At 38.3% G+C, this 144,179-nt stretch overlaps 1 long non-coding RNA gene across 2 annotated transcripts; it reads right to left on the reverse strand.

Moving 5' to 3' along the window:
- Positions 1-47,922: 47,922 nt before the first annotated feature.
- Positions 47,923-92,246, reverse strand: LOC133250055 (uncharacterized). Of its 2 annotated transcripts, none has more exons than XR_009737213.1 (3): positions 92,030-92,246; positions 89,791-89,892; positions 47,923-47,947 (listed from the first exon to the last, which is right to left on the reverse strand). It is a non-coding gene; the product is annotated as an uncharacterized LOC133250055 (long non-coding RNA). The 2 variants fall into 2 exon arrangements; XR_009737212.1 differs by lacking the exon at positions 47,923-47,947 and adding an exon at positions 48,927-50,309.
- Positions 92,247-144,179: the final 51,933 nt, after the last annotated feature.

Raw genomic sequence — 144,179 nt, forward strand, 5'->3', positions numbered from 1 at the left:
ATATTACCTCAGGGGTTCAGAGATAGCCCTGACCAGATTGGGCTTAGCCAGGATCTCCTAGGTCTGGACCTAGGAGCTAATGGGAAAATATTGCAATACATAGATGACCTACTAATCTGCTCTCCAGATGAGAAAAATACCCAACATTATGCAATTCAGGTTTTCAAATTTTTGGCAGAGAGGGGATATAAAGTCTCCCGTGCTAAGGCACAGATGATCAAGACAAAGGTCACCTACCTGGGGGTTCAGATTACACACAGGTCCAGGAGGCTGTCCTCTGATTAGGTACAGGAATCCTCCAGTTGCCCTCCCCCACGACTCAAAAACAATTGCGAACTTTCCTGGGGCTAACTGAGATTGTAGAATCTGGATACCCAACTATATCTAATTGCCCAGCCTTTATATGAAAGCTTGAAGGGACGGGATGATTCAATCCCATTGATGTGGGGAATTCCTCAAAAGAAAGCAGTTCAGTTCAGTTCAGTCGCTCAATCATGTCCGACTCTTTGCGACCCCATAAACTGCAGCACGCCAGGCCTCCCTGTCCATCACCAACTCTCGGAGTTCACTCAAACTCATGTCCATCGAGTCGGTGATGCCATCCAGCCATCTCATCCTCTGTTGTCCCCTTCTCCTCCTGCCCCCAATCCCTCCCAGCATCAGAGTCTTTTCCAATGAGTCAACTCTTCTCATGAGGTGGCCAAAGTACTGGAGTTTCAGCGTTAGCATCATTCCTTCCAACACCCAGGACTGATCTCCTTCAGAATGGACTGGTTGGATCTCCTTGCAGTCCAAGGGACTCTCAAGAAAGTAGAGGCTACACTAAAACAAGCCTTCACTAAATCACCTGCCTTGAAGTTGCTAGACCCAGAAAAAGCATTCCAACTTTATGTCCATGAAAAAGAAGGAATAGCCTTGAGAGTGTTAACACAAAGGCTGGGACCTGAGCCCCAGCATGTAGCTTACTTATCCAAGAGGCTCAATCCAACCGCCCGAGGTTGGACTCCCTGCCTTCAAAATCTTGCAGCTATTGCAGTCCTGATAGAAGATGCTTTAAAACTCTCTTTTGGGGGCAAACTATTTTTACCAGGCACCAAGTGAAACAACTCCTAAATGGGAGAGACCATTGATGGATGTCTGATCAAAGAATCCTCAGATATTAAGCAGTGATGATGGAAAACCACTACAACATCCCCTTGTGAGGTTCTTATCCCAGCCACCCTCCTGCTTATCCGCAAGGCTCTCTCCCCTTTCACTCTTGCCTAGAAACCTTGGACCACTGGATAAAACCCTGAGAAGGACTGTCAGAAGATCCTCTGACCAATCCTGAAGGAATCTGGTACACTGATGGAAGCAGCTTTGTCTTGGATGGAAAAAGAAGAGCCGGATATGTAGTACTCTTCAATTTTTAGACCGTAGTGGCTAAACCTTTGTCACCAGGTACTTCAGCACAATTAGCTGAACTCAAAGCCCTGACTCAAGCTTTAGAGCTGGGAAAAGGAAAAAGAGTAGCCATTTACCCTGACTCCGAGTATGCCTTTCTGGTGCTACAGGCACATGCTGCTATTTGGAAAGAGGCCACTTGACCACCCTAGGATGCCCAATCAAATATGGTGATCAAATTCTTAGACTCTTGGATGCAGTCCATCTCCTGCTGAGGTTTCAGTCTATGACTGTAAAGGACACCAAAAAGGGAGCACGGAAGTGGCATGAGGGAACCAAGAGGCTGCGGCTGCTGCTGCTAAGTTGCTTCAGTTGTGTCTGACTCTGTGCGACCCATGGACAGCAGCCCACCAGGCTCCTCCATCCCTGGGATTCTCCAGGCAAGACTACTGGAGTGGGTTTCCATTTCCTTCTCCAATGCATGTATGCATACTAAGTCAGTTCAGTTATGTCTGACTCTGTGCGACCCCATATACGGCAGTCCACCAGCCTCCCCTGTCCATAGGATTCTCTAGGCAAGAACAGTGGAGTGGGTTGCCATTTCCTTCTCCACCAAGAGGCTGATCAGGCAGCTAAGAGAGCAGCATTACAGAACAATGACCTAATAGGGGTTGCCACCTAAGTTCCACAGACTAATATGCCAGAAACTCCTTCATATACTGAAGGTGAGACTCTTAAAGCTAAGTGTGAGGGCTTCTGCGAAGATCATATGGGGTGGTTCCCAAAGGAGAGACTCTTTTTTCTGCCTGGAAAGCTTCAATGGAAGTTGGTTAACTCCTTACATGTCACCACTCATTTAGGGGAAAAGGCCCTCCAAAGATTACTAGAAAGGTCCTTCAGAGGAAAAGGCTTCCAAACAACTATAAGGCAAGTGGTCTTCTCTTGTTCAACTTGCCAATTCAACAACCCCCAAGGACCTCAAAGACCCCAGCTGGCTCGGCCCATCCAACAACATGGGACCTACCCAGGAAAAGACTGGCAGATGGACTTCACCCAGATGCCAGTTTCTCAAGGGTATAAATACCTATTAGTCATGAAAGATACATTCACAGGATGGATTGAAGGCTTTCCCACCCACACTGAGAAGGCTGAGGAGGTACTTAAAAAAAAAAAAAAAAAAAAAACCTGGTCCATGAAATCATTCCGAGATTTGGTGTGTCCAGGTCATTACAAAGTGACAATGGGACATCATTTACTTCTAAGGTCACCTAAGGGGTCTCTAAAGCATTGGGCATTACTTATTATCTCCATTGTGCCTGGAGGACTCAGTCTTTAGGAAAAGGAGAAAGAGCCAACCAATTCTTAAAATCAGTGATAAAAAAGATGACCCAGGAGAGACCTTTCTGGGATGGAAGGAGGCTTTACCAATAGCTCTGCTTCACACCCATATTGCCCCTAAGGAACAGGTTTGTCTTAGTCCTTACAAGATGCTGTATGGGAGACCTTTTGTTTATATCAATGATCTCTCTGTCTTATACCATGGCCACTGTGCAATTCCAATAGGATATATGCTTGTGGGGTGTCAACCAGGACCCAAAAGATTCTAAGGAGTCATCACTATATGCTCCAGGGACTCAAGTCCTAATTAAAGTCTGGAAAGAAGGGTCCCCAAAGGCTCAACTCCACCCACATGGAAGGGCCCCTACACTGTAATAAGGTACCAGGACATGACTCCTGGATTCACTACTGAGGAGTCAAGTCATGGCAGAAAAGAGAAGAAGACACTCAATTCACCTATGAGCTCCTGGGAGATCTTAGATACCTATTCAGAACTAAAAATGAGTGTCATTCTAATTAACACCCCCAAAATTAAGTTTCTTGGAATAAGATTTCTTAGGACAACTCTAAAGTGTCAACACAGCTTGGCAGGGGTTCTACTCCAAAAAAGACAGGAGATAGATCTCCTGATCCCTGAACAAGAAGGGACTGAGCCATCTTGAATGAGATGTGTTGCTTCTGGGTAAATACCTCCAGCTAAGTTAAAGAAAGTGTCACAGTCCTCGAGGAAAACATTCAGACCCTACAGGATCTCAAAGGACAAACTGGAGAGTTCTCAGGATGGCTACAATCTCTCTTTAGGGGATTCTCCTGGTGAGGGGAAAGGAGATCAGCCCTAGGATTTCTTTGGAAGGAAAGATGCTAAAGCTGAAACTCCAGTACTTCTGGCTACCTCATGCGAAGAGTTGACTCATTGGAAAAGACTGTGATGCTGGGAGGGATTGGAGGCAGGAGAAGGGGACGACAGAGGATGAGATGGCTGGATGGCATCACTGACTCGATGGACGTGAGTCTGAGTGAACTCCAGGAGTTGGTGATGGACAGGGAGGCCTGGCGTGCTGCGATTCATGGGTTCACAAAGAGTCGGACATGACTGAGCGACTGATCTGATCTGATCTGATCTGAAAAGTGCTATATTTATAAGAAAATGTATCTGTTGCTGCAATTTCTTTTAAGCTAATGCTGAACATCATTTTCAACTATTCATTTCACATGCTTTCAACTGTTCCTTATATTAGAATGACTGATTTCTATAGTCTCTTTTAATTTCCCAAGCCAAAAATGGACTAAACAACTAAACATCAACAGTAATCTTAAATTAAACAAACATAAAAGTGAAAAATCATGACCCCTAATGAAGTTCATGATGACCTATCCCCTTCTGATTTTTTTTTTTTTTTGAGAATGAAAAAAAAGAATCAATGCCTAGTAACCTACAGTAAAAATCTGCATGTTCTACTCCATTAAATTCCTTTCAACATTGTTGCACCCAGGCCATTTTATCAAAACAGAAAGAACCTCCACCCAAAAGTTGGTTTCAATGTGGCGACAGATGATGACATGCATAAACCAAGAAGGTAGGAAAAGAGCTATGACTTACAAAATTGAGATCTCCAGGATGAGCAGTGCGGTCTCAGGCACATCCAAAACGGTGTGTGAGAACAAAGACAGCAGTCTGGGTTGAGGCTTTTATTGTGGCTAGGGGTGGACCTGGGTGAGGATTCCCCGAGGAACTGAGGCGGTTGGGTGGTTTGAATCTCCTACACGTGCTAAAGGGGCAACACCTGGGCTTCTTTCTCATTGTGCCCAGGTGAGAAGCATAGGAAGCAGATGTGAGTCTTAAAAGTTATTTGCAACCAAATATCATAACAGAGTTTCACTCTTTATCACAAACCTCATCCACACAATCACTGACATGTTCTTCCAATATACTACACAAATCCTTCTTCAAGTTGTTCTTTCCTCTCTTCCTACTGTATTTTAGTTTTACCTTATCCTTTTTTGTCTGATATATGCAATGGATTTCTGACTCATCAGATTACTGTAGTTTTGTATTCAAATTCTATCCTTCACACAGTTTCTAGAACACAGCATGAATTGTACTTTTTCCCCCAAAGCATTACCTCCTCCAAAACCCTGTCCTTAAATAAAACTAAAGGATATCTTCACTGCTGCACATGCAATCTGATCGATCTATTTACTTTTCTGCTATCCATCTATCCATCCATTCATCATCTACCATTCATCAATATACCACCCTGTTATGTGACTAAGATGAAGGAATGTAGAGAAAAAAAAAAGTTTGTCCTTTTCTCCTCCTCAAGAGCCCCAGACACTTTCTGCTCCTTTTTGGACTCCCTGGACTTCTAATCAACCTACCTAAGAACTAACTCTCTCAGTACAATCTGAGATTTAGAGTTAGATTAAATAATTAGAATTATTTCAATTAAGAATGAGATCAAAGCTCAAATAATTTAAACCATCGTTTCAGTCTTTATGTAATTTAAAAGGTGTATTTCCAGCTAATGATGAGCAAGTGATAAAGTGAGTGACCCTAGGTCAATTCCTCCCGAGTGTGCTTAATGGCTTTTCCCACTGTACCCCTTAGGAAAGGGCTTCCCATCAAGATCACAAAGGCACTGTCCACTTTGAATACAGCTGCATGTGCACAAAACTCATTAATGACCAAAATACCATATTCTAACATTTTGGCAAATAAAAGCATGTGAATAAAATTTTTTAAAGTTTTCAACATAACATTTTGAAATAGGAATATTGGACAGAATAATTATGTATACCGGTTTAATAATTATGTATACTGGTTTTTTCCCTACACTTGATGAATCTGAACCTTTAATTTGGCTGTATATACAATAACAGATTTCAAAAATAACTAAATAGAAACTTGAAGATAACTATTATTAATTACTTTCTATTATGTTGAAAGGGAGAAACTAAAATAATGCATGGTATATGAATTTTTTTTTCATTCTGTATAGTCGATTGGTAGAATTTAGTGTATTCTTAACTTATTTAACAAAGGAATTCATATCACTAGTATTTGGGAGATATTCAATACTTGAGAGTAAAAAATACATCTTTAGCAAAATATTATTTTGCTTTCCAGTTTGATCCTAGATATTCTCTAAAACTGAAAGAGCTGTACACAATAAAAACTAGGAATTGAGTATCTGTTTTCATTTGGGAGTAATCAGCATATAATCTAAAAGAGATAAGACTATCCAGGGATTTGATTTAGAAGTAACATAACTGTAGGTCACTTTTATTTATATTTTAATAATAAACAATGATTCAATATGCAACACAAACAATTAAAAATATTAAACATCTTCAAATATTTGTCTTTCTATATTTGCATGGAACAATTTTACACGATAAGAAACATAATGTAATTTAAATACAGCACAATGCTCTCCATATGTGTACCCACAGAGTGTTTCATAAATTTGGAAAGTCAAATTAAATCAAGTTTATAGCTGTACAAATGTGTTTTTGTGTAGCCTCTCTTTCCCTGCTTAAGCTAATGTTCAGAGTTCTAAAATAATGTGACAAAAATAAATAGCATAATTGGCTATCCAAAAAAATCTGATTGCCACATAAAATTAATTTATAAAAAACTAAGTAATTTTAATACATGCTGATTTCATAGTTAAGCTGATTAGACAAGTAACATGCTTTAATGTTACCTTTTAATAGTTTCTTAAAGGTATTTTTTTTAAATGGTGTCAATTTGTAACTGTGAATCCATATACAGTAAAATGTTAATGATAACAACTATATGCTTTGATACTGCCTTCATTTTTCATAATTCAGACAGAAGTATAATACTGACATACTTGTTTTATATGAGACAGAGAAATAAAAAAAATTTTGAAACTTTGAGGTGATAGATACCTACCTTTAAATCCTTGGTGATCATCATTGCTTTCTTCTTCCCTTCAATCATCAATATCCACAGCAATTTATCTTTTTCCTGAGAGTAAGAAGATGGTATGTATGAAGATGTACTTTTTCCATCAAAAGGCCAAGTTGCTGCTGAAAAAGTTTATCAAATACAGGCTTTGTGACTTATCCCTCCAGGCTAATGGTGACTGTGGAAATGCTGGTAACATACAGGCCCACTGTGGGTCACTGTTACAGACCTTCAGCCATACTGTGTTTGGATACAGTCTAATAGTCAACATGTAGTTTAATAATTTAGGGTTAGAGCTTTTGAGTTTTTTCTTTTCCTAGTAAGATTCAGCTTCTACATTTGTATTTCATTCAAACCCAGGCAGATTGTTCATGTTCTAGCAAGAACTATTTATTCTTTACCATTAGCTAGTTCAGTTCAGTGGCTCAATCGTGTTAAACTCTTTGCGACCCCATGGACTGCAGGACACCAGGCCTCCCTGAACATAATGAACACCCAGAGTTTACTCAAACTCATGATCATAGAGTCAGTGAAGGCATCCAGACATCTCATCTTTTGTCTTCCTCTTCTCCTCCTGCCTTCAATCTTTCCCAGCATCAGGGTCTTTTCAAATGATTCAGTTCTTCACATCAGGTGGCCAAAGTATGGAGTTTAAGCTTCAATATAGTCACTCCAATGAGTATTCAGGACTGATTTGCTTTAGAATGGACTGGCTGGATCTCCTTGTAGTCCAAGGGACTGTCAAGAGTCTTCTTCAACACCATAGTTCAAAAGCATCAATTCTTCAGTGCTCAGCTTTCTACATAATCCACTGTTCACATTCATACATGACTACCAGAAAAACTATAGCTCTGACTAGCTAACCTTTGTTGGCAAAGTAATGTCTCTACTTTTTAATATGCTGTCTAGGTTGGTCATCATTTTTCTTCCAAGGAGCAAGCATCTTTTAATTTCATGGCTGCAGTCACCATCTGCAGTGACTTTGGAGCCCCAAAATATAAAGTCTATCACTTTATAGACTTATAGAATTTATCATTTTTCCATTGTTTCCCCATCTATGTGCCATAAAGTGATTCCATCAGATGCCATGATCTAAGTTTTCTGAATGTTGAGTTTTAAGCCAACTTTTTCACTCTCCTCTTTCACGTTCATCAAGAGGCTCCTTAGTTGTTCTTCACTTTCTGCCATAAAGATGGTGTCATTTGCATATCTGAGGTTATTGGTATCTCTTCTGGCAGTCTTGATTTCAGCTTCTGCTTCATCTAGGCCAGCATTTCTCATGATGTACTCTGTATATAAATTAAATAAGCAGGGAGACAATATACAGTCTTGAGGTACTCCTTTCCCTATTTAGAATCAGTCTGTTTTTCCACGTCTAGTTCTAACCATTGCTTCCTGACCTGAATACAGATTTCTCATGAGGCAGTTTAGGTGATCTGGTACTTCCACCTCTTTAAGAATCTATCACACTTTCTTGTGATACTCACAGTCAAAGGCTTTGGCATAGTCAATAAAGCAGAAGTAGATGATCTGGAATTCTCTTGCTTTTTTCCATGATCCAAGGGATGTTGGCAATTTGACCGCCAGGCAATTTTCCTCTGCCTTGTCAAAATCCAGCTTTAACATCTGGAAGTTCACAGTTCACATACTGTTGAAGCCTGGCCTGGAGAATTTTGAGCATTACTTTGCTAGGGTGTGAGATGAATGCAATTGTGCAGTAGCTTAAGCATTCTTTGGCATAGCCTTTCTTTAGGATTGGAATGAAAATTGACATTTTCCAGTCCTGGGGCCACTGCAGAGTTTTCCAAATTTGCTGGTATATTGAGTGAAGCACTTTCTTAGCATCATCTTTTAGGATTTGAAATAGCTCAACTGGAATTCCATCACCTCCACTAGCTTTGTTCATAGTGATGCTTCCTAAGGCCCACTTCACTTTGCATTCCAGGATGTCTGGCTCTAGGTGACTGATCACACCACTGTGATTATTTGGGTCAAAAAGGTCTTTTCTGTATAGCTCTTCTGTGGATTCTTACCACCTCTTCTTAATATCTTCTGCTTCTGTCAGGTCCATAACATTTCTGTCCTTTAATGAGCCCATTTTTGCATGAAATTTTCCCTTGGTATGTCTAATTTTCTTGAAAAGCTCTCTAGTCTTTCCCATTCTATTGTTTTCCTCTATTTTTTTTTTTTTTTTTTGCACTGATCACTGAGGAAGGCTTTCTCATCTCTCCTTGCTATTCTTTGAAACTCTGCATTCAAATAGGTATATCTTTCCTTTTCTCCTTTGCTTTTTGCTTCTCTTCTTTTCACAGCTATTTGTAAGGCCTTGCCAGACAACCATTTTTCTTTTTTACATTTCTTTTTCTTGGGGATGATCTTGATCCTGGCCTCTTGTACAATGTCACGAACCTCCATCCATAGATTTTCAGGCACTCTGTCTATCGGATCTAATCCTTTGAAGCTATTTGCTACTTTCACTCTATAATTGTAAGGGATTTGATTTAGGTCATACCTGAATGGACTAGTGGTTTTCCCTACTTTCTTCAATTTAAGTCTGAATTTGGGAATAAGGAGTCCATTATCTGAGCCACAGTAAGCTCCCAGTCTTCTTTTTGCTGACTGTATATAGCTTCTCAATCTTTGACTGCAAAGAATATAATCAATCTGATTTCAGTGTTGACCATCTGGTGATGTCCATGTGTAGAGTCTTGTGTTGGTGGAAGAGGGTGTTTGCCATGACCAGTGCGTTCTCTTTGCAAAACTCTATTAATCATTTCCCTGCTTCATTTTGTACTCCAAGGCCAAATTTACCTGTTATTCCAGGTATTTCTTGCCTTCTTACTTTTGCATTCCAGTCCCCTATAATGAAAAGGACATCTTTTTTGGGTGTTAGTTCTAAAAGGTCTTGTAGGTCTTCATAGAACCATTCAACTTCATTTTTTTCAGCACGACTGGTCGGGGCATAGACTTGGTTTACTGTGATATTGAATGGTTTACCTTGGAAATGAATAGAGATCTTTCTATTGTTTTTGAGATTGCATCCAAGTGCTGCATTTTTGGATTCGTTTGTTGACTATGATGGCTACTCCATTTCTTCTAAGGAATTCTTGCTGACCGTAGTAGATATGATGGTCATCTGAGTTAAATTCACCCATTCCAGTCCATTTTATTTTGTTGATTCCTAAAATGTCAATGTTCACTCTTGCCATCTCCTGTTTGACCACTTCCAAGTTACCTTGATTCATGGACCTAATATTTCCAGTTCCTATGCAATATTGCTCTTTACAGCATTGGAGTTTATTTTCATTACCAGTCACATCCACAACTGGGTGCTGTTTTTGCTTTGGCTCCATCTCTTCATTCTTTCTGGAGTTATTTCTCCACTGATTTCCAGTATCATATTGGGTACCTACTGACCTGGGGAGTTCATCTTTCAATGTCCTAACTTTTTGCCTTTTCATATTGTTAATAGGGTTCTCAAGGCAAGAATACTGAAGTGGTTTGCCATTCCCTTCTCCAGTGGACCACATTTTGTCAGAACTTTCCACCAACCCGTCTTTCTTGGGTCCTACATGGCATGGCGAAGACTGTGGTCCATGTGATCAGTTTGGTTAGTTATCTGTGATTGTAGTTTTCAGTCTGTCTGCCTTCTGATGGAGAAGGATAAGAGGCTTATGGAAGCTTCCTGATGGGAGAGACTGACTGAGGGGGAAACTGGGTCTTGTTCTGATGGGTGGGGCCATGCTTAGTAAATCTTTAATCCAATTTTCTGTTGACAATTTTCTGTGTTCCCTCCCTGTTATTTACCTGGGACCAAACTATGGTGGAGGTAATGAAGATGGACCTTCAAAAGGTCCCATGCGGGCACTGCTACACTCAGTTCCCCCAACCCTGCAGCAGCCCATCACCAAACCTTTCCTCCACCAGAGACTCCTGGACACTCATGGGCAAGTCTGGGTCAGTGTCTTGTGGGGTCACTGCTCCTTTCTCCTGGGTCCTGGTGCACACAACGTTTTGTTTGTGCCCTCCAAGAGTCTGTTTCCAGTCCTGTGTAAGTTCTGGCGGCTCTTTGGTGGGGTTAATGGTGACCTCCTCCAAGAGGGCTTATGCCATACCCAGGTCTGCTTCACCCAGAGCCCCTGCCCCAGCAATAGTCCACTGCTGACCTTTACCTCCACATGAGACACTCAAACACTGTTCTGTCTCAGTCTCTGTGGTGTTCCTAGGTTCTGGTGCACACAAGGTTTGTTTGAGCCCTCTGAGCATCTCTGGCGGGTATGAGGTTAGATTTTAAATGCAATTTTGCTCCTCCTATCATCTTGTTGGGGCTTATCCTTTGCCCTTGGACGCTGGGTATCGCCTCAAAGTCACTCCAGTGCCACGCAGCTGCTGCTCCAGTGCCTACAGTCTTTCTGGGGCTTCTCTACCCTTGGATGTGGGCTATCTACTCACAGTCTCTCCAGTGCTGCACAGCCGCCACTACTTAAGTCCATTACAGCTTTCACAAATGCCTCAAGAAATCATATCCTCTGGAAAGTCTAGGTCTGAGATAAACACAGGTGTTAACTTCTGATAATATATGTTTATGGTTAGTGGTCTGCTTTGGCCTGAAGAAAAATGCTCTGTCACTGAATTTTATCCATTTCTTCCACATCCACATGTGTTGATGTGCATCCCTGCAGATCTAGCATTTCTAAAGAGCTGACACAGATTTCTCTGACCTTCATAATATAGAATGTTTTTTAGTTGAAATATATTTGACTTATCGTTTAGTTTCAGTGTCCAATATAGTGATTTCATATTCATATGTACTATACACTGTTCACCATAAGTCTAGAAATGTTGTCACTATACAATGTTATTAAGTATTAACTATATTATGTATGCAATACATTACATCCACCCTCACTTACTTATAACTAGTAGTTTGTACCTCTTAATCCCCTTGACCTAGTTTAACCAAACCCCACAAGCTCCCCTCTGCTGTCCATCTTTTTTCTTGTCTGATTGCTATGACCAGGACTTTCAATACCATGTTGAATAATACAGACAATAGTGGATATACTTGTCTTCTGATCTTAGTGGAAAAAAATTTTAGCTTTTCAGCACTGTGATTATGTTAGCTGTGGCTTATTATATACAGCCTTTATTATGTTGAGGTATGTTCCCTCTATACTCACTTTTGTTGAGAGTTTTATCATAAATGAATATTAAACTTTGCCAAATGCTTTTGCCACATCTATTGAAATGATCATGTGATTTTTGTGTATTTTTTAAATTAGTGTATCATACAGTTTAATTAGTTGATATTGCACCATCCATGTATCCCTGGAATAAATCCCTCTTGATTATGATCATTTTAGTGTGTTGTTGAACTCAGTTTTCTAGTTCGGTTCAGAATTTTTGCATTTATCTTTATCGTGGTTATTGGTCTGTAATTTTATTATTTCACAGTTTGCATCTGGTTTTGATATCAGAGTAATAATGATGGCTTCCTGGAATGGAGTGTGGAAATGTTTTTTCTTCTTCAATTTTTAGAACAGTTTAAAATTAATAGGTTTTAATTCTTCTTTAAATATTTGCTAGGATATCCCTGTGAAAATTCTGCCATGTCCTGGACTTGTGTTTGTTGGGAAATTTTTATTACTGATTCAATTTCATTACTAATGATCAGTCTTTTCCAATTTTCTCTTCCTGAATCCATGTTAGAAAATTATGCTTCCAGGAATTTATCTCTTTTCTTTTAGGTTATATAATTTGTTTGCATATATTTTCTAGTAATCTTATATGATCTTTTGTATTTCTGTAGTGTCAGTTGTAAATTTTCCCTTTCATTTTTGATTTTATTTAGTTGGGTTCTCTTTTTATTGATGAGTATGATTAAAGGTTTTTCCGTTTTGTGTATCTTTTCAAAGAAAGAGCTCCTAGTTTAATCAATCTTTTCTATTGTTTTTTTAGTCTGTATGTAATTTACTTTCACTATGATCATGAGACTGTTTTAGTAGTACTTCATAATATTTATCACTTCAAATTTTTAAATTATATTTGGTTTGAATACAGAATGTCAAGGTCTAGGAAGGCAAACAGTTCACTATTGAGAATATCTGGTGATATCATTAAATTTCTTTCATTTGCCATTTAATTTACCACTAGATGAATAGAGATAAATGTCACATCATAGGTATTAACAGTCTAAAATTCTAGGAGAAATAGAGACTATACTGCAAACAAAATTTTTCACTGGAATTCATACCACAGTCATGCTGACAGCATTAGCATCAGTGAATGTATCACCCTAAAGGAACATTTTGACACTAGCGAACAGAAAACCAAGTGAGTAGAGGGATACACCATATTTTTGGTGGGAACTTTTCACATTTTAAAGATGTTAATACTGTTAATGTATTCCCTGACAACATACCAATAGTGCATGCTCTTTCTCTGATTTAAAAAAAAAATGGTAAAAATTTATACAAAAATAAAAAAAGGTCAAAAATGTCAATCTTGAAATAGCATAATGACGCATGATTTCTTCTATCAGTTATGCTACTACTGCTAAGTCACTCCAGTTGTGTCCAACTCTGTGCAACCCCAGAGATGCCAGCCCACCAGGCACTGCCATCACTGGGATTCTCCAGGCAAGAACACTGGAGTGGGTTGCCATTTCCTTCTCCATTGCATGAAAGTGAAAAGTGAAAGTGAAGTTGCTCAGTCATGTCCAACCCTTCATGACCCCATGGACTGCAGCCTACCAGGCTCCTCCATCCATGGGATTTTCCAGGCAAGAGTACTGGAGTAGGGTACCATTGCCTTCTCCAAACAGTTATGAGAAGCCACTAAAAGAAAAACCCTCAAAAAACATATAGAAACCAAGAGAACGTGGTAAAGATGCCAAGGTACCAGACTAGAATAGAACAGAAAGTCTCTAAACCGACCTCCACGCAGTTAGCTGATCACATTTCAGTGTAGTGAGGAGAAGATGGTCTTTGCAATTCTTTTGCTTGGGTCAGCTAAGTGTACATATGGATAAATTAAATATTAATTTAACACACAAACATTAATTCTTAATGAACTGTATATTAAACTAGAAAAGTAAATTACTTAAACTTAATAAATTATTTCTCTTAACTTGATGTAAGCAAAGATTTATTAATAGGACACAAAAGTGCTGCTAATTATAAGGGAAATATATTGATAAATTTGATGAGATTATAAGCTTGTTATTCAAAAAGAAACTATAAGACAATGAAAAGGTAAATCACACAGTGAGAGACAATATTGTAAATATGTATACATTAAAAAGAGGATTGTATACAGGAGATATATATAAACAAAAAAAGAAAAAAATGAATAAGAATTGTGTAGGTGCTTCCTAATGAAGAATCACCAAATGACAGGTAAATATGTCAAGATATTTTTAAATTCACTAACATCATGGAAATACAAATTTAAACCTCTGCATCACTACAGCATATTAGAGTGGTTAAAATGAAAATACAGACAACACTACATTTTTATGAGGAAATGATGAAAGTGGAATTCTCATAGAGCTGATGGAAGGGTAAACTGATACACATCCTTTAGAAAACCATTTAGCAATAATTAACTCAGACCAAACATCTGCAGTAGGACCATATGAAACAAGGAAAACAACTAGACCATTCAGGTATGACCTCAATCAAATCCCTTACGATTATACAGTAGAAGTGACAAATAGATTCAAGGGATTAGATCTGGTAGACAGAGTGCCTGAAGAACTATGGACAGAGATTCATAACATTGTACAGGAGACAGTGACCAAAACCATCCTCAAGAAAAAGAAATTTAACAAGGCAAAATGGTTGTCTTATTAGGTTGTCTTACAAATAGCTGAGAAAAGAAGAGAAGTGCAGGCAAAGGAGAAAAGGAAAGATATATCTATCTGAATGCAGAGTTCCAAAGAATAGCAAGGAGAGATTAAAAAACAAAACACAAAAAGCCTTCTTAAGAGAACAATGCAAAGAAAGTGAAGAAAACAATAGAAGGGGAAAAAGCAGAGATCTCTTCAAGAAAATTAGAGATACCAGGGGAACATTTCATGCAAAGATGGACATAGAAAAGGACAGTAACAGCAAGGACCTAACAGAAGCAGAAGAGAGTAAGAAGAGGTGGCAAGAACACACAGAATAACTGTACAAAAAAGGTCTTAATGACCCAGATAACCACAATGGTGTGGTCACTCACCTAGAGTCAGACACAATGGAGTGCAAAGTCAAGTGGGCCTTAGCAGCATTATGATGAACAAAGCTAGTGGAGGTGATGGAATTCCAGCTGAGTTATTTCAAATCCTAAAAGATAACGCTGTTAATGTGCTACACTCAATATGCCAGCAAATTTGGAAAACTCAGCAGTGACCACAGGACTGGAAAAGGTCAGTTTTCATTCCAATCCCAAAGAAAGGCAATGCCAAAGAATGCTCAAACTACCACACAATTGCACTCCTTTCACATGCTAGCAAAGTGATTCTCAAAATCCTTCGATTGCTTCATTGACTCCACTAAAGCCTTTGACTGTGTGGTTCACAACAAACTGTCGAAAATTTTTAAAGAGATGGGAATACCAGACCACCTTTCCTGCCTCCTGGGAAACCTGCATGCAGGTCAAGAAGCAATAGTTAGAACTGGATGTGGAATAATGGACTGGTTTCAAATTGGGAAAGGAGTACATCAAGGCTTTATATTGCCACCCTCCTTGTTTAACTTCTATGCAAGTGAAAGAGGAGAGTGAAAAAGCTGGCTTAAAACTCACATTCAGAAATCTAAGATCATGCCATCTGGTCCCATCACTTCATGGCAAACAGATGGGGAAAAGGAAAGAGTGACAGATTTTATTTTCTTGAGCTCCAAAATCACTATGGACAGTGTCTGAAGCCATGAGATTAAAAAACACTTGCTCCTTGGAAGAAAAGCTATGACAAACCTAGACAGCATATTAAAAAGCAGAGACATCACCTTGCCAACAAAGTTCCTTATATTCAAAGCTATGGTTTTTCCAGTAGTCATGTATGGATGTGAAATTTGGACCATAAAAAAGGGTGAGTACTGAAGAACTGATGCTTTCAAACTTGTTTTGGAGAAAACTCTTGACAGTCCCTTGGACAGCAAGGAGGTCAAACCAGTCAATCCTAAAGGAAATCAACCCTGAATACTCATTCAGAGGATTGATGCTGAAGCTGCAATACTTTGGCCATCTGACGCAAAGATCTGACTCATTGGAAAAGACCCTGATGCTGGGAAAGAATGAGGACAGGAGGAGAAGGGGATGACACAGGATAAGATGGCTGGATGGCATCATCAACTCGATGGACATGAGCTTGAACAAACTACGGGAGATACTGAAGGACAGGGAAGCCAGAGTGCTGCAGTCCATGGGGTTGCAAAGAGTTGGACATCATGAGCAACTGAACAACTACAACAAAATATCTGCAAACAAAACTGTATAGTATTTTCACTTCAAGGTGGAAATACATTCACATGTGCATCAATACACATGTTGAAGATATTCATAGTAGCACTAATCCTGAAAGACACTCATTTGTATTTCTAGTGTGTCTTAAAGCATAATCCTACTTTAAGTAGAAGTAAAATCATGTGTCCACTGACAATTATTTAGATAAGTATAACTGAAGTATATTCATACAACTTAGTACACAGCAACTGAGTGAAATCTATCCAAAACAACAAAGTGGATAGGTATCAAATACACAGCATTACAAGCGGGAAGCCAGTCATGAAGGGATACAGATTATGTAATTCCTTTTTATCAAAAATTAAACAATGAGGAAAATTATTAGGAATTAGGATAGTACTTATACCAGAGGGAACAATGGCTAGAAGGAGAAACACAAGAGACCTTCAAGGGTGTGCTAATGTTCTCTTTATCTGTGGTGCTGATTTTATGGGTTTATTCGACATGTAGAAAGAGAGATGCAGAATTTTTTTTTTTAATTTTATCCTAGTATTCTTCTACATACAATAAAATTATGACTGAAAGATAATACAAATGTCTACTAGCTGTTATAAATATATGACTATCTTCATAGTCTGTAAAGGGCTTTAAGTGAAACATGCAAAGTATTAATGATCATAAAAAAGCTGTCTCAAGTCTTCTGAGTGCTGATATGAAATCTTGAAGTTTTAATAAAGACATTTTAAAATATTGAAAAACATACTATTTTCAAATCAAGAAATGAAGAAAAAGTTATAAAATAAGTCTGAAGAAAATAGGAAACAGCAAGGAAAGAGTAAACAGGACAGAGTGCTTCCACTTTCTCTGTGTAAGTGTTTTTGTTTTTTTTTTAACTTTGTTTTTCCTCCCGTTTTATTGAGATATGATTCACAAACAACTGTATAAGTTTAAGGTGTACATGATTATGCTTTGATTCACGTGAATCATGGAATGATTACCACAATAGTGAACATTCACACATAGACTGAAAATTAAAAAAAAAAAAAATCTCCCTTGTAATGAGACCTCTTAGGATTTACTCTGCTAACAATATTCACATATAACATCAGTTTAGTTCAGTCGTTCAGTTGTGTCTGACTCTCTGCGACCCCATGGACTGCAACATACCAGGCGTCCCTGTCCATCAGCAACTCCCCGAGTTTACTCAAATTCATGTCCATTGAGTTGGTGACGCCATCCAACCATCTCATCCTCTGTTGTCACCTCTGTTGTTCTCCTCCTGCCTTCAATCTTTCCCAGCATCACGGTCCTTTCAAAAGAGTCAGCTCTTCGCATCAGGTGGCCAAAGTATTGGAGTTTCATCTTCAACATCAGTGCTTCTGATGAACACTCAGGACTGATTTCCCTTGGAATGGACTGCTTGGATCTCCTTGCAGTCCAAGGGACTCTCAAGAGTCTTCTCTAACAACACAGTTCAAAAGCATTAATTCTTCAGGATTCAGATCCCTTTATAGTCCAACTCTTGCATACATATATGACTACTGCAAAAATCATAGCCTTGACAAGATGGACCTTTGTTGGCAAAGTAATGTCTCTGCTTTTTAATATGCTGTCTAGGTTGGTCATAATTGTTCTTCCAAGGAGTTAGCATCTTTCAATTTCATGGCTGCAATTACTATATATATATATATAATATATATTATATATATATATATATATATAAAACACATATATATGCAGATGACACCACCCTTATGGCAGAAAGTGAAGAAGAACTAAAGAGCCTCTTGATGAAGGTGAAAGAGAAAAGTCAAAAAGTTGGCTTAAAACTCAACATTCAGAAGACTAAGATCATGGCATCCAGTCTCATCACTTCATGGCAAATAGATGGGAAAACAATGGAAACAGTGGCAGACTTTATATTTTTGGGCTCCAAAATCACTCCAGATGGTGACTGCAGCCATGAAATTAAAAGATGCTTGCTTCTTGGAAAAAAAAGCTATGACCAACCTAGACAGCATATTAAAAAGCAGAGACATTACTTTGTCAACAAAGACCCATCTAGTCAAGGCTATGGTTTTTCCAGTAATCATGTGTGGATGTGAGAGTTGGAGTATAAAGAAAGCTGAGCACCAAAGAATTGATGCTTTTGAACTGGGCATTGGAGAAGACTCTTGACAGTCCCTTGGACTGCCAAGGAGATACAACCAGTCCATCCTAAAGAAGATCAGTCCTGAGTGTTCATTGGAAGGAGTGATGTTGAAGCTGAAACTCCAATATTTTGGCCACCTGATGCATAGAGCTGACTCACTGGAAAAAACCCTGATGCTGGGAAAGATTGAAGGCAGGAGGAGAAGGGGACAACAGAGGATGAGATTGGTTGGATGGCATTACCGACTCAATGGAGACAAGTTTGAGTAAACTCAGGGAGTTGCTGATGGACAGGGAGGCCTGGCGTGCTGCAGTCCATGGGGTCACAAAGAGTCAAACATGACTGAGCGACTGAACTGAACTGATATATATAACACCATCTATGTCTATATATAACATGCTGCTGCTAAATCGCTTCAGTTATGTCTGACTCTGTGCAACCCCATAGACAGCAGCCCACCAGGCTCCTCCATCCCTGGGATTCTCCAGGCAAGAATACTAGAGTGGGTTGCCAGTTCCTTCCCCAATATATAACATAGAGCATTGTTAATTATCTTTATCAGGTTGTTTGTTACACCTCTAGTACTAATTTATTTTATAACTGTAAGTTTGTACCTTTTCACTGCCTTCATTCTATCCTCTCTTCCCTCTATTTTCCTCTGGTAATCACAAATCTGATCTCTATGAATGGTTTGTTTGTTTCTGATATATAATTGACCTACAACATTCTGTTATTTCCTGATATACAACAAAATGATATATTTCTGTATATTATCAAATGATCAACAAGGTAAGTCTAGTTACCATCCTTCATTATACAAAGTTATTACAGTATTGTTGATTATATTCCACACTGTACATTTGTATTACACGTTGTACACTTAATATCCAGGACACATATATCTTATAACTGAAAGTTTGTACCTCTTAATCTCCTTCATCTAGTTCTCTATTTTTGCCTTTAATAATTAAAACATATAAAACAAATATGACATAGTTTGAAACTGGCTGTATCTAAGGAATGAATTTATGGATACCTTTAAAAAAAATTTTTTTTAATGTTCTTTATTCACTCTTATTTTTTAAATTTTTATTACCTTTTCTCTTTTTGGCCCCACAGTAAGGCATGTGGGATCTTAGTTTCCCGACCAGGGATCAAACTGTGTCCCCTGCAGTGGAAGCACTGAGTCCTAACTACTAGACCTCCATGGTATTCTCTTAGTATTTTTTGTGTGTCTTTGAAATGTTTTAATAAATTTTTGGATGAATAAAAATGTAAATCTGGCTTAGTACTCTACCATAAATCACAAACATCTCTGCTGCATTTTTCTGCCATTTAATCAAACAACAAAGATGTTTTTCTCCACAAAATATTTTAATAAAGAAAGTTTTTACCCCTTAGAATCACACAGCATTAAATATATAGAGACATCACAGAATGACAAATATTTTTAAATGATCACAGGAATCAGGGAAACATGGTTACTTTGGGGACAGTGATGGCTCATAAACTGTACTTATTTTTTAAATATCTCTGAAGCTACCGTTAACTGAGTGTTTTTTACCTAGAGCTAAACCTTTGCTCCCTACACCAAGATCAAAACCTTAATGTGCTTTCTGTCTTATGTAACTAAGTTCTATTTTCTCCTGAAAGCAGCTTATGCAACTTGGAATTAAAAGTGCCTTGGAACTTTTCAAAACATAAAATTTGAAGCTACATTTATGCTCCAACAATAACTTTGAATAAAATGTGTCTTTAACCTGAAATGACTGAATAACTCTGATGTATATTTCCCTATTTCCACTATTTTTCTGTACTGCAGGCTCAACTGTGAAAGTGAGCTTGTGTTCTAGCACGCATTTTCAGTCGACTCCAGACTGAAATTGGTACAGACATATATAAATGAATACTGCACGTGCGCATGTGCACCCACATCCATCTAGCTATCGATCTGCACACTAGACTTCTAAAATTAGCATTCCTTCAGTTTATTTGGTCATATCTACTTTGAAATGTCTAACAAAATTAAAAGAATGTGTGATTTTAAAATATATTAAAATATGCATTTTATAATATTTTAAGAATTTATTGACTGTGTAGATCACAACAAACTGTGGAAAATTCTTCAAGAGATGGGAATACCAGACCGCTTGACCTGCCTTCTGAGAAATCTGTATGCAGGTCAAGAAGCAATAGTTAAAACCGGACATGGAACAACAGACTGGTTCCAAATTGGGAAAGGAGTACATCAAGGTTGTATTTTGTCACCCTGATTATTTAACTGATATGCAAAGTAGATCACGCAAAATACCAGGCTGGATGAAGCACAAGCTGGAATCAAGATTGCCGGGAGAAATATCAATAACCTCAGATATGCAGATGACACCAGCCTTATGGCAGAAAGCGAAGAAGAACTAAAGAATCTTTTGATGAAAGTGAAAGAAGAGAGTGAAAAAGCTGGCTTAAAACTCAACATTCAGAAAACTAAGATCATGGCATCTGGTCCCATCACATCATGGCAAACAGATGGGGAAACAATGGAAATAGTGGCCGACTTTATTTACTTGGGCTTCAAAATCACTGCAGATGGTGACTGCAGCCATGAAATTAAAAGATGCTTGCTCCTTGGAAAAAAAGCTATAACAAACATAGACAGCATATTAAAAAGCAGAGGCATTACTTTGCCAACAAATGTCCAGCTAGTCCAAGCTATGTTTTTTTTTCAATAGTCACATGTGGATGTGAGAGTTGGACTACAAGGAAAGCTGAGTGCCAAAGAATTGATGCTTTTGAACCATGGTGTTGGAGAAGACTCTTGAGAGTCCCTTGGACTGCAAGAAGACCCAACCAGTCCATCCTAAAGGAAGTCAGTCCTGAATATTCATTGGAAGGACTGATGCTAAAGCTGAAACTCCAATACTTTGGGCACCTGATGCGAAGAACTGATTCATTAGAAAAGACCCTGATGCTGGGAAAGACTGAAGGCAGAAGGAGAAGGGGTTGACAGAGAATGAGATGGTTCAATAGCATCACCAACTCAATGGACATGAGTTTGGGCAAGCTCTGGGAGTTGGTGATGGACAGGGAAGCCTGGTATTCTGCAGCCCATGGGGTCGCAAAAAGTCAGACATGACTGAGTGACTGAACTGACTTACTGATGCTTTCTACTTTTTTCTATCTATATTTTATAATTTGTTCAGAATTCCACCTTGTTCATGGTTAAAAAAAAAAAAAAAAGCCAATAATCACCTAAATTATCTTCCTATTTCAAACTTAATCCAATCAATCCATTATCCACCAGTCTGTCAGATGGATCTTTTAAGGAATTTAATTATTAGATTCATACAGTGTCACCAAATAAAGTCCAAAGTTTCTTCCATAACACAAAATCTGCCACTCATTTACCTATTCCTTTCTTGCATAACATCATCAACAATAAAAAGTGCTTTCTAATTAAACAACTTTATTTTACTCTTCTGTGTCTCTCTTTATGCTTCCTACATGAATGACCATTTTCCTTTTTTCCTTAAATTTTATTTTTCATTTTATTCTTAACTTATCACTTGTTTCTAGAAAGCCTAACCACATTCAATCTGTTTTTTTTTTTTTTCAAATATATCCTTCACTCAGCTCAGACTGCCTCTACTCTGTGCTCCATGGTACCCTATATTTCTATATACTTATTTTTCTCTATCTCCATCATCAGATTATAAACTATTTGAAGGGTAGATAATTTATATCTCTCAGCTACTGAATATACAAATAAGAATACACAAATATATGTCTATGAGTTCAGTTCAGTCGCTCAGTCGTGTCCAACTATTTGCGACCCCATGAATCACAGCACGCAAGGCTTCCCTGTCCATCACCAACTCCCGGAGTTCACCCAGACTCACGTCCATTGAGTCAGTGATGCCATCCAGCCATCTCATTCTCTGTCGTCCCCTTCTCCTGCCCCCAATCCCTCCCAGCATCAGAGTCTTTTCCAATGAGTCAACTCTTCACATGAGGAGGCCAAAGTACTGGAGTTTCAGCTTTAGCATCATTCCTTCCAAAGAAATCCCAGGGCTGATCTCCTTCAGAATGGACTGGTTGGATCTCCTTGCAGTCCAAGGGACTCTCAAGAGTCTTCTCCAACACCACAGTTCAAAAGCATCAATTCTTCAGCGCTCAGCCTTCTTCACAGTCCAACTCTCACATCCATACACTACTACAGGAAAAACCATAGCCTTAACTAGACGGACCTTTGTTGGCAAAATACTGTCTCTGCTTTTGAATATGCTATCTAGGTTGGTCATAACTTTCCTTCCAAGGAGTAAGCGTCTTTTAATTTCATGGCTGCAGTCACCATGGTTTGTGACATTGTACAGGAGACAGCAATCAAGACCATCCCCATGGAAAAGAAATGCAAAAAAGCAAAATGGCTGTCTGGGGAGGCCTTACAAATAGCTGTGAAAAGGAGAGAAGTGAAACGCAAAGGAGAAAAGGAAAGATATAAGCATCTGAATGCAGAGTTTCAAAGAATAGCAAGAAGAGACAAGAAAGTCTTCCTCAGCGATCAATGCAAAGAAATAGAGGAAAACAACAGAGTGGGAAAGACTAGAGATCTCTTCAAGAAAATTAGAGATACCAAGGGAACATTTCATGCAAAGACGGGCTCAATAAAGGACAGAAATGGTATGGACCTAACAGAAGCAGAAGATATTAAGAAGAGGTGGCAAGAATACACAGAAGAACTGTGCAAAAAAGATCTTCATGACCCAGATAATCACAATGGTGTGATCACTCACCTGGAGCCATACATCCTGGAATGTGAAGTCAAGTTGGCCTTAGAAAGCATCACTATGAACAAAGCTAGTGGAGGTGATGGAATTCCAGTTGAGCTATTTCAAATCCTAAAAGATGATGCTGTGAAAGTGCTGCTCTGAATATGTCAGCAAATTTGGAAAACTCAGCAGTGGCCACAGGACTGGAAAAGGTCAGTTTTCATTCCAATCCCAAAGAAAGGCAATGCCAAAGAATGATCAGACTACCACACAATTGCACTCATCTCACATGCTAGTAAAGTAATGTTCAAAATTCTCCAAGCCAGGCTTCAGCAATACATGAATCGTGAACTTCCTGATGTTCAAGCTGGTTTTAGAAAAGGCAGAGGAACCAGAGATCAAATTGCCAACATCCGCTGGATCATGGAAAAAGCCAGAGAGTTCCAGAAAAGCATCTATTTCTGCTTTATTGACTATGCCAAAGCCTTTGACTGTGGATCACAATAAACTGTGGAAAATTCTGAAAGAGATGGGCACACCAGACCACCTGACCTGCCTCTTGAGAAATCTGTATGCAGGTCAGGAAGCAACAGTTAGAACTGGACATGGAATAACAGACTGGTTCCAAACAGGGAAAGGAGTACGTCAAGGCTGTATATTGTCACCCTGCTTATTTAACTTCTATGCAGAGTACATCATGAGAAACGCTGGACTGGAAGAAACACAAGCTGGAATCAAGACTGCCGGGAGAAATATCAATAACCTCAGATATGCAGATGGCACCACCCTTATGGCAGAAAGTGAAGAGGAACTAAAAAACCTCTTGATGAAGGTGAAAGAGGAGAGAGAAAAAGTTGCCTTAAAGCTCAACATTCAAAAAAAGAAGATCATGGCATCTGGTCTCATCACTTCATGAAAATAGATGGGGAAACAGTGGAAACAGTGTCAGACTTTATTTTGGGGGCTCCAAAATCACTGCAGATGATGACTGCAGCCATGAAATTAAAAGACGCTTACTCCTTTGAAGGAAAGTTATGAACAACCTAGATAGTCACATACAATATTAAAAATGCTTTGCATGTGTGTGTATATAATTGCACATAAAGACATATGTATACCTACATGAATATATAATTTAATATGTGTCAACAGTAGTGTGTGATAGTTTTATTACCCATATAAATGCCACTGAGGAAACTGAGCTCATTAATTTGTCTCTGTTTAGCTATACAATAGAGAGCAGATTTAAACCTAAGCATACTTGAGCTAAATAAACTAATGCTTATTTCACAATGTTACATGTTTCTAACTGATGTATCAGAATTAAATGAGATGCAGTCATAAGAAAAATGGATCCATATCATATTTTAAACAGGAAGTTATTTTTTAACTTTTTTCGCCTAAAGCATTTTCATATCTAAATGATATGAATTGTGTATCTAAATGATATGAATGTGTAATATGATTATTACACTTTCTAAAACGATTTAAATGTCATTATGCTTAAGTTATTTAAACTGATATATAATTGTAGAGTTGGCAGATAAAATCCGAAATCTTAGTGAAAAATAATACATAGTTACTGAAAAGTTCAAACATAGTATTCAAACTTAATACAATTAAAAATAAAGTTACAGATGATCTCTAAACATTATAGCCATTTTTTAACTTTAAAAACCTTCTATGTAAGATATATACATCCATGAATGAAGCAATTAATTCACATACCCAAAATTATATCAGAGTAACTGCAAAAACATTTACTATTTGTGAAGTAAAGTTGCTCAGTTGTGTCCAACTGTTTGCGATCTCAGGGACTGTAGCCTACCAGGCTCCTCCATCCATGGGATTTTCAGGCAAGAGTACTGGAGTGGGTTGCCATTTCCTTCTCCAGGGGATATTCCTGATGCAGGGATGGAACCCAGGTCTCCCAAATTGCAGGCAGACGCTTTACCATCTGAGTCACCGTGGAAGCCCTTACTATTTGTAAGAGGAACTAAATTAACTCTTCTTTCCACTGACATCCTTTACCTTATCAGATTTTCTTCTGTATGCATAAAACATAATTTGGTGTCATAAATCTAGAGGCAGCCAAAAAAAACAAGCCCACGTATAACATCTTACTTATGCAAATAATGCATCTGTTGCAGTATAAGGAGGCCAAATACTATTTCCAACTAGACTCAGACATCCATAATACAGTAAAGATCAAATCAATCCAAACCAAATTCTATCAGAAGTATCTAAAATGTTAATATATTCATACAATATCATTATGTACAACCTGCTCATGGAGTCACTTCAAATTTCTCAGGATACTTGGATCTTAAATCATATTTTCACAATCCAATATCCATTGTCCCCAACAAGAAAAAGTTTTCTTTGCATTTTAATCAGTATAATTGTTCTTTCTCAAAATATTTTAAATTATCATATTAACAATTCCAGAGAAGGCAATGGCACCCCATTCCAGTACTCTTGCCTGGAAAGTCCCACGGATGGAGGCGCCTGGAAGGCTGCAGTCCATGGGGTTGCTGAGGGTCGGACACAACTGAGCGACTTCACTTTCACTTTTCACTTTCATGCATTGGAGAAGGAAATAGCAACCCACTCCAGTGTTCTTGCCTGAAGAATCCCAGGGACAGGGGAGCCTGGTGGGCTGCCATCTATGGGGTCACACAGAGTCAGACGTGACTGAAGTGACTTAGCAGTAGCATTAACAATTTCTTCCCAGTAGTCACCTACAACAGGAGGTTAGAGCAAGGGGAGAGTAACGTGACATTTGTCTTAAATTTAAACGTTCTATAGAATTATTTTCTCTATATAAGGAAATACTGCTTGTACACTCATACTTTTAATTGCATTAATAATATGTATATCTTAAATATAAATAATACTTTACAGCTTTAGAAACACGTTCACATAGCTTATTAAAAAGTCTGGTGCCAGGCCCAAGTTCTGTGTGTGATCTTTTGATCCTGACCACAGGTGAGCACACGGCTTTAGCTGTCAAGTCTCACAGGAGACAGTAGCCCTCTGCGTGCCACAGTGAGTGCACAGCCAGTGCATTACCGTTTTCTGGAGAGAGATGTAAACACAGGCCCACTGGTCCCTTCTGAGTTCCTCCCTCCCTGCCAACCATGCTCCAGGCCTGCTTCTATTCCCGGCTCAAGTGCCTTCAGTCAGAGGCCTCTCAGTAAAGGGAGTGCAAGTTTAGGCTGGAGCACTTTTCAGGAGCTCCTCCTAGCCCTTTTCTACTCCTGGCCCTTCCCTCACTCCAACCACCAAGCTCCCTGGGTCCCTAAAACATCAGAAAACTTTCATTCAAGGCTCCTTGGCAGTGAGAGGACTACACCACTTGTGCTGTGTCATCAGACTGACACTTCCTGATACCAATAGAGGGGAAAATGCAACATTCCTGCCTCCTGTTTTGCCTTCCTGCCTACAAGTTTGTGACTTCCTTGGTGGCTCAGATGGTAAAGAGTCTGTCTACAATGCAGTAGACCCAGGTTCGATTCCTGGGTGGGGAAGACCCCCTGGAGAAGAAAATGGCAACCCACTCCAGTACTCTTGCCTAGAAAATCCCATGGATGGAGGAACCTGGTGGGCTACAGTCCATGGGATCACAAAGAGTCAGACACGACTGAGCGACTTTACTACAAGTTTGTAGTAAATGAATAAAGTCTTGGTTCTCATTTTCACTTTGGTTCCTTCTCCTAATTGACCACCTCTGCACCTAGCAGCTCAAAACCAAAACTTATGTTTTCTTGCAACCACTCTGTGAAGAGTTGACCAACTGTTAATTCCCATATATCACAGTGAACAATGCAAAGAAATAGAGGAAAACAATAGAATGAGAAAGACTAGAGACCTCCAAGAAAATGACAGACACCAAGGGAACATTTCATGCAAAGAAGGGCACAATAAAGATAGAAACAGTATCAACCTAATGTAAACAGAAGATATTAAGAAGATCTGACAAGAATACACAGGGAAACTGTACAAAATAGGTCTTAGCGACCCTGATAATCATGATGGTATGATCACTCACGTAGAGCCAGATATCCTGGAGTGTGAAATCAAGTGGACCTTATGAAGCATTATTATAAACAAGGCTAGTGGAGGTGATGGAATTCCAGTTGAGCTATTTCATATCCTAAAGAATGGTGCTGTCAAAGTGCTTCACTCAATACACCAGCAAACTTGGAAAACTCAGCAGTGGCCACAGGACTGGAAAATGTCAGTTTTCATTCCAATCCCAAATAAAGGAAATGACGAAGAATGTTCAAACTAATGTACAGTTGTGCTCACTTCACATGTAGCTCAAAATCCTTCAATCTAAGCTTCAACAGCATGTGAACCAAGAACTTCCAGATGTACAAGCTATATTTAGAAAGGCACAAGAACCAGAGATCACACTGCCAACATCCGTTGGCTCCTAGCAAAAGCAAGAGAGTTCCAGAGAAACATCTACTTCTGAATCATCAACTACATTAAAGCCTTTGACTGAGTGGATAACAACAAACTATGGAAAATTCTTCAAGAGATGGGGCTAACAGACCAACTTACCTGCCTTCTGAGAAATCTGTATGCAGGTCAAGAAGCAACATGGAACAACAGATGGAACCAGACTTGCAACAACATAAGACTGGTTCTAAACTGGGAAAGGAGTGTGTCAAGGCTATAAACTGTCATCCTCTTATTTAAATGAAATGCAGAATACATCATTCAAAATGCCAGGTTATATGAAGCACAGGTTGAAATCATCAGATATGCAGATGACAACACTCTAATGGCAGAAAGTAAAGAGGAACTAAAAGAGCCTCTTGATGAAGGTTAAAGAGCAGAGTGAAAAAGCTTGCTTAAAACTCATTATTAAAAAATCTAAGACTACGGCACCCAGTCCCATCACTTCATGGCAAATAAATGGGGAAAAAAATGGAAACTAGTAACAGACTATTTTCTTGGGCTCCAAAATCACTGCAGATGATGACTGTAGCCATGAGATTAAAAGATGCTTGCTCTTAGGAAGAAAAGCTATGACAAACCTAGACAGTGTATTAAAAAGCAGAGACATTACTTGGTCAACAAAGGTCTGCATAGTCAAAGCTATGGTTTTTCCAGCAGTCATGTATGGATGTGAGTGTTGGGCCATGAAGATGGCTGATGTGGAAGAATTGATGCTTTTGAAGTATGGTGTTAGAGAAGACTCTTGAGAGTCCCTTGGACTGTAAGGAGATCAGACTAGTAAATCCTGAAGGAAATCAATCCTAAATATTCATTGAAAGGACTGATGCTGAAGCTCAGCTCCAATATTTTGGCCACCTGATGTGAAGTCCTGACTCACTGGAAAAGGCCCTGATGCTGGGAAAGATTGAGGGCAAGAGAAAAAGTGGGCAACAGAGTATGAGATGGTTGGATGGCATCACCAAGTCAATGGTCATGAGTTTGAGCAATCTCTGGGAGATAGTGAAGGAAGCCTGGCATGCTGCTGTTAATGGGGTTGCAAATAGTCGGAAAAGACTGAACAACTGAACAACAACACCAGCACATCAGAGAGAAATCTGATACATAGAAAATTATGTGCTTTAAATATGTGTTTTTCTGAATTCTGCCAATGACCTTAAATTTTGCTAAATGTATCACTAGTTGCTTTGTGCTACACTAAATACTTTTAAATTTAGGTATCTTTAAATAAAAACTGAATGGCATTAGGTATTTCATTATTTACAAGAGAAACAAAATCTAATACTTACATTGACCATGGAGAGAATTCAATACAAAAGAAATGACCTCCAGGATATATACACAACTTACGTAAAATTTTGAAGGAGGTCACTATTATCTTCATTACCTCCACCATAGTTTGGCCCCAGGTAAATAGCAGGAAGGGAACACAGCCCCACCCATTAACAGAAAATTGGATTGAAGATTTACTGAGCATGTCCCTGCCCATCAGAATAAGACCCAGTTTCCCCTTCAGACAGTCTCTTCCACCAGGAAGCTTCCATAAGACTCTTATCCGTCTCCATCAGAGGGCAGACAGACTGAAAACCACAGTCACAGAAAACTAACCAATCTAATCAAATAGACCACAGCCTTGTTTAACTCAATGAAACTGGAGCCACGACATGTAGGATGGGTCATAGTGGAGAGTTCTGACAAAATGTGGTCCACTGGAGAAGGAAATGTCAAACCACTTCAGTATTCTTTCCTTGAGAACCCCATGGACAGTATGAAAAGGCAAAAAGTTAGGACACTGAAAGATGAACTCCCTAGGTCAGTAGGTGCCCAATATGCTACTGGAGATCAGAGGAGAAATAACTCAAGAAAGAATGAAGAGACAGGGCCTAAGGAAAAACAACACCCAGTGGTGGATGTGACTAGTGATGGAAGCAAGGTCTGATGCTATAAAGAGCAATATCACATAGGAACCTGGAATGTTAGGTCCATGAATCAGAGTAATGTGGAAGTGGTCAACAGGAGATGGAAAGAGTGAACATTGACATTGTAAGAATCAGCAAACTAAAATGGACTGGAATTGGTGAATTTAACTCAGAGGACCCTTATATCTACTACTATGGCAAGAATCCCTTAGAAGAAATGGAGTAGCCATCAGAGTCAACAAAAGAATCCAAAATGCAGCAGTTGGATGCAATCTCAAAAGCAATAGAATGATCTCTGTTCATTTCCAAGGCAAACCATTCAATATCACGGTAATCCAAGTCTATGCTCCTACCAGTAATGCTGAAGAAGCTGAAGTTGAACGGTTCTATGAAAACGTGCAAGATCTTTTAGAACTAACACCAAAAATGATGTCCTTTTCATTATAGGGGCTGGAATGCAAAAGTAGGAAGTCAAGTAACACCTGGAGTAACAGGCAAATGTGGACTTGGAATACAGAAAGAAGCGGGGCAAAGGCTTGCCAAAGGAACGCACTGCTCATAGCAAACAACCTCTTCCAACAACACAAGAGAAGACTCCACACATGGACATCACCAGATGGTCAACACCAAAATCAGATAGATTATATTCTTTGCAGCCAGAAATGGAGAAGCTCTATACAGTCAGCAAAAACAAGACTGGGAGCTGACTGTGGCTCATATCATGGACTCCTTATTGCCAAATCCAGACTTAAATTGAAGAAAGTAGGGAAAACCACTAGACCATTCAGGTATGACCTAAATCAAATCCCTTACGATCATACAGTGGAAGTGAGAAATAGATTTAAGGGACTAGATCTGATAGACAGAGTGCCTGATGAACTATGGATGTAGGTTCGTGACACTGTATTGAAGACAGGCATCAAGACCATCCCCAAGAAAAAGAAATGCAAAAATGCAAAATGACTAAGGAGGCCTTACAAATAGCTGTGAATAGAAGAGAAGCAAAAAGAAAAGGAGAAAAGGAAAGATATACTCATTTGAATGCAGAGTTCCACAGAATAGCAAGGAGAGTTAAGAAAGCCTTCCTCATTGACTGGTGCAAAGAAATAGAGGAAAACAATACAACAGGAAAGACTAGAGATCTTTTCAAGAAAATTAGAAATACCAAGGGAATATTTCATGCAAAGATGGGCTCAATAAAGGACAGAAATGGTATGGATCTAACAGAATCAGAAGATATAAGAAGAGGTGGCAAGAATACACAGAAGAACTGTATAAAAAAGATATTCATGACCCAGATAATCATGATGGTGTGATCACTCACCTAGAGCCAGACATCCTGGAATGTTAAGTCAAGTGGGCCTTAGGAAGCATCACTATGAACAAAACTAATGGATGTGATGGAATTCCAGTTGAGCTATTTCAAATCCTGAAAGATGATGCTATGAAAGTGCTGCACTAAACTCATCAATGGCCACAGGCCTGAAAAAGGTCAGTTTTCATTCCAATCCCAAAGAAAGGCAATGCCAAAGAATGCTCAAACTACCACACAATTGCACTCATCTCACACACTACTAAAGTAATGCTCAAAATTCTCCAAGCAGGCTTCAACAATACATGAACCTGAACTTCCAGATGTTTGAGCTGGTTTTGAAAAGCCAGAGGAACCAGAGATCAAATTGCCAACATCTGCTGCATAATGGAAAAAAAAAAAAAGAGTTCCAAAAAACATCTATTTCTGCTTTATTGACTATGCCAAATCCTTTGACTGTGTAGATCACAATAAACTGTGAAAAATTCTGAAAGAGATGGGAATACCAGGCCACTTGACCTGCCTCTTGAGAAATCTGTACGCAGGTCAGGAAACAACAGTTAGAATTGGACATGGAACAGCAGATTGTTTCCAACTAGGAAAATGAGTACATCAAGGCTATATATTGTCACCCTGCTTATTTATCTTATATGTAGAGTACACCATGAGAAACACTGGGCTGGATGAAGTACAAGGTGGAATCAGGATTGCCAGGAAAAATATCAATAACCTCAGATATGCAGATGACACAATCCTTATGACAGAAAGGGAAGAAGAACTAAAGAGCCTCTTAATGAAAGTGAAAGAGGAGAGTCAAAAAGTTGACTTAAAGCTCAATATTCAGAAAATGAAGATCATGGCATCTGGTCCCATCACTTCATGGCAAATAGATGGGGAAACAGTGGCAGGCTTTATTTTTTGTTGCTCCAAAGTCACTGCAAATTGAGACTGCCGCCAGGAAATTAAAAGATGCTTACTCCTTGGAAGGAAAGTTATGACCAACCTAGACAGCATATTAAAAAGCAGAGACATTCCTTTGCTAACAATGGTCTGTCTAGTCAAGGCTATAGTTTTTCTAGTAGTCAGGTACGGATGTGAGTGTTGGACTCTGAAGAAAGCTGAGTGCCGAAGAATTGATGCTTTTGAACTGTGGTGTTGGAGAAGACTCTTGAGAGTCCTTTGAACTGCAAGGAGATCCAACCAGTCTATCCTAAAGGAGATCAGTCCTGAATATGCATTGGAAGGACTGATGCTGAAGCTGAAACTCCAGTAGTTTGGCCACCTAATGTGAAGAGCTGACTCATTTGAAAAGACCCTGGTGCTGGGAAAGATTAAAGGCAGGAGGAGAAGGGTACAACAGAGGATGAGATAGTTGGATGGCATCACTGACTCAACTGACATGAGTTTGGGTAAACTCCGGGAGTTGGTGATGGACAGGGAGGCCTGTTGTGCTGCAGTCCATGTGGTCGCAAAGAGTCAGACACGACCGAGAGACTTAACTGAAATGATGTAACAATTACTGATGGTGACCTTTCTTTAAGAAATGATTCGTGTATTTTATTTCAAAGATGTTTCTGAGCCTACCTTTGCAACTGTTTTTTCTCCTGCATCAATGTCACTGACCAGAGATTAACTATAAATCATCTGGAACTATGAGGCAGCAGAATAGGATGTAATTAGAAAGGTTCATGACAAGGCGTCCTCTTCCATTTCCCACTGGGGTGTCCTTCCATGTATATGTTTTAGATCGCTGACAAAACAAATAAAAATAAAATCAACAATGAAAAGAAATGAACACTAATCACTTTTTAAATAGGAGCAAACCCCTTTTCAGAAATCTTTTTAAATGTTTACTTTGTATAGCATAACATTTGTTTCGAAACCTAAAATTCACAAAACAGTACACTGTAGAAGTCTAGTTCCCAATCGCTGTACCTCAAATAAGTAGTTTTGTATCTGAATGAGGATTAAAAAACAGCATCTTGAAGAAAATTCTGAAAATACTGCATGCATGTTCAAGATAATACATGTATTAGTTTTTCTGATTTTTTACACTAATAACATTATAGTATTAACAATATTCAGCAATTTCTTCTGTTTATATATGTCTTATATTTATGTCTGTATCTCAGTGGTCAATTCATATCAGTGCATAAACCCATTCTTCATTCACAGTTCAGCTACACAGAAGCCTTACTCTATATCATTTCTTATTTATCTACCAATAAATGAATAAGTACCTTATTTCAACATTATTTTGCTATGAGAAACAGCAGTACAATCAGCAATAGTGCAATAAATAACCCTACATATATTACTTTTTGTACATACAAATATACCTGTACAATCAACTCCATGAATGAAAATTACCAGGGAAAATGATTATATAATGGCATGTTTAAAAAATAAAATTATAAAGAGATTTATTTGCTATCAATTACTTAACGCCTGTGTCAACCACTAGAATATTAACACTGTAATTCTGTCTTCTTTGATAAAATTTAGTGCCATTCCAAAAACACTGTTCTGCTACATGTATGTTGCTGTTGAATGAATGAATTCTATGAATCTTATGGAATTTCACATTGCTTATCTAATAGATTATTAGGCCTATATATTTTCAACCTACATGCTCTCTGTCTGGAACACTTGGGACCATTAACTATCATTTTCATTTTGAAACATTTTAGACTATTGGCTTCTTTAGGCTTACCACTCTCTCCTAGTTTATACCATTATACTATGGGCTTAACCTCATGATATTGGCTTCTCTTTTTCATTCTTTGTTGTTGTTCTCTGGGCCCTGTTCAAATACCTAAATGTATTTGTTGGACTACATTGTGCATTCATCTATTCTTATCTAAATAATCCCATGCAGTCCCTCCTTTCACCTACCGTGGTGTGGCCTCCCCCTTACATACCGTCAGCACCATCTTTAGATGCCCATGTTAAATGGCCTTCTGGATGCTTGAAAACATCCCGTTTTTAGTGGTCACATCCCCACCACCCACTCTGTGGCTAATGCTGGAATACCCTACTGTACATGTCTAGGCCACAATTCTCTCTGAGACTGTTCACTAGGCACCTAACTTCCTGAATCCTGTTTCCCTAAAATCCATTCTTGCCACAGCAGACACAGTGATCACTCACCATTCCAATGCAGGTACTATCACTTCTTTTTCAAGCCACAGAGTGGCTCCTCGGTGTCCTTACTTTCCTTGTATACATTACCCAGTCTTCCTCCTGATCATCACTGTCTCTCAGGCACAACGGTCACCTTTACATTCCACTAGTCATCTGTCAAATGTTTACTGAGCAGCTATTACATGTCAGTCTTTACTTTCACTGATAGAAACACTGCCAATAAAAAATGTGAGGTGGTCAAAAGGTACAAACTGCTAGTTATAAAATAAATACATCATAGGATGTAAAGTACAGCATGAGGATTATAGCTAACAATAGTGTGCTGTGTATTTGAACCTTGCTTCCAGAGCAGATCTTAAATGTTCTTATTATGACAAAAAAAAAAAAAAATTAACTAGGTATAGTAAAGAATGTAGCTAGACACTGTGGTGATTATTTCATAGTATGTACAAATAATGAATCATGTTATACCTGAAATAAATATGATATCAATTATAGGTCATTAAAAATTTTTAAAGGGAAAAGGCCTGTTTTTGTATCACTCAGTTTTAAGTGGAAAACAGGAAATACAACAGATACAAATAAATACACATTATGGCAAGTGGTAGAAAGAACTAAGAATGAGGGGAAAAAACAGGTTAAGGGTCATAAAGTGATGAGAGATACAATATTTATAATAGAATTGCTAGTAAAAGCCATAGATATAACTGAGGAACAGTTCAGTAAGACTGTAGAAGAGCAGTTACAGATGACCTACAGAACATTTTCCATGCACTGAAAAAAGAATGAGATCAAAGTGCCTGGATGGTGCTGAGTGAATGAGCTAGGAGAAGGAATTGAGGATGGCTTATCAGGAGGGAAGACTATGTAGAGCCCTGTTGGACATAAAAATTCTTTGGCTTTTCTTATGAGAGTGGAACACCAGAGATAAGACATGATCTAACTTCACATTCAGAAAGATCACTCTCAGAGTAGTGTGGAAAATACAGTGGGTGCATATGGAAACAAGAGAGAAAAAAAAAAGAGGGAGATTTCTTGGAGGCCAATGCAAAAATTTCAAACTAGATCTGCTAATGAATTTCATGTGAAAGATGAACAGACATTCAGGAAAAAATTGTGCTTTTCTGTTTGTTCGTTTTGGCTTGAGCAACTAGAAGATACAGCAAATTGACCAATTTTAGAAAAAGCTGCTACTAGGGAGGTGGGTAGTCTTTCCTTGTTCATAGGTCAGTTACCTGAAGTGGATCCAAAAACGGGGAGAAAGAAACAGCCAGTGAGGTCAAAGGATGGAGTTCGAAAGTACTCCACAGAGGGAATGATCAGCACTGTCAAATGCTGCCAAAAGTTCAGAAAGGTGAGAAAGGAAGAATGATTATCGGATTAGGCAATGTCGAGGCATTCATGACCTTGAGAACTGCAATTTTTATGGAATTATGGGCATATAAAATATGTACAATATGCAGTCAGAGGAGTGCAGGTGAAGACAGAGGGAACACAGACAACTCCTAAGTTTTTACTGTAAAAGGAAAAAAAAAACATGATAGTTTCTATAGCGATGTGAGGTCAAGAAAATATTGTTTGAAGTGGGGCTAAGACAGCATATGTGGTGACAATGGGAAAGCAAAAGTGAAATTTAAAACAAACAAACAAACAAACAAACGATGTGACTGCAAGAGACAGGGGTGGCAGATGCAATTAAGGATGGATGAGCTTCCAGGGTACTTTCATTTCTTTGAGTTTTTGCTTTGTGTACTTTAAGGTTCTATTTTTAAGTTTACAAACATTTAAGATTGTTATTTCCCCTTGGTGAACTGATCCTTTTATTGATACATAATATCTTCTTTCATCCTTGGTAATTTGCTTTGAGATCTACTTCAGAGAGTAACGTAGCCACTCAAACCTTCTTTGATTAGCTTTTGCAGAGCATTACTTTTTCTATCCTTTTGACCTTAACCAATATATATATCATTAACTTTGAAGTGAGTTTCTTATGGACAATATAGAGTTGTGTTGTTTTCTTAATACCTTTTGACAAGTTATATTTTTTAATAGGTGCCTTAAAATAAACTTCCAGAAATGTAGTTATTGACTGATTTGGATTACTCTTTTTTGTTGTCTTCTTTCCTGCTTTTTATTTCCCTTTTTCTCTTTTATGTTGGGTTATTTGAATATTATGTTCCAGCTTAATGTATCAATTGTAATTTTAAATATATCTCTTTGGAAAATTTATTTTGCAGAGAAAAAAAAAAAAAAACCTAGGATTTAAAATGCATACTTTTCACAGGCTACTTAAAATCAACATCTTTCTACTTCAAGTGAAATTATATACATATATATATATATATACACAAAAATATAGGTAAACTATACACATATACTATAAACTATCCTCTAGAGTTCTTAAAGCATGTTTAGCAAGTATGTGCATGTATGTATACAATATATGTGTGTGTATATACATAAGGCAATTGCCAAACAATTGCAAATATTGACTTAAATATATATAATTTCTGTTGTTCATCCTTTCTTCCTGATATTTCAGTGTTCTAGGTTTCCTTCTAGTATCATTTCCTTTATGCCTGAAGAAATTTTAGCAACAATTTTAGAGCTTATTTGTTGGTGATGAATTTTCTTAGTTTTTCTTCATCTGAAAATATCTTTATTTCATCATCATTTCAGAAAGATATTTTCACTGGCTATATAATTTAGCATTTGACAGTTCTTTTTTCTCAATACTTTAAATGTTGTTCAAGTTCCTTCTTCCATGGCTTCTGGTGAAAATTTTCTAATTATTAATTAAAGATTAATTATTAATCTCTAACATCTGAATTATTGTTCCCCTAAAGGTAATGCATTGTTTCTCTCTCTGCTGCCACTGTAGTTACCAATGTCAGTGAACTATCTATGGTCCAGGGCACAGAGAAAACAGAAAAAGACAAAAGAAAAAACAAGTTATAGGGTTTTTTTTAAACTTATGCTTAGCTTTAGAAGTTGAGGTTCCTGCTCTTTAAGTCAGAGGCAGAAAGCTTCTCCTGGAGCCCTCTGTCTGCACTATCATGCGCTATCCAGGTTTACCACTAAGCTAAGTTCATGTGTTGGGGCTAGAGGGAACAGGGAGGAAAATAAAAAATTCAGATCACATAGGTTACTTAGAATCTAGTCAAGCAGTTCCTATTTACTTTCAATCCTCAAATACATTCCCCATGCATTCTGACTAGATCTTATCATTGTATTCCATGGAAAGTCAGGGGGGGCATATCCACATATGCCCTGAACAGAACACATATGCCCACCATATTACCTGAACAGAATCCTAAGGAAATTTCTTATGTTTTCATCTAGGATTAAGAAAATAAAGGGTTTAAAGAAATAATTTAAATGGAAAGTAGAAGCAAAGATTGTTTTCCTGTTTCTACCTCATTGTTTCTTAATCTACATTTAAGTTAATAAGAGTATTTCAGTATACCAACATGTACCTATTTTACACATGCTATCATATGTGATACTCTTTCTGTCTTGTACACAGGTATGTTACTTTTAATACAAGTACTTATGCTAAGCAAGAGACACTGTTCTGAAACTTGACTCTGTTATCCAACCTACCCAACATACTCTGGGAATAATTTGATCAGTATGCCTGTGGTTTGTATGCCAAAACCATTGTAAAAAAAAAAGTTTGAACTTATAAAAACATTATGGATCAATGTGTTGCAGTATGTTCATGTCTGATACAACTCGTAAGAATATTCAGTTCAGTTCAGTTCAGTCTCTCAGTCGTGTCCGACTCTTTTCAACCCCATGAATTGCAGCACGCTAGGCCTCCCTGTCCATCACCAGCTCCCGGAGTTCACTCAGACTCACGTCCATCGAGTCAGTGATGCCATCCAGCCATCTCATCCTCTGTCATCCCCTTCTCCTACTGCCCCCAATCCCTCCCAGCATCAGAGTCTTTTCCGATGAGTCAACTCTTCGCATGAGGTGGCCAAAGTACTGGAGTTTCAGCTTTAGCATCATTCCTTCCAAAGAAATCCCAGGGCTGATCTCCTTCAGAATGGACTGGTTGGATCTCCTTGCAGTCCAAGGGACTCCCAAGAGTCTTCTCCAACACCACAGTTCAAAAGCATCAATTCAGTCTGTCTAAAATGCTTCTGAGTCAAATTATTGAAAGAGTATGCTGCTAAGTCTGCTGCTAAGTCGGTTCAGTCCTGTCCAACTCTGTGCGACCCCACAGATGGCAGCCCACCAGGCCCCCCTGTCCCTGAGATTCTCCAGGCAAGAACACTGGAGTGGGCTGCCATTTCCTTCTCCAATGCATGAAAGTGAAGTCACTCAGTCGTGTCTGACCCTTAGCGACCCAATGGACTACAGCCCATCAGGCTTCTCTATCCATGGGATTTTCCAGGCTAGAGTACTGGAGTGGGGTGCCATTGCCTTCTCTAATTGAAAGAGTCTATGTCACTAAAACCCTGTAACAGAGTCTCCCTATACTGGCTACTGATTAAATTCCAGTTCCTCTATAAGAATCACAGTGATTTTCATGAAATAGTTTCATTTTCTGTAAAATTCATCTACAAAATCACTCAAAAATATTTGCAAGCACCACACCATGAGGTTATAGGCAATTTGGAGTAACAGTCTTATAATACTTATGAGTATTAAAATTTCCTTTTTATAAGTTATAAGACTAGTAACTTTAACTAATAACGTTGGGCTTCCCTCATAGCTCAGTTGGTAAAGAATCCACCTGCAATGCAGGAGACCCTAGTTCAATCCCTGGGTCGGGAATATCCACTGGAGAAGGGATGAATAGGCTACCCACTACAGTATTCTTGGGCTTCCCTTGTGGCTCAGCTAGTAAAGAATCTTCCTGCAATGTGGGAGACCTGGGTTCGATCCCTGGGTTGGGAAGATGCCCTGGAGAAGGGAAGGGCTACCCACTCCAGTATTCTGGCCTGGAGAATTCCATGGACTGTATAGTCCATGGGGTCACCAAGAGTCAGGCACAACTGAGCAAGCTTCACTCACTTACACACTTTCAAGACTAATAAAGTTATATGCTTACAAGTAAGATTATAGGTATTTGAATAGCTGACAGTTTCAAGAAATAAAACCACCCACTTCACAATATTCCACAACTATAAAGAACATAATTTTATTATTTGAGGTACAATGAAAAACATGTTATTATTGGCCCACACTCTGTACATTTTTCTACATAAAATGGAAACCTGGAACTTTAAGTCTAAGGTGAGGAAGTGAGAATACTTTGCATTTGTGATGAGATTTCAGAGTCAGTCAGTGAAAGGATAATCACGAAGATGTGCTACTTTACTAAATTGTCAGTGTACTTAACTACCTTTAGGGAAAACCACTACTAATGTTTGAGAATTCTTAATGCCTTAGGGTTCTCTTCCTGTGCTATGACATGATAATCAGATATGCCAGGCTTTAAAGGCTCTGTCTCTGCCAACTCATTAATACATTTCTCAAAAAGTTCCATAAACAGACGGGAATCTAAGCTGCCTCTGTCTTCAGAGACTTCTGTCAAGAATTTAGGAGCTCTCTTGTTGTAAAGACAAAATTAAATAAAAGCAAAATTGAAAATGTCAATCCTTACTAAGAAAATGACATTTAAGTTATATTCAACTCCAAATGGTCTTAACATCGTAAAAAATTATAATTTCTAATCCAAAATATTTGAATATCTAAATCATATGTTAATGAGGCATATTCTTCTGAGCTCTATAAAGCCTGTGAGAAAGTATCATATTATTCTCTTGCTTCACCAAAGCAGTGTTACAAGTAACAGCTGACACTTCCAAGGAGCAAAATCTAGGCCTAATAAAGATAACTCTTTGTCACCAGAGAAGCAGACCTTGTAACATGTGCCTAGCCAGATTTCAAAATTCCTTAAACAGTGTTGACTTCCCCAGCTGACTGGTAGTTGACAGCAAATACATACACAGGTGAATCAATGGAGGTGAATAGAAGTACCCAACTATGTCAACCCAAATTACAGTCACAAAATTTGAAGCCAAATACTTTGTTTAAAACCATTAGATAGTTTATTACACAGCAAGAGCTAACTGAAACAACCAAATGTAAAGGGTACTCTAAATGAATAATTGATATTAAGCCACAAAATAACATACGATAGACTTTTAAATTTTTCAGTGTGACACAATCCTCAAGCTGCTATGTACATTAGATACAATACTACTTCAAGTTTAATTCCTTTTAACTACTTCATCACAGCTAAGCTTCCACTTGAGAAGATCGGCATGAGAAATTTATCACACTCACGTAAATGAATCATAAAAATTAAACTTAAGGAATATTTATTTACTTCAATTAATTTTAACATGATTGATTTTTAGTTCCTGCACATATAAATCAATCATTTTTGATAACTTGATACTTTAAATATATGTTATTACAATAAGAAGTCTGAAATAACCTTGAATTTCTTATTTTGAAGTAGTATACTATATTTTATTACTTTTGATTAGCAGTGCCTAATTTTGAATATAAACGCATTATTAAACATATATTTAAGGATTTCCTCATGGACTGTTGAAAAAAAGTAAAAAAAAAAAGTCATCAAGCTATCATATTTGTTTAGAGAACCTGAAATGCGGGTTGAAACCACTGTTCTGTTATACAGTCCCTTAAAGCATCAGTAACAGCTGGGCAATCTACTTTCAGTTGTTACTATCTAGAATAAGCAGCTTGTCCATGGCCAAGTCAGTAATTATAGAATCAAATGGTACATCAACTTCCTTCCAAGGTTTAATTTGGCACACAGTGCTTTGAAAATAAAACCATCATAAAACATTACAACTCTTGGATCTAACATCCTACCAGTGTTTCTGACCTCCTCAGGGGAAACAAATTGAAATCCTTTCATTAATAAGTTAACAGAATCATTTCAAAATTGAATTTTGATAGTAATCTCCTTGAAATTGCTTATAAAGAACATTAGTATATGGCTGTTTCTTATGCTAACCAGATAATGTCATTTTAACCATAGGACCTTAAAATATCAATGCCGGGTTCTGTGTTAGTTAATTTCTTGTGTGTGTGTGTGTGCGTTAGTTAATTTCTTGGCAATAAAATAACTTTTAATCTGATTATTCTTGATTTAAACATGTGCTAATTCTTTTGTTTAATTTCTCAGTAAGTTTGATAGAATGCTTAGATTGTATTAAAATACAGATATCTACTCAAGTATAGATATTCTATAGTGTGTGAGTGTGTGTGTGTGTGTTAGTCACTCAGTCGTGTCCAACTCATTGTGACCCCATGGACTTTAGCCTGCCAGGCTCCTCTGTCCATGGGATTCTCCAGGCAAGAATACTGGAATGGGTAGCCATTCCCTTCACCAGGGGATTTTTCCAATCCAGAGACTGAACCTGGGTCTCCTGCATTGCAGGCAGATTCTTTTCTGTCTGAACCATCAGGGAAGCTCATTCTATAATAGTAGGAGGTAAATAGGATCATATTTTATAGATATTGCCTAGGTGGTTTCATACCTAAGGTGTTAGTGGTTAAAGAACTACACAATGGAATATTACTCAGCTATTAAAAAGAATGCATTTGAATCAGTTCTAATGAATGAGGTGGATGAAACTGGAGCATATTATACAGAGCTAAGTAAGCCAGAAAGAAAAACACCAATACAGTATACTAACGCATATATATGGAATTTAGAAAGATGGTAACTATGACCCTATATGTGAGACAGGAAAAGAGACACAGATTTAAAAACAGACTTTTGGACTCTGTGGGAGAAGGCGAGGGTGGAATGATTTGAGAGAATAGCATTGAAACATGTATATTATCATATGTGAAACACACCACCAGTCCGGTTTGATGCATGAGACAGGGTGCCCAGGGCTGGTGAACTGGGATGACCCAGAGGGATGGGATGGGGAAGGAGGTGGGAGGGGGTTTCAGGATGGGGAACACATGTACACCCATGGCTGATTCATGTCAATGTATGGCAAAAACCACCACAATATTGTAATTATCCTCCAACTAAAAAAAAAAAAAAAAAGGCTTTCTCTGCATCTATTGAGATAATCATATGGCTTTTATTTTTCAATTTTTTAATGTGGTGTATTACACTGAATGATTTGCGGATGTTGAAGAATGCTTGCATCCCTGGGATAAAGCCCCCTTGGTCATGGTGTATGATCTTTCTAATGTGTTGTTGGGTTCTGATTGCTAGAATTTTGTTAAGGATTTTTGCATCTATGTTCATCAGTGATATTGGCCTGTAGTTTTCTTTTTTCGTGGCATCTTTGTCAGGTTTTGGTATTAGGGTGATGGTGGCCTCATAGAATGAGTTTGGAAGTTTACCTTCCTCTGCAATTTTCTGGAAGAGTTTGAATAGGATAGGTGTTAACTCTTGTCTAAATTTTTGGTAGAATTGAGCTGTGAAGCCATCTGGACCTGGGTTTTTGTTTGCCGGAAGAAAGCCTTTGACAAAATTCAACATCCATTTATGATAAAAACTCTCCAGAAAGCAGAAATAGAAGGAACATACCTCAACATAATAAAAGCTATATATGACAAACCCACAGCAAACATTATCCTCAATGGTTAAAAATTGAAAGCATTTCCCCTAAAGTCAGGAACAAGACAAGGGTGCCAACTCTCACCACTACTATTCAATATAGTTTTGGAAGTTTTGGCCACAGCAATCAGAGCAGAAAAAGAAATAAAAGGAATCCAAATTGGAAAAGAAGAAGTAAAACACTCACTGTTTTCAGATGACATGATCCTCTACATAGAAAACCCTAAAGACTCCAGCAGAAAATTACTAGAACTTATCAATGACTATAGTAAATTTGAAGGATATAAAATCAACACACAGAAATCCCTTGCATTCCTATACACTAATAATGAGAAAATAGAAAGAGAAATTAAGGAAAGCATCCCATTCACCATTGCAATGAAAAGAATAAAATACTTAGAAATATATCTACCTAAAGAAACTAAAGACCTATATATAGAAAACTATAAAACAATGGTGAAAGAAATCAAAGAGGACACTAATAGATGGAGAAATATACCATGTTCATGGATTGGAAGAATCAGTATAGTGAAAATGAGTATACTACCGAAAGCAATCTATAGATTCAGTGCAATCCCTATCAAGCTACCAACGGCATTTTTCACAAAGCTAGAACCAATAATTTCACAATTTGTATGGAAATTAAAAAAAAACCCTCGAATAGCCAAAGCAATCTTGAGAAAGAAGAATGGAACTGGAGGAATCAACCTGCTTGACTTCAGGCTCTCCTACAAGGCCACAGTCATCAAGAGAGTATGGTACTGGCAGAAAGACAGAAATATAGATCAATGGAACAAAATAGAAAGCCCAGAGATAAATCCACGCACCTATGGACACCTTATCTTTGACAAAGGAGGCAAGAATATACAATGGAGAAGAGACAATCTCTTTAACAAGTGGTGCTGGGAAAACTGGTCAACCACTTGTAAAAGAATGAAACTAGAACACTTTCTAACACCATACACAAAAATAAACTCAAAATGGATTAAAGGTCTAAATGTAAGACCAGAAACTATAAAACTCCTAGAGGAGAACATAGGCAAAACACTCTCTGACATATATCACAGCAGGATCCTCTATGTCCCACCTCCTAGAATATTGGAAATCAAAGCAAAAATAAACAAATGGGACCTAACTAAAATTAAAAGCTTCTGCACCACAAAGGAAACTCTAAGCAAGGTGAAAAGACAGCCTTCAGAATGGGAGAAAATAATAGCAAATGAGGCAACTGACAAACAACTAATCTCAAAAATATACAAGCAGCTGATGCAGCTCAATTCCAGAAAAATAAAAGACACAATCAAAAAATGGGCCAAATAAGTAAATACACATTTCTCCAAAGAAGACATACAGATGGCTAACAAACACATGAAAAGATGCTCAACATCACTCATTATCAGAGAAATGCAAATCAAAACCACAATGAGGTACCACTTTACACCAGTCAGAATGGCTGCTATCCAAAAGTCTACAAGCCATAAATGCTGGAGAGGGTGTGGAGAAAAGGGATCCCTCTTACACTGTTGGTGGGAATGCAAACTAGTACAGCCCCTATGGATAACAGTGTGGAGATTCCTTAACAAACTGGAAATAGAACTGCCTTATGACCCAGAAATTCCACTGCTGGGCATACATACCAAGGAAACCAGAATTGAAAGAGACACATGTACCCCGATGTTCATTGCAGCCCTGTTTATAATAGCCAGGACATGGAAGCAACCTAGATGTCCATCAGCAGTAGAATGGATAAGAAAGCTGTGGTACATATACACAATGGAGTATTACTCAGGCATTAAAAAGAATACATTTGAATCAGTTCTAATGAGGTGGATGAAACTGGAGCCTATTATACAGAGTGAAGTAAGCCAGAAAGAAAAACACCGATACAGTATACTAACGCATATATATGGAATTTAGAAAGATGGTAACGATAACCCTGTATGTGAGACAGCAAAAGAGTCACAGACTGTACAGAACAGTCTTTTGGACTCTGTGGGAGAGGGCGACGGTGGGATGATTTGGGAGTATGGCATTGAAACGTGTATAATATCATATAAGAAATGAATCGCCAGTCCAGGTTTGATGCATGATACAGGATGCTTGGGGCTGGTGCACTGGGATGACCCAGAGGGATGGTACGGGGAGGGAGGTGGGAGGGGGATTCAGAATGGGGAACACGTGTATACCCGTGGCAGATTCATGTTGATGTATGGCAAAAGCAATACAATATTGTAATTAACCTCCAATTAAAATAAATAAATTTAAATTAAAAAATAATAATAAAATTAAATAAAGTTAAAAAAAAAAAGAACTTGCCTGCCAATACAGGAGACTTAAGAGATACTGGTTCAATCCCTAGATCAGGAAGATCTCCTGAAGGAAAGCACAGCAACCCAGTCCAGTATTCTTGCCTGGAAAATTCCATGGTTAGAGGAGCCTGGCGGGCCACAAACTATAGGGTCACAAAGACTAAAGTGACTTAACATGTAACATGCACACGTGCATATGTTGTTTGTAAATACTGATGAGTTTAAAAAAATAAGTGGCCAATTTACTAAAAATCCAGATGGCCAAAGCAACATGTTGGTTAACAACGTATTGCTAATTAAAAGCTAGGAGTTCTAGGTTTTGTAACTACCATTCTAAAAGAATTTATTAACGATAAAGTCATCTAAATGAATTCACTGTTGTTGTTGTTTAGTTGCTAAGTCTTGTCTGACTCTTTTGTGACCCCACCACTGTGCTACCAGGGAAGTCCCAAGTAAATACCTTAGATACTATCAAACAAACACACCAGTGATCCTTTTCCAAATAATGAAAAAATGAAATATTTTGAAATAACATTTTTTATATGGTTAGTTATCTTTTTTAGTCTTAAAGGAATGATAAGAAGTGGGCTTCCATAAACATTAACTAGTCTCAGAGACATTTATGCAAAATACAACTTTCTATTCTATTCCTCCTCCCCTGGTGAATCAGGATTTTAGAAAGTAGGGGTAACGATGTACATTTCTAGGAAGCAAGTCCAGAATTTGATTGACTAAATACTTAAATATTTTTTTAAAATAGAGCACTTATAAATGAATGTTTTTATGTTGATATACTATCCAGTGCTTATTTTTATATCTTATTTTATATCTACTGCTACCTTTGACATACATTCTATGCAAATGTCTCTCAACCTCACTTATTTCACTACTCAAAATAAGCATATGATGTAGAGATTCTTATGCTGCAGGTGTAGAAACTATGATGAAAAAAGATTGTAGCCAAAGTCACATAAATATTAAGGAATAAAGCCAGGATGCAACTCAGGTCTATCGGACTTCAAAGATGATAAAAATTTTTCATCTAAATACTCTAACACTTTACTTTGATTCTTCAGGTCTTAAGCTGACTACAGTAATCAAATGCAGTAAATGAAATCTACTATAAATGCTGTCACTGTGTGGAGATATTCAGAAATATGTTTTTAAATTATATGATGAACAGACACTGAGCATAGAAGGAACCATTAAGAGAAAATTAGTAGCATCTGAATTTAAATATGTTGTATTTCTTTAAAGCTTGTACTGTACCCAACATTTAGGAAAGGCTGTGAAAACTGCATAAAATAAATATATAAAGCATTATCAAAGAGTTATAAGGTAGGTGAGATTCTTATAGGAACAAAACATTTACAAAGTATTCATTACCTTATTGATGGATGTGCTTTCATTCTACTCACAAACATGTATTTTTTTCTTGTAATATCTTTGATTATTTCCTTTTTTAAATAGACTTTTACAAACAATGTATTTAAAGCTGCACCAAGTAAGCTTTGGTACATTGTATTTCATTTTAGTTTATATATCTTGAGATTAAGTATTAAGTTATCTTGAGATTTATTCTTTGATGCATTTGTAATTTAGGAGTGGATATTTTTATTTCCTCCTACATATAGTTTCCCAAATTTCTTTGCTATTGGGTACTGATTTTATTTTATAAAGGCTAGAAAATATACTTTGTAAGATTTTAATGCTTTAAATATATTGAGGCTTATTTTATAGTCTAGCATATGATCTAGCCTGGAAATATTTCACATTAACTTGAAATGAATGTGTATGTTGTTATGGGTAGAACGTTCTATAGTTGTAAGTTAGTTGGGCTATTGGTGGAGGGTTCTATAGCAGTACTCTCAATTGGTTTATTGTTCAAATCCTCTGTTTCCTTATTCATCTCCTAATTAGCTGTCTTAATCAATATAGAAAGTGAGGCATTGAATCCTTCAACTATTATTGCATTGCCTATTTTCCATTCCGTCAATTTTTGCTTTATATATATGTTGTTAAGTGCATATATATTTCTAATTTTTTGTTTTCTTGATACATTAACACTTTCATCATGAAATATTCTATTTGTTTCTAGTTATTTTTGTACTAAAGTTTGTTTTGCCTGACATTAGTATACCCAATCCAGCTCTCTTCTGATTAATGTTCTCATCCACATCTTTCCATTCCATTCCAACAGAATCAATTAATTTTGCCCATTCATTTTCTATTTCCATCAACTAATTTGTGTTTGAACCTCGTGTCCATACAGACAGTACATAGTAGGACTGGATTTTTTAATCCATTCTATCAATCTCTCCCTTTTGAATGGAATGTCTAATCCATTTATATTGCGGGTTATTGCTCACATGGCAGATTTCTATCTGCCATTTTATGATTTATTTAATATTTCTCTTATTCTTTTGGTTCCTTTACTTTCAATTATGGCCTTCCCTTGTTTTAAATAGTTATTTGCTAGTGTACCATTAACATTTTTTTTTTCCTCAAATAAATATTCACTATATTGCTGCAAGCTTTTGACTAATTTAGAGTTCTGAAAAGTTTGATTTTGACTTTTTGGCCATTGTTCTCATTCTTTTTATGGAATTCAGGGTTTCTGAAGGTCCCTATTCTGCCATCCATTTGGGCCATTTTTTGACTGACATATTAAAACTATCATAATGACTAACCTGGTTACAGCTTTATATTTCCAACTAACTATTAATTTTAAAAAGTATAAATGAAACTACACCAATGATAAATTTTATCTGTTACTTTTTAAGAACCTAGTTTCTGTTATATTAGCTATCAAATTCACATTCTAAAGAATCCTTTTAATAACAAAATGAGTTTATAAAATTCCCAAGGCAAAATCATAGACTTCTAAGTAATTAATTATAAATATTGATGCTCTTCTTTTACATATCTGATTTTTCATATTAATTCCAAATTAGATTATCTGCTATCAACTAAATCTAAAATTATCTATAGAGATTACTACAGCTTCTGTGTTTCAAAATGTATCAAAGAAAATTGAAAAAACTTCCATTATCTCATTAATAGAGGGTAACCCAAATTTTATTTGTATACCTACAAGAATAAATAAAAGAACAATTTCTGCAACAGTTGTTCATCTTTGGAAAACTCTAATTATTACAATTTCTTACTTACCTAAATCATGTGTTAGTCCTCTGAATTCTGGAACAAAATAGAACAAATATTACTTCTGCATAGAAGAACATTCCATGTTGACTATAATGAAAATAGTCCACTTATGTTTATCTGATGTAAATGAACTATTAATAATATATAACATAAACAAGAATTGTAAAGTCTTCCTTTCAAGTGCTTCTGTTGATCTCTCAAAAGATAAACATAGCAGAATCAGTACTTAAAACATGGTCAGAAAAACCACTAAGGGTTGTGAGAAAGCAAGATGTGTGCACATCCCTTGCTATTCCTCCCAAGAAGGGTGCATGTGTGCTCAGTCATGTGCGACTCTTTGCAACCTTCTGAACTATAGCTTGCCAGGCTTCTCTATTCATGGAATTTTCCAGGCAAGAACACTGGAGTGGGTTGCCATTTCCTACTCAAGGGGATCTTCCCAACCAGGGATCGAACCCACGTCTCTTGTATCTCCTACATTGGAGGGTGGATTCTTTACCATTATGCCACCTGGGAAACCTCAACATCCCTTATATGTGGAATCTAAAAATAAATGATACAAATGAACTTACAAAACAGAAATATTATAGACTTAGAGAATGAACTTATGCTTGCTGGAGGTAAGGATGGGGGGTGATAGTTAGGGAGTTTGGGATGGTCATGTACACACTGCTATATTTAAAATGGCTAACCAACAAGGACCTACTGAACAGCACAGGGAACTCTGCTCAATGTTATGTGGTAGCCTGCATGAGAGGGGAGTTGGGGAGAATGGACACATGCACATGAATGGCTGAGTTCCTTTGCTGTTCACCTGCAACTATCACAACATTGTTAATCAGCTACATCTCAATACAAAACAAAAAAGGTTTTGTAAAAAAATAAATTAATTAAAGAAACCCTCAAACCTAAAGAAAAAAATGTCCTGGTTTCTCTTTCCATATTGTCTATTTATTGCAGAGGCTTTTCATGTTAAAAGTAAGACCTTATACTGGGGAACCTTCTTCCAGACTACTACACTGAAGGTAGAGTGCTTTAAGACAGGTGTCAGTAAGGGTCCTACAGCTTCTAAATCTTGACTATGGAGGAATCATCACAGAAAACTAAAAATAGTCTGGTATTAAGTAAATTATGAGTTAACCTCATATAAGCTGTTCTATTTTTTATCCCCAAATAGTTTTATTTCACCAAAGAGGATTTAACTTACATTTTTTTCTGTCAAACAACACTTCTCACTTCTGTGAGTGGAGATGAGACCAAAGCCTTAAACTGAGAACTGGTCTTCCTTTTACTTAATTCTCCTGCTTATTTGACAGTGCTCTTCAGGACCAGTCCTCTTTATGATTCCTATGCTTTTTTCCAGAGCTTGTGGTTTACAGAAGTCCTACCAACTACAGAAGTGAAGAACTCCTTGGCACTTCTTGACTCAGGGGAGGTGGAGCATAAGTCATCTTCTTCTTTTGTGAGTCAAGAGCAAACCGAAGTATAGATTTTGGAACCATAGAGAAACACAATTTAAATGGAAGGTTTAAATATAGTTGAAATGAAAAAAATGTGCAATTAATAATAGATATGAAGTGACTTTCAGTTCAGTTCAGTCTCTCAGTCGTGTCCGACTGTTTGAGACCCCATGAACTGCAGCACGCCAGGCCTCCCTGTCCATCACAAACTCCCGGAGTTCACTCAGACTCACGTCCATCGAGTCAGTGATGCCATCCAGCCATCTCATCCTCTGTCATCCCCTTCTCCTCCTGCCCCAATCCCTCCCAGCATCAGAGTCTTTTCTGATGAGTCAACTCTTCGCATGAGGTGGCCAAAGTACTGGAGTTTCAGCTTTAGCATCATTCCTTCCAAAGAAATCCCAGGGCTGATCTCCTTCAGAATGGACTGGTTGGATCTCCTTGCAGTCCAAGGGACTCTCAAGAGTCTTCTCCAACACCACAGTTCAAAGCATCAATTCTTTGGTGCTCAGCCTTCTCCACAGTCCAACTCTCACATCCATACATGACCACAGGAAAAACCATAGCCTTGACTAGATGGACCTTTGTTGGCAAAGTAATGTCTCTGCTTTTGAATATGCTATCTAGGTTGGTCATAACTTTCCTTCCAAGGAGTAAGCGTCTTTTAATTTCCTGGCTGCAGTCACCAACTGCAATGATTTTGGAGCCCCAAAAAATAAAGCCTGACGCTGTTTCCACTGTTTCCCCATCTATTTCCCATGAAGTGATGGGACCAGATGCCATGATCTTTGTTTTCTGAATGTTGAGCTTTAAGCCAACTTTTTCACTCTCCACTTTCACTTTCATTAAGAGGCTTTTTAGTTCCTCTTCACTTTCTGCCATAAGGGTGACAGTGGAAGTGACTTGTCCTTCTCTCTCAAATCTAGAGTCAAAATCTGAAAATCAAAGAAATCTGATCAATGTTGAGCCTGCAGAGAGGAAGAAAGGGATTGGAGTGTGAGCTTATACTCCTTTGTCTATGGTGAAAGAAAAAACAAATTATTAATAAAAATTCAGCTCAGTTCACCAAGTCTGAGGACAGGATATTTACTTGAGCAGAAACATGCAATGGAAAAACATACCTAGATTATCCTTTAATACCAATAACACCACCAAGAGATATTTCTAACATCAGTTGTTATTACTGAGCATTCTACTGGAAAATTTCAATAAACTGCTAGATTTAATCCTCAAAACAACTCTACCATTTAGGTTTAGGAAGAATTAATGCCAAGTCTACTGCCATTCAGCATATTAAAGCTAGCAACAGAATTCGTCTTTATGTTTATCTGACTACAAAACAGTGAAAATAGGTACTCTTTCCTTCATACAACTTCCCTTGTGTATCAACTATATCTCAGTTAATTAGCCACAACTTTTGTATCTGGACATCAACTCAAGGCACACAGGCTGTCATGAACACAAATCCCTCCTTTCCACAGTGAATAAATCTGCATCTGGCACTTTGCCAATCTGGGAGAGTCAGCCTGGAGTTTGCAAACATTGTACTGGCAGAATAGACCTGACGTCTTTGAGCTATCAGAGAAATGCTTCGTAGCACCTTGCATGGCTCTATCTGTATAGTGAGTATTGAGAGAATAAGTAATTTAAGCAAGCAATCATTAAAGGGAGAAATGAAGCAGTAACAAAACAAACAGGAATTATAACCCTGAATGAATGAAAAGATATTGTAACTTTCTAAAAGATATAAATCAAAAGCAACAATATTCAAATGTTCAGGATGGCCTTTGCTGGGAATAGTAAACAGATTTAATTATTCTCAAACCACATTATAAGGGAAAATCTATTAATGTTATCCATCAACAGATGGTGTATTAAATAAATGCAGAAATAAGTCAAATTATAAGTGAAATTTTCCTTGCAACTGCTCCAGATGTTTATGCACAATAAATGTGGCCACCTGTGACTATTTATATACAAAGATCATTTCGATAACTACATATAAACAAAACAGCCAAGATTTACATCAGCCCTACCATGTGCCTGAATGCACGAGATTCATTTTAATCCCAGGAATTCTTACTGAGACAAGAACCTGTATTTAGTGATGAAAAAGCTCAAGAAGAAGCTGCCTATGACTCATTACTCAAAATACATAGATGGATTGCCTAATGCAGAAAAGAATTTTTAGGATGTTAGAGGCCATATGAAGCTCTGACACGCTGTTGCTAAGTGGCTTATACATGAAATGCTGTGACCATGTGACAAGCATGGTCAGATATTGGTATCCTCACAACACCTCCTTCAGTGAAACTTGCAAGAGTGCTGGCTAAATTCCACTGCAGAAATTTTCATCTGTATAAACAGTGTAGTGTCTAAGATAATGTCTAATTTCCAATCAAATATTCTAATTGAACGATTCTTATCCCTATCTGAACATTAAAGCTGTATTTAAATCACTTAGGGGGCCTGTAAAACTGAGAAATAAGAAGAATCTAATTCCATGATTCTCATCACTGTACATTAAAATGATATTAAAACCACTTAGTGGAGATTTCAAGACTGTCAGAAATTAGATCTCCTAAATAAATCATATTTCTGAGGATGAGGTTAAATACTACTCACAGATATTCCCACAACCTGTAGCCAGAGTTGAGAAATTACCACTCTATAGGAAACATACACACACAAACAATGTAGAATTGTTTGCAAATAATTTAAAAGAACCTCAAATATTAGCTATGAATAATTAAAAGGAAGAAGATTAACATGCAAATTGGCTACATAATTAGAATGGGAGAATCTCAAGAAAGCTTTTAATAAATAGAAAACTAACATTCATTGCAAAAGGAAAATGTTTTATCTTCTACTGTAGACACAGATTAATGAGAAAAAAATGATTACAGAAAAGCAAGAAACAAGCATAAAAAAATACATAAACAGAAACTGCAGGATGGGTTGTAAATCTTAAGAATAAATTAGAAACAAATATTTGTTGATATTACCCATATTTCTGCTCCAAATTAGCCTAAGGTTTTTTTTTTTGAAGTGACAATATTTTAAAGGTCTTGACTCACCCTCTCCTGTTAGATCTGAAGCTCCACTTCAATGTCATCCTGAGTTTCTCCACCTTTTTTTATCCCATCTCACCACCCACTGTTTCTAGGTATGACCAGATGTAAGCTACCCAATTTTCAAACTACAATGTCATTTGTTCCCTTTTTCCACACTCTCTATAATAGGAAGATGGAGCCACTTATGTTCATGAGTGTGAGGTTAAACTCTGCCATCTTCCACGACTGTGCTGCAGTTCTACCAGAAATCAAACTTTAAAGGGTAGGTGTTATTCCATCTGCAAAACAAACTATACATGCAAGCTATCTTCCTAAATGGTTCTAACAATGAATCTTCTCAAGCACAACCATGGTACTCTGTCACTCATTCACATGTGGCACACAACACAGCTGCTGCCTCCTAGAGCCTGAACTCCCTGTGCCAAGCCGCAAAATTCCTGTGGTCCGACTCTGGCTGCCGACTGAGGCTATGAGTACCCACCACTGTAACCAGAGTGATGAGGAACACCAACCCATACTAGAGAACTGTCCCCAGACCATAGGCCTTGTCTGCGCACTGTTGAGTCATGAATACTCACCAGGCTCCAGGTGATGGCAGCACCAAATTCACCAGGCTTCACATCTCTGTTGACTTCAGCACCATTTTTCCTTGCCAAGAATTTTCCCCATTGCATTCTTCTGTTTATAGTGCTTTGTTTTCCCTTCCTACCCTACCATAATGCTTCTCTTTTCCAATACAAATCCACTGACTTGCCCTTTAAAACTGCTGTTCCTAAGTAACTTACAATACTTTTCATGCGCAGAATTTTGTTTTTCCAAAGCCCTATTTGCAAGACAATGGAATCCTCTATCATTTTTATGTCCAAGCTTCTTTCTCTTCATCCTGTTTTTGTATTCAGCTAAGATATATCATCACTGTTTCTAGCACACTCTCTTGCTTTTGTCTAATAATTCTGGGATACAAGTATAAATTTACCATATAGATGAAACCTGAAGGACTAGATGAGATCTCCCAAAGAAAGGCAAAGATGCAGAGAAGAGGGAATGAGTGCACCTTGTGTTATTATTTGCAGCTAGCTCATTCAATCACACACACATATATATACATATATACACACACATAGACGTGTGTGTGTACACACATGTGTATATATTCTAGTTTTGTACTGTCTTAGATACTTTACATTTACAATCTCATTTATTAATCAATAACATCTCTGTACGATTGGTTTACTAACCACATGAAATAAATAAGCATGTTCAGATATGTGAAATAAATGGCCTTGAATCACAAAACTATTAATAGGAAAAGAAAGATGGTTTCTCTGAGGCTTCAAGTATTTGAACTAGTTTGTGCATATTTTCACTTTCCCACTGGAGGAACATTAAAACCAAAATAAGTCTAAAGAACAAAGCAGGCTCAACTTCCCATTTCTATCTTCCCTCTTTCCAATTACAGGGAATTTGCTTTCACAAAGCAGCCACCCTCTTCCCAGAAAGTCAGGATTTCAGGGTCCTGAACTGTGACTTTACTACCATGACTCCAACTAATCATAATCAGAGGGGATTGGTGATCTTGGTAAAACACTGAAAAAGGAAGAAACTGCCAACCCAAGCAAAGATAACCAAACAAGGGCTAAGACCCTTAACTGTGGTCCCTCTTATCAGCTCATGTGATCAGGGATGGGCAAACTCTACTACCTGGTTTCTCACTGGTAACTCAACTACTAAGAGCCATTTAGAAATGCTAACAATAAAACTGAATTAAATGGTTTATTCTATTCAGTGAGATAAAGCCTAATTATTGTTGTTCAGTCACTAAGTCATGTCTGACTCTGCGACCCCATGGACTGTAGCATGCCAGGCTCCTCTGTCCATGGGATTCTCCAGGCAAGAATACTGGAGTGGGTTATCATTTCCTTCTCCAGGGGATCATCAGAATCCAGGGATCAAATATACATCTCCTGACTGGCAGGCAGCTTCTTTACCACTGAGTCACCAGGGAAGCAAAGTCAACTATATAGATATAAGTTAATTTTATGGCCAAATCTCATGAACAGAAAAAAAAAAAAATTCTGATCTATTATGTATCTTATTCTATGATACACCCACTTCTTTAAAAATATTAAATTTTACTCCAGTCATCCAATGCTCTATAGTATATTACTATATAAATCACTAGCACAAAACAGCCATTGATCCTGAGGTCAGTATTTCAGACAGGGAACAGAATTGACAGCTTGCCTCTGTTCCACACTTAGTGGCCTCGGGTGTGAAACACCAGAGACTGGGGCCTAGAATCTTTGAAAGAATAGTTTACTGACAAATGCGGTGATAGATACTGCCTGTCATATAAGAGCCTCAGTTTTTATTCACAGTGCCGATCCATGTGGTCTCCTGACAGCCTGGTCCAGGCTTACCCCAGCACAGTGACTGGGTGCCATGGCTAATGTGACACCATGGTAATGTGACAGAGAGAAAGCCAGACAAAAGCCTTAAAGTTTTTAAGACCTAGCATTAAAATCACACAGAATTTGCTTTCACCATTTTCTATGGATTCACGCAGACCCCATCCCAATAACCAGATTCCAGAGGAGGGAACACAAATCCCATCCTGGGTGGAAGAGTGTCAATCACTTTGTAAGAACAGCATGAGAGAAGTGATATGTGGTCATCTCTGAAAACTGCAATCTGCTACAAATACGGGTAAGAGTTTACCATTCACCAGTGAGAAGGAGGAAATTCTTCATGTACTTGTTCTTGTTTCTTCATCCTTTGCTGTTCAGTTCAGTTCAGTCATGTTCTACTCTTCACAACCCCATGAACTGCAGCACGCCAGGCCTCCCTGTCCATTACCAACTCCTGGAGCTTGCTCAAACTCACGTCCATTGAGTTGGTGATGCCATCCAACCATCTCATCCTCTGCCATCCCCAGCTCCACCTGCCTTCAATCTTTCCCAGCATCAGCGTCCTTTCCAATGAGTCAGTTCTTCGCATCAGGTGACCAAAATATTGAAGCTTCAGCATCAGTCCTTCTAATGAATATTCAGGATTGATTTCCTTTAGGATTGACTGGTTGGATCTCCTTGCAGCCCAAGGGACTCTCAAGAGTCTTCTCCAACACCCACAGTTGAAAATTAATTTAAAAACCTTCCTATATATTAAACTGAGCTCCCCAGGTGGTTTGCGGGAAAGAATCTGCCTGCCAGTGAAGGAGACACAGGAGACATGGGTTTGATCCCTGGGTTGGAAGATCCCTCAGAGAAGGGAATGGCTACCAACTCCAGGATTCTTGCCTGGAGAATTCCATGGACAGAGGAGCCTGAGGAGCTACATACAGTCCATGTGGTCACAAAGAATCAGACAAGACTAAGCAACTGAGCATGCACACACGCATATACTAAACCAAGTCTCTACTAGAAATATATAGGTATTTCTAAAACTAGATAAGGAAAAAATGTCCATACTTTAGGAATAAACATTTACTTTCAAGAAATTTCAGCTTTATATGAAAATTTCAGTGTTTGATATGAAAATTACAGTACTGAACAAACTTGTAAGTAATATTATTGTGAGACGTACTGTCATATCTATTTAGGGATCACAAATACATTTGGAAAAAATTAAGGTAGTATTTTAAAAAGATCTGGATCATAATAAATGTAGACAAAAGAAACCACCAATAAATTCCCAGTGACCAATGTCTAATATAACATCACATAATGTATGTGACATAATGGTATGTACACTATCTGTAAATCAGAGCTTATCTACGAAGACACCTTTAAGAAAATATGACAGCACTATAGAAAGTCCCTGAAGAAAGAAATTATACATAAACTAGATAGTGCTCACCAATCTCAACAGTTTAAGCAATGCTATTTTTCCATGAAAATTAATTCTAAGTAATTTTATGACATTACCAACCTCTCTACATTATTACAGTTCTCATCATTTTACTTGGCTAACACAATTCCCAAAGAGAATTATATTGGAGCATACATTTCTCGCAATTATGAGACCATGAATGGTCAAAACTTACTTTAAGAAAAATAACATGCAAAATTGCCACATTTGCTTAAAATTATTGGTGATATGTTTAATTCAATACACTGCTTTTTCCTAAGATGAAAAGTGAAAAAAGTGTTAGTCATTCAGTCATGTCTTACTCTTTGCAACCCCATGGACTGTAGCCAGCCAGGCTCCTCTGTTCATAGGATTCTCCAGGCAAGACTACTGGAGTGGGTTGCCATTCCCTTCTTTAAGGGAACTTCCCAACCCAGAGATCAAACCAGAGTCCCCTGCATTACAGGCAGATTCTTTTCCTTCTAAGCCTTCTGGCAATATATTTAATTCAATACACTGCCTTTACCTAAAGTAACTTTACTTAAAGTGTTTTGGACATACCTAAATGAGGTGTTCTGATGGCATCATTGACTCGATGGACATGAGTTAAAGCAAGCTCTGGGAGTTGGTAATGGACAGGGAAGCCTGGTGTGCTGCAGTCCATGGGGTCGCAAAGAGTCGGACACAACTGAGTGACTGAACTGAACTGAAAAATTTCTAAAATAGAAAAAGCCCAATATAAAAAGGAAGTTCCATTTTGTCCTAGTTTTTTTTTGTTTGTTTGTTTGTTAAGCTTTCAGTACCTTTGCGTGCATGCTCAGTAATTTCAGTCGTGTCCGACTCAGCCACCCTATGGACTTTAGCTCACCAGGCTCCTCTGTCCAAGGGATTCTCCAGGCAAGAATACTGGAGCGGACTGCTTTGCCCTTCCTCTTCAGTACTTTTATTTATATATATATATGAATATATATATATATATATATAAATATATATATATATATATATCAGTTTGGATATATATATCAGTTTGGAAGGTAAAAACATAGGAGAGATTCCATTAGGTTAGGCTAAGGTGGTGCTCATGGTAAAGAATCTGCCTGCCAATGCAGGACACATGAGAAAAAGGCATGGGTTCAATCCCTGGGTCAGGAAGATCCCCTGAAAAAGGAAATGGCAATCCACTCTGTATTCTTGCCTGGAGAATCCCATGGACAGTAGAGCCTGGCCAGCTACAGTCCATAGGGTTGCAAAGAGTTGGATACGACTGAAGCTACTTAAGCACACACAAAAATTGTTAAAAGACACAAAGGATAAATTGATCTCAGAACTGCACAAACACATAATATGTTTCAGAAAAGATGAGTGCAGGATTCACCTAAAATGGTTACAGCTGGGGGCAGGGCATTCAATGATAATGAAGTGAATGATAGAAAATGGATGTAAGCCATAGAAAATGAATGAAAGTATAACCCAGTTATCATGTTAACTAATCTTTTAAAAGACCGTGAAAGAATGAAAATGAGAAGAGGAAAATAATTTCAAAATTTCAGCAATACAAATGCAAATTTGGAGGAAAGTGTGTATCTTTAGAAAGGGTTCAGCAGGGAAAAGTCTGGATGGCCCCTTCTAGCTGGTTTATAGATTGTGTGATGTCCTTTGAGTTGCTCCCTCTTGACAACTGAACTCTCACAGTGTGATAACCTGGTGATTGCACTGTTTTCATCAGTTATATTTTTACAAATAGGTAGACTCATTCATTGGAGAAGGCTATGGCACCCCACTCCAGTATTCTTGCCTGGAAAATCCCATGGACGGAGGAGCCTGGTGGGCTGCAGTCCATGGGGTGGCAAAGAGTTGAACACGACTGAACGACTTCCCTTTCCCTTTCACTTTCATGCATTGGAGAAGGAAATGGCAACCCAATCCAGTACCCTTGCCTGGAAAATCCATGGACAGAGGAGCCTGGTAGGCAGCAGTCCATGGGGTCACTAAGAGTCGGACACGACTGAGCAGCTTCACTTTCACTTTTCACTTTCACGCATTGGAGAAGGAAATGGCAACCCACTCCAGTGTTCTTGCCTGGAGAATCCCAGGGACAGGGGATCCTGGTGGGCTGCCATCTATGGGGTAACACAGAGTCAGACACGACTGAAGTGACTTAGCAGCAGCAGTGTATCTTTAGGGAATGATGAACACTCAAAACTAGTTTTAATTATCATAAAATTTAACTATCTCTAAGAATATAGTATAATAAAAGTATGGTACAGCACTGTACAAACATTTCCTGTACTTTGAATTAGCCAAACAATACTTGTGAACAGGTGTGTGTGTGTGTGTATAAACTGTAAAATTAAGATATTATTTTTAAGACTTTTAAACTTCATAAATGACCATATACATATATGACATACATGTATACACACATCCCTTTTACTGAAGTTTTTTTTCTTTTTTCTTCCAGTTTGTGGTGCTAAAAAATACCGATAATTTTTATGGTTATACTTTACATGTATGATCTGGCATATGGCTTAAAGCTTATTTCTGGAGATAGACATACCTGGTTGATTCATAACTCTATTAGTTTTCCATATCTGGCATAACAAATTACCACAACCCTGGAAGCTAAAAACAATAGAATGTTTTCCTCTTTCAGCTCTGAAGACTAGAAATCTACCATTAGTGTCACTGAACCAAAACCAAGGTGTCAGCAAGGCTGTGCTCCCTGGGAAGGTTCCAGGGGAGAACCTGCTTTTTGCACCTTCCAGCTTCCAGGGGCTGCCAGCATTCTCTGTGACCATACCTCTTTCAGTCTCTGCTTCTGTGGTCCCATGACACTCTCCTCCATGTGCCAGTGTGTAAAATGCCATTCTGCCTTCCTCTTATAAGGATGCATGTGGACAACCGAGGATATCTTCCCACATCAATGTCCTTTACTTCAAATATCTGCAAAGACCCTCCCTTTTGCCATTTAAAGTAGCATTCAAAAATTCCAGGGATTGAGAGTAGGAGATGAGTATCATTTGGAAGGACAAGTTTTTCACCCTCCAGATCCACTAACTATCTAAATCAACTTTGGAAAGTTACTCAAACTTTCTAAATCTTAGTGCTTTTCTCCTTGATGGACTAAAAATAAGAGTAATAACCTTATGAGGATATAAATAAAGAATATAAAGCATAAATAAAGAATATAAAGCATGAAACACAATTCTTTACACATGTTAAATATCAATAAATATTGCCTATTGTCATTTTCATCTTTGCTCCATTCCTTTTTTTTCACTGCCACTGCTTCACTAATATCCTATAAAAGTGTTAGCACTTCACTATGAGGAGAGTATTTAAACATTATTGATCCACTCTCCTTACAAGTTGCATGGCTTTTCCTACTTCTGTGGCCATTTCCTACATTTGCTACCTCCTTGCTCTGATTCCAAATCCTCCACTAGTATCATGAGGACCCAGTATGTCAAAATACAATGTTAAGAGGAAGTCACTTTTACATGAATTTCAGTTAAAAATTTCACAAATTAGTTCAAATTTGCACATAGCACCAGACAGAATTACCTTAAATAGCATCTCATTAGAAAAACCTGAACTAGGTTGAAGGATGACCATTCTACAATACTGATTATCATGTTTTATGAGGCATATATATATATATATATATATATATATATATATATATATATATGTGTGTGTGTGTGCATGTATATTGGAGAAGGAAATGGCAACCCACTCCAATGTTATTGCCTGGAGAATCCCAGGGACGGGGAGCCTGGTAGGCTGCCGTCTATGGGGTCACACAGAGTCGGACACGACTGAAGCGACTTAGCAGCAGCAGCAGCAGCAGTGCATGTATATATACATGCACACACATATATTTCTGATTCCAATTTGAGAATGTTTATTTTGTAATGGAAAAATAAAAATATTATTATATGCAAAATACAAATATAAAATTATGATATTATAAAATATAAATGTATTACTGAGTTAATCCTGAAAGATTTTTATGAAAGCAGCTGTGGTAATAAGAGTCTTCTAATCTTCCTATATCTCTAAAACCAACCCCATTCTAAATTAACTGAATGCCTTACAACTTTCATGACATTTGTAACTTATCTTTCAAGTATGTAGTACAGTCTATAAATGGATATTTATTTTTATAATTATTTGATGTTCCCACTAAACCATAAGCTTATAATGCATTTGCTTTGTTTGTGGTTATGACCTCAGTTCATGGTCAACAGCAACCAATAAGTAAATATTTTTGAATAAACTAATACCATTTTTGAATAAACTAATACCACTGTTCTATTCTTCTTTTATTAAATTTTCTCTTAAACTGTCAATTAATCTTCCAAATGTATACTGGATAACTCACAGAGCAATTTTAATATTTGTATAATGAATATGTGGAGAACATCTTTAACCCTGTACTTGAAAATGTTCCTTTTACCACAAATTATAATTTTTATCCATTTATAACTTAAGCTAATATACAAAATTAAACATTGCACAATTTTACTAGCTTATGTGTAAACTAGTTTCTAAATAGAGGCCTGTGACTAATATAATTTTATAAAGTAAAAGATGCTATTTTCTGCTAATATGTTTATTAATATTCCACAAAAGAAAAAAGAATCAATGTTAATCTGTTATGAGTAACACATTAAGCCTCATTACTGAATAAGTCATTTTTGTCACTAACATCAATAATTTGGGGGGACACTTGCTTGAATTCATTTTAGTAATTAAGACGAGTAGTATTTTACTTTAACAATTTTTTTTCATTTCATACTTTTTGAACAAGAAAACTTAAAACTTTTACTAATGAATATAACACCTACTGAATATATCTGTATTTTATATATAGGAAAGTGTGCAAACAAATTTAATTTAAAAATGTCCACAAAGATAGAAAGTTTAGCAGATTTATTGAACTATATAAATGAAAAGTATTAGAAGACTGAGCCATTTCCTAAAAGTAAGGGAAACTGAAATTTATGCCTTGGTTAACAATTTTACAATAATGACAATTTACTTTTATAATTACATGAACACAAAATAGATTTTCTAAATGTCTGCACAGTGTGATACAATTTGGAGTCAAATCTAGATACAAGAAATTTTGCTTTGATTTTCAGTGGGGCTTCTCTAAAAGTGATGGCATTTGAATCAGTACTTCATATTTAAGAACTACATACATTAGAAAATACATTTCTCCAGAGTTTGGCTGTATGGGGTGGGGGTAGGGGCAGAATGCAAGTTTGACAAATTATACCAGAGCCTTTAGAACATATACACACATAAACACAGATATACATCTATGTATGTGCACTTGTGTGTATGTAAATACAAATAAGACATAACAGAAATAATTAATTCATGAGTGCATGTTTTAAGATGCCATCATGTCCGACTCTTTGCAACCCCATGGACTGCAGCCCACCAGGCTCCTCCGTCCATGGGATTTTCCAGGCAAGACTACTGTAGTGGGTTGCCATTTCCTTCTCCAGGAGATCTTCCTGACCCAGGGACTGAACCCGGGTCTCCCTCATTGTAGGAAGACGCTTTACCGTCTAAGCCATTACTTTACTTTACTTTAAGCTGAAACAGTGATTGGTTATACTTGTGTCACCTTACGAGAGAATGTGATAATTCAGACACCTGGAGGCTCCCTGAAGCAACAGCCGTGATCAGGGAAGGTCAAGTCTGGCAGTGACCACCCAGCAAGGGGACCGAATGCACAGGTTGTCACACAGAAGAGGCTGAACTTCATTCAGAACAAAACAAAAATATGTTTATAATCTAAAAATGTAATATAAATTTGATAACAGAATGGTTGGCTTATAACATGTAAATGCAATCATAAATTTATTAGTTTAGAAGATAACAGGTGAATTATTCAAATGATAGAAATCCTATTGGGCAAATTCTTCAGAAACCCTCCAAAAGATTACAGGTTCATTAAAAATCTAGCACTGATATTGAAGTAGATGTGAGAGGATGTACAAATGGAGAAAATGTCATATAATTCTCTCAACAGAGAGCAGGAAGTAAGTGCAGACTGGAATCTGGCATAGGACACAAATCTGGGTGAGACATAAAGAACAGAGCAGAGGTTTCTAACAGGGTACCAAAATGACTCGAGAAAAATGGGTAAGATCAGAACTGAAAGACTAGACCCAGGGCATAAGGTCTAACTGGGTCCCAACCCAAGAATGCCACATTACTGTAGAGAATTAAAGCTCCTTCAGTGCAGCCTGCCTCAGGAGACTGAGACGAGACAGAAACTACAGATGGAGCCCAGTTGCCTCAGCTGCCCAGACAAGTGCCTTAGAAAGAGACGGGATCTCTGCCTGCCCCTCCAGTTATTGCAGGGTGCCATACTCTTGGGAAGGATGCAGAGCTGGAGACTGGCATGAATTTACTGGAATAGCAAAGAGCTTGGGAATCTAGGCAAGGGACAAATAAAACACTGAACAGCTGACTGTGGAAGGAACTCAATGCAAACACAAAGCTGGGAGAAATAGAAAAATCTGAATGGCTAGAGATCTTGGCATGGCCATAAAGAGCAGAATTATTTTCTTCTTTCTCTTTGATTAAACAGTTGAATCTAATGCACATAAAATTTAAAACAGTAAACACCTGTAAAATTTTAAAATCACTATGCTAACCATATTTCTATTCATTTGACTATTATAATACATATAGTATATTATTTGTATGTTATATATACAGTAATATATTTTCTGGAACATTCATTTACCTCATATTTGGAAATATTATAAAACATCTAAAACTATTAGAGATTTTCAGGAACTACTATCTTTAGCCTTTATTTTAATTTGTAACTTTCTAAGGAAAACTTGTTTGGGGGAGAAATGTGTGCAACTTTCACTGAATCCTCCTTAAAAATTTGGTCATTACTTTCAAGTAAATTTAACATGCCTTATAAAAGAGCTCTGCTAAATTGAAACTGATAGGATTCATTTACCTAAAAGTCTCCAGTTGGCAAGCAAACTGATTAAAATATTATCATACATTCCTTATGTCAGCAAGTCGTTCAACATATTTCAAATGGCACATTGATGCTGTGAACTTTTCGTTCTATGTCAGAAGAGTAAATGTGCCCGGTAATGTTAAAAAAAAAAAATGCAAACTGAAAATAGACATTCCAGCTATTGTATATTATCACATCCTGCTGAACTTGGAAACAAGCAAGAAAGAACATTATTTGAAAGAATGATGATAAAGTCATCAAAGAGCAGGACATTTAGTAAGATTTTTTTTTTTAGAAACATGGCTTTATTTCTACTAATAATAGTGTTATTGTTAAAGTTTATCAGTTGAGACCTGCAAAGTTGTTTTTATGATTTTTAAAAACTATTTGCCAAAGTTTAGGCAGTTTTTCAGTTGAGAATACACTCTCCAGATGATATAAATTGTTGTTTAAAACTAATTTCCTTTTATTTCCCCATTGATATTGCCTCTTATTTAAAGTTACAAAAGACAGTAGGAAAGAGGATTCTGGGAGCAAGACAGTGAAGTGATGTGAAGAAAGAGCCATGAACCAAGGAATGCAGGCAGCATCCAGACACTGGAAATCAAGGACTATTTCCCAGGAGCTCCCAGGAGGCATGCAGCCCTGACCAACACTTGGTTTCAGATTTCTAAAAACTAACAGGGAGTGGCCAACTGAGTGGAGTGGAAGGACCTTGAGCTCCCCTCCTCCCACTCTCATACCAAAATTACAGCTATTTACAGAGCAACCATCAAGATGAACAATGCGACACTGACCGAAAACGTTTCCCACACCAACAGATATTAAACGAGAGCCACAGTGAGACGGGTAGCAGTGCAGAGGTATAGTATAGTCAAGAGCCACACCTCCAGGAAAGGTGACCCATAAGTGGGAGTACAGTCATAACTGCAGAGGTTCTCCCCAAGGACTGAGGGGTCCAAGACCACACCAGGCTTTCCAGCCTGGGGAGCTAGACCAGGAAGATGAGCTCCGAGAATATCCGGCTTTGAAGTCCAGCAGGGCGTACAAACAGCAGAGCCTGGGGGCTGTAGGAAACACACACTCAGCTCTTTTTTTTTTTTTTTTTTACTTGAAAAAATTCACATTTATTTACTGTCAAACCGTGTTAAACTTTACACTGGATATTAGTGATGGGCTCATTATTAACAGGTTTACACAAAGGGATGAAAAGAAAGGCAGAATTTTGCTGAAACAATTTACATTTCATTAGAACTTTATCATAAAATAAATTAATTACTAAATATAGGCAGAAGGAATATGGAAGAGTAATATTTATGTTTTATTTCATTTTTTTAAAAAAGAATAGGCACCTTTTGTTCACTAGAAAGTTTGTGAGAAGTGCCCAGTGCCCTCGCTGCCCCCTGTTCAAGAACAAACAGAGGGGTGACACACAACCTTTTCTAGATTTTACCACATTTGTGCAAGGCATGGCATAACTGGCTTCAAAGAGTTTTTTCCCCCATAAAACACGCTCTTTGGGCAATAAGAAATTTAAATGTAAGAATAAGGACTAACATGTCAAAGCAGAACACTGTATACAGTGGAAAATAAGTGAAAATGGGAAGAACTTACCATGACTTCTTCAGCTGAGATGTTCAAAACCACAGTATCAACCACAAGCACTACTTCACAGAAAGGCCCCATGAGCACAACTGCAGCTGGATCACAGGAAGGAAGCAAAGAGACAAAAGCACCTCCAGCAGTTTCTACAACCAAAATTCCTCCTGTAACAAATATTTTTCCCCTGCCAGAGAGATTCTGCGAAGCATTAGACGCGAGGGGGATAAGGTGGCCTCAGACACAAAGGGGAATGATGGTTGAACGACAGTGTCCCAAGGGAACGAGAGGAACTGCCTCGTATCTCTGCATGCTTTCCACTGGAACATGGAACCCTAAGGGCCCTGATCTTAGCAACTGTACCTCGCACACTCAGCTCTTAAAAGGCACACATGGTTTCTTATACACGCGAGACCAGGTGCAGATGAAATAATTTGAAAGAAACCTGCATTAAACACACTTGCTGATCTTGGGGAACCTCCAGAGAACCAAGAGGCAACTGGGAGTCCCTGGGGGGACACAGATGCTGGTGGCAGCCTTCTGGGGGAGATCCTTCTACCAGGAAGTCACTGGTGCTGGCAAGTACCATTTGGGAATGCTCCTTCTAGCCTATTGAAAGAAGCTTAACTGCCCACCAGTCAGTTCAAGTCCTTGACACCCTCAGCCCCGCAACCAGCTAAGTGGAAACCCAGTCCCACCTACCGCCAGGGCGACTCTACACTTGGGCTCCCCCAGGTTCCCCAGCAAGCAGCCTTGTGACCTGGCACTGCCCACCACTTGGCAAGGATAGGCTCAGAAATCCCTGGCTTCATAGTCTACTGTGCTGGAAAGACTCCATGTACCAGTTGACTGGCACAGCCCCAGGTCCCAGAGCCAGCAGCTGACCAGGACCTGGTCCCACCCCCCAGCAGGCCAGAATCAAGACCCCACAGATATGACAGCAGCTGCCAGGACCTGGCCATGCCCACCAGAGCATAAGGATAAGATCAGACCAGGGGCACTGCAATCAGCCATGCCAGGACCCAGCCCCACACATCAGAAGGCAGCAGCATCCCACATAGGAGCATCCCTAGATCATATAGCTCTGCTGACCAGAGGGGACTGTGCTGCTGGACACCACAGGACGTCTGCTACATAAGGCTATATCTCCAAGGTTAAGAAATGTAACCAACATACCTAACAGACAGAAATAAAGACAGAGACTCAGGCAAACTAAGGCAACAGAGGAATATGTTCCACGTGAAGGAACACTATAAAACTCTAGAAGAACTAAGGTAAGAGGAGATGGACGATTTACTTAATATGGAGTTTAAGGTAATAATCATAAAGATGCTCAATGAACATGGGAGAAGAATGGCTGAACACAGTGAAAAGTTTAACAAAGAGAAAATAGAAAGAACCAAACAGAGCTGACGAATATAACCGCTGAAATAATAGAAGGCATCAACAGCAGGTGAAAAAGATACCAAGAAATAGATCTGGAAACTGGAAGATAAAATAGTGGAAATCACCCAAGTGGAACAGAAAAAAAAAGAAAAAAAATTTAAAAAGAAAAAAATATTTTAAAAAGGAAAGTTTAAGAGACTTCTGGGACAACATCAAGCATATGAACATTCACATCATAGACATCCCAGAAGGAGGAGAGAGAGAGAAGGGTCAGAGAAATTATTTGAAGCAATAGAGCTGAAAACTTCCCAAACCTGGGGGTGAAAAAAAAAAAACAGACGTTCAGGACCAGGGAGCACAGACAGTCACAACAAGATCAACCCAAAAAGATCTATACCAAGACACACCACAAATAAAATGACAAAAATTAAAGAGAGAGTCTTAAATGCAGCAAGGGAAAATGGAACTCCCACAAGACTGTCAGTTGACTTTTCAGCAGGAGCTTCACAGGTCATTCATATATGTAAAGCAATGAAAGGAAAAACAAAAACTTACAACCAAGAATACTCTATCCAGGGAGGTCAGCAACATGCCAGAATAAAACACTACCTTTCAATATCCCCTTTAAAAAAAAAAAAAAAATCCCCTTCAATCGATAGCCAGAAAAACATCCCCAAATCTAAAAGGTGCCTCTACCCAACACAACAGGAGGCCAGAGAATTTCCCAATGCATCGACCCCTACACATCCAAAGGTGGGAGGACTGAAACACACTGATGAGCTGGAACCAAGGGAGAAGCAGAGTCTGTGTCTTAGAGTCCCAGCCCTCTGACCGTGGCAGCTGAGCCCACAGCCTCAGATACCCAGGAGTAGTAGGGCAGGTGGCACACATGGCTCCAGCATCCATTCCACAGCCACACCCTGGCCACAGGGAACGGGGCAGCGGGGCCTGGGTCCAGTCCCTCCCATGCCGAGATGCCCATGACTCCAGCCTCTGCCTCTCCACCTGCGATGGCAGATCCTGTGCCATCACACCAGACACAGAGAGGAGGCAGCTGTACAATCGGGATTCCCCCTGGCCACCCTCCTCCTGTTACAGTAGCCACGCCTGTGATCCTGGACATGAGGCAAGAGCCCACCATCCCAGTGACAACAGCAGCTATGGCAGAAGCAAGGCAGCAATGACCCCAGATGCAAAAGAAGCTGCAAGGACGGCCCGGAGCCTCAGTTCTTAGAGAGACTGTGGAGGCTGGAACATGCCAGGTCTAAAATATAACCAGAGGCACTCAGTAAGAAAAACCAAAAATCTGTGTTATAGTGCCACCTACCAAAAAAAACAAAAGAAAGAACTGTAACATCTAACATTTCATTTCAAATGCAGAGACAGGACAATTCATTAAGTATCATGAGGAAGCAGTCACACTGCACCACAGAAAATAAATGACAATTCTCCAGAAACCAACAAAGCTGACAGAGAATACAAAATAGCTGTCAGGAAGAAACTCAGTGAGCAACAAGAAAAACTCAGAAAGGCAGTTTAAAGAGGTTGGGAATAAAAGTAATAAACAGAGGAATATTTTACCAAAGAGACTGAAACTCTAAAAAATAATCAAACAGAAATTCAAAACCAAAAGTTCTGCAGAAGCTGAAGAACTCAAGAAATAAGATGAAAAATATTTTAGAAAGCAGTGGAAATTAAGAAGACCACATTGAAGAGAGAATCATCAAGCTCTAAGACAAAAAAATCTCCCCGGTTGCTCAAATGGCAAATCTGAATTTGCTTGCAATGCAGGACACCTGGGTTCAATCCCTGGGTTGGGGAGAGCCCCTGGAGGAGGGCATGGCAACCCACTCCAGTATTCTTGCCTGGAGAATCCCATGGACAGATGAGCCTGGCAGGCTACAGTCCATGGGATTGCAAAGAATTGGACACGACTGAGTGACTAACACTTTCACAAGACAGAAATATAGAAATCATACAAGTTATGAGAGGAAAAAGAAATAAGACATAGAAAACAAAATTCTATGACAGCCATGTGACTCTCAGGAAGGGCTATCTTAGGGTAACGGATATTCCAAAAGAAGAGAAAAAGAAGGAAGCAGAGAGTTTAAAGAAATGAAAGCTGAGAAATGGGGAAGGAACTGGATATACAAATCCATGAAGATGAGTGAACATCTAATCATTATTTTGCCAACAAAGGTCTGTCTAGTCAAGGCTATGGTTTTTCCAGTGGCCACGTATGGACGTGAGAGTTGGATGTGAAAGTTGAACTGAATCAGTTCAGTCAGTCAGTCGTGTCCCATGAATCGCAGCAACCCCATGAATCGCAGCACACCTGACCTCCCTGTCCATCACCAACTCCCGGAGTTCACCCAAACTCATGTCCATCGAGTCGGTAATGCCATCCAGCCATCTAATCCTCTGTCATCCCCTTCTCCTCCTGCCCCCAATCCCTCCCAGCATCAGGGTCTTTTCCAATGAGTCAGCTCTTCACATCAGGTGGCCAAAGTACCGGGATTCCAGCTTCAGCATCAGTCCTTCCAAAGAACACCCAGGACTGATCTCCTTTAGAATGGACTGGTTGGATCTCCTTGCAGTCCAGGGGATTCTCAACAGTCTTTTCCAACACCACAGTTCAAAAGCATCAATTCTTCGGCACTCAGCTTTCTTGACAGTCCAACTCTCACATCCATACACGACCACTGGAAAAACCATAGCCTTGACTAGACGGACCTTTGTTGGCAAAGTAATGTCTCTGCTTTTGAATATGCTATCTAGGTTGGTCATAACTTTCCTTCCAAGGAGTAAGCGTCTTTTACTTACCTCAATGCAAAAATACCTTCTCCAAAAAAACTTTATATTAATACTGTCGAAAGTCAATAACAAAGAAAAAAATATAAAGGCCGACAGAGAAAAGAAGGATAGTAATCTACAAAGGAACCCCCATTAGGCTCTCAACAGGTTTCTTATCAGAAAGCTTACAGACCAGGAGAGAATGGAATGACATTCTTGAAATTATAAAAGATAAAAACTGTTACCAGAGAATACTCTATCCAGGAAAGTTGTCATTCAGATACAAAGGAGAAACAAAGACGTTGCCAGACAAACAAAAGCTGAGGGGATATATCAATACTAGATGTGCCTTACAAGAAATGTTGAAAATAATTCTACCAGAAACAAAAAAAGTACACAAAACTTTGAGTAAGGTGATAAACAGAACCAAAAAACTGTAACTCTTTATAAGAAGAGCTTTTCAAACATGTTATTATACCATAAAGGTTAAAGAGACAAATAAAGCGGAAAAATAACTATACCCACCTCAATTTGTTAATAAACTCACAATATAAAAAAGAAAAATTGGAGACAACAAAAACATAAAATTGGAAGAGGAAAATTGAAAAGGGTACAGTGAGGGTCAATGGCCCCAGCACCCTAGTTCCATCAATTTCACACAGAACACCAGCACAGTTAAGTGGGCATCGGTGCTCTTTACAATATTCTCATCAGCCAGAATCAACAAACAATAAAACCCTTAATATCAGCTGTACAACCAGGCAATCAGACATAGGAAAATGAAGCACTGCTGCTATTTCCATGGAACAGGGCTAAAACTGTATTTTTTGTTTTAAGTAAAATGTATTAAATGCAGGTGTGTAAAGAAACAGTACATTTTGGAATTTGAGTAATTAATTTAGGGAAGAGCATATGTATCATGGAGATATCTCCAATTAATATCCTTTACAAATAATCAAGCAGAGCTGAGCAGACATCAAATCAGTCATTTATATAAGAAACAGTAACAGGGTTACTGTGAGAACATAAATCTAAAATAAACCATTTTCTGTCTACCAAGGAAACTTTCATATTTAGTTTTCCTAAGTCAGGTCCAAATCAATCAGCAGAAGATATTTTAATTTATTTAGCCCTGGACTAAATCTACAGGATTTGCCTGGAAAATATAACTTGTCCATTTTGGACTTAATAAAATTCCTCAAAAAAACATTATATAAAATAAATAGACCATGCTAGAGCATAGTAACTGTAGTCAATAATAGTAAATTATATATTTAAATCACTAAGCGAGTAGCTCTTAAAACAAAAATTCTCACTGCAAAAAAATAAAATTCTAACTATGTGTGGTGATGGATGTTAACTAAACTATTTCTGGTGATAATTTCACAATATGTTAAATAAGGAATCATTACATTTGGACACCTGAAGCTAATATAATGTTATGTGTCAGTTATATTCCAACAAAGATAAATTATTTTAAAAAGGAACATTATAAAGGGTATCTTCAAGATGGCTTCTGTGGTGGCTCGGCAGTGACGATTCTGCCTGCCGATGCAGGAGATGTGAGTTTGATCCCTGGAGAAGGAAATGACAACCCACTTCTTGCCTGGGAAATCCCATGGACAGAGAAGCCCGGAAGGCTACAGTCCATGGGATCACAAAAGAGTTGGACACAACTTAGCAACTAAATAACAACCTTCAAAATAATGTTTTCCCTTCTACATGAGATGCTATAGGTACCACAGTGCAGTGACAAAATACAGCCAGTGACATTGAAAACTGGTAGCTCATTTGTAGACTCCACCACTCTTGTTTCCTCAGGTCTCTTTCAAAGCTCTTTGTGTTTTTGTCACTACCTCTGTCCCTCAGGGAGAGAGGGTATTATTTGGTAGAGGGGACAGTGAATTTACTGATTGACCAAACCATTATGATGACCTCCATGTTATAATCAATGAAACCCACTCTCACATCCCTGGGACTTACCAGTGTTTATTTTACAGCTCAGAAAAGCCACCCATTATGAAATGGCAAGTCCAAGGAAAATGCAAAAGAGTGTCTACAGTATCTTTGCAAAGCACAATCCAGGAAGGGCTTAAGTTTTTGCTATCTTTAGGGGGTAAAGGAAGAAGGGTCTAGTAAGTAGGTGCTTTACAGATGTGCTTGATCATGTTTAAAGACATGGTAACAGGAGGGTAGTGTTTAGTTTCCTCCTAAATGAATATCTCTTTATTGATCCATGCTATCTTCCTGTTGCTAGACTTTTTTTTTTTTTTTTAGTTTCTTCAGAACACCAACAGACAGCATGGAAATGAATTACCTCCCTATTTTTCTTACAAATAGCTGTGAAAAGAAGAGAAGTGAAAAGCAAAGGAGAAAAGCAAAGATATACTCATTGAATGCAGGGTTCAAAGAATAGCAAGGAGAGATAAGAAAGTCTTTCTCAGCGATCAGTGCAAAGAAATAGAAGAAAACAATAGATTGTGAAAGACTAGAGATCTCTTAAAGAAAATCAGAGATACCAAGGGAACATTTCATGCAAAGATGGGCTCAATAAAGGACATAAGTGGAAGGGACCTAACAGAAGCAGAAGATATTAAGAAGAGGTGGCAAGAATACACAGAAGAACTGTACAAAAAAGATCTTCAAGACCAAGAAAATCACGATGGTGTGATTACTTACTTAGAGCCAAACATCCTGGAATGTGAAGTCAAGGGGGCCTTAGAAAGCATCACTACAAACAAAGCTGGTGGAGGTGATGTTGAGCTATTTCAAATCCTAAAAGATAATGCTGTGAAAGAGCTGCACTAAATATGTCAGCAAATTTGGAAAACTCAGCAGTGGCCATAGGACTGGAAAAGGTCAGTTTTCATTTCAATCCCAAAGAAAGGCAATACCAAAGAAGGCTCAAACTACTGCACAATTTCACTCATCTCACACACTACTAACCTAATGCTCAAAATTCTCCAAGCCAGGCTTCAGCAATACATGAACTGTGAAATTCCAGATGTTCAAGCTGGTTTTAGCAAAGGCAGAGGAACCAGAGATCAAATTGCCAACATCCGCTGGATCATGGAAAAAGCAAGACAGTTCCAGAAAAATGTCTATTTCTGCTTTATTGAGTATTCCAAAGCCTTTGACTGTGTGGATCACAATAAACTGTGGGAAATTCTTCAAGAGATGGGAATACCAGAGCACCTGATCTGCCTCCTGAGAAACCTGTATGTAGGTCAGGAAGCAACAGTTAGAACTCGACATGGAACAATAGACTGGTTCCAAATAGGAAAAGGAGTACGTCAAGGCTGTATATTGTCACCCTGCTTATTTAACTTCTATGCAGAGTACATCATGAGAAACACTGGGCTGGAAGAAGCACAAGCTTGAATCAAGACTACCGGGAGAATTATCAATAACCTCAGATATGCAGATGACACCACCCTTATGGCAGAAAGGGAAGAAAAACTAAAGAGTCTCTTGATGAAAGTGAAAGAGGAGAGTGAAAAAGTTGGCTTAAAGCTCAACATTCAGAAAACGAAGATCATGGCATCTGGTCCCATCACTTCATGGCAAGTAGATGGGCAAACACTAGAAACAGTGGTTGACTTTATTTTTCTGGGCTCCAAAATCACTGCAGATGGTGACTGCAGCCATGAAATTAAAAGATGCTTACTCCTTGGAAGCAAAGTTATGACCAACCTAGACAGCATATTCAAAAGCAGAGACATTACTTTGTCAACAAAGGTCCGTCTAGTCAAGGCTATGGTTTCTCCAGTCGTTATATATGGATGTGAGAGTTGGACTATCAAGAAAGCTGAGTGCCGAAGAATTGATGCTTTTGAACTGTGGTATTGGAGAAGACTCTTGAGAGTCTCTTGGACTGCAAGGAGATCCAACCAGTCCACCCTAAAGGAGATCAGTCCTGGGCGTTCATTGGAAGGTCTGATGCTGAGGCTGAAACTTTAATACTTTGGCCACCTGATGAGTTGACTCATTTGAAAAGACCCTGATGCTGGGAAAGATTGAGGGCCGGAGGAGAAGGGGATGACAGAAGATGAGATGGTTGGATGGCATCACCGACTCAATGGACACGAGTCTTGTTAGGCTCTGGGAGTTGGTGATGGACAGGGAGGCCTAGAGTGCTGCAGCTCATGGGGTCACAAACAGTCAGACACAACTGAGAGACTGAACTGAACTGAAACTGTAAATAGGCAGAAATTTCAGCATGGAGGTCCCATAGTAACCAGGTATCATAATCACTTTTTTTCTGCTTTTGCCCTTCCCTGCATTGAATATGATTAATCTGGGCTGATTTATGAACAGGCACCCTCCCTGATGTTCTATGCTTGGTCAACTAAACTTTCATCTTTTCCTACATCTTACCTCCAACCTCTCCTTCATTCGTTTTTCCAGTTGTCCTAGCCTAGCCTAAATGTCATTTATCAAGACACAGATCTTGTATGTTTGTCTGTTTTTAGGGGGAAAAAGTGATTGGGACATCTTTTTCCCTTTCCAGAATATCACAGTTAAATTTGAGGTGAAAAATCCATTCATTTGAATCATGCCTGAGTTAAATTATGTCTACCCTCCTTTATTCTCCATAGCTGTCTTATTTGATTTCCTTATATCTGATTTTGTCACTGTTTTTATTTCATCAGAATTGACTATGATCTTTACAAGCACCCATCGCTTATTAATTTATACATGGATGATAAAATGAAGTTGGAATTTGACTATTCATGGCTGAATTATCTTAGTTATCTTTTGGTCCCTTCATTTCCCCATTTTCCCCAATCTTGTCAGAAGTAGAGGAAGCGATAAGGGATAGAACTCAAATTCCTCAATTTTAAGTGCTCTCATCTGAGTTATTAATAGACTATGTTTTTGATATAATTATAAATTATCACTTACTAATATTACATTTTTATGACATATCTCATCAGTATTTCCTACTCTGACATGGTATAAAAATTACCACTGATTTGTATCAAGCATTATGCTAACACTATAAGACTGTCTCATTTAATTATTATATATAACCCCAGGTAGTAAATCACTATTAGCCCCATTTTACAGATGAGTCAAAGAGAGCAGAAGTTCCACAAGTTAACAGAGCTTATGGGGAAGAACTGAAATTTAAATCTAGTTTGCATAACTCTAGGTGAAAGTGAGAGTGAAAGTCGCTCGTGTCAGACTCTTTACTCCATGGACTGTAAAACCTATGGAATTCTCCAGGCCAGAATACAGGAGTGGGCAGCCCTTCCCTTCTCCAGGGGATCTTCCCAACCCAGGGATCAAACCCAGGTCTCCCGCATTGCAGGTGGATTGTTTACCAGCTGAGCCACAAGGGAAGCCCAAGACTACTGGAATGCATAGCCTATCCCTTCTCCAGCGGATCTTCCCAACCCAGGAATTGACCCGGGGTCTTCTGCATTGCAGGTGGATTCTTTACCACCTGAGCTATGAGGGAAGCATAACTCTAAACTTGTGTATTTAATATGACACAGACTTTAGAAATGTTTGCATTTTAAATTAATTATAATTTTATTTAAATTTCAATTACTTCACAACTCTACTTAGAATTTACAAGTACTCAGTGGTTCTCAGTGGCTTAGGAAAAAGCATAAACCTAAAAGTAAACCACAGATAAGAGGACAGTGAAAGTGACTGACAGAAAGCTTTTGTTTTTGTAACATGTCTGATAACACTGAGGAGTCCATCTCCAGCACCTTCATCTTGAATGAGCATATTGCCAGTGTATGAAGTGGCTACTAATAAACAACTAGATATGGAGCCAGGCCAACCAGCCCATGAAGTTCCCATTTTAGAAAGCCCTGAGTAACTTAGACACCTGCTTGAGAACCCCCTTTCCTGTCGGGAGCCACATTAGGCATTACTGACAAAGTGGAAGCACGGCCCAGACCCCTCTCCTCATTCTGCAGGCACGGTCCCAGGATGAAGGAGTTAGGCCTTGTAATTCTGACTTGTCTTTTCCTCTCCTCAGCTGAGTTGACTGAAAAGGAATATTAAGGTGCTTATTGTTCTTGAGAGGAGCATGAGAAGGCGCAAAGCCTTCTGCAGCTGTGCACATAAAATAATTCATAAAGTTAATCATTGACATTTGTTCAAGGACTTTTACAAAAGAGTGTTCCAGGATGAGCACATAGGCCGTAGCTTGAGGCCATGGGAGGGATTGCTATCTGAAGCCTATTTGTGAGGAAAATGTTTATGGCAAAGGAGTTTACTGAATTTAGGGCTTAGAAATAATTAAAATAGTTAGAAGTTAAAGATTTAAGGAATGTTGTAAAGTTAGCATATTTTACTATAGCTTATAGAAGTTAGGAACATTTAGAGACACTATAGCTAGAAGCCTTTTAAGAGATAGTGAGCTCAGGATGTTAAGGGCAAACAGGATTTAGGAAGATGAGTAGTAAACTGAGGAATGTAGCATGAGTTACAATGTAATCACAAGTTAACTATAGGACACATTAGCTGCTGCTGCTTCTAAGTCGCTTCAGTCGTGTCCGACTCTGTGCGACCCCATAGACGGCAGCCCACCAGGCTCCCCCTGGGATTCTCCAGGCAAGAACACTGGAGTGGGTTGCCATTTCCTTCTCCAATGCACGAAAGTGAAAAGTGAAAGTGAAGTCGCTCAGTCGTGTCCGACTCTGTGACCCCATGGACTGCAGCCTACCAGGCTCCTCCATCCATGGGATTTTCCAGCCAAGAGTACTGGAGTGGGTTGCCATTGCCTTCTCCGAGGAGGTAGATAATAGATGATAAGGCTGATTCCGAGAGAATCACTGAACCAGGAACTCTGAAAAGCAACAACAATTTATGGAGAAAATAAATCTGGGTCAGTGGGAACTGAAAATACCAAACCTCTGACCTAATGCTTTTGTAAAAGTATGAAAGAGAATCATAAGCTTGAAATAAACAGGCAGTCCAAAAAACTGTGAGAGTTTTTGAGAGGCTGTCTCATTTGCCGACACTGTCCATCTCTTCAGGCTGAATGCCTGGCTGCTGGAGCTGGACTCCGGCACTTTCCCACTTCTGTGCCCTAATTTCTGCTCTTATATTTTATATTTATTTAAAATTTTCCAATAAACAGCAGATTCACAAAACCCTAGGCACCCCATCTTTGACTCCAGTCAAGGCAGAACCCCAGGTCCACGTTCCCTGTCTATCTACTCAAACCTTAACTATGTCACTCTTCATGTGCCAGGTATACCCTCTGGGACTGGTAATTAACAGATGTTTTCTGAAAGCTCTCTGAAGGCTCCTGCTGACGTGCATCTTGCAATCATTGTAAGAACCACAAGGGCTGGTCCAGCCACAATACTGACTCCAAAAGGGGAAGTATCTATGGGGACTTGCCACAGGTAGTAGAGACTCACATGAGTGCCACAGGTATTCGGAGCTGATTTTAGTAATGTCGTACATACAAAAGCCACTTATTTATATATAAACATTTATATATATCTATATTTATATATATTTATATAAATATATATAAATTTATAAATTTTTATATTTATATACAAATAAGTGGCGTGTGTGTGTGTGTATGTATGTGTATATATATATATATATATATATATATATATATATATATAAGTTTTCCAGTTATCTGCTACTGTCCTAAAACATAGTGGCTTATACAACAACAACCATTTCCTTAAATTTCAAGGTTCTGTGGGTTAGGAACTCATGTAAAGCTTGGGTAAGAAATTCTTCTGTGGTGTGAAACATGAGCAGGGTTTTCTGTGGTGTTCTGCTGGTAGAAGTGAAAATCTGGAAGATCCAAGACTGATGCTAACAGGATTGTCTTGATGGAAATGAATAGAATCCCAGCTCAGCTGAGACAGTGGACCAAGAAAAGCTACACTTAACCTTTCCAGCATCACAGACTTAAGGGTAGTCAGAAGATTTACATGTCAACTCAGAGTTCAGAGTCACAGCACAATGAGAGATGGGAGGAAAATACCTGTGCTGGGTAAAGAATCATTCCTGTTAGCAAAAGCCATAACGAAGTCCATCAAGACTCAAGAAGACATATCAGGACCCCATCTTCATGTGGAACCTGCCATAGCCAGTGCCAAGAGACAAACCAAGCTCTGGGCTAAGTACCATGCACAAATCACTGCCCTCAATTTATTCATAAAGTCCATTTTATAGATGAAAAATGAAGGCACAGAGATCAAATAAATTGGGTGAGACTTCAAAACTGGGATATTGCACTGAAAAAACAGAAACCAGGGAATCAGGGGTATACTTTCAGAAGAGAAATACATGCTCTGACAAATCCACAAATAAAGGATAAGTCAATTCACATGTATTGACAGCAGTATTAATCTGTTATACAATGTATTGAGAGGAAAAAAAAAAAAAAACCCTCCAGAGACAAAATAACTTGTAAACAGCCATGTACAACAAAAAATCCAGTTTATTTAAAGTACTGATGAAGCAATGGTATGGAGCTAAAGGTGGAAAAATAATCATGCCATAAAATGTCATAAAAATGCACCATATTTGTAACAGAGAGTGTGAGTGAATGCGTGTGTGTGTGTGTGTGTGTAGCGTGTGTGTGTGTGTGTACACACATTGTTTGCTAGATACAAAGATACAGAGCAGAAGGACAAAGAAAACATGAAACTCTCAACCAGGGAAAACTAATAAATATACATGACTGTTGACAGCTTTCTAAAGACAGGTACACTGTGCTGCACATGATTTATATGCTTAGCTCCTGGCTTGAAAAGGGAAATCAGCATTGGCTCCACATAAGCTGCTGAACTTTTCTGACCTCCAGCACTACAGGAAACTGTTCAGTGGTAACTTTATCCTCAAGAGCTAATTGACTGGCTTGTAATTTTATGCAAATTTCTACCTGATAATTTCAGTCTTGGGGCGGGGCAGGGGCAGAGAAGAAAGGTTTCCCTTTCTGGAATGTATAGTTCACAGTTAATAATTACAACAAGCACTAATAAGTAAAGAAACAGTTATAGCTTAAGGAGAACATAGCCAAAGAAGCATTAATTTTCCTCATTAAATGTACTTAATTAGTGCAGCTCTCCTCTGGGGGCCAAGAAATAATGAGACTGTGACAGCCCCTAAGAACATGATAAATCTGTTTGTTTTTCAAAAAAAAAAAAAAAAACTACAAAGATTAAAAAAAAAAAAATCCCTACCTATTACACATGCAGAACCATTTAGAAATAATAAGGAAAGTAATTTATGTCAGTAAAAGTCAACAGTACATTTCTATAACTCTGTGATCATATAGCCAAAAATATATATACACTCACTGCTGCTGCTAAGTCGCTTCAGTCGTGGCCGACTCTGTGTGACCCCATAGACGGCAGCCCACAAGGCTCCGCCGTCCCTGGGGATTCTCCAGGCAAGAACACTGGAGTGGGTTGCCATTTCCTTCTCCAATGCATGAAAGTGAAAAGTGAAAGTGAAGTCGCTCAGTCGTGTCCGACGCTTAGCGACCCCATGGACTGTAGCCCACCAGGCTCCTCCATCCATGGGATTTTCCAGGCGAGAGTACTGGAGTGGGGTGCCATTGCCTTCTCCAATACACTCACTCAGATCAGATCAGATCAGATCAGTCGCTGTCGTGTCCGACTCTTTGCGACCCCATGAATCGCAGCACACCAGGCCTCCCTGTCCATCACCAACTACCGGAGTTCACTCAGACTCACGTCCATCGAGTCAGTGATGCCATCCAGCCATCTCATCCTCTGTCGTCCCCTTCTCCTCCTGTCCCCAATCCCTCCCAGCATCAGAGTCTTTTCCAATGAGTCAACTCTTCGCATGAGGTGGCCAAAGTACACTCACTACTTAAGCTATAAACCTCCTTTTCAAAACAGGTTGAATTTTTTGAGCACACAATGAATTGATGAAAAGTGTATCTGTAGTTGGTGCACACAGTTAAACAGGAATTTGTAAACATCCCAAATACCTGAGATGCAGCACATGTTGCAGGAAAGATAATTAAACAATCATGTGACAACATGCCTCATTCAGCACCTTTGTGTATTATGAAGTAGATGTCATCATGTCCATTTTATGTATGACAAGACTATGGCTCAGAAGGTTATGAAACTGGCAAAGGTTCTGCTCTAGAGAGTATCCAAAATTTCAGCATTGATCTGCTCAAATCCCAAATCCATTCTTTCCATCTAGGTTTTTGTAGGAGGGAACAGACAATTTCTGAATTCTACATGTATAATCAAGGTGTATCTTGACCCCTGACCATCGACCTTTGAACAGTTTTTCAAAGTCAATACCTGGAGGTGGGAAGTGGGGCAGGCAGCAAAACTAGCTCTCCACTTAAATGTCTTCCTTAGAACAAAACGATTCAGGGCCCCAGTGGCTAGTCTACCATGTGGTGCTAAGGAAATGATACGCTAGTCACCACATTAAATGATTAATTCAACAGGGTATTTAAAATGAGCACTTTTGATTGCATTATACCATGCCAGGGTCAGCGACATACCAAAAAAAAAAAAAAATGACACTTTATATGAGCCATAGAAACCTACAATCTCATTTGAAGGCATTAAATGAAATATTAAAAGAAGGACAGTTTGTGGTATTGAACTTCAAATGAGATTGTTCCATGAGTTAATTTAAGAATTAGAGGTTTTCCCTAAAAATTAGTGAGGTATACAATTATTTCTGACTCCCTGCCACTTCTGTGTCATCTGAGAACACCTGAGCAATGACCTTAATCGTAAAGTGCTTCTGATCTCATTCTTCTTCTACTTTGCTGTATCATTTTTCCCTTTAATAATAATCAGTTCATACCATTGCTTCCCAGATGGCTCTGTGGTAAAGAATCTGCCTGCCAATGCAGAAAACACAGGTTCAATCCCTGGACTGGGAAGATACCCTGGAGGAGGAAGACAGCAACGCACTCTAGTATTCTTGCCTGGGAAATACCATGGACAGAGGAGCCAGGCAGGCTACAGTCCATGGGATGACAAAGAGTTGGACACGACTGAGTACACACACACATTCGTTCTTCGATCCTTAGAGTAAATGTGTGAGATTTCATCCCACCCTGAAGCTTTAAGTACCATCAGTACTGTAGGGTAAGGGAGTCAGAGAAGGCGAGGTTCAGAAAAAGAATGAGACCAGCACTTTACAGGAACAGATCACCTTTAATGAGGCGAGAAGGGGCAGCAGTCAGATTAGTGAGCTGCTGCACTAACCCAAGAAAAGAGTAAGTATATATAGGCATGTATGTGGAAAGCTACTGTCTTAAGGGGGCCTGCTCTTCTCCAAGGTTGTTCAGAGTAGTTATCTCTTAAACAGCGGGGGCAAGGAATTCGGCCAGAGGCTGGGACCAGCTGAGTGCTGGATGTGATCAACATTAATGTCCATTGTTTTCTTCGAGTGAGAGAGTTCTTTGTTTTGCATAGAATGGTGGGGAGAACCTGGAGAGGAGTTTTAATTCCAGGCTATTTTGAGCCGTGTAACTTTCCTTCAAGTATGTTGACAAATGACCAGTTGATATCATGAACACTGGGTCTTCCTGATCTCTAAGCTCATTTACTCAACATATCTTCACCTGTATGTTGAAAACCCATTTCAACATGTGAAATGTGACTCAATCCTACACCCTTAATACCTGGCACATATATATATTTGATATATTAGATGTTTAATCCTTAGAACAAAACTAGGAGATAGTTTCCATTAAAGTTCTCTTTTCAAACATGAGGAAACTGAAGCACACAGCTTATAGTACATGCTCATAGCTAGTAAGTGGATATAAACGCAGTCTGTCTTTGGAGTCCATACAATCAACCATGACCCTCTAGGGCCACATCTGTTCAGATCTATCTCCAGCATATATCTCACACTGAATCACTTCGCATCTTCACTGAAACCATCCTGTGACACACACAAGCACCTCTGCTCAGAGGTCCAATAGGTATCTCAAACTATACGTGTCAGAACTCTTTTTTTGGCTCTCTTTTCTCTGATAGAGCTCACCATGTGTCAAGCACTGTTCTAAATAATTTTAATGAAGCACCTCCTTCAATCCTTAGGGCAAGTGATGAGTTAGGTATCATAATTCTCATTTCATACATGAGGAAATGAAGGCACAGAATTTAAGACACTTGCCCATGTGATGAAGTCATGAAGATGGAAACAAACACTTTCTGTCTCATGCGCTCACATCCATTGCACTACACAACTCTTCTCTGGGTTTTTCTGCTGAAGGAATGCATTTCTAGCCCCTGCCAGCAAAAAATCCCTGGGATTTATCTCTGATTACCCAATTTTACTACTTAATTCTTCCCAACATATAATCATTAAGCAGATCCCCTCAGCACTATCTCTCCCACATATCTCAAACCTTGTTACTTCTCCCCATCTTCACAGCTGTTAATCTCTTGCAGTCAAGTGACTACAATCCACTGTCTCCCCAATTCTTGTTTGTTCAAAGAAACACACACTGAGGCTCCCCCAAAGTTTGAAAGAGCAGACTCAAACAGGTAATGATTAGAGAAGTAGAAAATTCAGGAACAAAGGAAAGCAGGCAATAACAGCTTGAACAACAGTCACAGGACTCCTACCTCCTCCTGAAAGGGATATAACTAACAATCTAATACGTATCTTGGAGTGGTTCTGCAGAAATGAAGACCCCCACTGCTGGAGGATTTTGAGTACCCAATGACCACAAACACATAGATCTCAGAATGGTTTGAACCAGAAGATTGATGATTAAGATTCCCCAAACCTCATGACTGGTATCTCATGACTAACAAATAGGAAGAATGTCCATGAGCTAATCAGAAACCCTACAACCATCACCTATGGCTTTAAAAGCCATCAGGGAGATCGAGTCTTCTCAGCATTTTCAGTCTCCTTGCTTCTTGCCCTGCAGTAAGTGCTGTACTTTATTTTACCACAACCCCATGCCAGTAGATAGGCTTGGCTGTGGGTTGGGTAAATGGATCTGAGTTCAGAACAGTAAGAGTTTCTCTCACTCAAAATCTCAAGTCCTTTCAAACATTTCCAGTTATGAATCTGACAAGGTAAATATTTTTTTAAAGGGTTAAGAAGAGTTTTTCAGTATGACAATGTGAAAGAAGAAAATAGTTGTAGTCTACAAGGATACAAGCAGAAATGCGTCGTATTTCATTCAGGTTGAGAGGTGGGTAAGATTATGTTTACCAGAAGCTTTTGGAATTTCTTACAACAGATGACAGAGAGTAATTATATAAATATCTTAAAATATTTTAAAGGTCATATAGTGTGCCATAAAGAATGAAGATATGGAGCCGCAATGAAAACAATGCCCAGTTGTGGATGTGACTGGTGATGGAAGTAAAGTCCGATGCTGTAAAAAGCAATATTGCATAGGAATCTGGAATGTTAGGTCCATGAATCAAGGTAAATTAGAAGTGGTCACAGGAGATAGCAAGAGTGAACATCGACATTTTAGGAATCAGTGAACTAAAATGGACTGGAATGGGTGAATTTAACTTAGATGACCATTACATCTACTACTGTGGGCAAGAATCCCTTAGAAGAAATAGAGTAGCCATCATAGTCAACAGAAGAGTCTGAAATGCAGTACTTGGATGCAATCTCAAAAACGACAGAATGATCTCTGTCATTTCCAAGGCAAATGATTCAGTAATCCACGTCTATGTCCCAACCAGTAATGTTGAAGAAGCAAAAATTGAATGGTTCTAGTACTTTTGCCTAGAAAATCCCATGGACGGAGGAGCCTGGCAGGCTGCAGTCCATGGGGTTGCTAGAGTCGGACACGACTGAGCGACTTCACTTTCACTTTTCACTTTCATGCATTGGAAAAGGAAATGGAAACCCACTCCAGTGTTCTTGCCTGGAGAATCCCAGGGACGGGGAAGCCTGGTGGGCTGCCGTCTATGGGGTCACCCAGAACCGGACACGACTGAAGCAACTTAGCAGCAGCAGCAGCATGAAGACCTGCAAGACCTTCTAGAACTGATACCCAAAAAGGATGTCCTTTTCATCATAGGGGACAGGAATGGAACAGTAGGAAGTCAAGAAATACCTCGAGCAACAGGCAAATTTGGCCTTGGAGTACAAAATGAAGCAGAGCAAAGGTTAACAGAGTTTTGCCAAGAGACTGCACTGGTCATAGCAAACACACCCTCTTCAAACAACACAAGAGAAGACTCTACATACAGACATCACCAAACGGTCAATACCCAAACCCAAACCAGGTTCTATGGTTTGCATAGAATATGCAATGGTTTCCATAGAATATGATTTTCAGATTCTGTGGTTTGCATAGATTCTATGCAGCCAAAGATGGAGAAGTTCTATACAGTCAGCAAAAACAAAATTGGGAGCTGACTGTGGCTTAGATCATGAACTCCTTATTGCCAAATTCAGACTTAAATTGAAGAAAGTAGGGAAAGCCACTAAACCATTCATGTATGACCTAAATCAAATCCCTTACGATTATACAGTGCAAGTGACAAATAGATCCAAGGGATTAGAGCTGATAGACAGTGTCTGAAGAACTATGGATGGAGGTTCATGACATTGCACAGGAGGCAGTGATCAAGACCATCCACAATAAAAATAAATGCAAAAAGGTAAAGTGGTTGTCTGAGGAGGTCTTACAAATAGCTGAGAAAAGAAAAGATGTAAAAGGCAGAGGAGAAAAGGAAAAATATACCCATCTGAAGGCAGCATTGCAAAAAATAACAAGGGGAGATAAAAAAGCCTTTCTCAGTGATCAGTGCAAAGGAATAGAGGAAAAAATAGAATGGGAAAGACTAGAGATCTCTTCAAGAAAATTAGAGATACCAAGGGAACATTTCATGCAAAGATAGGCTCAATAAAGGACAAAAATGGTATGGAACTAACAGAAGCAGAAGATATTAAGCAGAGGTGACAAGAATACACAGAACTACTAAACAAAAAAGATCTTCATGACACAGATAACCACAATGGTGTAATCACTTACCTTGAGCCAGACATCCTGGGATAAGAAGTCAAGTGGACCTTAGGAGGCATCACCATGAACAAAGCTAGTGGAGGTGATGGAATTCCAGTTGAGCTATTTCAAATCCTAAAAGCTGATGCTGTGAACGTGCTGCACTCAATATGCCAGGAAATTTGGAAAACTCTGCAGTGGCCATAGGACTGGAAAAGGTCAGTTTTCATTCCAATCCCAAAGAGGGGCAATGCCAAAGAATGCTCAAATAAGTAAGTTAGTTGTTCAGTCATTTCCAACTCTTTGCAACCCCATGGACTTTAGCCTTCCAGGCTGCTCCGTCCATGGACTTTTCCAGTTGAGAATACCAGAGTGGGTTGCCATTTCCTTCTCCAGGGGATCATACTGACCCAGGGAATGAACCCAGGCCTCCAGCATTTCAGGCAGACTCTTTACTATCTGAGCCACCAGGGAAGCCCAAAGAATGTTCAAACTACTGCACAATTGCACTCATCTCACATGCTAGCAAAGTAATGCTCAAAATTCTCCAAGCCAGGTTTCAACAGTATGTGAATGATGAACTTCCAGATGTTAAAGCTGAATTTAGAAAATGGAGAGGAACCAGAGATCAAATTGCCAACATCCACTGGATCACAGAAAAAGCAAGAGAGTTTCAGAAAAACATCTGCTATTGCTTTACTGATTACACCAAAGTCTTTGACTGTGAGATCACAACAAACTGTGGAAAATTCTTGAAGAGATGGGAATACCAGACCACCTTATCTGCCTCCTAAAAAACCTGTATGCAGGTCAAGAAGCCACAGTTAGTACCAGACCTAGAACAACAGACTGGTTCCAAATAGGAAAAAGAGTACGTCAGGGCTGTATATTGTCACTCTGCTTATTTAACTTATATGCAGAGTACATCATGTGAAATGCCAGGGTGAATGAAGCACAAACAAGCTGGAATCAAGATTACCAGGAAAAATATCAATAACCTCAAATAGGCAGATGACACTACCCTTATAGCAGAAAGTGAACAGGTTAGAGCCTCTTAATGAAAGTTAAAGAGAAGTGTGAAAAAGCTGGCTTAAAACTCAATATTCAGAAAACTAAGATCATGGCATTTGGTCCCATTACTCCATGGCCAATAGATGGAGAAACAATGGAAACAGTGAGAGACTTAATTTTCTTGGGCTCCAAAATCACTGCAGATGGTGACTGCAGCCATGAAATTAAAAGATGCTTGCTCCTTGGAAGAAAAGTTATGACCAACCTACACAGCATATTAAAAATCAGAGACATTATTTTGTCAACAAAGGTCCACCTAGTCAACGGTATGGTTTTTCCAGTAGTCACATATGGATGTGAGAGTTGAACTATAAAAAACCTGAGCACCAAAGAATTGATACTTCTGAACTGCAGTGTTGGAGGAGACTCTTGAGAGTTCCTTGGATTGCAAGGAGATCCAACCAGTCAATCCTCAAGGAAATCAGTCCTGAATATTCATTGGAAGGACTAAAGCTGAAACTCCAATACTTTGGCCACCTGATACAAAGAACTGACTTATTTGAAAAGACCCTGATGCTGGAAAAGACTGAAGGAAGGAGGAGAAGGGGTGACAGAGGATGAGATGGTTGGATGGCATCACTGACTCAATGGACGTGAGTTTGAGCAAGCTCCAGGAGTTGGTGATGGACAGGGAATCCTGGCATGCTGCTGTCCATGGGGTCGCAAAGAGTCAGACATGAATGAGCAACTGAACTGAACTCATTGTGTGTTATGTGCTAAGTTGTTCCAGCCGTGTCCGACTCTTTGAGTCCCTATGGACAACAGCCTGCCAGCCTTCTCTGTCGATAGGATTCTCCAGGTAAGAATACTGGAGTGGTTTGACATGGCCTCCTTCAGGGGATCTTCCAGGCCCAGGGATCCAACCCTTGTCTACTATGTCTCCCTCACTGGCAGGCAGTTCTTTACCACCAGGGCCACCTGGTGAGCCCAAAGGTCTTAATATTGACACATAATAAGTTATTTGGAGAAAACAGAGTCTTACTATTATATCCATTGCATAATGAAGAGGCTGAAATTGAGAAGGCCAACCATTCTTGTCACAAAATGTCCTTTGTTTAGGCAAAGCTTACCACAGACCTTTGGGGTAGATAATTATATTATCACGTAGATAATGGGGATTCTAACTCTCAGAGAAGGTGTTCTGCTCACACAAATTTACCATCCAGTTACTAAGTTCAAATGAATGTGTGCTGGGTTCCCTTAGTAACATTTTAGAGAATTTCACATAGTGTAAACTGGCAGAAACTTTAGAAATTATTAAATAGAATTGTTCACATCTTGTAAGCAAAGGAATTGAAAATGACATGAATGATGGCCTTTAATTTATAAAGTGCTTTCTCAACCATGGGCTCATTACACTCTTATGAACTAGGTAAAGTACAGTAGTTCCTAAGTAATCATGAAGGATTGGTTTCAAAAGCCTCTAAGGGTACTAAAATCCACACATGCTCAAGTCTCAAATGGTGCAATGTTTGCATATAACCTACATACATCCTCCCATATATTTAAATCTCTCTAGATTATAATACCTAATACAATATACATGCTGTGTAAATAATTGTAAATACAAAACAAATACCTGTGTGTGATAAATTTGTTTTGCCTTTTGGAACTTTATTGAAATTTTTTTCAAATATTTTCCATATGCTGCAGATGGGGTACCATGGATACAAAGGGCAGACGGGAGGAGGTAAGACTATTTACATTTCCATTTTCACAAAGGGATCAGACCCAGCACTATAACTGTCTGAAAAGTCACAGGAACATTAAACTGCCATCATAGAGGTGCTGCAAACAGGAACACAAGTGGAAAAGGAACATAAGATCTGAGACCCAGCATTTCTAAAAAGGTTACCTAAGCCTTTTTCTGTAACATCAGTGAGATTTCTTTACATCTAGCTTGTTTTGCATAATGTGCAGTTTTACATGGGGGCTTCCCTGCTGGCTCAGATGGTGAAGAATCTGCCTGCAGTGCAGGAGATGTGTGTTCGATCCCTGGGTTGGAAGATCCCCTGGAGAAGGAAATGGCAACCCACTTGAGTACTCTTGCCTGGAGAATTCTAGGACAGAGGAGCTACAGTCCATGGGGTCACAGAGTCAGGTTGCCTAAGCCTTTCTCTACAACATCAGTGAGATGTCCTTACATCTATTTTGTTTTACAAAATATGCAAATTTACATAGTTCTCTGAAGGCACAGGCATTAGAGCTTCATTTATTAGCTGAAAATCATACCATTCTATTTATGGTATAACACATAAAAAAGAAACACAAATTACTGACAGCAGACATTTGAATTCAAAGAATTATTTACTTACAAGAATGAAGAAAAATACTAGGAAAAGTAAGCAACTACTATTATTTCAATTAATATTTATTTTTTCCTCATGAAGGAATAGATTAACAAACTAAAAAAAAAAAAAAAACCAAAATAGAAAAATGGACAACTAAGAGTTCCAAAAATAAAAAGGTAACAAATATATTTTGGTTTTTTGAGAAACAAATGGAATATAGTAAACATTTATAAATAAGGAAGAGGAGTCTAAGCAGAAAGGGAAGAACTGCTGTCAGAATTAAAACACCTGGGAGAGAAAGAAGGGCGCTAAAGAGAAACACAGAGAAAGAGGAGAATTCCACTTGTGTTTTAAAATTGGCGTAATTGATGCGAAAGTTACAAGATGATTACACCAGTTTAAGAAAGAGGGGTGGGCAGAGAGAGTTAAACTGAGATAGATAGACAAACTGAAGGTCAGGAAGGTCTGAAAACATTTCATTATGTGCCTCACTTAAACCAACAGAATTTTTTCCTATTAATTTGTATATACAGTGAGCATTTCAGTACTTGTATTTTTAATTTCAGGCATGAAAAAAAGTATTATCCTGATTGTTTTCATTAGAAAAGTAAATGTTGGTAATAAAAAACAGGTTCTTCATCCTAATTTATTGTTTAAGAAGTACATATGTACACAGTAAGTGTATATTTACACATTATTTACAAAAACGTCTTTAAGAGATGAAGTGAAGGGTCAAACATTACCCAAGGCACAATGAACTTGGTATTGGACCATGAAGGTGTCACATACTCCTTAGGAATAAAAGATTTATTTTAGATTCACTCTCTTATAAAAGTCTATTTCTCTGTGTTGATGTGTGTGTTTTTAAAGAAGGCAAAATAATTATTCAAAAATAATCTTCCTTGATATCCAGAAATATCTTGTTCTGTCATGATTTAAAATATTTCTCAAGTCTTAGTGGATTTTGGAAAATGCAGGCATGTTTCTAACAAGCTAGTCAGAAACCATACCCAGCAGATTTCTATGGGTTCTGAGGCATTGAAACATGTAAAATATCATGTATGAAACGAGATGCCAGTCCAGGTTCAATGCACGATACTGGATGCTTGGGGCTGGTGCACTGGGACGACCCAGAGGGATGGTGTGGGGAGGGAGGAGGGAGGGGGGTTCAGGATGGGGAACACATGTATACCCGTGGTGGATTCATTTTGATGTTTGGCAGAACTAATACAATTATGTAAAGTTTGAGAATAGAATAAAATTAATTTAAAAAATAAATATATAAATAATGCATTCCAGAACAACAACAACAACAACAAAAAAACAATAAGAAAGGGTTACATCTCCAGGTCTTTTATTGTGATATTTTGCTCCTGTACCCTTTCATATAAACTGATGATGTTAGATGAAATAATTCCTAGGAGTTTTCTGGTTCTAAAATCTTATAATATTCCTCTAAAAAATTATTAGTGAAGAATATTGTTGTGGATTAAAGACAGTCACAGATACTTTGCTATTTTCCCCGTCAAAAGATGGTGATGATTTCTCCTCTCTGGAGTTGGGGCTGGCCCTGTAATTGCTTAGCTGAATGATTTCTCCTCTCTGGAGTTGGGGCTGGCCCTGTAATTGCTTAGCTGATTGAGGTGGGGAAAGTTATGCTGTGCAGATCCAGGTCTAAGGCTTAAGAATGCCTGTCAGTTCCCATTTCTGTAGCTTCTTGATTACCCTGAGTAAGAAATGTGGCTACTCTGTCAGGGGTAACACAGGGAAACACAGGATGGAAAGAAAAGGCCCGTGGGCTACTTAGAGAGAAAGAGGGACACGCTGTCATTATAACCTGCCGGCTGCCCTCAGATGCCTCCAGCCCCAGCTGCCATCTGATTATAACCATATGAGACCCCAAGGGAGGGCAGCAGCAGAACTGCCCAGCTGAGCCCAGCCAAGCCACTGAACCAGGAGATACTGAAAGCTACTAAGCTTTTCATTTACTTTAATTTAATTTTAGCTACCAAGTTCTAGGATTGTTTGATATGCAATGCTAACTAAAACAGATATTACATTTCAGCATTACAATGGGTATAATTACATCATTTATTCCACAAATTATATATATCAGGTCATATGAAGTACCTGTGTAAACACATAGTCAGTTCTGCCAGAATCTGACATATGCAATGCTAAAAAAAAAAAAAAAAAAATCACCAAACTGCAAAATCTTGCAATATAAACTACATGGCCTATGAGAAACATGGAGTTTGGCAAACATCACTCAGAAAATTTGTTAGTGACAAAAAACATAAAAAGTAAAGCTAGGAACCAAATATAGCATCACATTAAATAATTAAACACATTAATTAACTGACACACACAAATACTGGAACAAAAACAGCAATTTACCTTGAGAAAGACCTGAAGTTTGTTTGTGGAGTGGGTGTCAGAAGAATTGCAGCTGTAAGTTATTGGTCTTCAGCACCAAAGGGCTGCTAAGGCACAGTGCAACTGCAAGAAAGTTATAAAGTCAAACAATCCCCTAATTTAAAACAAAAAACAAAAAACTAAAGTTACAATTTCCCCAAAATGACATCAACCATTGGATATTTCAATTCCAATTCATCATAAACTTCATCTGTATGACATGTGGTCCAGGAAAAAAATTAAAATACTTTCCCAACTATCATTAAAAATCACTATTAATTTTATTAAAATTACTCAGGTATTTGCTATAGTTCTCAGAAATACTACTTCCCACTCCCAGGAAATAGCTAAAAGAAAATGCAATATTGTAAATCAGCAAAATTAAATAATAACAAATCTCTCCACAAAACACAAGTGCTCTCCTAAGATATTTTATTATTTTAAGATTCCTTCTTTTTAAAGATGCCAAATAAAAGTTTTAAATACTTTTTGAGTTCTGAGTCAAGATTTTACATACTTGAGAAGATAGCCTATTCTTTTTTGTTGTTGTTGTTAAATGTTTTTAAGACAAATAATAAGCATATCATGGGGAAGGTAGATACTGTGGGAACACGGGAATAAAAGAGACTTCTGGTAGAGAAGCCTCTTGGCATAATCTTATTTTTAAGGATATCTATTTCATATTTGAAGTCCAGGAAAGGTGAACATGCATGTTTTATGTAGACTTTGGGGAAATCCTCTTAAAAAATATTCTATTATAGTATGGCTTGCTTAGGGCAAAGAAAGAATGTTTGTGATCAGTTTCATTTGTCTCAATATTTAAGTATTAGCATTTTAACATAGGCATTTCCAATTTTTAAAAGTACTTTCCTCAAAATCCTTCCAGACTGCATATGTTGCTATATTACAATTGTTTATAAAAAGAGAAGTAAAAGTTCAGTCCTAACTAAATTTGAGATTCAAATGAGTTCCCTGAGAGGAACTAATTGAAAAAGATTTTAAAATGCAGTGTCAAGCAGGAATCCTTGGTATCTGTTACACAGCTAGAGACCCTCAAGTGGCAGAGGACTTAGTTTAACAAACCTATTAAGGGATAATTACAAGTTTTTGACGAAGCTCTTAATTAAAAGGGGGTCCTCTCTCTTCACAAGACTAGAATGGCGCAAAAAGAGAAACTTACAGATAACTCACTAAGATAAGAGGTGTTATTTTTATTTTGTTTGATGTAATTTGAACTATTTCAACTAAGAGAACAGGATTAGCTATTTGGTCAACTTGGAAATTGTCTCAGTAACTAAACAAGAAAAACACAGGTACTCCATTTCTTTCAACAGTTAACATGCTTACTAGTCATTACTATTGGAAAGACCAAATAAATGGGCACACTTACGACCTACGAGACTCGGATGTGATCCCTGGGTCGGTACGATGCCCTAGAGAAAGGAATGGCAACCCACTCCAGAATTCTTGCCTGGAGAATCCCATGAACAGAGGCTTCTGGCAGGCTACATACAATCCATGAGATCGCAGAGTCGGACAGGACTGTAGCGACTTAGCACGCAACTGAAGCTAAACTTTACGCAGCTGATATTGGCACCTTAGTAAATTGTAAGCCATGCAAAACAGAGCAGACAGCTGCACTATCCGCCCCCACCGGCCTAGGCCCTTTGGAAACAAAGTTCACAAGCAGCTCCACGGGACCCCAGAACCTCGAGGTAACACGTTACCAAAATCAGCCACACGAGGTCCAAGCACTTGGTGAGACTCAGGGCGCAGAAACCTAACAAGCAAAACCTTTCCGTGAGAGACTGGCTTTTTGATCCCACACCTGGAAAGAGAAGGCCTAACTTGCTTATAAGATGCCCAAGTGCTACTGCTGCTGCTACTGCTAAGTCGCTTCAGTCGTGTCCGACTCCTAGCGACCCCATGGACTGCAGCCCACCAGGCTCCTCCGTCCATGGGATTTTCCAGGCAAGAGTACTGGAGTTGATGCTGTAGTGTGCCTTTAATATTTTAATGGTTTTTATTACATAGAAAGTTAACAAATTTACATACACAACCTCAACAAACAAAAACTTTCAGGACAATGTTTTCAACCCAAAATACTTCAAGGAAGCCTTTCCTCTTGGTCTAAACAGAGTTATTTAAACAAGAAAGGAAAAGCTATTTAAATGAGAGTCAGTCTCAGGACCCCTTTAAACCGCGAGAAACTTGTCCTGACCTTGCGCGCTGCCTCTGGAGTCCGCGTTCCAAGTCTCAGGGGGCGGGTGTCTGGGCGAGGACCGGCTGGTCTCTGATGATTCCCTCGGGCTGCGGGCGTCCGCGGGATCCTGCTTTCCGGGTATTCGGCCTCCGCGGCTCCTCGCGGTAGCCCCGTCCGGGCGGCGCTCGGAGGCCACGCAGGGCCGTGATCCGGACGGGGGCGACGCGCGGGCGGCCCTTCCCCTAGCGCGCCCGGGTCCCCGCGGCCGCCACCGACGGGCGCCTCGCGGGTCCGGGAGCGTGGGCGGCGCTGGGCGGGAGCGGCCGAGGCGAAAGCCCCGGGCATTTGTGCACTCGCTCCGACGCGCTCCGCGGCCCCGGGACCCGCCCGCCCGCGCCGCTGCTGCCCTCACGCCGCCTCCCCGCTCCCGGCCCGCGCGCGCCCGCCCACCCGGGGAAGGAGAGGAGGCGACAGTCGGGGGGTCCCTCCATCCTCCCAAGCCTCCCACCCGGGTTGGCCCCGCCGATCCCCCTGTCTCCAGCCTGGGTGTGGGGTCGCGGGCGTCCCACTCTGGCCTGCGGGATCCGACCAGATTGCAGGCATGTTGGTGATGGCCGCGAAGTAAAAGCCAGGTCTCGCCTCCTGGAAAGTGGGTGCGAGTATCTGAGACGATGAAGACGATGATGGAGCCCTTTTCGGAGGGCTCCAAAGTTGTTCACATACAAGGATATCTACTCCCACCCAGCTCCTTAGCACAGTGGGTGGGATAGTCACAATTACTCCTATGCTTCATGTAATTTAACAATTATCAGCACAGTATAGAGATTCTGTCACTTGGTCTCGGCATTAATTTATCCTTAATTACTGCCTCCTGTCTGCTTTCACTTCCTTTCTGGAGCTTTTCTTTCCTCGTGCAGAACTTCTGGACAGGCTGAAAGCTCCACCAGGATTGGGACTGAGGTGAGTTTAGATGTACCAATTGAGCTCTGCGCCGCCACCCCATAATAGGCTCAGAGCTGATGGTTTCCTTGAATTAATGGATGAACCACTGGTGAGAGTCTGTCTATAAATGAGGCTCTTTCCTCTATTCTCCAGTTTCCTGAAGAGTCAGGTGTTCCAGACTCTAGAAGATAAGTGGAAGGACTGCAACTGAAAGAACATTTTTGGATCTAAAACATGAGGTTTTGCTGCTCCAGATTTGTGCTTCATTAGGCATCTTTCTTTTTTTAATTCTCATTTTGATTCCAAATAACTCTGAAGGTATAAATATTTAAGAAATAGGAATCAACCTACGGTAAGGTTTTCTTTTGATATTTGTAGGTTTGCTGCTTAACACTAACGTCCTTTTATGGAAACAATACCTAGATTTTCCTTGGAAATAAGGACTCATCCCCCGCTCTCTGCATACGCACTTCAAGTGATGCTAACTACTGTTCTGACTCCAGTGCACATGACCCTGACCTGTTCAGTGGAAGTACCTAGTTTTCCTGGTAAAAGGGATTATTTCAGAGATACTAATATGTTCCAAGTCTGGGAAATTAAATACAAACATTTAGTTCTGGAACTCTGTAAGCCCTATAAATTAAAGTCACACCAGTTCAGTTCAGTTCAGTTCAGTCACTCAGTCATGTCTGACTCTTTGCAACCCGATGAATGGCAGCACCCCAGGCCTCCCTATCCATCAACACTCGGAGTTTACCCAAACTCATGTCCATCCAGTCGGTGACACCATCCAGCCATCTCATCCTCTGTCGTCCCATTCTCCTCCTGCCCACAATCCCTCCCAGCATCAGGGTTTTTTCCAGTGAGTCAACTCTTCACATGAGGTGGCCAAAGTATTGGAGTTTCAGCTTCAACATCAGTCCTTCCGATGAACACCCAGGACTAGTCTCCTTTAGGATGGCCTGGTTGGATCTCCTTGCAGTCCAAGGGACTCTCAAGAGTCTTCTCCAACACCACACTTCAAAAGCATCAATTCTTCGGCTCTCAGCTTTCTTCACAGTCCAACTCTCACGTCCATACACAACCACTGGGAAAACCATAGCCTTGACTAGACAGACATTTGTTGGCAAAGTAATGTCTCTGCTTTTCAAATATGTTATCTAGGTTGGTCATAACTTTCCTTCCAAGGAGTAAGCGTCTTTTAATTTCATGACTACAGTCACCATCTGCAGTGATTTTGGAGCCCCAACAAATAAAGTCTGACACTGTTTTCACTGTTTCCCCATCTATTTCCCATGAAGTGATGGGACCAGATGCCATGATCTTCGTTTTCTGAATGTTGAGCTTTAAGCCAACTTTTTCACTCTACTCTTTCACTTTCAAAGAGGCTTTTTAGTTCCTCTTCACTTTCTGCAATAAAGATGGTGTTATCTGCATATCTGAGGTTATTAATATTTCTCCCGGCAATCTTGATTCCAGCTTGTGATTCTTCCAGCCTAGCGTTTCCCATGATGTACACTGCTGCTGCTGCTGCATCGCTTCAGTCGTGTCTAACTCTGTGTGACCCCATAGATGGCAACCCATCAGGCTCCAACGTCCCTGGGATTTTCCAGGCAAGAGCACTGGAGTGGGTTGCCATTTCCTTCTCCAATGCATGAAAGTGGAAAGTGAAAGTGAAGTTGCTCAGTCGTGTCCGACTCTTATCGACCCCATGGACTGCAGCCTACCAGGTTCCTCCATCCATGGGATTTTTCAGGTAAGAGTACTAGAGTACGGTGCCATTGCCTTCTCTGATGTACACTGCATGTAGGTTAAATAAGCAGGGTGACACTATATAGCCTTGATGTACTCCTTTTCCTATTTGGAACCAGTCTGTTGTTCCATGCCCAGTTCTAACTGTTGCTTCCTGACCTGCATATAGGTTTCTCAAGAGGCAGGTCATGTGGTCTGGTATTCCCATCTCTTTCAGAATTTCCACAGTTTCTTGTGATCCACATAGTCAAAGGCTTTGGCATATTCAATAAAGCAGAAATAGATGCTTTTCTGGAGCTCTCTTGCTTTTTCCATGATCCAGCAGATGTTGCAATTTGATCTCCGGTTCCTCTGCCTTTTCTAAAACCAGGTTGAACATCTGGAAGTTCACGGTTCACGTATTGCTGAAGCCTGGCTTGGAGAATTTTGAGAATTACTTTACTAGCATGTGAGATGAGTGCAATTGTGTGGTAGTTGAGCGTTCTTTGGCATTGCCTTTCTTTGGGATTGGAATGAAAACTGACTTTTTCCAGTCCTGTGGCCATTGAGTGCAGCACTTTCACAGCAGCATCTTTTAGGATTTGAAATAGCTCAACTGGAATTCCATCACCTCCACTAGCTTTGTTCATAGTGATGCTTTCTAAGGCCCACTTGACTTCATATTCCAGGATATCTGGCTCTAGGTGAGTGATCACACCATTGTGATTATCTGCATTTTGAAGATCTTTTTTATACAGTTCTTCTGTGTATTCTTGCCACCTCTTTTTAATATTTTCTGCTTCTGTTAGGTCCATACCATTTCTGTCTTTTATCGAGCCCATCTTTGTGTGAAATGTTCCCTTGCTTTCTCTAATTTTCTTAAAGAGACCTCTAGTCTTTCCCACTCTGTTTTTTTCCTCTATTCCTTTGCATTGATCACTGAGGAAGGCTTTCTTATCTCTCCATGCTATTCTTTGAAACTCTGCATTCAGATGTTTATATCTTTCCTTTTCTCCTTTGCTTTTCACTCCTCTTCTTTTCACAGCTATTTGTAAGGCCTCCTCAGACAGCCATTTTGCTTTTTTGCGTTTCTTTTTCAAGGGGGTGGTCTTGATCCCTGTCTCCTGTACAATGTCACGAACCTCCATCCATAGTTCATCATGCACTCTATCAGATCTATTCCCTTAAATCTATTTCTTACTTCCACTATATAATCATATAGATTTGATTTAGGTCATAACTGAATGGTCTAGTGGTTTTCCCTACTTTCTTCAATTTAAGTCCGAATTTGGCAATGAGGAGTTCATGATCTGAGCCACAGTCAGCTCCCATTCTTGCTTTTGCTGACTGTATAGAGCTTCTCCTTCTTTGGCTGCAAAGAATATAATCAATCTGATTTTGGTGTTGACCATCTGGTGATGTCCATGTGTAGAGTCTTCTCTTGGGTTGTTGAAAGAGGGTGTTTGCTATGACCAGTGCGTTCTCTTGGCAAAACTCTATTAGCCTTTGCCCTGCTTCATTCTATACTCCAGGGCCAAATTTGCCTGTTACTCCAGGTGTTTCTTGACTTCCTACTTTTGCATTCCAGTCCCCTATAATGAAAAGGACATCTTTTTTGGGTGTTAGTTCTAAAAGTTCTTATAGGTCTTCATAGAACTGTTCAACTTCAGCTTCTTATGCATTACTGGTTGGGGCATAAGTTTGGGTTAACATGATATTGATTGGTTTGCTTTGGAAATGACAGAGATCATTCTGTCATTGTTGAGATTGCATCCAAGTACTGCATTTTGGACTCTTTTGTTGACCATGATAGCTACTCCATTTCTTCTGAGAGATTCCTGCCCACAGTAGTAGATATAATGGTCATCTGAGTTAAATTCACCCATTCCAGTCCATTTTAGTCCACTGATTCCTAGAATGTCGACGTTCACTCTTGCCATCTCTTGTTTGACCACTTCCAATTTGCCTTGATTCATGGATCTGACATTCCAGGTTCCTATGCAATATTGCTCTTTACAGCATCGGACCTTGCTTCTATCACCAGTCACATCCACAACTGGGTATTGTTTTTGCTTTGGCTCCATCCCTTCATTCTTTCTGGAGTTATTTCCCCACTGATCTCCAGTAGCATATTTGGGCACTTACCGACCTGGAGAGTTCCTCTTTCATTATCCTATCATTTTGCCTTTTCGTACTTTTCATGAGGTTCTCAAGGCAAGAATACTTAAATGACACAGAGATGTTTAAATCTTAGCCACTGCATGTCTGTATCAGGGCACCAGAAAGGGGAAAAATTGGGGATCCTCAAATATAGATCCTGAAATGTAGATGGTTGCTCCTGAGGATATTGGCTTTGTAAACCACCTGCACCCTCAGATCTTACAAAGGTGCCCACCACCATGTGTGAAAAGTGAAAGTTGCTCAATCCTGTCTGACTCTCTGTGACCCCATGGACTATACAGTCCATGGAAATCTCTAGGCCAGAATACCGAAGTGGGTAGTCTTTCCCTTCTCCAGGGGATCTTCCCAACTCAGGGATCGAACACAGGTCTCCCACATTGCAGGTAGATTCTTTACCAGCTGAGCCACACGGGAAGCCCAAGAATACTGGAGTGGGTAGCCTATCGGTTCTCTGACAGATCATCCTGTCCCAGGAATCCAACTATGGTCTCCTGCATTGCAGGTGGATTCTTTACCAACTGAGCTATGAGGGAAGTCCTCCCTTTTGAAAGAAGAGATAGTATACTTCACCTCCACTGGAAAATATTGCAGAGTTTCTCCTCTACCAGTGAACGTGTACCCCTTTAGAAGTTTCATTCACCTACTGTTTTGGCTGTAAAGGCCCTTATCTCAGAATAAATCCCACCATAACCTGAAAGAGGCATGTTGCACCTGATTTGAAAGACTAGAGGAATTGAAAGAATAAGCATCAACAGGCAGAAGCCAAGTGAGTTCATCCAGGTGCTTGGTCAGGGCGGCCAAAACATCTAAGACCGTATAAGAATTCATTGACTTGGAGGCACTTTCTTGGGACATAATTTACCATCCTAGGAAGAACCCAAGGGGAGAGGTGAACTCATTGCTAGCATGGCTCTTAGAAAGTGATGACTAAAGCTGATCATTGAAGAATTGATGCTTTTAAACTATCATGTTGGAGAAGACTCTTGAGAGTCCCTTGGACTGCAAGGAGATCAAATCAGTCAATCCTCAATGACATTAGTCCTGAATATTCATTGGAAGGAATGATGCTAAAGCTTAAACTCCAATACTTTGGCCACCTGTTGCAAAGAACTGACTCATTGGAAGAGACCCTGATGCTGGAAAAGATTGAAGACTGGAGGAGAAGGGGACGACAGAAGATGAGATGCTTGGATGGCATCACCGACTTGATGGACATGAGTTTGAGCAAGCTCTGGGAGTTGGTGATGAACAGGGAAGCCTGGTGTACAGCTGTCCATGGGGTCGCAAAGAGTCAGACATGACTGAGCAACTGAATTGAACTGAACTGAATGCTCAGTTGCCGGGGACCAGCCCCGGCTGATCCAGGGAATTCGAAGCGGGGACGGCGTTGGCGAGGATCAGGAAACAACTGCTTAATTAAATGTTTATTAAGGATAGAAAGAGTGGTGAAATAAGGATAGCTCAGCGAAGAAATTCAGTGAAGAAAAGAGGCTGAATAAAATTCCAAAGCAGGGAATTTACGTCACCTACGAAGGCCGCAGGCGTCCTCCCGTTCTCCCGAAGGAGAGGAGACACTAAGGCCTCCCCAGTCAGATCTTAGAAGCCCAGGCAAAATTAGTAGGCTTGACGAGCTTCCCTGCCTCAGAGGAAAGGTTCAGCTAGAAGGTGAAAGAAAGAACGACATGGGGAGACCAAATTCCGGTGAACAAAAGGACATACTTTATTTTTCAAAGCAGTTTTATACCTTAAGTTGTGCATAGAGGATAATGGGGGAAGGGGTAGAGTCATGCAAAGACAGCAGTTCCTGATCCTTATCGAAGTCAGGCTTTCAAACTTATCATATGCAAAAGTTTAGGTAATTTACATCATCTTCTGGCCAGGAAGCCTGTTAACATTTTAAGAAACTTATTTTTCTCTAAAGGTGATTATTCTAAAGTCAGGTGCCAGCCTCCAAAAAGCACTGGAGAAAGCTGCATTCCTATAGGGCAAAGGTGAGGTGGGCTCAATCAAGAAAAGAATTAACTCAAGGGTCCAAGATTACAAACATTGAGGCAACTGCTTACATTTCTATACACCCATTATATCAATCAATACACCGCCAAGGACACAGTAGGTAAGGGATATGGAGACTTAGCAGCAGACATTGGCCCAACAAGTGAAAAACCCTTCACCAATACAATTTCTAATCAATCTTTTAACTACTCAAAGGAATCTGTGTTTAGACAGTTTAGAACATCTCCTGCCTCTCACAGTTGGGAGGCTCTGAACAATCACATGTTGCCGGAAAAAACCTTTTCAGGCAGGCTAGAGGACTTCCAAAGGAGTTTGTAGGTTGAAACACTGTCACACCCAGGAATTATTAACTGGAGCTGTAAGCTAACTCTTTTTTCAGAGAAAGGTAGTGGGGGACAGCCCCCCGTAAAGTCAGAGGTGTAGGTGAAAGCACAAAGCAGAAAGTAGGCAGACTCTGGTTTTGGGGGTAGATTGCTCGAGAATTTCCAGGGAGACTCCTGAGGATTGATCCCACCTTTGCGTATGTCAAGCCTCCTTCCTCATGACCTTTGCCAGGGCGGAGCTCGCTCCCCACACTCAGTCAAGTGGGAATACCTAGGTTGCTCTGGCAGATTCACAGAAGGGACTAAAGAGGTTGAAGGAGATGGGATTACTGTGCTGGGGTGAATCTGAGGCCAGAACACCCACCAGTGGATTGTGTTCCATCCGAGGGCCAGACAAAGCGCTACTCAATGAAGGCCATCAGGAATGTACAGTGAGAGGGACACTAGCATCACTGAGATGTTTATTGGATCCTCTACAGACATGTGTTAGTAGCAGCGGAGGTGAACACAGAGCTGGGCATATTGATATCTGAGGATGGTAGCCTAGCCAGGAGGCCAGGAGGTGTTACTTAATCACCAGAAGACAGAAAGTTACTGTTTGAGGAGCAGTCAAGAGAGAGTGACACACAGGGAGTTAAAACTGTGAACAGAACATGGTTCTTAAGAACAGAAAAGATCAACAGCCAACATGGTACTACATAACATCTACAACCAAAGGAAAACATAATAATGAAAAAAACAGGAAATTGAAAGAAGTCACTTAGATAAAAGGGCATGATCCCCAATCTATTTCCCCTGGGAGCTAACAGCTCGGGAATACTATCACAGGTTTTCCTCTGATGCTCAGAGCCTTGTGTCCGGACTCCCCACAGACTAGGAGGCCTGAACTTGGTGGAAGGGGTACATGATAGATGGGTGTACAGGAACATGGCATTCTTCTAAACCACTGTAGCCAGCACAGCCTCTAGTTCAATTAGAAACAGAGAAGCCTCATTAATTGAGCAGCACCCACTTGTTTGGCTCATTTGTTCAGTTAGCTCATTAATTAGAATATTACCATCCATCACTTGGTGGGACTTATCTTACAAACTCTTAAACTCTGGTTGACTGAAAATATGAGATAAGAAAATGTGACCCCTGCTACTAGTAGAAGATCATCCATGATGATCAAAATTTTGAAAGTGGAAAGAATTCCCAATTTTATCAAAGTTTTAGAAAAAAAATGCATTCTGGTTTTGAAATTTCTGAGAAGATGCACAAAATTGCTTGGAAAAAATTAATTTGTGCCATTTTTCATCGCCTCTAATCTCATCTCAACAGCGTACATGTCAAACAGAAACTTAACTTCCTGCAACATGCTGACTATCGCAAATTTTTTGAAAGACGAGATAGTAGAATGAGAGTAGAAAGAAAAATCTGATCAAAAACAGATGGTGTAGGCAAGATGATGTCCTGAATGTACAGCATCCTAGAAGTTCAGTTCGCTTTTTGTCTAACTTCCCTAAAATTTGCAAGTTTAGACAAGAATTATAAACACCCCAAATACCATATATTATATTGTTTCATTCATGTGGCCTTTTGGAAAAGGCAGAAATGCAAGAAAAGGAAATATATAAGGGGTTTCCAAGGGGTGGGGGAAAGCAATTATATCTATGCAAGGTGGGCTCACAATGAAATCTGTAGGGTTTGGGGACTATCCTTTATATTACTCTATGGATGTATGATGGTTCATCATTCAAAACCCATAGAGCTGTACACTATAAACGGTGACTTTTTCTCTCTTTTTTTTTTTTTTGGCTGTACTGAGTCTTCCTTGCTGTACAGGCTTTTCTCCAGTTAAAGAGAGCAGGGGCTACTCTTTAGTTGTGATGTGTGGGCTTCTCACCTTGGTGGCTTCTCATCTTGGTGGCTTCTCTTGTTACAGAACACAGGCTCTAGGGCATGGACTTCAGGAGGTGTGGCACTTGGGGCCTGTGGGCTCAGTAGTTGTGGTTCCTGAGTTCTGGAACACAAGCTTAGTAATTATGGTACACAGGCTAATTTGTTCCAGGGCATGTGGGATCTTCCTGGATCAGGGGTTGAAATGCATTGACAGACAAATTCTTTATCACTGAGCTACCAGGAAAGCCCTGCATGTTTAATTGCTCAGTCGTGTCCAAATCTTTGTGACCCCATTGACCATAGCCCACCAGGCTCCTCTGTCCATGGGATTTTACAGACAAGAATGCTAGAGTGGGTTGCCATTTCCTTCTGCAGGGGATCTTCCCAACCCAGAGCTCGAACCTGTGTTTCTTGTGTTTCTCTTGCATTGCAGGTAGATTCTTTACCTGCTGAGCCATCAGGGAAGCCCTTAAGAGTGACGTTTACAGTATATAAAATGAAAAAAAAAAAACAGGATGTAGGGAAGGCAGGATGGAATGCAGATTGTGACAAATAAATTTAACCCTATTGCAAATATAGGACATAACCTCACAGAAGTGGATGGAGAGTAAATAAGCTAAACTACACAACTCTGGAAAAGTTTTCTCAGGTATTATAAGGTTAAAAACATAAAGTACTATGAACAAAATTTGTACTCTAGTTGGAAAAGTTATTCATCACAAGGCTACGATTTAGCAATTCTGATTCTACTTTATATGTATAATATGGTTCAAATAATATTAAAAAAATATTACAGATGACAGCCAGATTTCTTTTTTACCATAAAGTATGATAAAATGCTAGAATATATATGAAAGTTCTGCATTCGAATCAGACATGTAAATACAAATGTATGTTTATTTTAACAGATACAGAGATATAGATACATTTAAATATATGTGTATACATTTATGAGTATACATACATATACTAGTATGTATACCACCTGACACTCCTGGACACACAGTCAAGTCTGGCTCAGTCTCTTGTGGGGACACTGCTCCTTTCTCCAAGCTCCTGGTACACACAAGGTTTTGTTGGTGCCCTGCAAGAGTCTGTTTCCCTAGTCCTGTGGAAGTTCTGTAATCAAATCCCACTGGTCTCCAAAGAAAAAGAGGCCAGGACTATAAAGAAAACTGAGCACCGAAGAATTGATGGTTTTGAACTGTGGTGTTGGAGAAGACTCTTGAGAGTCCCTTGGACTGCAAGGAGATCCAACCAGGCCATCCTAAAGGAAATCAGTCCTGGGTGTTCATTGGAAGGACTGATGTTGAAGCTGAAACTCCAATACTTTGGCCACCTCATGCAAAGAGTTGACTCATTGGAAAAGACCCTGATGCCGGGGAAGATTGAGGGCAGGAGGAGAATGGGACGACAGAGGATGAGATGGTTGAATGGCATCACTGACTTGATGGACATGAGTTTGAGCAATCTCTGAGGGGTTGGTGATGGACAGGGAAGCCTGGCATGCTGCAGTCCATAGGGTAGCAGAGTCAGACACCACTGAGTGACTGAACCAAACTGAAACCAGAGTTAAGTACAGTAATAATCTGTTTATGGCAAAGATATGTAGCCACCATACATTTATGTATATTTAATTCCACTATTGTTGACACAAAATTTCAGAATAATTTAGTGCTGTGTAATTTTTCTTACTCCTGGCTTTTAAACTTGCTGTCAACCATAGCTTCCCATAAAAGTATGTTGTACTTACAATCCACCCTTGGAAAAAGATGTATAATGAAAATAAAGGATATGTTCTTACAAATTACAAATTTCTTACAGATTGCAAAAATTACTATAATAATTATAGAATCAGGTTTTCTTTAACAAAAATTTTGGTACAGAAGAAAAGCACTTTATTTCCTGACTTTGAATATAGGTAAAAATTATTTCCATCAACTGATAAAATTCTTATTAAAATAAGAAAGTTTTAAAATCTGAATACAGAAGATTCCTTACAATGTTTCCAAGTATAATTTTCACTAATTAAATATTGGCTTATTAAACACTTACCAAACATATTTAAAAATATAAATAATTCTAGAGTGACTATAGAATAGTCAAAAGTAAACAGATGGGGGATTAATTATTTTTTAGAAGAATCATGGAATTATTTATACAAATAATGCCAAGTATTTGTAAATATGCAGGACAGATTAAATAATCAACATAGTAAATCAACAAGGTAAATTTTCAAAATGTCCTTTTTAAAGTGCTAATCAATCTACATGACTTCTTTATCAGACATAAGATAATTTTTACAGTGAATCTGTTTCTATTCAATAGTTACCATAACAGCTTTAAAACTAATCTCCAGTGAGTATGTTAACCAAATGAAAGAAGTATAACTAAAGAAAAATAAAAGAGGAAAAACAAACCTACTTAATTTACAGTTCCAAATAAATTGTCATGGAATCTATTAATTTCTAATCTTTGATTGCATATGTAATTCAGAGAACATAATTTATACTCCCCCCAGAGAAAATAAATGAATTTCTCAATGCTATTACATTATCTGATGAGAATAGTACTCTTGGTACATTTAGAACAGCTAGAATATGAAACGGAGAAGGCAATGGCACCCCACTCCAGTACTCTTGCCTGGAAAATCCCATGGACAGAGGAGCCTAGTAGGATGCAGTCCATGGGGTCGCTGCCAGTCGGACACGACTGAGCGACTTCACTTTCACTTTTCACTTTCATGCATTGGAGAAGGAAATGGCAACCCACTCCAGTGTTCTTGCCTGGAGAATCCCAGGGACGGGGGAGCCTGGTGGGCTGCCGTCTATGGGGTCGCACAGAGTCGGACAGGACTGAAGCGACTTAGCAGCAGCAGCAGCAGCAGCAGCAGCAGAATATGAAACAATTTTCTTTTACTATATTTACCCTGCCACATTGTAAGCAATATTAGGCATTTATTATGAGTAAATTTTTAATGTTATTTTCTATCTTATTGATTTTTCTAATTCCAAAAACCATTTGGAGTTTGCATTTGAGAATAGTTTATTATAAGTCAATAGCTTGCTTTTGTTAAATAAATATTCCCTATCATAATTTAATTACTGTAATGCTTACTTTGGTTGACATAAACACTGTCCAAGTTACTTCTATCCTAGGAGATATAATAAAAATGAAACAGCCAAAAAGAGATTTATGCACTCTTGAGTATGCCCCTTATCTTATTAGATGAAGAAGAATTACGGTGTTCTGTCAGTGACACATTCATCACCCTAAAATCAATCTCTGTTGATCCCTAGGGATCACCACTAAAAATCTGTTTTAACATGTTGTCACTGTTTTTCAATGGACCGATATCTGAAATATAATTCATGATCTCAGGGGCCCTGGGGAAACTTCAGGAGGATTTGATTGTCAATAGAATTCAGTAACTCTAAGTTTTAACCTTCTGTTTATATTACTTATTCACCAGTTCAGTTCAGTTCAGTCACTCAGTCGTGTCCAACTCTTTGTGACCCCATGGACTGCAGCATGCCAGGCCTCCCTGTCCATCACCAACTCCCGGAGTTTACTCAAACTCATGTCCATTGAGTCCATGATGTTATCCAACCATCTCATCCTCTGTCGTCCCCTTCTTCCCCCGCCTTCAATCTTTCCCAGTATCAGAGTCTTTTCCAATGAGTCAGTTCTTCACACCAGGTGGCCAAAGTATTGGAGTTTCATATTCACCATCACTCCTTCCAATGAACACTCAGGACTGATTTCCTTTAGGATGGCCTGGTTGGATCTCCTTGCAGTCCAAGGGACTCTCAAGAGTCTTCTCCAACACCACAGTTCAAAACCATCAATTCTTCGGTGCTCAGTTTTCTTTATAGTCCAACTCTCACATCCATACATGACCACTGGAAAAACCACAGCCTTGACTAGATGGACCTTTGTTGACAAAGTAATGTCTCTGCTTTTGGTTGGTCATAACTTTCCTTCCAAGAAGTAAGCATCCTTCAATTTCATGGCTGCAGTCACCATCTGTAGTGATTTTGGAGCCTAAAAAAGTCTGCCACTGTTTCCACTGTTTCCCCATCTATTTGCCATAAAGTGATGAGACCAGATGCCATGATCTTAGTTTTCTGAATGTTGAGCTTTAAGCCAACTTTTTCACTCTTCTCTTTCATGTTCATCAAGAGGCTCTTTAGTTTTTCTTTGCTTTCTGCCATAAGGATTGTGTCATCTATCTGAGGTTATTGATATTTCTCCCGGCAATCTTGATTCCAGCTTGTGCTTCTTCCAGCCCAGCGTTTCTCATGATGTACTCTGCAGATAAGTTAAATAAGCAGGGTGACAATATAAAGCCTTGATGTACTCCTTTTACTATTTGGAACCAGTCTGTTGTTCCATGTCCAGTTCTAACTTAACTTCCTGACTTGCATACAGATTTCTCAAGAGGCAGGTTTAGGTGGTCTGGTATTCCCATCCCTTTCAGAATTTTCCACAATTTATTGCGATCCACACAGTCAAGGGCTTTGGCATAGTCAATAACAAAGAAACAGATGTTTTTCTGGAACTCTCTTGCTTTTCTGATGATCCAGCACATGTTGGCAATTTGATCTCTGGTTTATATTACTTATTCATATGTTGTATCTATATACATCTTCCAATGGCATATCTCATTATCAAGTTTATGCTATACGTGGCTGAACTTAGCTAAGTGTATATTTCTCCTTGAGTATAAAAGTCTATATGGCAGATAATGAAAGTATTAATGAATTTTGTGTTAAGCACTTTGGAAATGAGAAAAGCCTTACAGAATCAGTGGTGCAGGAGACCTGGGTTTGATCCCTCAGTTGGTAAGATTCCCTGGAGAAGGAAATGGCAAACCATTCCAGTATTCTTACCTGGAGAATTCCATGGACAGAGCAGCTTTATGGATAACAGTCCATGGAGTCTCAAAGAGTTGGACATGAGTGAGGAACTGACACACACAATAATAATACTCAATAGAACAGAATAAAAAATAAACAGAATACTTGTCATATAACTTCAAAAAGACATATTCTCTTGCAGTTGAAATAAGAATCATAGCTTACTATTTTATCAAAAAATGGCAACGAAAAATTAAACATTTCTAAGAAGCAAAAGAAAGATTGGATACCACCCTTTAGTCTCCAAGAAAACTTGAGGGTAAAATCTGTTTCCTGATGCTTTGAAGTTTAAGCTTGTGAAGGTCCTTTGAATTTCTCCTCTGTTCATGTTGAAGGTCACATGTAACGAATGTTTAATAATGTATGCTTAAAGACTTACTTATTCCAAAATTTAAATAATAGTTATTCTATTTGTAGAAAAGTATTTGCACAAAAATTATCTTTGGACAAGAAAACATAAAACTGTATTATAAATACAGAAGACTGTAATAGTGTATGTCGTTGTTTGTTGTTTTAGTCACTAAATCACGTCCAACTCTTTTGCAATCCCATGGACTGTAGCCCCACCAGGTTACTCTGTCCATGGGATTTCCCAAACAAGAATATTGCAATGGGTTGTCGTTTCCTTCTCCAGGGAATCTTCCTAACACATGGACCAAATCCATGTCTCCTGCATTGGCAGGTGGATTCTTTACCACTGAGCCACCAGGAAAGCCCTTGATAATGAATGATTAACTTATTTTATTTAAAGATTTTTATATACCATTAACATGATTTAATAAATGCACAGGTTAAAAATGGTATAGGCCAAAATATAGACTTTTGGAATTTTTGCTGCCTCAATAGATTTAGTATATTTTTTACCAGCTTTATAAAGGAAGGAAATGATTAATTACCTGTAGGCCACTTAGTTAATCATTGTCATCATTCAAAACACAGTGAAACAAAAGAATACCTAAATTAACAAACTTACTAAATATATGAGTTATATAAATTAAAACATTTAAATTATTCTAAATTAAAGAAGACATTGTGAAAAGAAATTATAAATAATCCAAAATGAAAATATACTTTTTAATGAAAAAAATCTAACTACAATGCTTTTATATTCTGGAAATTTGGCTTTCTCATTGTTTAGAACAAACAACAGATCAATTTTTGTATTTAATTATGCACCCCTTCTAAAATGAATAAATAAAACATACCTAAGTTTAAATTTTATTTCAAGTTTAAGTAACTTTCATTGTTTTTTATGAGATAAAACTAATCTATAATCTTTTTAGAAAATTGAATTATATAATACCATAATATGTGACAGCTATAGACCTCTATTTGCAATATTTTTAACTATATTAGAAATATTGAACCTCCCATTATAAGAGTTATAAAAACATTTTGATGTAATTCATATCATATATTTTTCCTATTTGAACACTTTTATTTTTATATAATTGAATAGTGCTATACTAGGATATTTTGGTCATTTGCAATATTTTGCCATCATAAACTAATAAGCAAAATGTCATACTTGTTTATATAGTGTTTTTCATATCTCTAATTACTTCCTTTGAATAGATTCCTAGGCCTAGAATGGTGGCATTAAATGGTATGGATATTTTAAATGTTTACTCAACAATTTAGAACTTGTTTTTGAAGTTAGTTCAATCAATTAATATTCAGAGAATGTTCATTTTACTTGTTCATACCATCTAGGAATGTGATGACTTTTAATCTTAGAATATGTAATGTATTTTTTAATTAATGATTAAAAATAATTAGTTTGTGCTTTGTTTTCTATGGATTTTGCTTGTACATTAGTTTCTTTTATTCTTTTTGAAATTTTTCTTACAAATTTAACAAGTATTCTACATATTTTAATTATCAACTAATATTTTGTTATATTTTACTCTTGATTTTATTTGAATATTGTGACTATGAGTTTTGTTATGTGCATTTTAATAAAGTGACAGCTTTCCCTTTTTAAAACTTTTATGTAATTTATTTAAGGTCATTATTTGTAATCAATCCAAATGTTGTCCTAAAATGTATACTGTGCACATGTGCTAAGTCAGTTCAGTCATGTCTGACTCTTGGTGACACTTTGGACTATAGCCTGGAGGCTCCTCTGTCCATGGGATTCTCTAGGCAAGAATACTGGAGTGGGTTGCCATGCTCTCCTCCAGGAAGTCTTCCTAACCCAGGGATTGCACCGCATCTTCTGTGGTTCCTGCAGAGCAGGCAGATTCTTTACTGATGAGCCACTGGAAGCCCCAGTTTTGGAAGCCCTTACATTTTGGAACACTAGTACTCCTTATTTTTTTTTTTTTTCCATTTTGTTTTTATCTATTTTGAAGTAATTTTGATAGGGGATTGGAGACAAGATACTTTTCTGTTTTTATATCTGACCCCCAAATGCCAATAAGCACATATAATTTATTGAAAATGCTACTCCTTCCTACTGGCTTGTTATATTTTCTTTATCATATGTGAAATATTTACTCATATTAGGGTCTGCTTCTGATTAGTCTGATATGCCTGTCTTTTCTTGCATCATTACAGCACTGTTTCATTTACCATGTTTTATATGTAGTAAAAAAAACTTTCCTATTTCATTTTTTTCTAAACAAATTTATTTTTCCTCAGGAATGTTCAAATGTTTCATAATTATTCAAGCTCTAAAATGACCACTGTAATTTCTATTAATATTCAATTACATCTACATATTATTTAGATATTATAAATTTATATACATGCAACATTAGGATATCTCAATATAAAAGGCAAATGATAACACACATAAAAGGAGATGTTGACAGTAACACGGTAGTATTAATAGTGGCGGACCAGCACCAAATTTACATCAGTGGACAGATCATCTATACAGAAAAGGATCATAAGAGAATACACCAGGCAGCTGCATGACAGTAAAATAGAGAACGTAGGAGAAATGGACAAATTCTTAGAAAGGTACAATCTCCCAAAACTAAACCAAGAAGGGCCACTATCCCCTTCAGAGATGACCCACACTCTGTCTGTGGAGTGAACTTCTCTCTAAGAAAAAATCCACTTCTTACCTATCAAAAAGAAAGAAAGAAAGGAAGGAACAAAAACCCTGAATCAGTAATAAATAGGAAATATGAGCAAACCAATTACCAGTACTCAAATTGAAACTATGACTGAAAAACAAACAAAAGTCCAGGACCAGATAGTTTCACAGGCAAACTTTATCAAACATTTAGAAAAAAGTTAAACCTATCCTCCTGACACTATCCCAAAAATTGCAGAGGAAGGAACATTTCCAAACTGATTCTATGAGGCCACCATTACCCTGATACTAAAACCAGACAAAGATACCACAGAAAAGCAAATTACAGGCCAATATAACTGGTTGAACATAAATGGAAAAATCTTTAACAAAATACTAGCAAATTGAATGCAAAAATATATTAAAAGGACTATACATAATGATCAAGTGGGATTTACCCCAGGGATACAAAGATTTTTCAGTATCCACAAATCAATCAGTATGATACACCATATTAACAAACTGAACAATAAAAAAACCATATGGTCATCTCAACAGATGCAGAAAGTGTTTAACAACATTCAATATCCATTTATGATAAAAACTCTCCATAAAAGGACATAGAGGGAACCTACCTCAACATAATATGACCATATATGATAAAACCACAGCTAATATCATAATCAATGGTGAAAAGCTGAAAGCATTTCCTCCAAGATGAGAAACAAAACAAGGATATCCATTGTTGCCACTTTTATACTACATAGTTTTAGAAGTCCTAGCCATGGCAATCATAGAAAAAAAAATAAAAAAAAAACAAATATAAGGAAACCATATTGGAAAAGATGTAAAACTTTCATTGTGTATAGATACTGTGATACTATAAATAGAAAATTCTAAAGAGGCTACCAGAAAACTACTAGAGCTCATTAATGAATTCAGTAAAGTTGCAGGATACAAAATGAATACACAGAAATCTGTTACATTTCTATACAGTAACAATGAAATTTAGACTGCATTGAAGGTGGCTCAGTGGTAAAGAATACACCTTCAATGCAGGAGTTGCATGAGACGCAGGTTCAATCCCTGGGTGAGGAAGATCCCCTGGAAGAGGGAATGGCAACCCACTCCAGTATTCTTGTCTGGAGAATCCCATAGACAGAGGAGCCTGGCAGGCTACAATCCATGGGGTCACAGAGTTGGACATGACTGAAGCGACTTAGCATGCACACACGCAAGGAGGCAAAAGACCTGTACTCTGAAAACTCTTAAATACTGATGAAAGAAATTAAAGGTGACATAAGCAGATGGAGAGATATACCATGTCTTAGACTGGGTGAATCATTAATGTCAAAATGACTATACTACCCAAGCAATCTACAGATTCAATGCAATGTTTATCAAATTACCAATGGTGTTTTTCATAGAACTAGACCAAAAAATAATAAAATTTCCATAGAAACACAAAAACTCTTACTATCCAAAGCAATTTTTAGAAAGAAAAATGAAACCTGAGGCATAAGCCTCCCTGACTTGAGATTATACCGTAAAGGTAAAACAGGATGGTACTGGCACAAAAAGCAATCATATAGATCAACAGAACAAATGCCCCAAAATAAACCCATGCACTGATGGCCAATTAATCTATGACAAAGGAGGCAAGAATATTCAATGGAGAAAAGACAGTCTGGTCAATAATTGGCACCAGAAAAACTGGACAACTCCATGTAAAAGAATGAAATTAGAACATTCTCTAATACCATATACAAAAATAAACTCAAAGTGATTTAAAGGCCTAAATATAAAACCAGACAATCTAAAACTCCTAGAGGAAAACATATGCAGAACACACTTTGACATAAATCACAGCAGTAACTTTTTGGATCTGTCTCCTAGAGTAATGGAAACTAAAAAAAAATAAACAAATGGGACCTAATTAAATTTAAAAGCTTTTGCACAGCAAAGGAAACCATAAAGAGAACAAAAAGACAATCTACAGATTGGGAAATAGTATTTTCAAATGATGTGACTGACAAGGTATATATTTCCAAAATATACAAACCACTCAAATAGTTCAGTACCAAAAAGAAAACAAACAAACAAAAAAAACAAAACAACCCAATCAAAAAGTAGCAGCAGATTTAAATAGACATTTCTCCAAGAATACATACATATGGGCAAAGACACATGAAAAGATGCTCAACATCACTAATTGTTAGAGAAATGCAAAACAAAACTAAATGCCTCACTCAGGTCAGAATGGCTGTCATCAAAAAATCTAAAAATAATCAATGCTGGAGTTGGCGTGGAGAAAAAGGAACCCTCCTACACTGTTGTTGGAAATGTATATTGGTACAGCCACTATGGAACAGTATGGAGTTTGCTTAAAAAACTAACAATAGAGCTAACATATGATCCTGAAATTCCACTCTTGGGCATGTATCCAGAGAAAACCTAATTTGAAAAGATACATGCACTGCAATATTCATTGCAGAACTACAATAGCCAAGACATAGAAGAAACCTAAATGTCCATTGACTGAAGAATAAAGAAAGAAAATGTGGTATATTTATACCATGGAATATTCCTCAGCCATAAAAAAATGAAATAATGTCTTTTGTAGAAACATGGATGAACTTACAAGTTATCTTACTAAGTGAAGTAAATCACACAAAGACAAATAACATGATATCAGCTATAAGTGGAATCTAAACAAATACAAATTATTTACAAAACAGAAAGAGAATGGCAGACACAGGAACCAAACATTTTACCAAAGGGGAAAGGTTGGGGGAGGGAAAAACTAGGAGTTTGGGATTGACATAATATACACACTACTATATATAAAATAAATTAGCAACAAGGACCTACCATATAGCACAAGGAACTATACTCAGTATTTTATAATTATCTATAGTGGAAAAGAATCTGGAAGAGCATAAATATATATTTATTTATTTATATATTTATATATAATTTATATGTACATAATATATAAATATATATATATATTCAATGATATGGGCTTCCCTGGTGGCTCAGATGGTAAAGAATCTGCCTGCAATGTGGGAGACTCAGGTTCAATCCCTTGGTCAGGAAGATCCCCTGGAGAAAGGAATGGCTATTCACTCCGGTATTCTTGTCTGGAGAATTCCATGGACCGAGGAACCTTGGCGGGCTACAGTCTATGGGGTCGCAAAGAGTCAGAAACAACTGAGCGACTAACACACATACACACACATTTAGTTATATAACTGAATACATACAGTTATATATTCTGTACATCTAAAACTAACACAATATTGTAAATCAACTATACTTCAGTAAAAACAAGGAGCTATGCCTCTAGATTTTAATGTAAACTTTTCTTTGATATTGGAATATTTCTTTAAAAACACTCCAAATCACTTTTTCATGTTTTATAATCTGAATGCATCACCCCTCCTAATTCATATGTTACACCCTAATCCCCAAGGGCAGTAGTGTTAGGAGGTGGGACCCTTGGGAGGTGATTAGATTATGAGGACAATGAATGGGATTAGTGTTCTTATGAAAAAGACCTCAGTGAGATTCCTCATCCCTTCAACCATGGAAGGATACAAGAAGTCAGAGCTGTGGTACATATACACAATGGAGTATTACTCAGCCATTAAAAAGAATACATTTGAATCAGTTCTAATGAGGTGGATGAAACTGGAGCCTATTATACAGAGTGAAGTAAGCCAGAAAGAAAAACACCGATACAGTATACTAACGCATATATATGGAATTTAGAAAGGTGGTAACAATAACCCTGTATGCAAGACAGCAAAAGAGACACAGATGTATAGAACAGTCTTTTGGACTCTGTGGGAGAGGGAGTTGGGGGATGATTTGGGAGAATGGCATTAAAACATGTATAATATCATATAAGAAACGAATCGCCAGTCCAGGTTCGATGCAGGATACAGGAAGCTTGGGGCTGGTGCACTGGGATGACCTAGAGGGATGGTATGGGGAGGGAGATGGGAGGGGGTTCAGGATTGGGAACTCGTGTACACCCGTGGCAGATTTATGTTGATGTATGGCAAAACCAATACAATATTGTAAAGTAAAAAAAAAAAAAAAAGTCTATAACCTGAAAGAGGTCCCTCACTCGACCATGCTGGAATGAACCCTGATCTAGGACTTTCAGCTTCCATAAAACTGAGAAATAAATTTCTGTTGTTTATAAGCTACATACCAGTCTGGGTATTCTGTTGTAAAAGACCAAACATACTCTAAGAGCCATCATATCTGGCTTTTGATCTTTGATTCTAGATTAAATGTTTTTATTTGGAATATTAGAAATTAAGAAATAAGGTTTGTGAAGTGAGGGTAAGTTCTAAGAAGCTAAGATTACAGAGCAGAGTAGCCACAGAAATGCAATGGTACTCAAAGCTTCTGGATTTCATTTCTATACATATATTTGTCTATTAATTAAGAATTATTTATTAAGCCAAGTTTAAAGAGCAAGTGAAGTTATAATTTTTATATGAGTATTTTAATAAGAAACCTTTTAATATCCCTTAACATTTAGGTATACAGAAAAAAAGATTACTGTTTTTTCTTTGAATAAATGCTAATTCTACTACTGGGCTTCTAAAACTACCTTTTAAATGCAATCTTCTAAAGCCCACTTTCTTCTGAAAGAGCCAACAACAAAAAAAGTGTGATTCATTCTGCCAATATAAAATCAAATGGATTTTTTAAAATTAAAATTATAATCAAAATGGAAATTAATTTTGCTCAATTGATTTCTATTTTGCATGAAAATGTGGAAACCTTGTCATCATTCAGTACTCCAATAGCATTGGCATTTGAGGCATAATTTATTTAAAGAGAGCTTTTTGTGCTGCCTTGCTCATTTTTCAAATGTCTCCTCGAAGCAGTGGGATTTCAATATGTTGACCTCCGTGTCTCTTGAAGTTCTCAGAATAATAAATGATTTGCAATATTATTTATATTTTAAATTTTTTATGAATAATTGGTCACATTCCTCATACTAATCCCAAGACACCACTTGCATTCTAAATTCCTTCACAGTGTTGTTTTCTCTTTTAATTTCTCACTCCCTTTTCTCATTAACCCACTGCCGCTAGCTTTGCCGATCAACTCAATGGCACTTTAATTTACAATAAGATTTCATATTTGACACACAACTATCATAAATGAAGTATGCTAAAAAAGTAAATCTATCACTTCTGTGTAGCCTGTCTATTCACTCATCCTTCTTTCAGCCTTTCCCTTCCTCAATCTAGTCTGCTTTCTTATTTTCAATAATCAAAGCAATGCTTTGATCAACTCATTCTTCTACTAAAAAAAAAATTCTGATGATCTTAATTAGCTAAAGTGCTATACATAAATCCTTTACCCTTGTGGTCTTTAGACTAGTTTGTTCACTGTCTCTCAAACCTTATTGTCCAAGCCACTGGTTTGGGTATTAGTTTCCCCAACATAGACTTCCCAGCACATCCTTTTCTCACAAGTGCCAGGATAATTTGTTGAGACATTGTTTACATTTTGGTATTTTCCCCTCAATATTCCAAGTTGGTTCTTAAGAATATAGAACCTTGATTAAGGGAAAATTTATTTTTCCATAGGTAAAGGAGAAACTTGTCATAGAACAGGTTTTGCTAGCTTTGTTTTTCCAGAAGTCCAAACACCTTGAAGATTTTCTACTTACTAAAGGAAGTGAAGGGAAAATAAAGTGCGTAGAAAGAGAAAAAGAGAGAAAGGAAGTCCATGTCTGGGAGGGAAAGGAGACTAGCAGGTAACAAGAATATAGGTGAGCACTACTCACTGCCTAGCCTTCTAGACGTGGCACAGATGGTAAAGAATCTGATGGCGCTAGAGATAAAGAACCCCCACCTGCCAATGCGGGAGACATAAGAGACGAAGCTTCGATCCCTGGGTCAGGAAGATCCCCTGGAGGAGGAAATGGCAACCCATTCAAATATTGTTGCCTGGAGAATCCCATGGACAGAGGAACCTGGAGGGCTACAGTTCATGGGGTCACAAAGAGTCGGACATGACTAAAGTGACTTAGTGCACACCCACTGTGGCCTAGTGGTGCCCAGGACAGGTGGTCACACAGCAGACAGTAATGAATTGATTTCTGGAAACCTCAAACAGGAGATAATTTAGGTACCAATTCTACCAGAAGCAAAGATCTTTGGGTGCAAAGTTGATGTAGAAGCAATAATGGGCTGAAATTAATGGGCTACATTTGATTTGAATAAAATAATTATACATTTTTTTTGCACATGTAATGTGTAAAGTAAGATACCATCTACAACCATCCATCTTCTGAGATTTAATTCAAATTATATATTGTCATAATTTATTTTTCCTGAAATACCCACAATTCAAATAATTTCTTTACTTCTGAATTGACTATTCCTTTTATTCATAATTTATCATTGTCTGCCCATTTTATCTCTTTTATTTTATACACAAATTATTTATAATTTCTAGCATGTATAGTTATTTTTAGTTTGATGTTTTTATATCCTGTCTCTACTAGAAAAAAATATAAACTGCTTCTAAAGCATGTACTATGATTTTTAGTCCTGTGCTTAGTTGCTCAGTCATGTCTGACTTTTTGTGACCCCGTGGACTGTACCTCACCAAGTTCCTCTGTCTATGGGGATTCTCCAGGCAAGAATACTGGAGTGGGTTGCCATGCCCTCCTCCAGGGGATATTCCCAACCCAGGGATCAAACCCAGGTCTCCTGCATTGCAGGCAGATTCTTTACCACTTGAGCCACCAGGGCAACCCAAGAATACTAGAGTGAGCAGCCTATCCCTTCTCTAGGGGAACTTCCCGACCCAGGAATCGAACCAGGGTCACCTGCATTGCAAGCAGCTTCTTTACCAGTTGAGCTACCCAGGAAGCCCCATTTATAGTCCTACTAGCCTTCAAAATTCCTGTTGCTGTTCCTTGCATCCAGAGAATACGATTAATATTGATTCAGTTTTAGTTATTCCTGTTTAACTCCTTGGCCTTGATGGTTGTACATCTCCCCATTTCTTCTTTAACATTTAAAACATATATGCATATTTCAGAAAAGATTTTGTCTAGTGCCTTTCCAATGCAATCAAATTACTTGAGTTTTATGTTTTATAAGAGAGTGTTGAGCCTTCACATAGTAATTATGACTTTAACAAACCAAATAATATTTCAGTGTCTTCCTGAGATAAATGACAAATGAAAAGAGTAGGGTTTGTTTTCTAATTCCTCAGTTCTCAGGTGCACCAAGATTGCTTCCTTGTGTTTAGCAGTGCTGCTAAGCTAACCTTGGCAGTTTCTGACTTCTACAATTTAGTCTGTTCTATCAGGAGTGAACTCTGAGTCAGGGTGGGATGTTTACCATCTGACCCACACACGAACCCCCTGGGACTCAGAGGATGTTCTTACAGGGAGGTTCTGTTCCACATGATACAGTCTCCTTGGTGTTCAAAATTATTATTTTATTGCAACTGAAAATAAGTACAGGCTTAGGAAAAATTAGATAACATAAATTTTACTGTCAGTTTTCAAAGAAAACTCAATTAGTTTTCCATTTGGGGACCAAGGAGAATGCTGTTTCTTGTCTGAGTTGAAATATTGATCGACTTAAGCAAAAGTGAAACTCCCGACGTTAATGAAACTTTTCTTCAGTCTATTGCATCCATTGATCAGAAGAGCATAGAACAACTCCCACAAATTCTCTGAAGACTTATTCTTTGGGAAAACTATCAGATTTCAGATCTTATATAGTCTTTGACTTGAGATGGGTATTTCCTGTTTAAATCAGTGAAAGTAAAGATCTACAATTAAATAATCCTTTTCTAACTATGTTGACAAAATAGAACTTTGAAAACAGAACTTTATGAATCAATAATAAAAATAAGGACCCTTATATATCCTTGTTATATTGTATGTTTACTCTTACAAACAAGTGAGTGTTTTTTCCAGATCCTAATGTAGAATCCAATTACAAACACAAATCAATTGCTACATGTTCAGTTGATGTTTGTGATTTACAGACTTCCTTTAATCTCTCCTTCTGGATGTTTACCCTATATAGATGGGTCCTTCAGATCTCTATGATTAGGGTGGTCATTTCCCCAGGCTCTGCAATAAATCAGGGGCTTGCTTCAGTACTCAAGTGTTTTTTCTGCCAGTCTTATTGTGTCCCACAACAGGGAATAAAGCTTTTGCCTTGTTTCTAAGAATAGCTGTCTTTGAATGCCATGATTACAATGAGTGCTTTCTGCCTTTATAATTTGCCTAGCCCTTTAATTTTTTTTTTTTCATTTTCTGTAATGCCAAACATTGGCCATTGAGCTCCAGTTATGCTCACTGGACTTCCCTTCTCCCCAAACCTCTGCCTTCTGGACACATGGCTCTCAGGCCACCTACCTACTGCCCCACTGTTTCTTGCACATTTCCTTCACAACAAATTTTTTAAAACTCATGCCTCTTATTTTCAGTCATAAAGTTAAGCTTATGGTCCAGCTAAACTTAGAGAGGAGACAAGAGAAAGGGAAACTAAAGAAAGGTAACAAGTAAAAGTGAAGGTGACTGGGGATGAGAGCAGAACAAAGGCAGCAAGAGCTATTCCCAGATGCAGATGTCATGGGTGGGCACAGAAGAATTGAAGCAATGGTAATCTTCTGGGGGCGCTGGCATTCTGGGCACCAGTGCTCTCCTGGCTTCCACATAAAGCTTCTGTCATTTGACCGGAGACTGCATGAGCCCTGTACAGCCATCTTTAGCACAACAGGTGAAAAGACTAGATCATATGAAAGGGCCCAACATCTATCAGAGACAAGATAACATGACCAGTGTGATTCTCCATGAAGTTCTCCTCTGGATTTGTTTTTTTTCCCCCTGGTAGGTGGGTCTCCACTACTGTCATTATGGCATGTGAAATCACCACCCTGGCATGAAAACACAGGAATCTTTCTGTAAATTTAGGACTCATCATATTATACAACTTTCTGGTATTTAGAACCCAGTCATTTATGGTATCTTTGGAAATATGTGTGTGTGTGCTAAGTCACTTCACTCGTGTCTGGCTGTTTGCAACCTTATGAACTGTAGTCTGCCAGGCTTCTCTGTCCATGAGATTCTCCAGGCAAGAATACTGGAGTGGGTTGCCATGCCCTCCTCCAGGGGATCTTCCCGATCCAGGAATAGAACTTATGACTCTTATGTCTCCTGCATTGGCAGTTGGCTTCTTTACCACTAGTGCCACTGAGGAAACGTCTTTGGAACTAAGAAAGTGAAAGTCACTCGGTTGTGACTCTTTGTGACCCCATGGACTATACAGTCCATGGGAATTCTCCAGGCCAGACTACTGGAGTGGGTGGCCTTTCCCTTCTCCAGGGGATCTTCCCAATCCAGGGATTGAACCCAGGTCTCACACATTGCAGGCAGATTCTTTACCAGTTAAGCCACAAGGGAAGCCTCTTTGGAAATGTATTAGAAGATAATTCAAAGCAAACAGTTTAAGGTTGAAGCATGCAAGAGGCAGTTGGCCAGAAATGGAATCAGTTCAGAAGCCCAATATAATAGCTCAAGAATTATCATGTGCAGTGTGCCCTAAAGATTTATTTAGGCCCCCACCAAAGGCAATCATCTTTGGATAATGTGCTATCCCTAAGAGCCTGAGTCAGCATTCTAAGCATTGCTGCTTCCTCAGGAGCGGGGAGGCCCCAGTGTCCTCAGGCCTGGTCTTCTCCCAGGTGGTGAACTGCTCTGTTACCTACCCAGCTGGGTCATAGGATTGAACACACTTTACATATCATTGATTGAGCATCTTGGTTTTGAGTTAAATAAAATGAAGTGTGGGATGAATCACTATTGAATATGGAAAATGGATGTTTGAAGCATGGATGGTATTATTGCAAAAATCTGGGAGTAGAGAAAAAAGGACTCTACTTACTTTTGTTGTGTTGGAAAGCATGTTTGTTGTAAATGGAAATGATGAAGTTTAAGGTCTAAAGGCCTCTCTTAGGTTCATTGACTCAAGTCCTGTCCAACAAGGTTCTAGATTAGGATACTCTGAACCAGGACTTCCTTATCTCCCCTTGATGAGTAAGGAGGTATTCTTCATTTACTTTACCATTTTTATCCAGTTTTATTTATAATGTTGATTTATAACACTATATTAATTTCATGTGTACATTAGATGTCTACTTCTGAATATCCTACAGTGTGCTCACCACCAAAAACTTAGTTTCCATCCATAACCCTATAGTTAATACCCTTGACCTATTTGCCTGGGCTTTCCTGATGGCTCAGTGGTAAAGAATCTGCCTGCCATTTCAGAAGACACAGGAGATGTGGGGTTGATCCCTGGGTCAGGAAGATGCCCTGGAGAAGGGAGTGGCAACCCACTTCAGTATTCTTGCCTGTAAAATCCCATGGACAAAGGAGCCTGGTGGCTACAGTTCAGGGGGTATCACAAAGAATCGAACATGGCTGAGAATGCATGCAAGACTTATAAATAAATACCAGCTTTCATTTTCACAGACCCTCTACTTGAAGATGGGATTTTGATTCTGTCATAGGAAGCAGTACAAGGGGAGTTGCAGACGTTTTCAGTCTGTACTTAAATAAGCACTGCTATTGCCTGTGGGTGGCTTTTGACAACCACAGAGCTACTGCAAAACTTAAGTTTTATCATATATACCATTGTGCTTTGAATACACTTTTGTAGATTTATGATAGTTTTGAGCAACCAGGTTACTACATAATGACTTATAAATCTGGGATTATACTTGAGTGAAAGGGATAATTTTGGCAGATAACAAACTTTTACAGTTCCTGTTCATGATGTGTTTAGCAGAAAAACAATTTATTTCTACAGAAAATTCCTTTATCTCACTCTAGTTTCTTTAATCCCAGGCCACATAAAATGTAACTAAATCAGTCAGCTATGGGTACAAAAAGTTTTCTTTCTGCATTATCATTATTGTTTTACTTTTCTGGGAAAGTTGCAGACTATTGCCATAGTCACCACTTAGTCACCTGTCTTAACATTGTGTTTCTCATAGCCCTATTTGATATGTTTCAGTCAGTCAGTCACTCAGTTATGTCTGACTCTCTGCGACCCCATGGACTGCAGTACTCTAGGCTTCCCGGTCCACCACCAACACCCAGAGCTTACTAAAACTCATGTCCATTGAGTCATGATGCCATCCAACCATCTCATCCTCTGTCATCCCTTCTCTTCCCACCTTCAATCTTTCCCAGCACCAGGGTCTTTTCCAATGAGTCCGTTCTTCACATCAGGTGGCCAAAATACTGGAGTTTCAGCTTCAGCATCAGTCCTTCCAATGAATATTCAGGACTGATTTCCTTTAGGATGGACTGGTGGGATCTCCTTGCAGTCCAAGGGACTCTCAAGAGTCTTCTCCAACACCACAGCTCAAAAGCATCAATACTTTGGCACTCAGCTTTCTTTACAGTCCATCTCTCACATCCATGCATGACTACTGGAAAAACCGTAGCTTTGACTAGATGGACCATTTTTGGCAAAGTAATGTCTCTGCTTTTTAATATGCTGTCTAGGTTAGTCATAACTTCTCTTCCAAGAAGTAATCATCTTTTAATTTCATGGCAGCAGTCACCATCTGCAGTGATTTTGGAACACATACAAAAAATAAAGTTTGTCACTGTTTCCATTGTTTTCCCATATATTTGCCATGAAATGATAGGACCAGATGCCATGATCTTAATTTTCTGAATGTTGAGTTTTAAACCAACTTTTTCACGCTCCTCTTTCACTTTCATCAAGAGGCTCCTTAGTTCTTCCTTGCTTTCTACCATAAGGGTAGTGTCATCTGCATGCTGCTAAGTCACTTCACTCATGTCCGACTCTGTGCGACCCCATAGATGGCAGCCTACCAGGCTCCCCCGTCCCTGGGATTCTCCAGGCAAGAATACTGGAGTGGGTTGCCATTTCCTTCTCCAATGCATGAGAGTGAAAAGTGAAAGTGAAGTTGCTCAGTTGTGTCCGACTCTAGTGACCCCATGGACTGCAGCCTACCAGGCTCCTCTGTCCACGGGATTTTCTAGGCAAAAGTACTAGAGTGGGGTGCGATTGCCTTCTCCATATCTGAGGTTATTGATATTTCTCCCAGCAATCTTGATTCCAGCCTGTGGTTCATCCAGTCCAGCATTTCTCATGATGTACTCTGCATATAAGTTAAATAAGCACAGTGACAATATACAGCCTTGATGTACCCCTTTCCCAATTTGGAACCAGTCTGTTGTTCCATGCCAAGTTTTAACTGCTGCTTCTTGACCTGCATACAGATTTCTCAAGAGGCAGGTCATGTGGTCTGGTATGCCCATCTCTTTCAGAATTTCCACAGTTTATTGTGATCCACACAGTCAAAGGCTTTGGCATAGTCAATAAAGCAGAAATAGACGTTTTTCTGGAACTCTCTTGCTTTTTCATGATCCAACAGATGTTGGCAATTTAATCTCTGGTTCCTCTGCCTTTTCTAAATCCCGCTTGAACATCTGCAAGTCCATAGTACACATACTGTTGAAGCCTGGCTTGGAGAATTTTGAGCATTACTTTACTAGTGTGTGAGATGAGTGCAACTGTGCAGTAGTTGAGCATTCTTTGGCATTGCCTTTCTTTGGGATTGGAATGAAAACTGACCTTTTCCAGTCCTGTAGCCACTGCTGAGTTTTCCAAATTTGCTGGCATATTGAGTGCATCACTTTCACAGCATCATCTTTCAGGATTTGAAAGAGCTCAACTGGAATTCTATCACCTCCACTAGCTTTGTTCGTAGTGATGCTTCCTAAGGTCCCCTTGACTTCACATTCTAGGATGTCTGGCTCTAGGTGACTGATCACACCATCGTGATTATCTGGGTCGTGAAGATCTTTTTTGTGTAGTTCTTCTGTGTATTCTTGCCACCTCTTCTTAATATCTTCTGCTTCTGTTAGGTCCATACCATTTCTATCCTTTATTGAGCCCGTCTTTGCATGAAATATTCCTTTGGTATCTCTAATTTTCTTGAAGAGATCTCTAGTCTTTCCCATTCTATTGTTTTCCTCTATTTCTTTTCATTGATCACCGAGGAAGGCTTTCTTATCTCTCCTAGCTATTCTTAGGAACTCTGCATTCAAATGGGTATATCTTTCCTTTTCTCCTTTGCCATTTGCTTCTCTTCTTTTCTCAGATATTTGTAAGGCCTCCTCAGACAACCATTTTGCCTTTTTGCATTTCTTTTTCTTGGGGATGACCTTGATCATTGCCTCCTGTACAATGTCATGAACCTCCATCCATGGTTCTTCAGGCACTTTTTCTATCAAATTTAAATGTAAATAAAAGTCATTCTTAGGGCAGTACATAGTTGTCCATGCTAAGTCACTTTAGTCATGTCTGACTCTTTGCAACCTTATGGGCATAGCCCACGTGGATCCTCTGTCCATGGGATTCTCCAGGCAAGAATACTGGAGTGGGTTGTCATTTCCTCCTCCAGGGGATCTTCCTGACCCAGGGATTGAACTCACATCTCTTGTGTCTCCTGCATTTGCAGGTGGGTTCTTTACAGCTAGAGACACCTGGGAAGTCCCTAATACATGGTTAGTAATACATATATGAATTTTTTTTGTGCTTATGTATAAGATAAGATAAATGAGTATATAGTGACAATTTTTCACACTAAACTAAGAGAGGGGCTCAATTAATTTCTGTAAGTATATCAAATTCAGTGCAGTCACTTAATGCACTATTCTGCTTTCAATCACCAGCCCCATTCCAACTTTAATGTGTCTGCAGTACAGAAACATTATAAAGAAATGGCATCAGCTCTTAAGATAAACATACCCTAGTTTAATCTCTGGCTTAGTAAAACATCTGTTAAGTGATAAGACTGTATACACATATACATATAAACACATATACATGTCATATAGAGAAAGCTATATCATTTGGCTATGAAAATTAGGTCAGATATATTAAAGCATATTAAAGTATCTATTACACAGAGCACATTGTAATTCTCATGTTTGATAGCTAATATTTTGAATATTATTTTATTTTATAAACTTATAAAGTAAAAAATATAACATTCTGGTAATTCTAGATACTCAGAAGTTCACGTAATTCTGTATTTATCAAGATCAATTGAAATATTAGTAAAAAACCTAAGTTTAATCAGTTTTCTTTCCAACGCTGTAAATGCTCTCCTGCTTCTGCCCTCTTCTGTCATCCATTCTAATAACACATTTTCCCAGCAGAAGTGAACACTGGAACACACACCTGTTCATATATGACATTAATCTTGCAAGTATTTATTGAATAGCTCTGAAGATTACAATAAATAGATGTTGAGACCCTAAATAGGAATGGATAATCTGGGATTTTAATTCTATGAAATGAAAGGAGAGCTCATTTGTCTTAAGCATCTTTCATATGCTGGGCCTTTACATAGATGATCTAATTTACTTCTCTAATAGGCAGTAAGAGAAGTTGTTTTATCCACTTTCCCAACTAGGAAACAGGCTAAGAGGTTAAGTACTTGTTCAAGGTCATACAAGCAGTATGACTTAAGGGCTTGCTAATATTTGGAAGCATTACAGTATTACACAGATGATATAATTCTTACTATTGCTTCTCCATTATCAAATAAATATGTTTTAATTGTATTCTTGTAAAGCTTAGAAGTTCTTGATATATGCTCACCATAGATCTTTGCTTTACTTAGGGGCAAGAGTCTGACCTGCAACTTAAAGCCTGAAGAAGCATTTCTCTCCTTTCTATAGATTTAATAGTAACTTTCCCTTCACTAAATGTCCCTCTGTAGTGATATACAGGTTCAGTATTTCCTGTAAATAACACAACACACGATCAAAATGTGCAGAAGGGATATAAATGGTGTGTGAGCATCATCCGTTGTCCGCAGTCAGCGCGTTGGCACCGATTCCTTTGCTTCACTGCGGGCTTGACAGGCATCCTGCTCCCTGACGACGAAGCCAACGCGCCTCGGCAGCCGCTGCAGAAGCTGCTTCGGGTGATTAAATCTCAGGCTTCTGTCAGGAAACTGCCCGTTGTGTTTTTTCTCACAACTAATGTTTCATTACAAGCCTCCTTTCTTCTCTGCAGATTCGGCTCTGGTATCGCAAGGAAGGGTTCACATGCTTGCTTTCAGATTCCTTTCCTTTATGGATTAAAAATGCTGATATATGTATTCATGACCAAAAAAGCAGAAAATGTATTTCTGAAAACATTAACTATTGCACATGTCTTGTAATCTAAACATACACTCCTGTGTATTTTTAAAAACCATGAAATTGCACTACTCTGTTTTCACTATTTTCTAACATTAATTTATTTCTAATAGCATCTTAGCATCCGTTCACTATGGATTGTGCAGGCTAAATAAAAAGGTGTAGAATTTCTTAAGTTTACAATCTCATTTATGCAACATGGGCATGAAAAAATAAAGGGGTGCATTCAGATGGATAAGATGGGTAATTAGCATAGGTTTTTTGGATGAATATGGTTTGGCAGGAAAGAACCATAATACTCGGGTGTGTTAATTCAAGGAGGAAGGTATTCCATGCCTGAGGCATCATGATTATATCTGCAAATAATCAGAACTGGGTACATTAATATAAAAATGAAGAGAAGCACTAGGTCATATACATGCTTCTTCCACCTTCGTTTGTTTTCACTCTGTTCCCTCATGGGCCTTATTTCCACTGAAATGGATGTATGCTTTTTCTCAAATGAAGTACTTATTTGATGGAAACAATGTTGAGTTACTCTGGAAAAAGAAGCTAGTCCTTCTAACTAGAGTCTGTTAAAAAAAAATTAACATGTGCTCACACCTATACTCATCCCCATCAGAACCAATCTTAGAATAATTGTGGCTACTAACTGAAACTTTAACCAGGAAAGATGATACCTTTTCAAATACCTTATATGAAATTTTGGCATTTAAAACTATTTATTATGAGCAAATAAACTCATCATTTATAATGATGATATGCTGGGGATAGGTTACAATTCATTTTCTCACAATTTGGCACTGATCATATTTCAAATCCTAAAAGATGATGCTGTTAAAGTGCTGCACTGAATATGTTGGCAAATTTGGAAAACTCAGTGGTGACCACAGGACTGGTAAAGGTGAGTTTTCATTCCAATCCCAAAGACAGGCAATGCCAAACAATGTTCAAATTACCACAAAATTGAACTCATTTCACGTACTAGAAAGGTAATGTTCAAAATCCTTTAACATAGGTTTCAATAATATGTGAACCGAGAATTTGCAGATGCATAAGCTGGATTTAGAAAAGACAGAGGAACAAGATATCAAATTGCCAATGCACATTGAATCACAGACAAACCAAGAGAATTCTAGGAAAACAATCTACTTCTCCTTAATTGACTACACTAAAGCTTTTGACTGTGTGGATCAAAACAAAATGTGGAAAATTCTTCAAGAAATGGGAATACCAGACCACCTTATCTGCTTCTTGAGAAATTTGTATACAAGTCAAGAAGCAACAGTTAGAACTGGACAAGGAACAACAAAGTGGTTGAAAATTGGGAAAGGAGTACGTTAAGGCTGTGTATTGTCACCCTGCTTATTTAACTTATATGTAGAATACATCATATGAACTACTGATGAATTCCAGTTTGGATGAATCACAAGCTGGAATCAAGACTGTGGGAGAAATATCAATAACCTCAGAGATGCAGATGATACCACCCTAATGGCAGAGAGCAAAGAGGAAGTAAAAGCTTCTTGATGAAGGTGAAAGAGGAGAGTGAAAAAGCTGGCTTAAAACCCAACATTCAAAAAACGAAGATAACGGCATTTGGTCCCATCACTTCATAGTGAGTAGATGGGGACAAAAGTGGAAACAGTGACAGATTTTATTTTCTTGGGCTCCCAAATCACTGCAGATGGTGACTGCTGCCATGAAATTAAAAGATGTTTGCTCCTTGGAAGAAAAGTTATGACAAACCTAGACAGTGATTTTAAAAGCAGAGATATCACTTTGCCAACCAAGTCTGTATAGTCAAAGCTATGATTTTTCCAGTAGTCATGTACAGATGTGAGAGCTGGACCATAAAGGAGGCATTGGAGAATTGATGCTTTCAAACTGTGGTGCTGGAGAAGACTCTTGAGAGTCCCTTGGACAGCAAGGAGATCAAACCAGTCAATCCTAAAGGAAATCAACCCTGAAGGGCTTTGGAAGCCCTTCACTGGAAGGGCTGATGCTGAAGCTCCAATACTTTGGCCACTTGGTGTGAAGAGCCAACTCATTGGAAAAGACCCTGATGCTGGGCAAGACAGAGGGCAAGAGGAGAAGGAGGCCACAGAGGATGAGATAGTTGGATGGCATCATCAGCTCAACAGACATGAGTTTGAGCAAACTCTGGGAAAACAGTGAAGAACAGGGAAACCTGGAGTGCTGCAGTTCATGCAGTTGCAAAGAGTTGGACATAACTGAGTGACTGAACACCAAAACAGATGGTTATTTCCTTAAAGAGTTAGATAAATTCAATTGAGAGAAATGTGCTCTAGTTATCAATTTAAAATGTTTTAGTTGAGCTTGTTATATATGGACAGTATTATGAAATTTACCATTTGAGAATCACAGAATAGTCCAAAAGCAGGAAGAGAGTCCTCAGTACATGGCAGATGTATGATAAAAGGTGAACAGTAAAATAGTCCACTTTTATTGGTCTGAGTCTGTTGGCCAGTACATGGATATATAAGCATACATGAAAATTTATCATAAAGCCATAGAATAACCTTGAGAAAAAAAGTACTTGGCGGGAATAAGACAGTAAAACAGAAATTTGTGAAATGTGTATAAAAATTAAGACAGAAGGATATTATAAAAGTGGATAGGGAGCACTATTAAAGTGAATCTCTAGGGAGATGTTTAGAATTGCTGACACTTTTTAGTTACAGAAGTTCCTACCCCTAAATATCCCTCTCAAGACATTGTCAAAATATTTAGAATCCTGTTTTTAATTCTTTTGAGGAACTGACTAAAGGAGTAGTCAGTAATTCAAGTTACAACCCAAATTTCATTTCAGCTAGTAAATTCATTCATTCAGTTTAGTCATTAAGTCATGTCCGACTCGTTGTGACCCCATGAACTGCAGCACACCAGGCCTCCCTGTCCATCACCAATTCCCGGAGTCCACACAAACCCATGTCCATTGAGTCAGTGATGCCATCCAACCATCTTATCCTCTGTCGTCCCCTTCTCCTCCTGCCCTCAATCTTTCCCAGCATCAGGGTCTTTTCCAATGAGTCAGTTCTTCGCATTAGGTGGCCAAAGTATTGGAGTTTCCGTTTCAGCATCAGTCCTTCCAATGAACACCCAAGACTGATCTCCTTTAAAAGGATGGACTGGTTGGATCTCCTTGCAGTCCAAGGGACTCTCAAGAGTCTTCTCCAACACCACAGTTCAAAACCATCAATTCTTCGGTGCTCAGCTTTCTTTATAGTCCAACTCTCACATCCATACATGACCACTGTAAAAACCATAGCCTTGGCTAGACAGACCTTTGTTGGCAAAGTAATGTCTCTGCTTTTTAATATGCTGTCTTGGTTGGTCATAACTTCCCTTCCAAGGAGTAAGCATCTTTTAATTGCTAGTAAATTAGTATTCCCAAATTGTCCAAAAGCTTTGGTAACATAGGTCCATATTTTTCACTCTGTATTACTCGTATTTTGAGCAGCCTAATCTATTAAATTGTTAAAAAAGTTCCTCTCAACTAGCTGAATATTCTTGTATACATGTCATGAAATACGCATCTTATAAATTCTTTTCTACTTAATTTATAATCCATTTCTCTTATAAAAATGCAATACAGATGTAATTAGTCTATGTTAATTTTCATTACATTTGGCAATGCATGAAAAGTCTTTTGAATTTGTACAGCATCAAAGAAAAGAACATTTTTGTTCTGATCTTCAGTGGGCAACTGAAGGTTCTTGAGCTGAAAATATGAATTGACAAAATCAAGATAAATTTAGAAAATCATATTTTATTATTAACATAGTTATTTTATAATTAGTAACCAAGAAAATGCACTGGTCAAAGCAAACACCCTCTTCCAACAACACAAGAGAAGACTCTACAAATGGACATCACCAGATGGTGAACACTGAAATCAGATTGATTATATTCTTTGCAGCCAAAGATGGAGAATCTCTATATAGTCAGCAAAAACAAGACCAGGAGCTGACTGTGTCTCAGACCATGAACTCCTTATTGCCAAATTCAGACTTAAATTGAAGAAAGTAGGGAAAACCACTAGACCATTCAGGTATGACCTAAATCAAACCCCTTATGATTATACAGTGGAAGTGATAAATAGACTTAAGAGACTAGATCTGATAGATAGAGTGCGTGATGAACTATGGACGGAGGTTCATGACATTGTACAGGAAAGAGGGATCAAGACCATTCCCATGGAAAAGAAATGCAAAAAGGCAAAATAGCTGTCTGAGGAGGCCTTACTAATAGCTGTGAAAAGAAGAGAAGCAAAAAGCAAAGGAGAAAAGGAAAGATATAAGCATCTGAATGCAAAGTTCCAAAGAATAGCAAGAAGAGATAAGAAAGTCTTCCTCAGCAATCAATGCAAAGAAATAGAGCAAAAAAACAGAATGGGAAAGACTAGAGATCTCTTCAAGAAAATTAGAGATACCAAGGGAACATTTCATGCAAAGATGGGCTTGATAAAGGACAGAAATGGTATGGAACTAACAGAAGCAGAAGATATTAAGAAGTGGCAAGAATACACAGAAAAACTGTACAAAAAAAGATCTTCACGACCCAGATAATCACGTTGGTGTGATCACTCACCTAGAGCCAGACATCCTGGAATGTGAAGTCAAGTGAACCTTAGAAAGCATCACTACGAACAAAGCTAGTGGAGGTGATGGAAATCCAGTTGAGCTATTTCAAATCCTGAAAGATGATGCTCTGAAAGTGCTGCACTCAATATGCCAGCAAATTTGGAAAACTCAGCAGTGGCCATAGCACTGGAAAAGGTCAGTTTTCATTCCAATCCCAAAGAAAGGCAATGCCAAAGAATGCTCAAACTACCACACAGTTACACTCATCTCACATGCTAATAAAGTAATGCTCAAAATTCTCCAAGCCAGGGTTAGCAATATGTGAACCATGAACTTCCAGATGTTCAAGCTGGTTTTAGAAAAGGAAGAGGAACCAGAGATCAAATTGCCAACATCCCCTGGATCATCAAAAAAGCAAGAGAGTTCCAGAAAAACATCTATTTCTGCTTTATGGACTATGCCAAAGCCTTTGACTTTGTGGATCACAATAAACCGTGGAAAATTCTGAAAGAGACGGGAATACCAGAGCACCTGACCTGCCTCCTGAGAAACTATATGCAGGTCAGGAGCAATAGTTAGAACTGGACATGGAGCAACAGACTGGTTCCAACTAGGAAAAGGAGTACATCAAGGCTGTATATTGTCACCCTACTTATTTAACTTCTATGCGGAGTACATCATGAGAAACTCTGGGCTGGAATAACCTCAGATATGCAGATGACACCACCCTTGTGGCAGAAAGTAAAGAGGAACTAAAAAGCCTCTTGAGGAAAGTGAAAGAGGAGAGTGAAAAAGTTGGCTTAAAGCTCAACATTCAGAAAATTAAGATCATGGCATCAGGTCCCATCACTTCATGGGAAATAGATGGGGAAACAGTGGACACAGTGTCAGACTTTATTTTTCTGGGCTCCAAAATCACTGCAGATGGTGACTGCAGCCATGAAATTAAAAGATGCTTACTCCTTGGAAGAAAAGTCATGACCAACCTAGATAGCATGTTCAAAAGCATAGACATTACTTTGCCAACAAAGGTCCATCTAGTCAAGGCTATGGTCTTTCCAGTGGTCATGTATGGATGTGATAGTTGGACTGTAAAGAAAGCTGAGTGCCAAAGAATTGATGCTTTTGAACTGTGGTGCTGGAGAAGACTGTTGTGAGTCCCTTGGACTACAAGGAGATCCAAGCAGTCCATTCTAAAGGAGATCAGCCCTGGGATTTCTTTGGAAGGAATGACGCTAAAGCTGAAACTCCAGTACTTTGGCCACCTCGTGCGAAGGGTTGACTCATTGGAAAAGGCTCTGATGCTGGGAGGGATTGGGGGCAGGAGGAGAAGGGGATGACAGAGGATGAGATGGCTGGATGGCATCACTGACTTAATGGATGTGAGTCTGAGTGAACTCCGGGAGTTGGTGATGGACAGGGAGGCCTGGCGTGCTGCGATTCATGGGGTCGCAAAGAGTCGGACACGACTGAGCGTCTAAACTGAACTGAACTGAGAGGGCTAATATTAAAACTCAGATTGGAAACCTTAGAAAATAAAATAGAATTGAAAAATAAAAAAAAAAAATATTAAAGCACAGTTTGATGGTAGTGAGAAGGGCATTACCCTACAATTCAAGAGAAGTAAGTTCTAGTCCTGTCTTTCTTCCTGTGTTACCAAGGGAAAGTTATTTTCTGAAACACATCTTTCTCACTTCTTTAAATAGTGATATAAAGATTTGGTAAACTGTACATACGTAACCAGGACACTAAACAAGCATGATTCACCGTTAAGTTCAGTTCAGTCGCTCAGTTATGTCCAGCTTTTTGCGATCCCATGGACTGCAGCACGCCAGGCTTCCCTGTTCATCACCAACTCCTGGAGCTTGCTCAAATTCATGTCCATCTAGCTGGTGATGCCACCGAACCATCTCATCCTCTATTGTCCCCTTCTCCTCCTGTCTTCAGTCTTTCCCAGCATCAGGGTCTTTTCCAATGAGTCCGTCCTTCGCAGCAGGTGGTTAAAGTGTTGGAGCTTCAGCATCAGTCCTTCCAATGAACATTCAGGACAGATTTCCTTCAGGATATGCAGTCAGATATGCAGATGGTTCACAGAGTATGGCCAAGACAAAAACTGAAAATTGTTTTTCACTGTCCTACGTAAATGCATTCAACAGAGGAAGGGTGTTTCTCACATCTGCAACGGCTCCAACACCTCATGTTGGATTGCTTCCCAGGAGGAAGCACCCATTCAGGCTCCAACAGCTTGTTTCAGCCATCTTTCATAAAGGTAAGGCCCATCATGCTTCACTTGGGCCTTAATATCTCCTGTTGGACAGCTTTCCCATCCAAACATTTTCTACAATACACACATGATTGACTGCTTCTGGTACTCCTTATTAAATACATCGGCACCCTCATTACCCTGCTCAGGCTTGACTACTTTAACTGGTTCTCTCTCCAGTTTTGATCCCTCCTCAGCTGGCCCATACTCCCACATCTCAAGCCATGTCACCACACAGGTTCTTCCCTTTATGTTCTTCAGATTGGATCATTTCAATATGTTTGCCTTGAATTTTAGCTTTTTTCTTCTTTCTGTGATCTGTTATAAGCCTATCTGGTAAACTCTGACTTTAATTATTGTAAATTTTGGTTTTAGAGTTCCATATATATGATTTCTATGTTTTGTAGATTCCCCATTAAATCAATTTTATTATCATATTTTCCTTTGATAACTATATATATATATATATATAGGTTTGTATTCTTCAACCACTTTTAAATATTGGTGACTTTTCCCTGTTCCTTTGCACATTTGGAAGTGTTTACTTTTTTAGCTTCTCTGATCCTCCTCTTAGGGCTTCCCTGGTGGCTTAGATGGTCAAGAATTGCCTGCAATATGGGAGACCTGGGTTCAATCTCTGGGTTGAGAAGATCCCCTGGAGGAAGGCATGGCAACTCACTCCAGTATTCTTGCCTAGAGAATCCCAGGGACAGAGGAGCCTGTGGGCTACAGTCCATGGGTCATGAAGATTTGGACAGGACTAAGCGAGTAAGCACTATACACTATACTGTATGTTCCTCTTAATTGTATTGACCTTTGTTTAGTAATTTAGAAACTTACTTGAACTCAAAAATCAGAACTGTCATTGTATTGTAGCTCTCACTTCTTTTAGCCTTCTGCTGTGACTTTTTACTGAGAATCTTGAAACTTCCCTTATGCATGCACAGTTTAGGTGTAGTCTAAGGATTTGTGCAGGGATTGAATGTATGTTTGGGGACTCCTTCTGCTATAGCTCCTTCCTTTATGGGATTTCTCTTCTCAACTTTCTGCCACTTTGGTTGCCTTCTAAATCTATCATCTTCTGATATCTCAAACCAAAGTTTGAGGTTTTCTGCTTCAGTTCTATGTGCACTGAACAACATAGACTGTGAGAGTGCCCTCAGAAGATTTCATATATTAGTAGATCTCACTCAATGTAGTTACCTTTGGTCAAGGGTCAAACACCTTCAAATTTCTGCCTGTTTGTCACTTTCTAGTACCTTCAAATTTTGCTTTTCAAGTATTGTTCAGAGTATATAATTGTTTCCTCTGCAAAGGCTAGTCTAATACTAACCCTCTGCTATTATTAAAGATCCTTATCTACTGTTTTTAACTTGGATAAACATTATATATGTATGTATGTATGCTTGGTCTTGTCCAACTCTGCGACCCCACGGACCCCTCTGTCCATGGGATTTCCTAAGCGAGAATACTGGAGTGGGTTGCCATTTCCTACTCCAAGAGATCTTCCCAACCCAGGGATAGAACCTACATCTCTTGAGTCTTCTGCATTGGTAGGCACATTTTTCACCATTAGAGCCATCTGGGAAGCCCATTAACAATAATAATAATAATTACTAATACTGCCTTATTTTTAATTTTTGTATAGTTCTATAAGTATTTTGGATTCTTTCACATCTATTATGTCATATGAGGCTATGCATTGTAATAAATAAAGAAAACAGCTGAAAGAGAAAAAAATGTTTTTATATTTTATATCTTTTAGGTATTAAAAGGTGAGGCAAAGCAAAAATAAATTTTGTTTAACTTTGGATACTAAACCAGGGAGTGGAATACATAACAATAACAAAGAATGCAAAGAATGTGAATAACTGAAGAGAAATTTGGCATCTTGAGGCTGCTAGAACACATGACAACTCCATTGGGGACCTGTTGAAAATGCATTCTCATCTTTGCATTGAACCTGGACCCTTGCTTTCCTCTATTTGAACTCATTAGTGATTTATGCATCTTTTGTGGGACAGGTTAGACTTAAAAGAAAAGTAACCTAATCAATCAATAATGAAACTTAAAATCCTTTGGACAGCATCATGAAAATTTCCATCTTCTTGGCACACATTTTTAGGCTTATGCATACACGAGACACAGATAGAGTCAGTAGTTTTAAAGTTAGTGTTGTCACTATTTTAGAATTCCTAAGTTGAATATATCATTAAATAAAATGCATGTAGGATGGAAAACTTTTAAATTGCTTTATTGAGCCCAGCATGTCATATTCATTTTCTCTAAATTTAAATAAAGTTTCCACCTGTTCTTTGATTCAAGCATCTCTGATTAAATCTTTACACAAAATACAGATAAACACAATACATGCATGTACATTACCAAAGTTCCATTAAAAGTTCACATTCTCATTCAAATGTGATTTTGAAATCAAAACTCATTACTCAAGTATTTTTCAAGAGAAGATTTGCTTCTAATTTCATAGCAGAATGTTGTGACTCCATGCTATATAGAATATCAACCAATATTTGCAGCAGTGGGATGTTTGTCATTGTCCACCTTCTACTATTTTCAAAATGTCCTTGTTTTTTTTTTAATGTATGGGTGCAGGAAGAATTCCTTATAGTGGGAGATTTTGGTTTTGTCATTTTTAAGGTTTTTTTTTTTTTTAATACATTTTAATTTCAGGAGCACAAATTTATTTTTTTTTTTCCATTAAGATGTTTGCATGCTCAAAAGTAACCTAAAACAAGAATGAAGACTGTCTTTTTCATATTTTAGAAAACATCTCTGGAAAAGTTTATTGTCTAGGAAACAACCTGACTGATCTCAATTATCTTAATGTGGGAGAATTGTTTTGAAATCAAATTGCAAGGAGTCTCTGGTTCTAAAATTAACTTGAACAATCTAGGCATATTTTTTAAAAAATCATCTAAGGCTTTGAGTTTATTTCTCTTTCTTCCAAACTAAATATGTGTGCATTTTTCTGCTGGGAAATAGATCTAGCAAACTCAGTAGAGAAACCTAACACTCCCTATACCTAGAATGGTGCTTTTGCTGTGCTGTTTCTCAGTTGTGTCCGACTCTTTGTGACCCCATGGACTGTAGCCTGCCGGGCTCCCCTGTCCATGGACTTTTCCATGCAAGAATATTGGAGTGGGTTGCCATTTTCTTCTCTAGGTGCTTCTGCTAAATTCTGTTTAACCGATTAAATCTAATGGGCCTCTTTCACTCTCATCGGTTACAGGACGTCACTATTCTTTTATAGCTAACCTTCCCCGAGTCTTTCCTTTTCCCAAGGAACTGATACAGAAAGATCATAAATTCTTCCACTACGAGGAATTAATTGGCTAAACAATACATCAGTCTAGAAAGCACACCTGTCCAGTTCTGCTACAGTTTGTCTACAAGAGTTATGACCATTACAGACAGGCAGTGGTGCTTGGTATTTCTGTTGTCATAAAACACCAGCACTTACTAGCTTTGAGACTTTGAAAGTGAAAAGTGAAAGTGAAGTCGTTCAGTCATGTCCGACTCTTTGCAATCCCTCGGACTATAGCCCATCAGGATCCTACATCCACAGGATTTTCCAAGCAAGAGTACTGGAGTGGGTTGCCATTTCCTTCTCCAGGGGATCTTCCTGACCCAGGGATCAAACCCAGGTCTTCTGCATTGTAGACAGACTCTTTACCATCTGAGCCACCAGGGAAGTCCTCATTGAGACTTTAGATGAGCCAATGAACTTGCTTAAATCTGTTGCCTCACATACAGAAAATGAATATTAACAGAATTTACCTCTAACTACTCAGAATTTATTAAATATGATGCTTTACATAAAATGTTTAGCAAATATTTGGCATATTGAAAGTGTTTAATAAATGTTAGATAATAATATTGTTTTATTATTGATTATTATTTTATTATTACTATTATCTCAAGTTCCAAAGTTACCCACATCCAAAGAATACTTTAGGACATGATCTGAATTTATGAAAAATCTTCTGTAATTTAAGATATTAAGTAGAAACACTATAATGTAACAATTTTCTGGGCTTTAACATTTCCTAAAGTCCTGACTTTTTGCTATGGTGTAGAGGTTTACTAGTAGTTTAAAAATATACAAAAATTCTAGGTATTGAAATATGTTTCATATATTTAGAGGAGATATTTGAATACACTATGATACAGTCAACTATAAACTCATTTACATAAAAGATGATAGTTGTTTTTTGTTTTTTTTTTTTGTTTTTCCCTAAAATGCACTAGAAGTGGCTCTGTACAAAGCAGGGTTGACAGTGAAATGGTATCTGGCATCTTTCCAGCATCAAGCACATAAACACATGCAATTTCTTTGAACAAATTAGTAACACTTCTCATTTGAGTGTACTGTAAGGTCAAACAGACATTCTGATTATTTAGAGAAATTTGAATGATGAATTATATGAATATTTCAAGTCATGCTCTAATTATATCTCTATTAGATCCTGAAGAGATAATTATATCTCTATCAGTCCCTCCTGAAGAACAGGAAGGACTGTGCAGGAATATGGAATTATAACAATATTAAAATTAATAATAAAATATTGTAAAAAACATGTTTATGACAGGGGCTTCCTTGGTGGATCAGATGGTAAATAATCTGCCTGCAATGCGGGAGACCTGGGTTCAATCCCTGGGTGAGAAAGATCCCCTGGAGAAAAGAATGACTACCCACTCCAGTATTCTTGCTTGGGAAATCCCATGGACAGAGGAGCCTATGAAAATAAATACATAAATAGGGAAAATGGATAATTTTCTATACAATTTACCAAAACTTCCTTTAGAAGGGAAAATGTTGAATATCCCTATACCTGTTAAGGATATTGAATCTACAATTGAAAAATCATTCCCATCCAAACAAAACAAACTCTTCAAGTTTAGGCAAGATAGCCAGTTTCACGGATAGATCTTTCCAATCTATACATAGGGAATAATACTAATCTTACAACACATTCTTCTTGAGAGTAAAAGTTAAATTACAAACTTAGTTCATGAGACCAACAAAATTTTTATACTAAAAAAGATATTATAGAAATTACAATTAAGTACACACTAAGTCTCATAGACATAGATGTAAAAACCTTAAATATTAACAAATGGGATCTAACAATATATAAAATAGATGATTAATTATGTCCAAGAGCAGATAATCCCAGGGGGGTGAATGGGATTTACCATTAGAAAATCAATCGGTATAATGTATGACATTTATAAGATAAAGGAGAGAGGCATATTATTTCATGTAGATGATGGAAAAATACTTTATTAAATTCATCATACATATATGATAACTAATCTCAATTAACTTGTAATAGGGAGAAACTACTTTAATCAGATGAAGAGTAGCTACACCTACATTTACCTACCATACCTATTGCTACATCCATCTGTTAAAATCACAGGTAATATTATGTTAAATATTTTTTAAAATTAATTTTTAAAATATTTTTTAAAATTACAGATATTTGTCAATAGCAAAATATTAATTCATGTCTTCTGAGGTTAGAATAAAATACTGTATTTGAAAATCACTGTCAGTCAATAGCACAAGAGGACAAATGGCATAAACACCAATTGGTAAAACCTGTCTTCATTCACAAATGGTTTAGTTTTTAAAAATTCTATAAAGGTATCAATTTTTCAGCACTCAGCTTTCTTTATTGTCGAACTCTTACATCCATACATAACTACTGGAAAAACCATAGCTTTGACTAGGCAGACATTTGTTGGTAAAGGAATGTCTTTGCTTTTTAATTTGCTGTCTAGGTTGGTCATAATTTTTCTTCCAAGAAACAAATGTCTTTTAATTTCAAGGCTGTAGTCACCATCTGCATTGATTTTGGAGCCCCAAAAATAAAGTCTGTCACTGTTTCCACTGTTTCCCCATATATTTGCCGTGAAGTGAGCTGCGATTCATGGGGTCACAAAGAGTCAGACATAACTGAGTGACTGAACTGAACTGAACTGAACTGATGGGATCAAATGCCATGGTCTTAGTTTTCTAAATGTTGAGTTTTAAGCCAACTTTTTCAATCTCCTCTTTCAGTTTCATCAAGAGGATTTTTAGCTCTACTTTGCTTTCTGCTATAAAGGTGGTGTCATCTGCATATCTGAGGTTATTGATATTTCTCCTGACAGTCTTGATTCCAGCTTGTGTTTCATCTAGCCCAGCATTTCTTATGATGTACTCTGCATATAAGTTAAAGAAGCAGGGAGACAATATACAGTCTTGACGTACTCCTTTCCCTATTTGGAACCAGTCTGTTGTTCCATGTCCAGTTCTAACTGTTGCTTCCTGACATGCATACAGATTTCTCAAGAGGCAGGTGAGATGGTCTGGTATTCCCATCTCTTTCAGAATTTTCCTCAGTTTGTTGTGATCCACACAGTCAAATGCTTTGGTATAGTCAATAAAGCAGAAATAGATGTTTTTCTGGAACTCTCTTGCTTTTTTGATGGTCCAGCTGATGTTGCTAATTTGATCTCTGGTTCCTCTGCCTTTTCTAATTCCAGCTTGAACATTTGGAAGTTCATGGTTCACATACTGTTAAAGCCTGGCTTGGAGAATTTTGAGCATTACTTTACTAGCATGTGAGATGAGTGCAATTGTGTGATAGTTTGAGTATTCTTTGGCATTGCCTTTCTTAGGTATTGGAATGACAACTGACCTTTTCCAGTCCTGTGGCCACTGCTGAGTTTTCCAAATTTGCTAGCATATTGAGTTAAGTACTTTCACAGCATCATCTTCCAGGATTTGAAATAGCTCAACTGGAATTCCATCACTTAACTAGCTTTGTTCATAGTGATGCTTCTTAAGGCCCATTTGACTTCACATTCCAGGATGTCTGGCTCTAGGTGAGTGATCACACCTTCGTGATTATCTGGGTTGTAAAGAACTTTTTTGTACAATTCTTCTGTGCATTCTTTCCACCTCTTAATGTCTTCTGCTTCTCTTAGGTCCATACCATTTCTGTCCTTTATTTTGCCCATCTTTGTATGAAATGTTCCCTTGGCATTTCTAATTTTCTTGAAAAGATCTCTAGCCTTTCCCATTCTATTGTGTTCCTCTATTTCTTTGCATTGATTGCTGAGGAAGGCTTTCTTATCTCTCCTTGCTGTTCTTTGGAACTCTGCATCAAATGAGTATATCTTTCCTTTTCTCCTTTTCCTTTCACTTCTCTTATACTCACAGCTATTTGTAAGGCCTCCTCAGACAACCATTTTGCCTTTTTGTATTTCTTTTCCTTGGGGATGGTCTTGATTCCTTCCTGCTGTACAATGTCACAAACATCCTTCCATAGTTCTTCAGGTACTCTGTCTGTCAGATCTAATCCTTTGAAACTATTTCTCACTTCCACTGTATAATTGTAAGGGATTTGATTTAGGTCTAGTGCTTTTCCCTGCTTTTCCATTTAAGTCTGAATTTGGCAATAAGGAGCTCATGGTCTCTGCTATAGTCAACTCCTGGTCTTGTTTTTGGTGACTGTATAGAGCTTGCCCATCTTTGGCTGCAAAGAATGTAATGAATATTACTTACCATCTAGTGATGTCCATGTGTACAGTCTTCTCTTGTGTTGTTGGAAAAGGGTGCTTTCTATGACCAGTGCATTCTCTTTGAAAATCTCTAGCCTTTGCCCTGCTTCATTTTGTACTTCAAGGCCAAATTTGCCTGTTACTCCAGATATCTCTTAACTTCTTACTTTCACATTCCAGTCCCCTAACAGCAACATACAAAGCCAATTATCTTACCATACATTAGTGAAAATAGAAATTATGTGTGAAAATACCATTTATAGTAGCATCAAAAGTATTTATTATGACAAAAATTTCAAAAAAGGAGTCATAGAAGATCTGTAAACTTAAAACTACAAAATATTTCTGATAAAGTTTGAACCTAAAGTTGGAAATAGATATCTTGCTAAATGATTTAATAATTATATATTGAGATCCATATTTTATATTATTAATATTATCCTGAAATTAATATATAGACTGAATATAGTCTAAGTAACATTTCAAAGACTATTTAGAAAATAAATTGAAATACAAAATTACTACTGTAATCTGAAAAATACAGAAAACTGGACAATCTTCTACATATTAAGGATATTATGTAATTACTCCCCTCTCCCAAAAGTGAAATATTTTAAGGCCAGATGTCCTAGTATAAAATTTAAGGGCTGTAAAAGCCTAACATCTAAATAGAAAGGCAACATAGTTATGATACTTAATGTAAATCTGGAGAACACGAACTGTATTGAGGCATTACCACAATTCAAGGTTTACTTTATTTTTTTTTCAACTTATCTTTATTTATTTATTTATTTAGTGACTGTCTCCTTTACATCCATTATTTTGCTGAACATTCATAGCATTACCACAATACAGAGTAGCATTACCTCCATTTACAGATGAGGTAAATCAGGCTCAGAGATGCAAAGTAATTTACCCAGAGTCATACAGATAAATGGACCTTGATTTTTGTGGCTTAATACTCAATACTTAATACTTAATACTCAAGGTTTACTTTAAAGCTTCGGTAGCAGAGAATAATTAGGGAAAGCTTAAGTGAATCAACAAATGGAAAAAATAAAGTCACAGTCAACTATGTTCACTTCAGTCAATCAGTCAGTTCAGTCGCTCAGTCGTGTCTGACTCTTTACGACCCCATGAATCACAGCACGCCAGACCTCCCTGTCCATCACCAACTCCTGGAGTTCACCCAAAGTCATGTGCATCGAGTTGTTGATGCCATTCAGCCATCTCATCCTCTGTCGTCCCCTTCTACTCCTGCCCCCAATCCCTCCCAGCAACAGGGTTCACTTAATTTATGGCAAAAGAGACAATGCAATTCATTTAAAGAAAGAATTATCAGTTTAGTAAATTTGGCAGAAGCAAAATTGACCAGTGCCATACAAATATACCAATATTAAATTTATATGTATGTATCATAGACACAAATGAAAGCTAAAACAATAGACTATAGATGTAAAATTTGACCACTATAGATATTACAGAAGTTTACATAGAATATATATTTGTGATAGCATATAGTCCAAGATAATGTTATACAGGTAACAAAGAGTACTACAAATAAAAATTAATAAATCGGGCTTCCTTAAAATTAAGAACTTGAATTCATCAAAATCCAGTCCTCAGAAGCAAATCATCAAGTCACAGACTGGGAGAAGATATTTCAAATTTACATATGAGAAAAGATTAATATCCAGAGCATGTAATGAACCATCACAAACAAAGAAGGAAAGAAAACATAATTTACATATTACCCACAACTCTGGAAAATACACTTAACTAAAGAGAATCTCCAAATGCACAATAAACTTATAAAATTAGTCTTGATACCATTAGTGATTGGATGAACTTAAATGGAAACCATGGTATAAAATTATCATATATCCCAGAATGGATAAAAATGTAAAAGTTGACACCTTTATGTATTAGCATGAATGTGGAAGTCTTATAGGAGGGAGAGTAAATTGATTAAAAAAAAAAATTAGTCTCTTGGGCAGTGCTTCCTAAAACTAAGCATTTTCCTATTTCATGGGTATGTTCTTTCACTCCTATGGATATGTCAACACATGGTAACCCTTCAAGCTCTGTGAAACTTGTATAGTAAATAGAACACCTATATGAATTTTGTAACTCTGTTACCAACTCTACTGATTATTTAATGAGAAACTCTTAGAGAACTAGAAGTTTTTCATATTAACACCTTGAAGCCTTGAATTAAAATATTCTCTAACACCATATTCAAAAATAAAGTCAAAAAATTTGAAGACCTAAATGTAGTGCTGGAAACCATAAAACTCCTAGAAGCAAACACAAGCAGAATACGCTTTGACATAAATTGCAGGAATATTTTTCAATGTCTCGTTAAGGAAATAAAAGCAGAAATAAGCAAATGGCACCTAAATACCAAATATTGGTGCAGATGTGGAGAAAAGAGAACCTTCATTTACTGGTGGGAATGCAAATTGATATAGCCACCATGGAACATAGAATGAAGGTTTTTCAAACAAAAAATAGAATATTGTGCTATTTTATCATATTATTCAACTTATCAGATCTTTTTACTACTCTTATCATCTTGGTGTCTCTGAGGTTTCCTTTTATTGTTTAGACAGACTGGATACGTTTGACCTATTACTCTGTCACACACTCCCTGATGTCTCAATCCATTACCTGTTTTGTGATAAATATCACTGAGATACCTCATTTTCTCTAAGATTTACCAGTGTCACCCTGCTTCTAGTCCTTGGCTTTCTCAACAGATGTTATTTATAACATTGAATACATTATCTGATCATGAAAATTTACTTCTTCTGGAGTGAAAACAACATGATGTTGAAAAACAGAGGAAAAAACAACAACACAAGGAAAACTCAACATAGAGATGCCCACCACTGATATTTTGCAGTGTGCTGTCTACTAACAGCACAGATGTTGTTTCTGTTCCCAGTCCACATGGGTCAATTTTTGCAATCTTTTCAAACCTCAGTGAGAATCCCCATGCCTCTACTGACTTCCATGGGATTTTAACACAAACAAACCCATATTGTATTTATATTTTCTTTTTTTTATTTCCCAGGTCTTGTGGGATCTTAATGAGGTATCACATAACTTAGTGCGCATAGTGACCCAGGGAACCACTCACTGGAAACTTCAGGCCCCCAGTGCCAGGCCAAACCCTCTCCGGTTATCCTGAGCAGCCTGCATTTGTGCCCCCTCCTCTCACTCCTCAGTAATTAAAGTCATTTCATTTGCCAACATGAAGCCAAAAGCCATTTTCAACAAAATTATTCTTTCCCTAAAAAGAAATATTTATACTTGTTACCAAGAGAATAAGTTTGCATGGCCTCCATGATTTTACACAGATATATTATTTTAAAATTCTATAAAGAGAAAAGGTATATCAGATGTCTGTCAGCAAATTACTGAATACCCAAGTCAAACAGAAATAAACAAAAAGGAAATAACGCTGGCTTGCACAAGTGGTCATCTCAGGGATTGTGGACTCCCCAAAGTGGGAAATCTTTTGTGCCTTTCCCTGTAGTCTTCTTGGCTTTTTCCCCCCATGTAGTAAGGTGGCAATGATACTTCAGCTTTAACATTGTCCTGTTTTCTCAAGAAAGCTGAGAAAATTTTCCTAAAGACTTCTCAGTGTATTTTAACATATGCCAATTTTAAACAGATCACTATTAAAAACAAAACAAAATGCAGATATCATCAGGCTTGTCACTCAATCTCACAGTACCAGTGGGGTCATGCCATCTTCTCATGGTGAATATGGGTTAAATAAAGGAGACTGTGAACACAGAACAAAATAGATACTCAAGTAGGGAGGAGAAAAGATGGATGCTCACTAGGCAAATAGTAATGCCTATAATGTACATATATTTTTACATAAAATATTTTTGACTTTTTGTCTGTTTTTTGTCTTTTGCAAATATAGTATTAAGTATGTTTATATAATTAATTTTTAAATATACTTACTTCAGAGAAGTAAATGCTTTAGATAAAATAAAAGGTTGAAATTCCCTGTTTGTTTTACTTATTGCTTTTATTTCTTACTATTTATTTAGCTACCTAGGTTCACATAAATCATAATGAAGTGTGAAAAAGTTGTCATACCACTTCAGCATGAATTAGTCTCTTTACTTGATTTACCATAATTATCTCCTGTCTTACAATGATCCCAATCAATCAATAGATAGATATGAGTACTCAGAGGCTATCTTTATTCAAGGCCATATTGTCCATATATAAGTGATTTGCCTGATCCACATAAAGCCAGTCAGCTTTGCTCTCTCAGAAATTTGTGATTTGAACTGGAATGCTTTTCATCAAGTTACATTACTTGCAATGTCCTAAAGAAAGAGAGGTGAACTCTGGTTATTAAAGTCCCTGAAGATTCCAAGTTTCCTGACATTTTCAGGTCTTTCTGGATCAATGGTTTCTTGTTTTCTGTGAATTACCACTATATCCTTTCAAAATAATTCCTTTATTCTACACAGCCAAAGTCAATGCTTCTCTCTTGAAATGAAAAAAGCAACTTAATTTTAACAATGAGGAAAAGTAGAACTTTATAAAGGAAGAAATGATGGGAAAATAAAACCATCAACATTAACTTTCCTCCTTTATTCATTTCCTGTACGGATTTGGGTATCTACATGTGGTCATCAAGGGATCACTTCACAATGAGTGGAAATGTTGAATTGGCTAGAATCTTTAAAAGTATAAGTACTGTCAAACCTCAACATGAATCAGCCATAGGTATACATAGGTCCCCTCCCTCTGGACAGAAAACAACAAAATTCTGTAAAGCAATTATCCTTTAATTTAAAAAATGATATAATTACACTTAGAAAAAGTATGGATAACTAAAAAAAGTATAAATTTTTAACTGTTCTTCCTTGATCATAAAGTGCTTCTTTGATATTGGACAACCAAATGTCCTTGTGTAAAACAGTGTTAAAAAGGGAAAACATATTAACTTTATTTGTGCTGCATCAACTTTTTTTGGCTGCTCCACAGGCCACACATCATGGAATGATACACACATACAGGGAGAGGAAGATGGAGAAAAACAAAATAAGTTGATGATGATGAGAGAGAAAATAGCCTAGCAATGATCATTATAGTCTATATTTTATCACTAAATTAAGTACTTAAATCTTGTAGTGTATTTCTGTTTGTCTCAATCATATGACAGTCAAGAAAATGAATGTATCTTTAACAACTTAGTATGATTTTTACTCAATTTTACAGTATGAGGATTCAAGTTGATATTTTTCTATTAAAACAAAACACCCAGGATTATTTAAACACAGCCACCATACATTAAAAATGTGAACATACTAAAATTTGGTATTAGACTATAGTACTCTTTACAACTTTATAGAAATCTCTTAAAATTCTGCATGACTTCAGCAAGTTATTGCTTCAACAAGCA

The sequence above is a fragment of the Bos javanicus genome, chromosome 6, assembly GCF_032452875.1.
Source record: "Bos javanicus breed banteng chromosome 6, ARS-OSU_banteng_1.0, whole genome shotgun sequence".
Lineage (NCBI taxonomy): Eukaryota > Metazoa > Chordata > Mammalia > Artiodactyla > Bovidae > Bos > Bos javanicus.